The sequence below is a fragment of the Littorina saxatilis genome, linkage group LG10 (assembly GCF_037325665.1).
Source record: "Littorina saxatilis isolate snail1 linkage group LG10, US_GU_Lsax_2.0, whole genome shotgun sequence".
Lineage (NCBI taxonomy): Eukaryota > Metazoa > Mollusca > Gastropoda > Littorinimorpha > Littorinidae > Littorina > Littorina saxatilis.
The window spans coordinates 27,902,258-28,046,436 of NC_090254.1; the positions used below are offsets into that span (position 1 = coordinate 27,902,258).

Consider the following 144,179-nt stretch of genomic DNA (forward strand, 5'->3'; position numbering starts at 1 on the left):
TCTCGGCTTCTGTCTAAAACGAAATCATCAAAGTCTCATTGAAATGGTGAACAATCTGAGGGTTATTAAATTTGCCTTGCCTGAAAAGAAAAGAAACGCTCATGCATTCAAGCTGTTGAGGCACTTTCAAGAATGCTGAATGGGTGATAACATTGCTTTGGCTGAAACAAATCATCAAAGGCTCATGGAGGTCAGCATTCCATTAAAAAGTGGTGAAAACTGTGGAGAGAGACAACCTGGAAAGTTTGAAGTATGGGGAAACTCGACCTCAAGTTGGGCATGTTTCGGTGCTACTTGCTGCTTAGTTGCAGGGCCTTTTCAAGTTCGTCTGATGATATGCAAACTTCTGAAATCACTTTGACTTGCCTTGGTGTGTGGAGGGTTACACACACAAACAGACAGATGAAACATACAGAAAAAAGCTTGCTTGCTCCTAAATGACCTTTCAGGTTTCAAAGGATGCCAGAAAAGCACCAATGACTGTTTTATGTGATTTTGGAATACTTGGATTGTAAGTTATTTTAAGTTTGGAGCTTGACACGTGAACTGAGAAAGACAACAAATTGCATCGGTCTCGAATAGCAATATATGAGCTGAAGAGACGATCAAAAATATTGCTCCCATGGGGTCGCCTTCACGCGGCGGGAGTGTTTCCACAGAGCTACCCCACCCCTTTACTTCTCTTCTTTTGTCTTATTTCTGCCTTACCAGTCCTTTCACCTATATTTCCTTCCAAGAAAACTCTCCCCACTATTCCCTGCAATTTTCCAATTCTTTTCTTGTTGTCTTATTTCTCCCTGACTGGATCCATCACCTTTATTTCACTTACCAAAAGTCTTCTTTTCCACATCCTTATTTCTCTGCACCCCGCATGTCGTAAGAGGCGACTAACGGATTCTGTTTCTCCTTTTACCCTTGTTAAGTGGTTCTTGTATAGAATATAGTTAATGTTTGTAAAGATTTTAGTCAAGCAGTATGTAAGAAATGTTTAGTCCTTTGTACTGGAAACTTGCATTCTCCCAGTGGGGTCATGTGTTGCGCTACGTTGCAGGCCCCTGGAGCAATGTTTTGATTTGTGCTTTTGTGAACAAGAAACACTTAACAAGTGGCTCTATCCCATCTCCCCCCTTTCCCCTATCCCATCTCCCCCCTTTTCCTCGTCGTGATATAACCTTCGTGGTTGAAAACGACGTTAAACACCAAATAAAGAAAGAAAGAATCAAAAATATTACCAGCCAACCCATTGGATCGGTCTCGAATAGCAATATCAGCTAAAGAGATGATCACAAATATTACCAACCAGCCCATTGGATCGATCTCGAATAGCAATATCAGCTGAAGAGACAATCACAAATATTACCAACCCAACCAACCAACCCATTGGATCGATCTCGAATAGCAATATCAGCTGAAGAGATGATCAACATATTACAAATCAACCAATCGGATCGGTCTCGAATAGCAATATCAGCTGAAGAGACAATCACAAATATTACCAACCCAACCAACCAACCAACCCATTGGATCGATCTCGAATAGCAATATCAGCTGAAGAGACGATCAAAAATATTACCAACCAACCCATTGGATCGGTCTCGAATAACAATATTAGCTGAAGAGACAATCACAAATATTACCAACCCAACCAACCAACCCATTGGATCGGTCTCCAATAACATTATTAGCTGAAGAGACAATCACAAATATTACCAACCCAACCAACCAACCCATTGGATCGGTCTCCAATAACATTATTAGCTGAAGAGACAATCACAAATATTACCAACCCAACCAACCAACCCATTGGATCGGTCTCCAATAACATTATTAGCTGAAGAGACAATCACAAATATTACCAACCCAACCAACCAACCCATTGGATTGATCTCGAATAGCAATATCAGCTGAAGAGATGATCAACATATTACAAATAAACCAATCGGATCGGTCTCGAATAGCAATATCAGCTGAAGAGACAATCACAAATATTACCAACCCAACCAACCAACCCATTGGATCGATCTCGAATAGCAATATCAGCTGAAGAGATGATCAACATATTACAAACCAACCAATTGGATCGGTCTCGAATTGCAATATTAGCTGAAGAGACGATCAAAAATATTACCAACCAACCCATTGGATCGGTCTCGAATAACAATATTAGCTGAAGAGACAATCACAAATATTACCAACCCAACCAACCAACCCATTGGATCGGTCTCCAATAACATTATTAGCTGAAGAGACAATCACAAATATTACCAACCCAACCAACCAACCCATTGAATCGGTCTCGAATAGCAATATGAGCTGAAGAGATGATCAACATATTACAAACCAACCAATTGGATCGATCTCGAATAGCAATATCAGCTGAAGAGACGACCACAAGTATTACAAACCAAACAATCTGGCATTCTCTACAAACTTAGTGGCTAACCACAGATGGTTTGTATTACTTAGAATCCCGTAAACCTCGTTTTGTGTTTGTATGTGTGTACTTTGTTGGTTTTGTTGTGTTTGTTAAAGGTCCTTGATTCCTGTAAACCGTTTTTTTGTTGGTTTTATTTCTTGTTGCTGTTTAAGGTCCCTGGCGTGGGCTCCCATGGGGTCGCCTTCACGCGGCGGGAGTGTTTCCACCAAGCTACCCCACCCCTTTACTTCTCTTCTTTTGTCTTGTTTCTGCCTTACCAGTCCTTTCACCTATATTTCCTTCCAAAAAACTCTCCCTACTATTCCCTGCAGTTTTCTGATTCCTTTCTTGTCTTATTTCTACCTGACTGGATCCGTCACCTGTATTTCACTTCCCAAAAGTCTTCTTTTCCACATCCTTATTTCTCTGTGGTCTTCTTAAGACCCAGCGTGTTTGCCGTGCGCTGCGACCTGTACCGGTTTGGGCTGGTGACCTGATGATTGAGGGGTTTACTTAGTTGCGACTTTGTAGCGCCAACACATCATTTTGGCCCAGTCTTTATCTAAGACAGGAGGTTGAAGAAGGCTTACCCGTTTCAATCAATCGGCTGGTCAAGTCTGGGTATATGTCTTGAGCATATTGCATCGGACCTTTGGCTAAAGGAGCAAGCGGCGGTAGGAGGGGGCGGCGGTAGTCGGGACAAACACTATGCCAAGTTGTTACCTAATCCGTTTCCGCTTGGAAAGAGTTGACGAACATTATGCCAAGTTGTTACCTAACCCGTTTCCGCTTGGAAAGAGTTAAATCTCCTATTACAGATTGATACCATATGTTTCCTCTTATCGCTGCGTATATCCATCTGTATCCTTGGCGCTCTGGAGTTGGATAACCGCTCCACCTAAGCGTCCCCTTGTTGGGCTCCGTGGTGGGTGGCTCCCATGGGGTCGCCTTCACGCGGCGGGAGTGTTTCAACCAAGCTACCCCACCCCTTTACTTCTCTTCTTTTGTCTTATTTCTGCCTTACCAGTCCTTTCACCTATATTTCCCTCCAAAAAACTCTCCCTACTATTCCCTGCAGTTTTCTGATTCCTTTCTTGTCTTATTTCTACCTGACTGGATCCGTCACCTTTATTTCACTTCCCAAAAGTCTTCTTTTCCACATCCTTATTTCTATGTGGTCTTCTTAAGACCCAGCGTGTTTGCCGTGCGCTGCGACCTGTACCGGTTTGGGCTGGTGACCTGATGATTGAGGGGTTTACTTAGTTGCGACTTTGTAGCGCCAACACATCATTTTGGCCCAGTCTTTATCTAAGACAGGAGGTTGAAAAAGGCTTACCCGCTTCAATCAATCGGCTGGTCAAGTCTGGGTATATGTCTTCAGCATATTGCATCGGACCTTTGGCTAAAGGAGCAAGCGGCGGTAGGAGGGGGCGGCGGTAGTCGGGACAAACACTATGCCAAGTTGTTACCTAATCCGTTTCCGCTTGGAAAGAGTTGACGAACATTATGCCAAGTTGTTACCTAACCCGTTTCCGCTTGGAAAGAGTTAAATCTCCTATTACAGATAGATACCATATGTTTCCTCTTATCGCTGCGTATATCCATCTGTATCCTTGGCGCTCTGGAGTTGGATAACCGCTCCACCTAAGCGTCCCCTTGTTGGGCTCCGTGGTGGGTGGGGATCAGATGCGACGAAGATAAAGGCCCCAAACATGGCCACCTCTTCTTTTTCTTCTTTTTTTTCAAGCACCCGAAACGGAAACAAACGAAGATACTGTGTTGACTCTGACTCTGACGATGAAGTCCGAGTCAGAGCAACAAAGAACAACATCAGCGAGGCCTGGCCCCGTTTCATTGTTGTTGAGACAGCAGATGAGGCACAGCCCATCTCCAAACTTTCGCCTTTTGCGATACAGAAGGTTATTGCAGGAGTATCATCAACGATAGACAACATTAAGAGACTTCGTAATGGTTCTCTACTGATTGAATGTCCTTCAAAAAAGGCATCAGATGGTCTTCTCCGTCTGAATGGTCAGAAATTTGTTGATAGACCGGTCAAGGTCAGTCCTCACAGAGGCCTGAACACCAGCAAAGGAGTCATCCGATGCCGAGAGCTGGAGGGCCTCAGTGAGGCTGAAATAAAAGAAGGTCTAAAGGATCAAGGTGTCATTGATGTGTACCGGGTGTTGATCAGGAAGGGCGATATCAGAGTACCCACCAACACCCTTTTCGTCACTTTTTGTACCCCAACCATCCCTGAGAAAATCAAAGTGGGATTTGTTCTAATAAGAGTGACTCTGTATATTCCATCACCAATGAGATGTTTCCAATGCCAAAGATTTGGACATTCAAAGGCTGGATGTAAACAGAAGGCAGTGTGCGAGAGGTGTGGCGGAGATCCTCACGAAGGTCCCTGCACATCACCACCCACCTGCACAAACTGTAAGGGAAACCATTCCCCGTCCTCCAGAGAATGTCCAAAATACAAGTTTGAACAGGCCATTCAAAAAACAAAAACGGAGAAAAAGATGTCTTTCTCAGACGCCAGGAAGGAGGTTGAAAAAACGAATGTTTTTTCCTTCCAGAAAAGTTTTGCGGCAGCAGTCAGTCAAAGACCTGCAACAAAGTCAACACCCACCCAGACCAGTATTTCATATAGGTCTGTGGGTGTCCAGGCAGGCCCGTCTATGTTGAAAAGGACAGAGCCCACAAGAAACAAAAGTATTTGTACACAGACAGATGAAAGCACAGGTGGGGCTATCCCCACTGGAGACTCTATGGGGTCTCCTGGTGAGGTTTGCTTCACCGCCCCAACTGGAGACCCTGTGGGGGCTCCTGGTGAGGTTCGCTTCACCACCCCAATTGAGGACCCTATGGGGTCTCCTGGTGAGGTTCGCTTCACCACCCCAACCCAGAAGCCCGTTCACAGGGCAACTCACACCAAGGGGGCCGTCGAGGTAGTGGAGGTAGTGGACCTTACTCAATCCACACCACGAACACCTCCGGACAAGGGAAAAGTTACTCTGCCCCAAAGATCGCCTCGCACCCCAAAAATGGAGAAAAATCCCATCACACTATACAATCATTTTGGGAGTTTATCCGACGAAGAGGGTATGGAGGCAGAAACTTCTTAAAACTAAACAAACATAGCCAATTTTATTCAATGGAATTGTAGAGGGGTCCAAGCTAACTATGAAGAATTATGTCTACTTTTATACAAATTTCATCCTGTTGCTACAGCATTACAGGAAACAATGCTGAAACCAAACAAAGATTTTAATGTATCTGGATACAATGTTTTTAGAAACCATTCAGACAATAACACGTCTGGGGGAGTTGCTCTTTTGATTAAGAAAAGTGTACTTTGTAGTGAGATCAACCTATGTACAAACATTCAAGCCGTCGCAGCACGAGTGACATTAGATAAAACCATCACTCTCTGCAGTGTATATCTGTCACCATCAAAATGTTACACGAAGCACGATCTTGAAAATCTTATTGATCAGCTTCCAGCTCCCTTTGTTTTAATGGGAGATTTTAACGCTCATTCCCCTTTATGGGGCAGCAACTCTCTAAGTACGAGAGGACGAATTCTAGAAGATTTTTTAGACAATCGTAATCTATGCGTTTTAAACGATGGAGTACCAACATATCTCCATCCAGCAACAGGATGCAAGTCCATACTAGATCTAGTTATTTGCGACACCTCTCTTGTTCTAGACTTTGAATTTAAAGTCTATGATGACACATGTGGTAGCGATCATTTCCCTATCTTGATGTCTCAAATAGATGGATTGGAAGAAGCTTCCCCCCAGAGATGGAACCTGAACAAGGCAAACTGGCTGTCTTTTAATGCCGAATGTTCTGTCCAACTCACAGAAGACACTGTCTTTGATGGAAGTGACGACCCATCATCTATTTTTACAAACACTCTACAAGACATTGCCACTGAGTACATCCCAAAAACATCTTCAAACAACCGCATTAAAGTGCCATGGTTTAATAAAGAATGCCAAGAAGCCCGATCTGAGCGAAAGAAGTCTACACAGGTTCTACAGATGCCCGACCCTTAGCAAGAAGTTGACTTTCTTCAGATTTCGCGCTAAGAGTCGCACTGTCATAAAACATTCTAAAAGAACATCCTGGAGGTCTTTTTGCTCAAACTTAAACTCTAAGGTATCATCAAGTAAAGCCGGGATGTTCCCCCGGACAAGATTTTTAACTTTTTAAAAGAGATCAAGATTTTTTACAAGATTTAAAGTACCAGAAGTGAAAATGATTAATTTTTAGAACCTTCTTTTACAGTGATAGATTTGAATGTAAATAGTCTGAAACGTAGAACTTGCCATATGAAGGGAAAAGAAAATAACTGCATCGGTCTCGAATAGCAGCTAGCATCTGCTGAAGAGACATTAAACCCCAAAAACCAACCAACCAACCATCATCAAGTAAAGTTTGGAATGCTATTCGTAAAATCAAAGGGAAAAAAGGATCTGCATCAATTAACCACCTTGTGGTAAATGGATCCCTTATAACCCAAAAGAATGAAGTAGCAAACGTTCTGGCTTCAACAATGGAAAAAAACTCATCAACAGAAAATTACTGCACAGATTTTCAAAAAATCAAAGCCACCCAAGAACGTAAACCCATAAACTTCTCATCTCAGAATGAGGAGAACTACAACAAGTTGTTCAGTATAACTGAACTCAAACAAGCCTTACAAAAATGCAACAACTCAGCAACGGGGCTGGACGGAATACATTATCAGTTCCTCACACACCTACCAGAAAGTTGTCTTCTGGTCTTGCTGAAGGTTTTTAACCACATATGGGAGAGTGGATCCTTTCCACCTTCATGGCAAGAAGCGATGATTGTCCCCATTCCAAAACCAGGTAAAGATCATACAAACCCCAGCAACTACCGTCCGATAGCCTTGACCAGCTGTCTGTGTAAAACCATGGAGCGATTGGTCAACGCTAGGATGGTGTGGTACCTAGAAAAACAAAACCTCTTAAGTGATGTACAATGTGGCTTCCGAAAGGGACACAGCACCACTGATCATTTGGTACGTTTTGAGACCTTCGTTCGAGAGGCCTTTGCGAGATCTGAACATGTACTAGCTATATTTTTTTATCTCGAGAAGGCTTACGACACGACCTGGAAACACGGTATTTTAGCTGATTTGCATGAAATGGGTTTTCGTGGACGTCTCCCTGTTTTTGTGGAAGGATTTCTAAGTAATCGATTTTTTACAGTACGGGTCGGTCCCAACCTATCAGAGTTCTGTCAACAAGAGATGGGTGTTCCTCAAGGAAGCATTCTATCACCCATGTTGTTCAACATCAAAATCAATAACATAGTAAAGGCAGTACTGAAAGGATCCGAGTCATCCTTGTTTGTTGATGACTTTGCACTTTGTGTGCGTGGCAAATCCCTACATAGAGTGGAAAGGCAGCTTCAATTATGTATCGACAAGGTGCAAAAATGGGTAACAGAGAACGGTTTCAAATTTTCCACCAGCAAAACTGTCTGTATGCATCTTTGCAAACAAAGGGGAGCCATGCCAGAACCCTCTCTGGTCCTGAATGGTAATCCTGTCAAGGTTGTTGAAGAATTTAAATTCCTAGGACTGACCTTTGACCGTCGACTAACATTCCTTAAACATATCCAGTATCTGAGAACATCATGTCTGAAAGCTCTGGATGTATTGAAAGTGGTTTCTCATACGGACTGGGGTGCTGACCGCACAGTCCTACTCAGACTTTACCGTGCTTTAATCCGATCCAAGTTGGACTATGGTTGTGTCGTCTATGGTGGAGCCGCAAAATCCAACCTAAGGCTATTAGACACAATACACCACCAGGGTATACGTCTTTGTCTGGGAGCTTTCAGGACGTCTCCAGTACAGTCCTTATATTTTGAGGCCAAAGAACCCTCTCTGAGGCTGCGACGCCTGAAACTCACCCTAAATTATGTGTTGAAACTGAAAGCTATGCCTACAAATCCAGCCTACCAATGCGTATTTCAACCACAATGCTCTGAATTTTTTGAAAGTCACCCAAATGATCGAGCACCTCTGTCTTCTCGGATTCAGTCACATCTGGCCGAATCAAAGATAAAACTCGATCATGTTAGTGAAAATCGATGGACAGAAACACCTCCATGGACATTGCCAGATCCAGTTGTTCGACTCGATCTGACAAGGTTAAAGAAGTCAGAGACAAATGATTTGATTTTTAAACAGTGTTTTAGCCAGTTCTGTACCGAGTTTCCTTCCCATCAACGAATATACACTGATGGGTCCAAAGCTGAAAGTAAAGTGGCATCAGCTTCTGTCACTGGTCCTAAACTCGATAGGGCCTTTTCGGCCCGTCTTCCGGATGACAGTTCTGTATTTTCTGCAGAGTTGAAAGCTTTACAGCTAGCTCTGAAACAGGTATATCAGTCAAAAAAGAAAGACTTCCTGATTCTGTCGGATTCCCTATCGGCTCTTACCGCCGTGAAGAGAACTCAGCTAGATCACCCACTGTTGGTCGAAATCCAAGAGCTACATGCATCTCTGATTGAAGAAGGCAAAAGGATTGTGTTTGCATGGGTGCCATCCCATGTTGGAATTAGAGGCAACTCTGCAGCTGATCAAGCTGCTAAAGAAGCCAGAGAAAGACTCATCACTGACAAACACACAAAGCATTCAGATTTCAGAACTCGCACCAACATGTACATAAAGTACCTATGGCAGAGTGAATGGGACGAATGTGAAGAAAATAAACTTCATAAGATCGTCCCCCAGCTGTCGGACAGCCTACCCCAATGTCGCCTCAACAGGAAAGAAGAGACAGTTCTCTGTCGCTTACACATTGGGCACAGTCACATTACACATTCGTATCTGCTGAAAGGTGAAGATCCACCATACTGTTTTGGATGTGACGAACCATGGACATTAGAACATGTTCTCACAAAATGTGTAGACGTTCAAGAATTTCGAGACAAACACTACAATGCGGAAACACTGAAGGTTTTATTCCGGGATGTTCCCCCGGACAAGATTTTTAACTTTTTAAAAGAGATCAAGATTTTTTACAAGATTTAAAGTACCAGAAGTGAAAATGATTAATTTTTAGAACCTTCTTTTACAGTGATAGATTTGAATGTAAATAGTCTGAAACGTAGAACTTGCCATATGAAGGGAAAAGAAAATAACTGCATCGGTCTCGAATAGCAGCTAGCATCTGCTGAAGAGACATTAAACCCCCAAAACCAACCAATCTCTCCAATCCAATGCGGAGTTTGTGCATGCAAGCCCGCATTTCAGCATTTGAAGGGACTGCTTTCTCTTCTTCCTCCTCCTCCTCCTCCTCTTCCTCGCCCTCAGCACCGCTGCCTGCATCTCTCGTCTGGGTAGCCTGTGTCTCGACTTCTGCCACAATCCTGTCCAAAGCTGCATCTTGCGTGAGAAATTGTAGTCAGTCGGAAAGGCCTGCACACCTGAAGCAACGAGGATCTTTTGATTTTCCGATGATCAAGAGTCGTTTCTTCTCTCCTTCCATACTGCAGCACACCAGCGCGGTGATCCTGTCCTTTGCAGTCTTGTAGCCTCTCTGTTTCTGATGCTCATCTCTGTACACGTAGGTGCTGTCTGGAAGAGCACGAAAATAAATGCCGGTTTCGTCTGCATTAAATATCGAAGAGGCTGGGTAAGTCTCCAACAATTCCTGCAGTTTTTCGTCCTTCCACTGCTTGGCAGCGTCAAAGTCTGCACCAGCAGCTTCACCCTGGAGTTTTGTAAAACGCAGACCAATTCTTTTTTTCCACCTTGAAAACCACCCATTGCTTGCATGGAAATCATCATGTCCCAGTTTTTTGGCAATCTCCTCTGCCTTCTGACACAGGATGGGACCGTTCATTGGCACATTCTTCGAACTCATGAGATTAAACCACTGCTGTAGTGCCTTCTCTATTTCCACATCTTTCCCAAGTCGCTGACGTTTTCTTTCAGGTACAGGACCAGATGCAGTCTCACGCAAATTCCCTTCATTTTTCAACAAATTTGTCAGCATCCCACGGGAGACTCCCAGAGTTACAGCACCTTCCCTGACAGAGACAGACGGCAGCGCTCTAAACTTCTCTAGGATTGCCATCTTTTCCACAGTTGTCATGTCTGTCCTCTTGCGTTTGGTGGCCATGGTTGCTTGTGTCCGGATTTCAAACTAAACCCCTTTCTATCCAAGAATTGTTGGCAGTGACAGAAATGCGATCATGAACATTCACTCACATGAACAAAAACTTCTGTTTGAAGTTGTTTACGACCACTGACTTGCACTTAACGTGATTAACGTAAGTTTCAAACTCACAAGAGGCTGGACGAAAAGTTGTTTACGATCACTGACTTGCACTTAACGTGATTAACGTGATTTCAAACTCACAAGAGGCTGGCCAAAACGTCTCAGGTTGTTTTGAAAACCATTCATGGATTAGCTGTGAGTGATCAGACAGCGATTACAGACTCACTGTTACTGCTTTTCACATCTAACGCGAGCCCAAAAGTGGCTTTATTAAGCGGGTTGGTGGCCTTATAAAGCGGGTTTTTTTTAAGCATAAAACATAGGTGAAAATCCGTGCAGCCAGAAATTGGCCTTAAAAAGCGGGTGGCTTTATTAAACGTGGACTTAATAAGCGGATTTTACTTTAGTAGTAAAATTGATATTAAAAGTTCTACGTTTTTTTGCCATTAAGGACTTGAGTGTTTGTCCGCTTTTAGCAACAATTTGACTAAATGTTTTAACATAGACTGGGAATCGAGACGAGGGTGGTGGTGTTTGTGTGTGCGTACGTGTGTGTGTGTAGAACGATTCCGAGAAAACTACTGGACCGATCTTCATGAAACTTTACATGAGAGTTCCTTTGTATATCCCCAATTTTTTTTATTTTGTTGATACATGTCTTTGATTTGTTGATACATGTCTTTGATGACGTCATATCCGGCTTTTCGTGAAAGTTGCGGCAGCACTGTCACGCCCTTATTATTAGATCAAATTGTTTGTAATTTAGGTCAAGCAGTCTTCGACGAATCCCGGACTATGGGATTGCATTTCAGTGTGGAAGCTTAATAATTAATGAATGAGTTTCGTCATAGAAAGTCTAAAAATTCTAATAAACTAAAACAATTTAGCAATCGATCCAAAAAGGATTCAATCTTATTCTTTATCATTTTCCGATTCCAAAAACATGTAGATCTTATCTTTGGATTTAAAACATCAGAAAGTTCAAAAGAATACAGAAAAACGCGCTTTCTTAGGCTTAGTACTGCGCTATACTGGCTTTTCAATTTCTGCACAGGCTTTCCTGTGAAGCGTTATGAGCTACTTCGCTATACGCGTGGCTTGTCACTTTTCGCACGCTTATTTTGTGCTCAATTGCAGCGCTTTCTTGGTGCGTGGCCGCAGGGGACAAGCTACATTGTATAAAGGTTTGGTGAAAAATGGAAGGAATGCAGGCTGTTATATTAAATATCATTCTGTGAGTTCGACAGATTCACTAAATGTAGTAATTTCGCTTCACTGGGGAATAACAGAATAAAGTCATCAACCACTAAGGATACCCCTCCCCTATCATTCAGTCATTCAACATGAACAGATGGAGCAAGAACGAGTGTGGTGTGTGTGTGTGCGTGTGTGTGTGTGTGTTATCTTCTCTAAAAACAAAAGCAAAGAGATTTGTAATTTTAACTTTACTTCAAGTTCCTGAACTCAATTAAACTATACACAGACAAATCAAAACTAACAGATTCATGTGAAGACTATTAACATAGCAATATTAAGATGAAGGGTAGAAGGAGAAAAGAACAATGTCCATAAGCAGTCTGCTTGTTAACGTTCTAAATGTTATTGTTTGAAACATATATAAAAAATAGAAAGAATAATTAAAACATGCTTAAACCAAGAACAAGGTACATATTAGGTAAATGTAAAAACAACCTGATGCAACAGACTCAAGACCTGAAGTTGAGTAAAAACCAAGCAAGTATAATGCAAACCCATATGTATTTATGCGATAAAATATTTGGACAAATTCAGTTAAAAATGTCAACAGCAGTACAGAGATCGGTAGAAAAACAAAACACAAAGATTATGCAAAAGTTGCTGAAAAACTCAGTATCACAGTTGCAGCAAGATGTTGAGCTGAGATTTGTGTCTACGGTTGAACGTGTCTGTAACGATCACCCATTGGGACCATTTAAAATCACATCAAAATCACAAGCCATATGTATTTCAAAATTGTAAACAAACAAAGCTCCTTCTGAAATGGTAAAATGTATATATTATGAGCATATATTATAAGCATGGTAAAATGTATATATTATAAGCATGAACACTTAGTCACTTTAATTCAGGCAAAAATATACCAATCTTGATATGTCTAAATAAAAATTTCAATAAAAAAAGTAGTATTAAGAAGAGCTGATTATCACACAAGGAAAAAAAAAAAATGCACAACATTTTAAAAAGTGTGTTAAAAAAGACATACACACTAATGTGATAGTGTTGGACAGGAAAAAGGCTCAAGAACAAACAAACAATTAAAACCGAAACCTCAATATCACTCACTACTGGTTTGAATAAACAGTAAAAGGTATAATAATAATTAATGCCGGTGGGTTTATACACCACAAACTCAAAACAGTTTTCATACACAGCCATGTACATATACTCTCTTTATAAAACCTAAATACATGTACATGTATGACATCTGAGAAGAAAAATAATAGATATCTTCAGAGATCAGCTTCAGGAAGATTTGTTTAATGATAACAATTACTGAAGTCGACAGGTAGCAAAAATGTGCTACTGTATATTTCTTCAAGAAAAAAAAAAAGCTAACACAAAGAGGTACTTTGTTAAGTACGGTAATAGTAGCATTCAAAATCCATTACACATGTAAAAACATTGCACTCTATAGTCACAGTATATTTCTTTGAGAATATAACAAACAATTAATGCAACTAACACCGCGTTAAGCGTAAAGTATCAGTGTCGTTCAAAATCTTTCCTCCGAAAGCGGCGTATGGCTGCCTAAATGGCGGGGTAAAAACGGTCATACACGTAAAAGCCGTGGGAGTTTCAGCCCATGAACGAACAAACAAAAAACAAAATTCAAAATCTGTTTACAGTGTCGCAAGATAACAGCATATGTGAGTGTTTATGAATACGCATCACAGTCATCATTTGACAACAAAAAAGACATATTTCTAATACATCCATGAAATACAGGACAAAGATGTTATCCTTTTTCAGCTGATGTGTCATCTGCGTCCAATAAAAAGTCACAACAAGAACAAAAACAACATAAACCAAAAGAAGGAAAAGTGATTGATCACAAAATATAACCAATTAAGACAGTTCCAAATTAACTGTCAACAGTAGCATATATCTCCAGACCTGCCTTGTGAAACGTGTTTACATGTTGCATTGTCTAAAATGTATTTGCACATCCATATTTAGGCTATTTTGAGCAAGAGTATATACATTTATAAAGAGTTTATTCAGAAAAAAGAAACGAAGGCCAAAAGAGAGTATCTGCAGTGTTCCTTTTCAGTGTGGAGAATATTTGATGACACAAATTCTGACCGCTACACGGTGTGAGATTCAGAAATGATTACCAGGACTCGCGAGAAAGAGCAAACAGTTGCATGCTTGTGATCATTTGTTTGAGCACAGAAATTCTAAGCTAGGCGTAATAGCCTTGTCTTAATTCATAGCATTGCTATGCTGAAAGCGTATTGGTTGGCAGCTCTGCATCTCAATGCAACAAACCAAGCTCAGGCATTTTTTGCTAATTAATTCACAAGCAAACATCAAAAGTATCGTGATCTTTTGTTGTTGGTCTTCATGCATGAAGGCAGAATTCAGCAAAATTAAAAAAAACATGCGGAAGGTTTCATTCCAGCTCGGCAATTCTTCTTCTTCTGCGTCCGATATTCATGGCCAACAATACAGGTGGATGATTTATAAGGCAGTCAAAATGATCTACATCAGCAGACAGGCCCGACTGGTGGAGCGATTGGTCAATTTTGATGACCTCTGATCTCTGCTGGTGTGTGGTGTCTGCGGAGGGGGAGGAGTCGGGTCTGAAACACAAACAAATAAACATAAACAAATAAACATAAACATAAACAAATAATCCTCTTTGTAAGAAATGTATGGGTAAAAGGAACAAAGAGGTTGGTGAAGTCAGAGAGTTGAGACCTTGAATGCATGCACAAACATATACATGCAGACACTTAAGGCTGTCCTTCATTGAGCCTCAAGTCGACTTTGCAAAATTGTTTTATAGAAAATTCACCACAAAAGAGTCGTGCAGCCAGCTTTGCGAAGTAGACTTTGCAATGTAAACTTCACCCAATTCATTTTAGGCTTCCCGCACAGACACACACTATACGCAATCCACATTTGCAACAGGGTGCTACATAGTGGTAATTCAATGTGAGAATCAATGAGACATGAGACAAATTCTAAGCAAAATGTCACATGACCAAATAAAAACCTTGTTTTTACTGCCTGATACAGTACACAGTACCTACAATGAAAGGACAACCTTGTTTTTACTGCCTGATACACAGTACCTACAATGAAAGGACAACCTTAGAGCCGTCCTTAATTGAACACGAAGTCGACTTCGTGAAGACTTTGCGAAGTCTTATTACCGAAATTCAATGCTAAAGCGTTGTGCAGCCACCTTCACAAAGTAGACTTCACCCAATTAATTTGAGGCTTGAGGACCAGCCAAAAGTGTCCCTCCATGGCAGGTGAAATGTCACGCCAGGTATATTTTGGTCAGAATATAAATAGACGAAAGGACAACAGACGGTATACTTTCTTGAAGGCATGGCTGCATGCATGTTCCTGGCTTGCCTTTTAGTTGGGGAAGGGGTGAGTTAAAAAAAGCCTTGGTGGAGGGTATCTTTTGGCTACCAACAGTTGCAGCCTGCACAGTTACACATGTTTTGCTTTTTATCTTGCACAAATGCTAATGCACTAAACCTGAAGAGGGTACTTAGCTAGCACTGAGCGAGCCTGTAGATGTTGTGGCATCTCTGCTGTGAGAGACAATGGGTGTTAAAAATAGCATAGTCTGTGTGCAACCAGACTTTAGTCCAGCTAAAGAGGCAGAAATCAAACCAAAGGGGGGGGGGGGGGGGGGGAGCCTCACATCGCAGGTAGCACGACTACGTACTGTACTGAGTGCGCGTTTACCTTTCACTGCTTCTTCTTCTTCCTCTCGCTGAAAGTCGTAGTCTTCGTCATCGTCCTCATCATCAGGATTGACGTAGGTCACTCCGGTGTGTGCGCTTGAAACAGTATCTGCCGCCACGCTGCCGACCTTGGCCGCATGCTCTGGACACAGCCACAGCTGTTTGCCGTTGGTCACATGACACCTGAAATGTGAAGTTAAAACAAATCTCCATATGTCTGAACAATTCCACTCCTGCTGAACAATTATTCCAAATTGCAACAACAAGAATACATACAACAACTGTTGCATATCTTGTGTGCTGAGGACTAAGCCAAGTGTTATAATCATCAGCTAGATTGTTGGGGGTGAGTCTGTTTTCGTTACGGTAAAGCCTCTTTGAAGATCCTTTATTATAAGACTCCCTCTCCTGTAAGACTTTGTTTTCTCAGATAGTGTTACTCAATTTACCTTGATAATAAGACTCCGTCTCCTGTAAGACCTTGTTTTCTCTGATAGTGTTACTCAATTTATCTCCATTATAAGACTTCCCCTCAAATAAGACCTTTTTTTCTCAGACGTTTTCTTCATAGTGTCACTCAATTTACCTCCATTATAAGACTTCCCCTCAAATAAGACCTTGTTTTCTCAGACGTTTTCTTCATAGTGTCACTTAATAAGGGGCGGGGTAGCGCGCTGGATTTGTATTCAGTTGGCCGCTGTCAGCGCGAGTTCGATCCCAGGTTCGGCGGAAATTTATTTCACAGAGTCAACTTTGTGTGCAGACTCTCTTCGGTGTCCGAACCACCCCCCGTGTATACTACATTGGGTGTGCACGTTAAAGATCCCACGATTGACAAAAGGGTCTTTCCTGGCAAAATTGCTTAGGCACAGTTAATAATTGTCTACCATACCCGTGTGACTTGGAATAAGGCCGTGAAAGGTAAATATGCGCCGACATGGCTGCAATCTACTGGCCGTATAAAATTTCATCTCACACGGCATCACTGCAGAGCGCCTAGAACTGTACCCACGGAATATGCGCGATATAAGCCTCATTGATCAATATATCTCCATCGTAAGACTCACTGTCTTTTAGATTTTAGGTCTTAACATGCAGGTCCCACTGTGCTGTACTTTATGATCCCGTTCCCCACAGGCCTTGAAACCTGTCAAGAATATGAACAATCCTATTAACTGGCAGGAGATACGCAAAATAACCGCAAAATAACCACTCTGACAGAGTACTGCTCTCACCTTTTCAGCCCACAGAAGGTTTTGTTCTTGTCCTGGTTGTGCACAGCATCTATGAGACGTTTGTAGGCAGGCTCAAACTCACTGCTACTGTGGGAGCTCCACTGTAACAGAACAAAACTTACAAGTGTAAATATAATATCTGTGGTACTGTAAATGATTCTACAGCATTGACAAAGACAAAAACAACAACTGTAGACGGGTTGAATAAAAAAGCAGGATGATATCGGGGGATGGGCACACACACGCATGCATGCATGCAATCACACACACACACGTACACACATTTATGAACGCATGTATGCATGAATGCAAACACAAACATACAATTTGTACCTAATTAATGCAGACATGGAAGCACACACACTCACTACCCTTCTAAAACGCTGACATGTTCATGTGCCTGCACCTACCCTTCTTGTTTCTCTCATTCCTTTTCCTCTCATTACCCCTTTTCAAGCATTTGATTTCTTTTCTCACAAGCAACCTACATATCTGATGCCTTGCTTGGCATAGACGTACCTCTCTTTTTTTCACACCCAAACAACCCTCACGCACACTCAATTACTCCCTCTGTAGTTATTGAATGCCTCGCCAACACTCTCGACAACAAAAAGTTGATTCCGCACCACCCCCTCCCCGACAAAAACACATAACGTTAACCTCACAATCACTTAAAAGCATAGGTATATAAGCTCTACTTCTTCCACACAAAAAAGCTTATCCCTACACCCACCCACTTCAAAACATTACATAATGATAAACTCAAAATCACATCTTTAAAACCTTAGACAGATAACTAAGCGATCCTTCTTTCGCACAAAATGAGCTCACCCCCCATCCCCAACAACCAAACTCCAAACATCACACAATGATAGTGTTACAAATTCCTCACCTCCTCAAAGTTTTTACAGATCTGCTCCCCTTCAGGGAGGGTGAGGATGGGGAGGGGGAGGGAGGTGTGTTTCAAGATGGCCATCATGCGCACGCAGTAAGGCGCCACTTCCTTTAGGAAACTCTCCTCACTTCCCTTTTCCCCTGGGAAAGAGAGCCAGTCTGCCACTTCATGCCAGCCCTGCACACACACACAAACATGGGATGAAAGAAATCATTGATTGATCATTATCTCGCTCCTTGAAAGCTAGTTACATCGATCCAGGCTTCTAAGATAAGTTCATAATTTGCATCATAAGTGTTTGTCTGTCTGTCTACTTAAAAGATTATTGGGTTGACGTACTAATAAATGTGTAACGCTTTGTTTTGTCAATAACAAACGTTCCATTATTCTATACTGTTCAAAAAAAGAAACGCATAGTTGCTACTTGCCAAATTTGTTTTATTTTTCGAAAAAATTAACAGAAAATCCAATATTTAGATTATTTGTTTGAAATTTGGTATGGACACAGTTGAATGCACACACAGTTCATTTGCATCTTCAAATCAATCAGTCAATCAATACGATTGGGTGCCGAGGCTGTCAAGTCAGTAGGGGGTGTGACTGCCTTGAGCAGCAACAACTGCCCGGCACCTTCTGGGCATGGACTGGATCAGATGCCGGATATCTTGCTGTGGGATGGTGTCCCACTCCTCCTGAAGTGCCTGCAATAGATCGCGGTGATTTGCCGGCGCTTCTTCTCGCCTGCGCACACGTCTGTCCAATTCATCCCAGAGGTGTTCTATCGGGTTCATGTCTGGCGACATGGATGGCCAGGGAAGCACCTGGACATGGTGGTCGGTGAGGAACTGGGTGGTGAGTCGTGATGTGTGCGGGCGAGCGTTGTCCTGCTGGAATATGGCATCCTGGTCAGCCAGAAGAGGAAGGGCGTGTGGGCGCAGAATTTCCTCCACGTATCGCTGGGCAGTTATGCGCCCTTGGACGTGCACCAGGGTGCTCCTTCCAGCGGTATTGATCGCCCCCCACACCATGACGCCTCCACCACCATGAACGGGTGCCTCATCCACACAGTTGGGCGCGTAACGTTCGTTTACTCTCCGGTAGACCCTCCTCCGACCATCATGTCGCTGGAGCAGGAAGTAGGACTCGTCGCTGAACCACACGTGTCTCCAGTGATTCCGGACGGTCCAGCGAAGGTGCTGGTTGCCCCACTGCACTCGGTTCTGGCGATGGCGGCGGGTGAGGACAGCTCCTCTGTGAGGTCTGCGAGCTCTCAAACCAGCTTCATGCAGGCGGTTCCGCACGGTCTGGTCCGATAATCGGTGTGGCCCGGGGAGAGCCTGGACAGAAGATGAGGCCGACAGGAAACGATTCCGGAGGTGGCGGAGCCGTATGAAGCGGTCGTGAGCAGCAGTTGTCGCCCTTGGTCTTCCCGCTCGTGGCAAGTCAGCAACGGAGCCAGTGGCTTGAAACCTGACCCACAGTCTACTGATGGTGCTCTGGGACACGTGGAAGTGCCTGGCGATTGCACTTTGACTTTGGCCTGCTTGTAAACGACCCAATGCAATTTGGCGGTCTTCTCTGCTCAATCGGGCCATCTTTCGTCGCTGAATTGTCGTCTGATTTCTTTGTGGCGAACAATCCGCTTTTATGGGTTTTGGAAGACATGGTGAGAGCTCAATATTCCCCGAGTTTCACGAGATTACACTGAAGCATGACGAGTGGTCATGCCAAATGAGCAATTTTGACATTGTAGCCACTGATAACGCATGCGTCACGTGCAGAGCTCACTTGTGGCAATGGACGAAAGGTCGACGACCAGATAAACATTTTCTGCAGTTTGGTGGATATCCTTGTAGCCATATAACTAAATTAACCAAATATTACAAGCTATGCGTTTCTTTTTTTGAACAGTATACAATTCTTGTTTTTTGATTCTGAATTTTGGAACGTTAATAGCAGTCTATCTGGAGTACACTTCAACCACATTTACCCTCAAAGGGCGATGCAGCACTTAATTTTTCTATACATGTAAATATTTCGTTTTGTTTATAATAAAATATTACATATCCTTTCTTGTTTAAAAAAAAAAAAAAATTATTCTTGATTTTCGTAAGCAGTCTCTCTCTTTCAGATTTCTGATTCAAAAGGGAGTTCCACTGTTATATCATGCCATTCTATATAAGAAAAGGAAAGACGCACATCAGATTCAAACAATGTTACCTGTTCCCACTCGCACAGTGCTTTGACGCAATACTGATCTGACGTTGTTTGCTGTTCGCTATGTACTGCTTCAGCTGTAGCTTCTGCCTTCTCTTGCTCTTCACCCTTCTTGTCACCAGCTCCCTGTGACAAAATACACGCACAAGCTTCAGGGTGAAATAAGCACTAGATGTAGGCAGAAATAGAGAAAGGAAGATCGAGAGACAAAAGGACAAATGTGACCCTCCACCACGGAATGAGTCGCATGTCACCTTTGCATAATTTTTATATTTTTACATCTTCTGACAGAGTTTGTTATGCTCTATCCAGTGAAGAAAACCATTTTAGAAAAGAGAGAAAACTTTCTGAGTTATAAGCCTGTGACTAAGGTGACCCTCACACTGATACCTGACACCCCCCCCCCCCCCCCGACGTAGAACCGCGTGAGATGACATCCGACTCATTCCATGGTGGAGGGTCACAAATCGATAGGATTAGGAGAGACAGTACACGCTGGCCAAAAGTTTAAACATTCATTTAACAGTCACAAGCACATAAAAGCACTCACACAGACACAAAAACAGACAGCTAGACACTCAGGCAGTGCAGTGCATGCACTTCAGATGTTATCTTTCCCGTCAATTATAATTCTTTTTAACAAAAATATGCAAACACACACAAATACATGCATGTGCACATGCACTGTCGTCACACACAAACACGAGGGAGGTAAACAAATAAAAAACTTAACAAAAGCAACACCAACAAAATCAGTCAATCTCGTTCAGCAAACCTACCTCCTTTGCTTCAGTCTCATTGGTGGCAGCGCTCTCCAATTTTCGACTGTTGTCTTGCTGACCTTGACCTTTGGACTTGTCAAAGATGTCGACAACGATAAGATGGGGATACTCCTCATGACCAGTGCTCGTCATGTACATGGCAAGCTGCCGCACGAATTTCCGCTGAGTCAGTTCCATAGCCTCCTGTTGTTGACAGAGAATAAGAGATTATAGTTGAACCCCCTTTAAATAAAAACAATTGAAGATTCCCTTCCTTAATACCTTAATCAACGAATTCCGGAAATAACTGTGTCGGGTTTGTATGGGTTCTGAAAGAGTGAGTACCCTTGCGTTTGCGCAGATAAACATTGCCATGTGCTTCCCGTACACGTGTTTGAGACTGGCCTGTAATGTCATGTGGGAAAGTTTCCCCAAATGACATTTATTTCCCATTTTGTGATCTATTTCAATGCTCTACAACCTTGTGCATCTGGGGTCCGAAAAGTCTGCATGATCATTTTTGAAGTCTTGAACGCATGGCTTAAAACAGACAGTGGAACCCCCCTTTTAAGACCCTTCAATCTAAGATCTCCCGCCTTTTTAAGACCTTGTTTTCTCAGACTTTCTGTTTATAACCTCTGTAAAATTACCCCCATTTTCAGACTCCCTCCTTTTCAAGACCCAATTTTCTCAGATTGGTGGAGGTTTTAAAGGTACTTGCCTGAAAGGCGATCTTGCGCTGGTCTCCAGATGATAGGTAAGCGGGCGCAGCACTGTTGGAACCTTTGACCTTGCTGAGTATCTCGTTGACCTTGGTTGCAATCTGCGTCAAACCGTTCTTGTTCTCTAGTTGCAGGCTGACTTTGTAGCAGTTGTGTCCCACCGCCAGCATACCGATCTGAACATCCATTCAAACATTTCAATCACAAACTGTGAAGTGACCCCCTCCCCCCCCCCCCCCCCCCCCCCAAATGCCACACACGGAAATCAAAACCACATCAGGTGAGCAGTATAAGTGAAGGTTTTTCTGTTTTACTTACCTCTGACCTCTCCCACTGGAAGCCTGTTCCCACGACCGCCACGATCACCGGGATACGCACGCTCTCCACGGCAAACTGAAACTCCATGCGACACGTCTTGGACATGGCGTACTGAAATCACACAATTCACACTGACTTTACTGAAAACAAAAGCTGTAATCATTTTGAGATGTCTATCCGACGGGCGCAATGTAAACAGGTCTGCTATATAGTCTAAGACTCTCAGCTTAATAAGGACATTACGTTTCCGGTGCTGGACGAGGTATATGGACAGTAAACCATAGGCACATGATTTAAACAATATCTTATTAACTGTACAGTTCCAGAACATAACAACCTTACCTCATCAGATACAAACGCCACCATCACCTTTGATGTTCTCACTCCTCTGGCCAGATCTTCATAGAAACCTTCCTGGAAAACAGAACAGAAGGTTAACGTACATTCCCATCACTGGCCTATAACAAAAATAATGTATCGATTGAGCTTTGAGTTTCCTTCTTTGAGCCATGTGACGTCAGAGTCTGTTAAAAGTCATATTTAGGCGGCTAGCCGAGACTACAAAAGAGTGCATGTTTGTGTGTGTTCACATTCAATAGTAAAGAATAAACAGATTCTTAACTAAAATCCAAAATTTTAATAATAAATTTTCATTTAATTAATATACTTACCCAACTCACATATAGCAATTGACTCTAGTTCAGTGCTGGTAACGCTGTACGCGTTCCCCTTGGTAACAAGGGAGACCACCCTAAAAAAGAGTGATCCATCCCATAATATCAGACCGATGTCCGGTCCAACATCCGTATGCGTGCGCATACGCCGCCATTTGTATCATTCGAACGAAGCCCAACTCACTACTTTTTTAGAACCCAATACCACCACAGCGGGGAGGCGGGAGGGTTCAAACGATGTGAGTTGGGTAAGTATATTAATTAAATGAAAATTTATTATTAAAATTTTGGATTAAATTACATATCTTTACCCAACTCACATATAGCAGATTGCTACTATAGGTGGTGGGTACTTACCAAAATCTAGCCACGCAGGACCTGCCCCGCACCTACCATCGCAGGTAGAGCAGAGCTTCCATCCTGCCTCACAGAAGAGACGTCTCTGAGGTAGAAATTGACAAAGATGTCCTCAGACCGCCAGTATGCAGCTTCCAGTACTTCGGCTAGCTTGCCAGACCGGAGAACCGCCAATGAGGATGCCCAGGCTCTCGCCTCGTGGGTTCTAGCCGCGGTGAGAGGCAACACTGCCCTAACATCACCCGACTGCAAGTGCCACCAGGCATATGCTCGCTTGATCAGAGTGGAGATCCATTTGGTCAGAGTCACCTTCGCGATATCCTTACACCTAGCCGTGTTTAAAGATATGAAAAGTAGTTTTTGACTTTCTGACCTTAGAACCCGTGTTCGAGACAGGTTCAAGCGCTTTGAACTTCGGATAAGGCGCTATATAAATAAAGAGAATAATAATAAAAAAAATAAAAAACATCGGAGAGCCCTCACGGGACAATTTACAACATCAGGATCTCCAGGAGCCAAAATCTTGCTCAAGGGTGGAATGCGCAAGATTGGGGAAAGTTGGCCGGGTTTCTGGTTTTTCGCGAGGAAGCCGGGAACAAATTTGAGAGAAATGGAACCATCCTTTTCGAACGCAATATCTTTATCTAAACCTGACAAAGAGTGCACCTCACTACCTCTCCTTGAAGTAGCGAGAAGCGTTAAAAACACAGTCTTACGCGTCAAATCGGCCAAACTGCCTGACAAAATAGGCTCGAACTCCTCCGAGGCTAAAAAACGTAAGACCAAAAACAAATCCCACGCAGGGAGAAGTGATTTTGAACGAGCTGCTGAAAGGGCAGCACCCTTGATAACACTAGCGATCACTCCGCCGAGTGAAATCTTGTGGCCTATTTGCGCGAGAGTCGATGAGATCGTGGACCTCCGGACTCTAAGAGAAGAGGGAGAAGCTCCCTGATCAGCCAACCAAGAAAGGTGGTTGGCTACTTGAATTGACCTAGGTGAAAGAGGCTTAACCCCATTAAGCAAGCACCACCTAGACCAAGATGCCCAGTGCGAGGAGTAAACTGAAGAAGTAGATTTTCTATGCGCATGGCCAACGAATTTCAGAGTAGGGGAAGAGGCCCCTGCCCTACGCAAAGCGCTTCGGACAGAATCCACGCGTGTAGGGCCAGGACCTGTGGGTTCTCGTGCCGAACGCCTGACCGAGGCTGCACGAGATCTCCTCTTTTCAGGGCGAGAGGGATCGGGGGCCGAACTGCTAGACGCAGTAGGTCGGGAAACCAGTGCTGGCTTGGCCACAGCGGAGCGACCAGAACCAGCGCTGGTTTCTCCAAGTCCACTTTCCTGAGGACTTTGCCCAAAAGGCAGAACGGAGGGAAGGCATACGCCGGAAGGTTTGACCAATCTATTTCCAGTGCATTCACCTTCCAGGCCAGAGGATCCGGGAAGGGAGATACGAAGAGAGGAAGTCTCGCCGAAAACCTCGTCGCAAAGAGATCTATCATGGGCTTGTTGATCCGCGACCAAAGCCGCTGCAAGGACTGGTGTGTGAGGGTCCACTCTGAATGAACAATTCTGTCCCCTCTGCTCAACGTGTCGGCAAGGACGTTTAGGCTGCCCTTCAAGTACACTGCTGACAACAGAATGTGCTGGGCGTGACACCACGTCAGAATGCGACATGCAATGTCGGAAAGACTGTGAGACCGAGTCCCCCCCTGCTTGTTCACATACGACGCGACAGACATGTTGTCGGTGTGAAGACGGACATGACTGCCCTCCAGGAAAGGCTTGAACGCTAGAAGCGCCAGGGAAACGGCCTCCAACTCCAGTACATTGATATGCAGGGAGGCCTGAGTGCAATCCCAAACTCCCGAAACCATGTGCTCGTCCATATGAGCACCCCACCCCATCAGAGATGCGTCCGTAAACAACTCTCTCTCCGGCGGTGGACGAACAATGGGGACCCCTAGGAACAAATCCGGAAGGAGCCACACACCTGTGGTCTGCTGAAACCAAGTTCCCAGTGCGATCGGAACACTCCAGTCCTGGGATGTCTGATCCCACCTTGACTGCAGGGAGGCCTGAAAAGGCCTCTTGTGAACCCTGCCCAGCGGAATGAGAGAAGCCATGGATTCCATCTGACCCAGAACCGAAGTCAGAACCCTTGCGCTGGCATGATTCTCTCCGCAGAGAGACCGAATCAGACCCTGAAGCTTGTCGATCCGCCTTTGAGACGGACGGACAGACCACCGAAGCGTGTCAAATTCCATGCCCAGGTAGGTAAACTTCTGGGATGGTTCCAACTCGGATTTTGTCAGATTGACAGAGAAACCCAGCTGAGCCGCCCGGCTCAGCACCCTCTGAGAGAGAGAGAGAGAGAGAGAGACACATTACTATTTTCTCGTTTCCTTGTTTTATCAAATAAATATTTGTTCTGCCGTGTAGATTTGTGGGCCTCAAAGTCTACAGACCTGGTAACCACAATTTTGTAATTAGAGTATTCTCAAACAAACTTGGTGTACTTTCAGGTGTCGATTGTGGGACATCACACTAGGAGCCGCGACATTTAGGGGTGTGCGCAGCGCTGTTCAAGCTTTGTTGTAGATTTGTAGGTCTCAAAGGTATGACAGGTATCAATGCAAGTACCATACCTGTCCCATCTGTTCCACATCCAGCCAGCAGGTGACGCCCTTGTCCTGGAGAAACTGTTTGGCTTTGCGAGGGTCGCCCCACCCTAGGGCCTGGGGGGTGGAGGTGGTTCCCAGAGTCACTGCTTTCTTGGAATTCTTCCAGCAGTAGCTGATGAAACAGTCTGGGAATATCTCCTGTAATGACACGTATATAGCTGATGAAACAGTCCAGGAGTATCTCCTATAATGACACGTATCTAGCTGATGAAACAGTCTGGGAATGTCTCCTGTAACAACACATATCTAGCTGATGAAACAGTCTGGGAATGTCTCCTGTAACAACACATATCTAGCTGATGAAACAGTCTGGGAATGTCTCCTGTAACGACACGTATAGGAGACAATGCCAAAAGGTGACGTTTTCATGTCGGTATGTCCCAAATGACATCACCAGTACATTTTTCATTCTATCTAATCTGTTTTCGTTCTATTTTTTCTAATAACATGCGTTAACAATTGATTGCCAACTGGAATGGAAGAGCACAAAAAGTGTAACTTGATATGTAGTTTCTCTAGAGGGAAAAACATCTTCCACTTTCATGTCAGTGTGTCCCATGCAACATACATTTGCCAAACAGCTATGTGCAAGTAGATTATTTGTTAGTGGTATAGAAAATACTGATCAACAATTAAAGTCAGTTTTCACATTCATTTTCTACCTATTTCTTATTTGTTTATTCTGTTGGCAATGGTGAAATGTCAGAAATCGTGTGTCATTCGGGACAGTAGACATGACACCTGACCTTTTGTCACTGTCTCATATAGCTGATGAAACAGTCTGGGAATGTCTCCTGTAACAACACATATCTAGCTGATGAAACAGTCTGGGAATGTCTCCTGTAACAACACATATCTAGCTGATGAAACAGTCTGGGAATGTCTCCTGTAACGACACGTATTTAGCTGATGAAACAGTCTGGGAATGTCTCCTGTAATGACACAGAGTCTTCAGTGGCTTACTGTTTGACAGCAAAAATAGTACAGCACACACATGCAATGCGCACACGTTTGCATGTAAGATACACACACATATGCATATTCACACTTACACACATGCACATTCACACACTCACAAACACACACACATAAAACAGAAGAAAAAACAACAGCAACTGAACAACACTGACAACTCAGCAACAATGACAACAACAGCAGATGCAACAGGACCAGTGCTAACTAAAACATCTAAGAAAGAAAAACACACAATTTCCCTAAATATAGACAACAAGAGTAAGTCAGAGTTATGCTGAACCAGTCTAAGATAGTCACACTGAACCAGTCTAAGATAGAGTCACACTGAACCAGTCTAAGATAGAGTCACACTGAACCAGTCTAAGATAGAGTCACACTGAACCAGTTTAAGATAGAGTCACACTGAACTAGTCTAAGATAGAGTCACACTGAACCAGTCTAAGATAGAGTCACACTGAACCAGTCTAAGATAGAGTCACACTGAACCAGTCTAAGATAGAGTCACACTGAACCAGTCTAAGATAGTCACACTGAACCAGTCTAAGATAGAGTCACACTGAACAAATCTCATGGCACCTGAGATAATAACAAACATTAAAAAGAAGAAATGACTAAATCAATCCTCAAACAAAAAATAATATTTGCAATTAAGCTAATCTGTTCCTCATTGTCCAAGGCACCCACAGAAATTGTTGGACAGACTTACAGTGTTTTTTGTTCCAGCCTTGGTCTTCACCGCTCCGACGAGTTCCTTGATCTTGGGACCATAGCGAGAGATGTCTTGCATCTTCACATACACCTGTGGAAATGCAGTACAAAACATCATATAAACATCTGTGTTTGAGTGTGTTTGTACGTGTGTGTGTGTGTGCATTTATGTGTGTGTGCATGCATGCTGAATTTATTAATTCAATGTGTGTGTGTGTGTGTGTGTGTGTGTGTGTGTGTGTGTGTGTGTGTGTGTGTGTGAGTGAATGCGTGTGTGTGTGAAAATGTGTGTGCATGCATGTGTGTGTCACTCAGTGTGTGTGTGTGTGTGCATGCATGTGTGTGTGCGCGCATGCTGAATTTATGAATTTACGTTTTTGGTATTAGAAATTGTAAAGCATGTGGAGTTGTAATATCGTGGACAACACAGAGCCTCACAAAATCGTCTTTATCTCTGGAACTATTTTTGGAGTCTTTATTTGTTACTTCATGTAATCTCTAATCCCCATACAACCTTCCCATTGCCCAACTTTTAAAAGATTATCTTTGTAAACAAACAAATTAACGATGACGTAATTTAAACAACACAGTTCAAATGATGTGGGTCGTGTTTATCCCTATTCGAAGGGCGTTATAGGTCGTGTACGACCTATACTTTTTATGTTGAATCCTTCTTTGAAAGTGTGGTGATCCGGTGAAGGTTAAAAATGCCAGAAATGATCTGTACCTCGTTTCCCAGGAGGAAGTTGATGTCCTGTTTCTGCCAGTTGGAAGTCTTCCCCAGGGTCATCAGAAGGAACGGTTTCTTGAGCGTCTCACGAGCGTAGAATATGAGACTGTAGCATTGCTTGCTTGCCAGGAAGTCATCCGAGATTCCAATAATCACCACCTGTCAAATAATGACTGTTCATTTGGCATTGCCAAGGCAAACATGGAAACATATACTGTCGTGCAACGCAATAGATCTATTGCAGGGAAGGGCAAACGCCCTCAGTCATTTACATAGGTGGGGATTCTAGTGTGACCCAAAGTTGGTGCATTTCCTGAAGGTTTTTTTCTGTACACAAGGAAATTGCACCCGAGTGCAGTTCCTGGTAGAAAACAGATCACACTCAATCTTGTGTCGTACGCGAGACCAGCTGTTGTAAACTGCTGAGTTGTTTCACTTTGATAGAACTGAAGTACTGCTATGATCATAAGAGTCACAGCTAAGCGCTACCAGCAATCAAGTTAGAAGTATGCTCAAGCTGACTGCAACTATCAAATGCTTTCTTTGGCATCAAAGTGCCTCCAAACCGTTTTCTTTCAATCCCTGACCAAGCTTTTAATGCCTGTATGTGCACACATGTGTGCATGCACACACTAATGTATGTGTTTGAACTGTACCTGTGCTGATTTCATGGACAAGGTCAGAGCCTCCATGCTGGCATTCTCTGGATCATCAGTGAAGGAACTACAAGAAAGAAAAAAAAACACACACATGCACGCACAGACACATACATGCACGCACACACAGACATACACAGAGAAAATGTAAACAGCGTTAGCATTAACTGCTAATATCCACTATAATTTTACCAGTCAAAATCCGAAAATACCAGGAAAGAGCTGTTTCACTGTCACTTTAAGATCCTTAGTTTTACTGTTCTGTGCAGATAAAACCACATGATATGTTAACCCCCCCTTTTAAGACCCCCCCCCCCCCCCATTTTAAGAATTCCTCTGTTATAAGACCTTTGGAGGGGGTTCCACAGTACTTACACTTTGTAGCCAGCTGCTCTCAGATCTTCCAGCACAGTGGCTGGGTGGACCATTTTTCCATCATCTGCCAGCCCTGGAACATTCTTGCGTGAGTAGCAGACGAAGACACTGATGACGACGTCTTCTTCCAGAGAGTGAAGCTCATGCACGCCACGTCGAAGATGGTCGTCAAAGTCAGATTTGTGGTCAGGGGGCATAATGGCTGGTGAAAGAATTTGTTTTAAATGTCAGTGGCATAATTCTTAATACATTGAGTCCAGTTAATATACACTGCTTAATTTTGGCTGCAGCTTCTAATTACTCAAGAAATCAAGAAAGGATAGTTTATGGAAAGTTTATTTTTGGACAAACAAAACTTTTACAAACATGGTTCTGAATCAACCCCGTGGAAGTTATTGAGTTTTTGCCCACATTTATATGTCGACTTCAGTGGGCTTTGGTGAACACAAGCAGCCTGAAAGTTCTTTGTAAATTGTTTTCATTTCCAGTCGGTTGTGCACTGGGATAGACATAATGTGGAATGTGTCGCACTACCTAAATCAAGCAAGCGTTTACCTTGGATCTCTGGGATGGACATGATGTGGAAGGTGTCGCACTGTAGGAATGGGGCCTTGAACTCCACCGCCCTCTGTACCTTGGACCGCGGGAACATGCACGGCTCCGACTGCAGCTGTCAACACAAACACACGTATTTTTCTTTGAATGAATTTCAGAAGCACTATCAATCAATCAATGAAGCTTATATCGCGCATATTCCGTGGGTACAGTTCTAGGCGCTCTGCAGTGATGCCGTGGGAGATGAAATTTTATACGGCCAGTAGATTGCAGCCATTTCGGCGCATATTTACCTTTCGCGGCCTATTATTCCAAGTCACACGGGTATAGGTAGACAATTATTAACTGTGCCTAAGCAATTTTGCCAGGAAAGACCCTTTTGTCAATCGTGGGATCTTTAACGTGCACACCCAATGTAGTGTACACGGGGGGAGGGGGGGGGGGGGGGGGTTTCGGACACCTAGAAGCACTACACCTAGGTCAATCTGATAACTTAATTCTGCCGAACAATCGCACTCTGCACAGAACACATGCAGTCAGGAAGTTGGTTGCTGAAGTGTCGAATGAATGAAGATGCTCTCACTCCGTCATAAAGCCTCAACAGATCATGATAGCCAAGCTTGACTGTGCATGCAACATTTGAGGAAATTACTTTTCAGAAATTGCAAACCGTCAATATCGTTTCGCCTTCTAAGCTAAGAAAGATCCTGCAAGAGCTTTGACAAAGGAAAACACTTCTGAATGCCGACAGTGTGATTTTAAAAGTGCACTGCTGTGTCTGACACTCTGTTTGTGGACAGTGCAATCTATAAAATTGAGTTGCTGGGATCTAGGATGCTCTTACTCGGCAAAAAAAGCCTGAACAGATCATGTGATTCTAAAAATGCACAGCTGTGTCTGCATGACACTCTGTTTGTGGACAGTGCAATCTATAAGTTGCGTTGCTGTGTCAGTGTATATACCTGCGTCTGACACTCTGTTTGTGGACAGTGCAATCTATAAGTTGCGTTGCTGTGTCAGTGTATATACCTGCGTCTGACACTCTGTTTGTGGACAGTGCAATCTATAAGTTGTGTTGCTGTGTCAGTGTATATACCTGTGTCTGACACTCTGTTTGTGGACAGTGCAATCTATAAGTTGTGTTGCTGTGTCAGTGTATATACCTGCGTCTGACACTCTGTGGACAGTGCAATCTATAAGTTGCGTTGCTGTGTCAGTGTATATACCTGTGTCTGACACTCTGTGGACAGTGCAATCTATAAGTTGCGTTGCTGTGTCAGTGTATATACCTGTGTCTGACACTCTGTTTGTGGACAGTGCAATCTATAAGTTGTGTTGCTGCGTCAGTGTATATACCTGCGTCTGACACTCTGTTTGTGGACAGTGCAATCTATAAGTTGCGTTGCTGTGTCAGTGTATATACCTGTGTCTGACACTCTGTTTGTGGACAGTGCAATCTATAAGTTGCGTTGCTGTGTCAGTGTATATACCTGTGTCTGACACTCTGTTTGTGGACAGTGCAATCTATAAGTTGCGTTGCTGTGTCAGTGTATATACCTGCGTCTGACACTCTGTTTGTGGACAGTGCAATCTATAAATTGCTTTGCTGTCAGTGTATTTACCTGTGTCTGACACTCCATGCAGGGAATGAGGTAGTCGTACTGCACACCGCTGTAGGACTCAGCAATCAGACACTCAATCACTTCGTGCACCAGGAACAGCATGTTTTCTGGCTTGAATCCCTGCGCCTTGACTAGCACTTCTACATTTCTGTCACCACAGAAGAAACACAAGAATTGATGACCAAATCCACAAATCAATTGGGTAGACGTACCAGTAAATGTTTTGTTATGTTAATAATGAACATTCCAATTACCTACCATTCTTGGTTTTTGCTTCTATAAAAATGAATGGTAATAAATACAGCTTAATTCACCTGGTTGAACACAAGTGGAGGGTGTTTGGGCTTGTAGCTGACACCTCCCAAATGAATCTGACAGTTATACTTGTATAAAATTGTGCTCTGAGAATGAGAGAGAGAGAGAGAGAGAGAGAGAGAGAGAGAGAGAGAGAGAGAGAGAGAGAGAGAGAGAGAGAGACTTTCATTGCCTCTGAATGATTATCAAACTTTTAGAATGAAGGCAGTCACACTTTGACTCATGCAGAGAGATATAGAGAGAGAGGGAGGGGGGAGAGAGAGAGAGAGAGATAGAAAAAAAGAGACTAAGAGATACAGAGAGAGAGAGAAGTTCCACTAACCCTGTCTGCAGAACGAGAGCTGAGTGTTGATTTTTTTTTAGCAGAGACCCTTTCTTCCACATGATGGCGCTCTCTGAGAACTCATGCAGACGAACCTTCCCGTTGGAAAAAGGAACATTTCTTGTCAACACAATTATGTACCAGATACGGAGTGCACACGCTCTCCCATGAGCTCGTGCACACACACAACACCCACATCTACCAGACACAACACACACACCCGCTAGATACAACACTCCCACACACCAGGTACACACACACACCAGATACACACACTCACACCCACCAGACACAACACACACCAGATACACACACACACCAAACACACAGAGCACACACCAAACACACAGAGTACATATGACAGCCTTCAAAGGCATTGATGAAATCTATCCAGCACTTACAACTCAGCAGTTCCTACATGGAATTTAAGCATAATCATTTTACCTGTGCTCTGTTGAAGAGACCTGTTGGCAGGTAATCAAACTTGTAGATCATCTTCATCTCTCTTTCTCCGCTGTCTCTCGTTACTGTCGGCCATTTGTACTGGAAAAGAAAAAGACGATAACCAAATAGACTTGCAATGATGCACAAACTGTGTTCATTCACAGACAACTCGATCAATGCTTACATAAACAAATAAACAAACAAACAACAACAACTACACACACACACACGCACACAAATCGGTGAGACGTACATGGCAGTTGACTTCTGTCAGATTTCTTCTGCAGGAGATAATTTGAAAAAAGAAATAAAAAAAACAACCTCAACCCATTTGCATGGCAACAGGAACGTTATAATTCACTAGAATGAATATGTATTTATTATTGAAATAGTGGTGTTTTTTTTAAATTCACAGTTAATATGTAAATAAACCATAAAGTGCGGAGAGCACAGATTTCTGTGCTTTGGGCTACATAAGCTGTCATTATGATAAATATAATCATTACATTGTATTATTATCATAATCTGACACAAGACGTTGCACCACATCCACAGACTGAGATGGGGTGCATCAAGCACCATCTCACATTATATGAATCATTATGAATGATAATTTACCTCTGGAGCCACATCAGGTAAGAGACACGGTATGATGTTGGCCTTCTCCTCGGGCAGAGAGAAGGTCAGGTCAAACTCTTCCGTCAGACGCAGTAGCCAGGGGTGAAGGTCCTTGGGGTAGGCCTTCCACACGTCCCCCAAGTCCTCGTGCAGCACCTTGCCATTCTGCAATGGAAGCAACACACCGTTACTTTGTTTGTCTCCTAGGCAACCCCTCCCCCCCATCTTTTTTTAAAATCAGAATTTCTGGTTCCCCGACCGATCAGTTTTTTTTACTCTCGACTCTGAAACTGTTTCTGACCCCCCCCCCCCCCCCCCCCCCCCCCAACAAATTTAAAAAAACATTAAGACACTAAATTTGCATACTTCAAAAAGGATGCTACCCTTCTCTGCCTTCATGGGACACATCTTGCACAAGTTCTCACCAACACCAAGCAATTATAGAAAACGCATTAAACTACCAAAAGAAGAAGAAGAAAAATTAAAGGCACCTATAATCAGCTTGCTGCAAGTCAGAGGGCAACTTACAGCAGTTGTTTCCCTTTTCAATCAATCAATCAATCAATATGAGGCTTATATCGCGCGTATTCCGTGGGTACAGTTCTAAGCGCAGGGATTTATTATTATTTTTTTAAATTTTTTTTTTAATGCAATTTATATCGCGCACATATTCAAGGCGCAGGGATTTATTTATGCCGTGTGAGATGGAATTTTTTACACAATACATCACGCATTCACATCGGCCAGCAGATCGCAGCCAGTTTGGCGCATATCCTACTTTTCACGGCCTATTAATTCCAAGTCACATGGGTATTTGGTGGACATTTTTAGCTATGCCTATACAATTTTGCCAGGAAAGACCCTTTTGTCAATCGTGGGATCTTTAACGTGCACCCCCAATGTAGTGTACACGAAGGGACCTCGGTTTTTCGTCTCATCCGAAAGACTAGCACTTGAACCCACCACCTAGGTTAGGAAAGGGGGGAGAAAATAGCGGCCTGACCCAGGGTCGAACACGCAACCTCTCGATTCCGAGCGCAAGTGCGTTACCACTCGGCTACCCAGAGTTTTGGTTTGTTTGTTTGCTCAACGCCCAGCCGACCACGAAGGGCCATATCAGGGCGGTGCTGCTTTGACATTTAACGTGCGCCACACACAAGACAGAAGTCGCAGCACAGGCTTCATGTCTCACCCAGTCACATTATTCTGCCTTTTCAGAGTACTTCCGGATCATTATAGGTGTGTCATTAGCAGCTAAGTGTTCATGGCAAAGTGTCAGAATCTGAGAGACCAAAGAAAAGGGGTATAAAAACGAATTGAAACTGTTATCTGGAATTTGCAGTCACAACAGTGTGTTTTAACCTGTGGCACCCAGTACAGTGCCATAATCTTACACTAAGCTCTCGTTAATAATGCCAATGAATAAGTATTGCCTTCTCATCAACATCCTTCCTCTATTAACAATCCCTCCCCCACACACAAATTCCTCTAACAACACACACATATGAATAAAATCAAACTCAGAAGTTCAAGTTTGCCAAGGTCACACGAGCAGTGACCGACCTTGATGGGTCCAGTGTGCACGGTGACGACGCAAGCCATGACGTCAACAATCCACTGCGGGATGATGACCACTTTGGAACGCAGAAACTCTGCGTTGAAGAACTGCACCGACCCCAGGTCATGGAGAAACTGCACCGCCTGGGTCAGCTGCACACACACAGAGACATTAAGTTACAGTCAGACCTGGGAACCCCTGTTTTGCACTTGTAGTATTCTCAAACAAACTTGGTGTATTTTGAGAAAAATGAACGTACTCCACACAGCATTTGAACATCCTTATAAAACATGCTTCACACGGGTCCATCACACCGTTAAGGCGGCCTGAAACTTGACCTACACTGCCTGCATGACCTGGACAGCTTCATTCAACGCCTGACTTTTGCAGTGGTAACTTCCTGTTAGCTCTCTCAGGGCTGAGCTTACTTTATTTTCAACAGGGATTGAGGGGAAAAATAAACGTCCCGGCAGAGATTCAAACTCAGGACCTCCGGATTGACAATGGTATCAGTTCAGAAAAGAATTGATACAAAAATTCCGTCTCTTCACAAACTTTGCCTCAAATTGCTCTGTGCCTTTAATCATTTAATTCTTTACAACAACAAAATAATACATTAAAATAAACATACACTCTTAAAAAAAAGTTGAGGATCGGTTGAAAAAACGGATCTAATTATAAAAAATTGCCAACAAATTAAACATTGACATAATAATTAAAAGATTAATGTGTTTGAATTAACAAATGAACAATGAGTCTTGACCTATAATTTTGTTTGGCAGGCAGAGTTATTTCCCTTTGTGGGACTTTTCAAAAGCTTCTGCATTTTGGAAAAAAAAAGGGTGTTTTTTATAGCCCCATGAAATTTGCGGAACGCATGCCAGGGCAAAAGGTTGTGATGCACGATCTACAACAGGGTCCTGGCTATGAACATCGCTCACCAGCTTGTGTTTAAAGGTTGACACGCTGACACAATTATGCACAGTAGCAACATGCCCCCACGAAGAAAACTGAGCGATTTGGATAGAGGAAGGGCAATAGGATGGCTACAAGACGGTGTTGCTGCCAGGGAAGTGGCCCAGAGGCTTGCAGTGGCTCCCTCTGTCATCATCAGACTAAAACAGAGATTCCACGCAACTGGAAGAGTGCAGGAGCGACAACGTTCTGGTCGGCCTAGAGTCACCACACAAAGAGAGGATCGCTTCATTCAGAGGCAGGCTATGCAACAAAGAATGGCTATGGCAAACAACATTAGGCAACGCCTACAAGCTACCACCAACACTGTTGTTAGTGGTCAGACGATCCGAAACCGCTTACACAACTTTGGCTTGCGTGCAAGGCGTCCAGTCCGAGGAACAACCCTGACTGCTAATCACCGAGCAGCTCGCCGAGCCTGGTGCACTCAACATGTGAGGTGGCAACGTCAGCAGTGAGCTCAGGTGTTGTTTACAGATGAGTCCCGCTTTTGCTTGGAACCTGCTGATGGTCGCATCCGAGTGTGGAGGAGTCGCGGAGAGCGCTTCGCAGAAGGCGCTGTTCTGGAACGACAGCGTTTTGGCGGCGGCTCTGTGATGGTCTGGGGAGGGATCTGCACACGTCTAAGGACACCTCTGTAACATGTAGTGGGCAACTTGACCGGTGTCCGCTACCAGAATGAGATCCTGCAACCCCCGGTCGTTCCAGCCCTCCAAGCGATCGGCCCTCGTGTGATTCTTCAGGATGACAACGCACCTCCCCATCGCTCTGCAGCTGTAAACACCTTCATCCAGCAGGCCAGGGTCAACAGGATGCTGTGGCCAGCCAACATGGAGCACATGTGGAACAAGCTTTGTCGTCGGGTACAGCAACATCCCCCTCCTCCTGCCAATATGGGTTAACTGCTGCAATGGCTCCAGCAGGAGTGGAATGGAGTTCCCAGAGCATTCATATGCAACCTGATCCACTCCATGCACCAACGATGTGTTGAATGCCTTGCACACAACGGAGGGCACACGCGTTATTGACACTGATTCACATTGTTGTGAATTCCATTTTCAAGGGTTGTCACGTTTGACACACTCTAGCTAAATTGTCGCTGCCGCGTTCGATCTTTGCTTAGTTTGTCATTACTCCTTGGTTGTTCAATTATATAATTTTTAAAAAATGAAAGAATTCGGTCTTGTCTGTTTTGTGTGGTGTGCTTGTAAAAAAGTGATCCTTAACTTTTTTTGAAGAGTGTACATATAAGCACAGACACAAACACAGAGACAAGACAGACTGACCAACAGAAGGGTACACAAATTCCATCTACACATTCACACACCCTTTTATGTTAAATCATAAAACAGATGATTAAATTTTATGTTTAATCATAAAACAGATGATTAACTTATATCTGCATACCTCAGTGTTGTCGAAGATCCCTGACTTATACCCAGCAGCCTCCATTTCCTTCCACGCCAGTAGCGCCTTTTTCTCCTTATCACGTATGCTGGTTAAAAATAAAAAAATGTAATAAGCATTCAATCTTTCCTTTTGTTGATTTCAAGGACTGCATGCCCTAAAAATTACTATCTTCCCTGTCACAACATCCATGCTGCTTACATAGTGGCATTACCTGCCTTTGCTAATTTATTTTGTACTAAAGTTTCTTTGTTACAAACTTTTCTTCGCACACATGCACGCAAAAAACACAAACAGAAAGATCGAGAGAGAGAAAGAAAGAGAGAGAGAGAGGGAAAGAGAGAGAGAGAGAGAGGTTAAGAGAGAGAGTCAGAGGTTAAGAGATAGAGAGGTTAAGAGAGAGAGAGAGAGGTTAAGAGAGAGAAGAGAGAGAGAGAGAGAGAGAGAGAGAGAGAGAGAGAGAGAGAGAGAGAGAGAGAGATGTACACATGCACATAGAAACAAACACATACACTCACACACACACATACACACACACACACACTCAACACACACACACAAACACATACACACTCACACACATACACACTCAAACACACACACATACACACTCACAAACACACACATACACATACACTCACACACTCACAAAGTATTACCCAATCAGCTGTTTCTCCAGGTTGAGCCAGACTTCTGGAATCTTCTCACCCATGTACTTTTGGATCAAGGTCACGGACACAAGGTCATTTCTCAGTTTCTCCAGACCCTGTAAATGATACCAAATCTGTATTATTTAACTGTCTCTGTCTGTCTGTCTGTCACTTAGTAAATGCGATACAACATCGATTGGATAAACTAAGACGTCTCTTCGTGACACTCCTGTCAAAAAGAAAATCTCTGGCGTCAAAGGGAAGCAAAAATGAAGAAAATGTCATAAAAGTGCATGATGATATCACAATTTCTGTCTCTAATCTTATTGATGTCTCCCAAGGAAATGACAATTGCTTGGAACGTCTGTAAAATCGGTAAGTCTGGCAGTGGAACAAAATTCAGATGTGGTTGGAGCTAGCAGTTGATGCCTGGATGGGGCGGTGTGAGAGAACACCGGCACAAGGAACAAGTGTAAGGACAGCACACAAAAAAAAGAAGAAAAAAAAAAAAGAAGATAAGCTTAATTCCAGCTCTGTGCTCACCTCTCCAGTGTAGGAGCTGACAAAATAAAAGCTGTGGATCTGGGGAAAACGACGCTTCAGTTCAGCTTCCGGGATGTGCGACTTGCTCACCTGTCAACACAGACGTATACACTTGCCAACCCTTGTGTAACCTCAAGTGTAGCAATTTACTTTGTGTGTGTGTGGAATTTCCAGCGTAGCAAAAATTGTGTTTTAGCGCAGCATTGTCTAAACTTTATTTTCACATCAACATTTAGGCTATATCGTGTACAAATATACAGCAGTCCCTCTCATGAACGGACACCCTTGGGCCATAGCAAAACTGTCCGTACATTGCAGGTGGCCAGTCACGGGAGGGGTGACCACACCACCCCCTCCCCCATACACTCACACAGGGAGACACACAAACAACAGGATTGAGTCTATGCTAACCACTTCTTGTGGCTACTAACCAATAACAACAAACTCCTAATATTTCTTTAAACGTTCTGTAAAAAAATATTTGTATGAATGGTGTTGAAAAGAAGAGAAAAAATAAATCCTCAAGGCAGTGAACGCACTCACCATGCACTGACATACGAAAGCAGCCACACAAACACAGCACAGAGGCACGTGTGCAGATGCTTTGCGAGAATAAGCTTGAAACCGAGTTTGAATAAAAAGCAGCAGATAGAGCTGCATGTCATAATCATGTAATTTATTTTCTTCTTGTCTGGCTTTATTGACTGCATGCCGATCATGTGGCACTCTTCAGTCGGAAATACACTGCACACAACACCGCTCTCACTCCCCCTCACTGCCTACCCTAAGCGTGATGACCGATGCTTGGAAATTGTGTGGAAGAGTACACCTCTCTATTTCTCTCCAATGCTCTTCCTGCTGACAGTGACACCAGACACCCCACTGAGTTAAGCCAGCTACCCCCCCACCCCCCTCTCTCTCTCCCCCCAGCCATGTACTGTTTGGGGCTGTGGCCAGAGAGGTGTCAGCTAATTGAGGCCAGCTGCCCTGTTCACTCAGAGCAAAACCAGGGTGACTGTGTCTAATTTTTGACAAAGCAAGACAACTGAAGGGTTCACAGATTAGGTAACCGACTCACTGGTCAAGGCTGCGGGGAAACAAGAGTATCTTGTCAATGAAAGAGATTACACACAGACACGCGATGCTGAGAACTGTGGCCGATTTTTCACTCTCTTTCGCTTAGGACCTTCATCGACTGTGGCTTCTATTCAGTATTGCTTTACGTCCAACAGACAAGAATAAAGAGCATAGTGCATTTACATGTTGGCATCTTTGCATGTACTCCACTCCTGACCAAAACTACACCCCTCCTGATGGGTACACGTGCACTCAAGTTGTCAGTGACTGTCATCACGCCTTTGCGGCTGTGACCTTTGTACCAAGAGCCGGACTGCTCTGTTATCAAATTTGTTGTGGTGAAAATTTGACGATGGTCTGTCCGTACATTGCGGGTATGACTTGCTGTTGTGACCAAAAATTAGTGTCGGCATCCACGTTTTGCAGGTGGCCGTTTAAGGAGGGGCAAATATAGAAGGAAAACACTCCGTGCCGAGCAAATGTGTCCTTACATGTCAGGTGGCCGCTCACGCCGGGGGCCGTACATTGCAGGGACTGCTGTACACACATTTTTCAAACGTTTATTTTGAAAAAAGAAACATAATGGCGAATAGAGAGTGTCTGCAGTGCTAATTTTCAGTGTATACAATGTTTTATGACATAAATTCTGACCGCAAAACGAAATGAGAATCAGAAATGAGTACCAGGACTCACAAGAAAGAGCAAACTGTTGCATGCTTGTGATTAATCGTTTGAGCGTAGCAATTCTAAGCTTGGCGTAACAGGGTAGCTATTTGTCTTCAAACGTAGCATGCTAGGCTGAAAGCGTCATGTAGTACATCATATACAGGGGTGCAGTGGTGCCTATATTAATTGTGAAGGATGTACACCCTTAATTGAGACCAGCTAAAAATGTCCCCGTATTGCGAGTGTCCTTGCACGTCAGTTATATTTAGGTCAAGTCGTTGGTAAGGTACATGTACAACAGGAGGGGGTCCTACATTTCCATGTGTCTCACCTTCAAGGAATACAACTCTTCCACAGTATATAAACAGAATTATTTCCCCAAAAACTTCAGAATCATACACTGGGTCCTTTTGGACGTTTTAAGTTCAGCGAGTGGAGTTTTAAGTAGAGCTGGTTTAAAATGGGTCTGTGGGTGGCCCACGCTCAGTGAAAGTTTAAAACTTTAACACATTTCTGTGGCAATCAGTGTTGGAGGAGGATATCTATTGTGCTTATGGTGTAAAGACAGACCTATACGAAATGAACTTATAGAAAAACTTATATGAACTTATAACAAATTCTTATAGAAACTCATACCCAAATAAGGGTACAACGCAATGTCAGGATTTTAAATGCAAATGCGGTAAAGCTTATAAGAATAATATAGGGATTGTGAAAAAGATCCCTATAAGTTTTCTGTAAATTGCTATAAGTTATAAGTCTGATATTCCCATAAGTTTTGTCAATGAGTCCTTATAAGTTCCTATGAGTTTAGTTTGATATTCCCTATTGTGCTTATGGCGTAAAGACAGAAGCAAAGCGCGCACCTTGTCACAGTGTGTGCCGACGACCAGCACGGGAGCTTTAGGAGCGTGACACGCGATGGAACTCAGCCAGAAGTCCAACCCCGCATGCTCGTAGCCCAGACGGATGTTCCACAACAGCATGTACACCGCACGGTTGGACATGAAAAACTGACATCATAAAAAAAAAACCATTAAAAACTGACATGAAAAACAACATCAAAGAAAGGTGAACAACTAAAATGAAAAACCCATCATCAGAACATTAAAAACTGACATGAAAAATAACATCTTCAAAGAAACATGAACAGCTGAACATAAAACAACACCATAAAAAATAAACAAAATAAATAGCTCAAGTGGCAAAAGACATGTGGCAAGTGATACTGGGTGGCCGAGTTGTAACGCACTTGCGCTCGGAAGCGAGAGGTTGCGAGTTCGACCCTGGGTCAGGGCGTTAGCAATTTTCTTCCCCCTTTTCTAACCTAGGTGGTGGGTTCAAGTGCTAGTCTTTCGGATGAGACGAAAAACCGAGGTCCCTTCGTGTACACTACATTGGGGTGTGCACGTTAAAGATCCCACGATTGACAAAAGGGTCTTTCCTGGCAAAATTGTATAGGCATAGATAAAAATGTCCACCAAAATACCCGTGTGACTTGGAATAATAGGCCGTGAAAAGTAGGATATGCGCCGAAATGGCTGCGATCTGCTGGCCGATGTGAATGCGTGATGTATTGTGTAAAAAAATTCCATCTCACACGGCAGAAATAAAAATCCCTGCGCCTTGAATATGCGCGATATAAATTGCATAAAATAAAAATACAAAAATAAATCCCTGCGCTTTGAACTGTACCCACGGAATACGCGCGATATAAGCCTCATATTGATTGATTGATTGATACTGCAAAGAAGCAACCAAGGCATCACTTGAAAATTATTTGTGATCAATTGATTGGTCACTGCAAAATTCACATCAGAGCTCATTTTTTTAACTGACTAGTGCCTAGATCGTTTAGCTACATTATTCAGTGACATTGTACTGCCATTTGGGGGGGGGGGCAACTCTTCCACAGCTGACAAAGATATTTCTAGAAAACGTTCTTTGGGCCTTGCAAAACGCTTTGCATGTTTGAAGAAGAAACAAGTCGCGTAAGGCGAAATTACAACATTTAGTCAAGCTGTCGAACTAACAGAATGAAACTGAACTCACTGCATTTTTACAGCAAGAGCGTATACTCGTAGCATCGTCAGTCCACCGCTCGATGCACAGGCAGTGAAATTGACAAGAAGAGCGGGGTAGTAGTTGCGCTGAGAAGGATAGCACGCTTTTCTTTATCTTTATTCTTTTTAACTTTCTGTTTGGAATCAGGAACCCACAAGGAATAAAATGAAATTGTTTTTAAATCGATTTCGGACATTTTATTTTAATAATATTTTTTATATTTTTAATTTTCAGAGCTTGTTTTTAATCCGAATATAACATATTTATATGTTTTTGGAATAAGAAAATGATGAAGAATAGGATAAACGTAAATTTGGATCGTTTTAAAATTGGTTTTTTTTTTTTTTTACAATTTTCCGATTTTTAATGACCAAAGTCATTAATTAATTTTTAAGCCACCAAGCTGAAATGCAATACCGAAGTCAGGCCTTCGTCGAAGATTGCTGGGCCAAAATTTCAATCAATTTGATTGAAAAATGAGGGTGTGACAGTGCCGCCTCAACTTTTACAAAAAGCCGGATATGACGTCATCAAAGGTATTTATCGAAAAAAAGAAAAAAACGTCCGGGGATATCATTCCCAGGAACTCTCATGTCAAATTTCATAAAGATCGGTCTTGTAGTTTGGTCTGAATCGCTCTACACACACACACAGACACAGACACAGACACATACACCTCGACCCTCGTCTCGATTCCCCCTCTACGTTAAAACATTTAGTCAAAACTTGACTAAATGTAAAAACCAGAAAATAAAGCAATACAAAGAGTACATGTCTAACAAATTATGTCTGGAAAACGTCTGTTAGGCCTTGGAAAACATTTGCATGTTTGAACAGTCTAAAGAAAAAACCCAGAAAATAAAGCAATATGTATCGATTGAACACTGGATTTCCCTTCCTTGAGCCATATGATGTCAGAGGCCGATAATACTTCATATTTAGGCGGCCAGCTGACACTACAAAATAGTGCATGTTTGTGTGCGTTCAATCATAAAAACTAAAAGGAATTCAAACCAGAATCGATTGATACATAAATGTCATTTGTATTTTTGACCAAAATATGACATTTTACAGAGATCTCGACAGTCATTGTTCACCTCGACCGCTAGCGTGGTCTCGGAGGAACACTGTCTCAATCTGTGTAAAATGTCATATTTTGGTCAAAATGTAAGGCTTCTTTTTAAGCCTACTGTCTATATGATACTTACCGAGACAGTACTATTCTTGCACATTATCTATTATAGGCCGAAAAAATTGGACAAAACGCTGAGTGGGTACAATTATCTCCCATAACCATGCGCCACCGTGGATCCCAAGCACTGTCCGAGTGCTTCCCCCTTACAGGATGTAGGTGGCGCGTCCTCTTTCTTTATGAGCTGCAGACCCTCAAAAAGCCCATAACATATCAAGAGGGGAGGCGGGAGGGAAACTCTAATAGTACTGTCTCGGTAAGTATCATATAGACAGTAGGCTTAAAAAGAAGCCTTACAGTCAATATAACACTTACCTCGACAGTACTATTCTTGCACAGAATACCAGAGTGGTGTGAGGGTGATATGTAGAGTATTAAACTCCTTAATCAAAATCACTTAAATCCAAGGATTAAGATACCCAGGCAATTTTCGAACAGTACTACCGTAAAAGAAAATATACCCAAGAAACAAACCTTAGACTGACGTGACCATGCTGGCAACCACTGCTGTGTGGTGAACTCAATGTCAAAGTCCAGGCCACTCAAAGCTTGAATACCACTGAGTCTACGGCAAGTGGCTAAAGCGATGAGGAACAATTAGTCTTAAAAATCAGCAACTTGATACTGATGCCTGCCAGGGGTTCAAACTCATTGCTACGCAGGAGTTTGAGGACCAGAAAGACATCCCCCTTGGGAAATGAAACCCGAGGTTTAGACACCGCTGCATTGCTAATACCCGAAAGGACATTAGCGATGAGGGAGGACCTGATCAAGTGTTCAGGTCTGCGACCAGTAGCGGCCGCAATCGTGGAAGCGATGGCAGATCTGTATCCAAGAAGAGTCTTAGAAGAAAGACTCTTCTTTTGATACACTTCCACCAGGAAGTTGGCCAAGTCCTGTGTTGAGGGATAAAGCGGCTTTATCCCCTTGGACAAGGCGAAGGTGGCCCAAGCTCTCCAGCGTAAGTCGTAGAGCTGATTAGTTGATCGCCTCTTAGCGTTCAAGGAAAACTCTACTGAACTCTTGTGCAATCCTAGTGCAAGCAGTTTGGAGCGCACAAGAGCCATGCGGTCAAGCACAGACTCTCTGGACGTGGATGAGGGAGGCATGATCGAGGCTGGAGCAGACCTCCCCCGTCCAGATCCAGAGGTAGAGGGTCTACGTGGGTGAGACCGCGAAGATCTGGAAACCACGGAGCTGTTGGCCAGTAAGGCGCGACCAAAATCAGTCTTGGTCGTTCCTGCAGATATTTTGCCAGCACCCTCGGAATCAGAGATGTCGGGGGATAGGCGTAAGCATCGAGGAGCCTCCACAAGAGAGTGAATGCGTCCAAGTGGAACGCATTCATGTCTCGAAAGGGGCTGACGTACCTGGGAAGCCGAGCGCTGAATCGAGTTGCGAACAGATCGATCAGAGGACGGTCCCACCTTGCCCACAGACGCTGTAGAACGTTGTGAGCGATGGTCCATTCTGTGGAGAGAACCTGATCGCCCCGACTGAGAATGTTGGCCAGGGCGTTCAGTTTCCCCGGAACGAACTGGACTGACATCCGGACCTGATTGGTCTGGCACCAGAGCAGAATCTCCTCCGCCAACAGGGAGAGGGACCGAGAATTGGTGCCCCCCTGATGGCGAAGGTAAGCTAAGCATGTGGTGTTGTTGTCCCCGTTGAAAATCAGAGGGGCCAAGGACAGGCCGAATGGGAGGGCCCGAAACTCGAACACTGTGCCCTCCCAAACGAACCGGAGCAGATGTCGGTACCCCGGGGCCACCAGGATGTGGAAGTAAGCATCCTGGAGGTCCCAGACATGGCCCAATCGTTTGGCCGGATGGCCAACCGGACCGACGAAGGGGTTTCCATCTTGAACTTGCACCTGTGAAGGTACAAGTCCAAGGTGGAGAGGTCCAACACCGGCCTGAACCGGCCGTCCTTTTTGGGGACGGTGAACAGGAGGGAGCAGAACCCCGGAGAAGGCTGAGAAAGGGGGTAGACCGCCTTCTTCTCGACCAACGAGTTCACCTCGTCCTGAAGAGCCTGCCATCTGGCAGGGTCTCGAGGAGGGGGGAACGTCCAGGGTAGAGCGGACAATGGAGGTTGTGACGACAGCGGTAGAGAAAACCCCGACCACACCACCCTCAAGAAAAACTGGTTGGAGACCAGTCTGCCCCACATGCCGCGGGCCCGAAAAAGGGAACCGACGGACGAAAGAGGGGCAACTTGAGGGGGCGTCAACGTAGGGCCGGGACTCACTGAAAATTCTGCTGGCGGGCAGGCGCAGGCTTGCGACCACCCCCCCTGGTGGTGCTGCTTCCCCTTACCTGTCTGAGCACCCTTCGTCTTGCTTGGGAACGCAACAGGCGCCTAAGAGGAGGAAGAAGGAGGCAGTGAAACTGGCTTCTTCTTCTTCTTCTTCTTCTGAGGCTGGGAGCTGGAGGTGACTGTAGCACTTCTCTTACTCCCCGCCGCCGTCGCCGAAGCAGCGAGGCCAACCATCAGAGAATCAGTGTTCCTCTGGCGTGTGGACTCCACCACAGAACGAACAGTGTCCGGATGAAAGAGGGAAGAAGGCTGAGGAAACGTGTTCCTCAGACTCTTCCTCATATCCGGAGGCACTATAGAAGTAGGCAGAAAATGATCACGGAACAGGGCCAATAAAGTGGACCCGTGTTCCAATGGCCAATTCTGCCGCAGACGTCACGCACGATCGCACGGCATGCAAAGCCCGATCCACTCGAACCGTGTCAAGGACCCGAGTGGAATCGGACTCTGCCCGATCGGGAGGGTCCAACAGTGTGGACAGCGTGCTCATCCATGTCAAGGCCTGTGATTGGGCCTCGACTGTGGAAGAAACGGTGGCCTCAAGATTGTGGAACGAAGCAGAGCTCAGTTCCACCTTCTTGACCGAAGGCACCTCCCCAACGAACACATCACCGTCAGCCCCACCCTAAACACTCGAAGTCTGGAAAGGGAGAGTTCGAGAGTCAAAGGGAAAAGGGAGGGACGAAACAGATTGGACACGAGGAAACAGTGGAGGTGCGCCTCCCGAAGGAAAGCATGGCACTGAACCCGCGTCCTCCCGAGGAACATAAGTCGCGTTTGCACGTGAATCTGTACTCCTCAGGCAATGTGCTGCCGCTTCCACCGTGGCACTAAGACTAGGGTGGAACGCGAATTGCCGGCGGACGGATCGTTCATAAAACGAGCCGCCGGCAGACGCGGCGTGAGCCTCCCGTGCCCGGGCCGAAGCGGACTCAAAGGACGAGAGGGCGTCTCAGGGAAGGACGTCCTGAAACTGTTCAAACGTCCTTCTAGCTGTGCGAGGACGAGCCTCCTGCCTCTCGTCCTCAGACCCCGGGTCCACGTACTGTGTGTCAACACTAGACGACAGACGCTTAAGAGAGGCATCCGTGACGTCAAGACGCCGCGTGATGTCTGTCATGTACTGTTGGAAAGTACGAAGCATAGCTTCGGAAGTTCCATCAGAAACCGGCAAGGGTAGAGGATCAGTGTTAACCTCAGGGCGACCCTGATCCTCCTCCCTATCGTCCTCCGACTCACTCTCCTCTTCACTTCCCGACAACTCCTCAAAAGCAGGAGTGTAGGGAGCTTGAGGGGGAAGAGCCGAAAGCGGTGAAGCAGGCTGTGAAGAAACGCCCACAGAAGCAAGAGGCCGCGAAGACCCCTGCCCCAAAGACGAAACGTCTCCAGCAGCCGAAGGGGGAGAAAAACAACAACCCTGCGACTGTTGGGTCAGCCCAGCCAACGAACCCCCGCCATTTATAGACTGAACAGGAACCCATCGGGTCTGATCAGAAAAGAAATGGTCCGGTCCGGTCGGGGGTGCCGATCCGGTCCGGTAGGGTGGTCCGGTGTTCCGGTCCGGTGCCGTACCATCCGGAGGTCCCGTTCGGCACCGAACCATCGTACCCACAGAAGTGTTCGGGTGGTTAGGTCCGGACGTGGACATACCGTACCATCCGGACCCGTAGGTCCGGTGGTCCGGTATGGTCCGGTTCGGTGCCAGACCATCCAGACCAACAGAGGTGGTCGGGTGGTCCGGCACCGGACCATCCGGACCCGTAGGTCCGGACCCATAGGTCCGGTACCATCCGGAGGTCCTGTTCGGCACCGAACCATCCGTACGCATAGGAGTGTTCGGGTGGTTCGGTCCGGGCGTGGACATACCGTACCATCCGGACCCGTAGGTCCGGTTCGGTGCCAGACCATCCGGACCAACAGAGGTGGTCGGGTGGTCCGGACCGGTCCGGTAGGGTGGTCCGGTGTTCCGGTCCGGTGTTCCGGTCCGGTCCCGTACCATCCGGAGGTCCCGTTCGGCACCGAACCATCCGTACCCACAGAAGTGTTCGGGTGGTTCGGTCCGGACGTGGACACACCGTACCATCCGGACCCGTAAGTCCGGTGGTCCGGTATGGTCCGGTTCGGTGCCAGACCATCCGGACCAACAGAGGTGGTCGGGTGGTCCGGTCCGGACCGGACCACCGGTCCAGTACCGGACCATCCGGACCCGTAGGTCCGGTCCGGTCCCGCACCATCCGGAGGTCCCGTTCGGCACCGAACCACCCGTACCCACAGAAGTGTTCGGGTGGCTCGGTCCGGACGTGGACATACCGTACCATCCGGACCCGTAGGTCCGGTTCGGTGCCAGACCATCCGAACCAACAGAGGTGGTCGGGTGGTCCGGACCGATCCGGTAGGGTGGTCCGGTGTTCCGGTCCTGTGGTCCGGTCCCGTACCATCCGGAGGTCCCGTACGGCACCGAACCATCCGTACCCACAGAAGTGTTCGGGTGGTTCGGTCCGGACGTGGACCTACCGTACCATCCGGACCCGTAGGTCCGGTTCGGTGACAGACCATCCGGACCAACAGAGGTGGTCGGGTGGTCCGGCTCGGACCGGACCACTGGTCCGGTACCGGACCATCCGAACCCGTAGGTTCGGTCCGGTCCCGTAGCATCCGGAGGTTCCGTTCGGTACCGAACCATCCGTACCCACAGAAGTGTTCGGGTGGCTCGGTCCGGACGTGGACATACCGTACCATCCGGACACGTAGGTCCGGCATGGTCCGGTTCGGTGCCAGACCACCCGGACCAACAGAGGTGGTCGAGTGGTCCGGTCCCGACCGGACCACTGGTCCGGTCCCGACCGGACCACTGGTCCGGTCCCGACCGGACCACTGGTCCGGTACCGTACCATCCGGACCCGTAGGTCCGGTGGTCCGGTGTGTTCCGGTTCGGTGCCAGACCACCCAGACCAACAGAGGTGGTCGGGTGGTCCGGTCCCGACCGAACCACTGGTCCCGTACCGTACCATCCGGACCCGTAGGTCCGGGGGTCCGGCAAGGGCCAGAGGTACTGTCCCGCACCGGACCCTAAGGTCCGGTACGGTCCCGTACCATGGGTCCCGTCCGGACCAAACCCGGAGGTCAAGTCCAGTCGGGACCCGTGGGTCCGGTTCGATCCCGACCCGTAAGCCTGGAACGTTCCGGACCCTTGGTCCGGACCATCCGTCACCCGAACACCAGACGCTAAGGAATGGCGTGGGGTCAAGACGGTCCGGTCGGAGGTGTCGGTCTGAGCAACAGAAACAATGTTCCCGTCGCCCTGACCATTCGACAGAAGTACCACGTTCTGTCGAACACCTCCACGTCCAGTAACTAGTCGGCCGGAGCGTCTTATCAAGAGGGACAGCCACCAGTCACACGGACGTCAGAGGGAACCGTAGTAGCAGTGGTCGTAGGCACGAAGCCTGAAACCCCTGCCCCCACAGGACCGCCCTGAACGGGGTCAATTCGCATCCCAACCCCAGCGGGGAGGGAATTCAGAGACCCCGTCATCTCCTCCGATCTCCCCCCCCAGGAGGCCGAAACTACTGTCGAAACAGCAGCAGACGACCCAGCGAGGGAGTTCAGAGGAGGACCCGTGTCCCTCCTGGCTTCCACAGCGGTGGAAACCGAGGAGGGCACAGGAGAGGCACCGGAAAAGGAAGATTTTAATGCCAACTGCACCCGGTGTTCCCAGGCGGTCACCCATCCAAGTACTAACCGGGCCCGACGTTGCTTAACTTCGGTGGTCGGACGAGAACCGGTGTTTTCAACGTGGTATGGCCGTTGGCTGTCAAAACCTGAGTCTCTCCAGTAGCCCCTAGATCGGATTCACCAACCCCCAAAGAGGGTTGAGAATCGACCTGCCCCCGGATTCGAGCCAGGGAGGAGAAGGAAACCTTCCCCCCAGGCTTGAAACCGGGAGGAGCTGAAGCCTGAGACTGAGGGCCGGACAACGGCGTCGAAGGGGGGGAAGCCTGTTCCACTGAAGGAGAAGGAGAAAGAAGCTTTTTCTTTCCCCTCGACCTTCCCCGAACCTTCGACGGCGCAGCCCCGCCCGAAGTCCCAGGCTCAAGCCCAGCCTGTTTGAGCAAGCTCGCATTGAGCTTGCTCAAACAGGCTTTCTCCGCCCTCCCTCGCCGCAAACGCAAAGCGTTTGGGGAGGGAGAGTCGGAGCGCCGAAAGGTCCCCTTCTCCGTGCGTAAAACATGACGCTGGGCGCCCGGAGAAGGGTTGCCCCCGGCAGACTCTGGTTCCGTAGAACCAGAGCCCAAAACAGGACGAGACATCCTACCTCGCCCTGTACGTACCCTTAAAGACCGAGAATTAACAAAATTCAAAGAAAATTTAGGTCAATACTCAAGTGAATGCGGCGAAACGAGAAGCAGACGACCGGTCACCACGAAGTAGGACGGGAGGCACGCCGAGTCCGCCACACAAAAACGGAGGCACAAGTTGAAGGAAACACAACGTAGCCTCAAGCCAGAAGTGGAATAACACACAATAATCCAACAGGTGATAGTCCACACAGAAAAGAAGCCTCTTAGTCCAAAATAATCCGGGAGCGTAGCAGAAACACAGCCGGTCTGACACGCGCGAAAAAAGAAAGAGGACGCGCCACCTACATCCTGTAAGGGGGAAGCACTCGGACAGTGCTTGGGATCCACGGTGGCGCATGGTTATGGGAGATAATTGTACCCACTCAGCGTTTTGTCCAATTTTTTCGGCCTATAATAGATAATGTGCAAGAATAGTACTGTCGAGGTAAGTGTTATATTGACATACAAATAACGTATAATGAAAAGTACAAGTCTAACCAACCTGATGTGTGTTGTAGTAGACAGTCTGGCCAGCAAAATCCCACACACTGTATTGCAGAGGGGTCTTTTCATTCTGTAAGGGAACGTTCCATTCGCAGATGTCAATGCCGTCTGTGATCTGCTCATTGAAGCTTTCTTGCATAGAGAAGCTACCAGTACGCAGGGATTGCACCAAGCTGTGAGAAGGATAAGGATAAGAATAAGAGTCATATTGTGAGGTTACTGTAATGATATGATGTATGTGTAGTATGACACTCACACACATAGACAACACTGTGAAGGAGTGTATAGTAATGATTACACTGTATTGAATATAAGACTAAAAGATAAGGTTAAACACAAGCACAAAGTAGAGAGTACTGAAGCAAGAGACTGTTCACTGTGATAGCTGAATGCAGACTGCTGCAGAGGCAAGGCTAAAACTGAGGCTGGCTGTGTGACCAGGCAGTATAGATAACCATGACTAGTGAGCATGCACTACAGTTACCCTCATGGAAATTCTGGCTGCTTTCTCACTGGGGAAAGCGAGCTACCATACAGTATACGGCACTACCCTTTTTTTGGCTCACGTAAGTGTAGCCTATGCGATGGTAAACTTTGTCTGTCTGTGCGTGCGTGCGTATGTATGTATGTGTGTATGTCTGTGGTAGAAACTTTAACATTTTTGGCTAAACACCGAAATACTCATTTCACGTGGTTAATTTTCAAGCACCATCTTCAAATTATTGAAGCAATGATCAACATTGTGTCGGCATGTGTGTAGTTAAAGCGTGTATCCAAAGAAAACGGGTGGTGGGGGGTTTTGAAGGGGTACAAGCAGTTGACTGATTTGTGTCGTGTTTGGCATGTAGACGGCAGGTCAGGTGTCAAGATCAGGTCAGGGGTCGCGCGAAGGATTGTGGTCCAGTTCTCACCTCGCCGATTCGCCGGGGAAGACGATTTCATGTTGTTCGGTTTCTAAGCTCCAGAAAAGTAAATAAAGAAGATACCAAAGGGAGATTTCCTACAATTTGATCTGCACAGCGTGTTTCCAATGTCCACGCGAGGAAGAGCTGTCGAAAGCGCGGCAGTCAGTGTCGATCTTGCAGCCGTATCCCGGTAAGTTCAGAGACAGATCTAGTGTCTCCCACTCTGATAACGTGTCACCTACTGTTAATCCGTTTTGTTTTAATTTCTTTTTATTTCAGCAGACACGGATGTCAAACACAGTGCTAGGCAGTCACCTCTAGTGAAATGAGTTGATCTAAAGTGCCTGTAATGTTTGGATGTCTTTGCTCGTGGTTCGATTTATGTGAATTTCAAGACTTGCAGTAGAGTCTCAAGTTAAGTTTACTCTGCCCGAAAAAAACTGTCCACCATTTACTTGAACATGCAGATATAAGAAAACGGAATGAATCTGTTCTCAAAGTCACAATGATCACGATTTTTTCCTCAGATTCAAAACATGCACTGTCATGGTTTTGTCTGTACAATTTAGTAAGTCTTAAGTGCTTTGCAACAACTTCCTTGAACGTGAAAGACAGTTTTTGAATGCTAGATCTGTATCGCGTTTCATTCCAGACTCGATCCTCTCTTTGATTGTAGATCTACTGTTTGCTGTTTACGCACTATCATATGATTCGCTATGTAACGTTTGGTAAGCTTACCTTGCCACAGCTTTCTTGTCTTTGTTGGCATTTCTGGCTGTGTTGACCGTCAGAATTATTTTAAGAACCAGGCTGCTGCAGTCGACATGTTTCGCATATTGTAGGGTTACCATGCTGCATAGGTAAAGTGGCTTGTATAACCTGACTATTCTGTTTCAAAACACTGTTTATATTTGTGTAGGTTGTAGTCATCATAACTAATCGCATTTTGCCATTTTTTTCAGAAAGGAGGTTAACCTACAACAAGATCGACGCTATGTCAGATATATGCCTCAGCCACATGAAGACTTCCGAATTTAGATCTACTCGGCATGGTGACAAGTCTTGATGAAAAGTATAGGACTGAGGACAGCAGTGGAAAAAGTGCCCACATGGCAGGTACCTAACCTATTACCCTAGTCATTTTATCTGTTTGCCTTCTTTTGAAAATTATACATGGAGTTGATATGATGCGTTAGTTTTAACTGTGTGTGTGTGTGTGCGTGTGTGTGTGTGTGTGTGTGTGTGTGTGTGTGTGTGTGTTTGTGTGTGTGTGTTACGGAGTGAGTGAGTTTGTGTTATGTTACTGTTTGTTGATTTCTTACGGGAGCCTTGAAGGCTTCGCCTCTTGTTTCTTTTCTTTTCCTGCATGCGTGTATTGATGTTTCCAAGCCCTGAGACTTTCACTGTGAACTTGGGTTCTTTATTGTGCGCATGCGTGCACACGGGGATGTTTGGCCACCAAAGTGAGTCTGCACAAAGTTGACTCTGGGAAATAAATCCCTCGCCGAACGTGGGAATCGAACCCACGCCGATAGCGACAGCTGGTTTTGAAGCCAGCGCCGCTACCGACTGAGCTCAATCCCCGCACAGGAGTCAAGAAAAAACTTTTGACAAACAACCTCCTCCATAGCTTTTAATGACCACAAAACATTCATCTTGGATGGTGCTTGTCTGCCTGTCTACATACGTGACCAGTGTACGTGAAAAAAACTACCAGTCACACAAAAGATTTTCAACCTACACATTGAAAAATAGTCGCACGGTAAAAATTCATTATTTTTCTGATTTAAAGCAATTCAGGCTCTATAAGATATAATCTATGTAAATACTAAATAATTTGCTGTCATGATTTACCTGGTCTTGCCTGCCCCTCCCAGACCGACAAACATGAGTTTGGTTCTCTTGCAGTCCACAGAGCCCATCTGCAGACGCCGCAGGTAACCGAAGACAGCCTGGAATCCCCGCTCAACAATCTCCTGGGGCGGCGTCTTTAGAGACGGGCACTCATTCAGGGCCAACACTGTGAGAACAAATTAACAGAGAAGTTAAGGCCATCACACACACACAAGTTTTATGAAGATGATGTCGGTCCAGTTGTTTTCTCGGAATCGCTCTACAAACACACACACACACACACACACACACACACACACACACACACACACACACACACACACACACACACACATACACCACACCCTCGTCTCGATTCCCAGCCTACGTTTTGACTAAATATAAAAATGCTTCCAGGATGTTGTTTGGTGTGGAATGTTGGCTCAATGCCGAATTTTGGTTCATGCCTTGCCGCCTGCTCATCCATGCAGACAGACACTGCTCATTACTATTAGACTCACTGATTACTCAGGTGACATAAGACATAAGATCATTTATTGTCCATACAATTAATTACAATGGATGGAAAAGTGTGGTTCATCTGCTCTTAAAACAACCAAACAACATATGACAACAACCTTAAAAAACAAAAAAATAAGAACAATAAAACATACGAAGTAAGAACACCCAAAGTACTCCAGACAGGCATGTCCGCCACATCCACACACACAAAGGTGAGTCAAACATTGCCAACAACTTTGCCGTCATTTGGGTAGATCTGCTTAACTTGTTTCACAGTTAGGGAAAGATGACAGCAAGGACTTAGCTGCCTTGAACTTCTGATAATTGCTGAAACTTTTTTTTGCCGCTGCCGGTTTCATGACCTCACATGCAGCAGTAAAAATGCAGGTATGTTGGGTATCAGTGCCCTGATAAAGCCAATACAAAGCCCTCTGTCATTGCGCTCCACTGGGCTGGCCACTGAGCTTCAATTAGGCTTTGAGTCTCAGTGCATCGATTCCCAAATGATGAACTTTAAGTTTTAAGTGGAGACATATACCAATGTTATTTTAATTTAATCTGTCACCGAACACTTTCTTGCACTCATTCACGAATATAACAAGGCCGGAATGCTTCTCTTCTGTTCACATTCTCCGATAAGTTCACTAACATACGAGGATCAAGTCCCCAGAAATGTGTTTCCTTATCACAATAATAATAATAATAATAATAATTTGTATCACTCTGATCCTGCTTCATTCTTTCCTTCTTTCTGTGTGACTTTGTTTGTTTGTTTGCTTAACGCCCAGCCGACCACGAAGAGCCATATCAGGGCGGTGCTGCATTGACATATAACGTGCGCCACACACAAGACAGAATTCGCAGCACAGGCATCATGTCTTACCCAGTTACATCATTCTGACACCGGACCAACCAGTCCTAGCACTAACCCCATAATGCCAGACGCCAGGCGGAGCAGCCACTAGATTGCCAATTTTAAAGTCTTAGGTATGACCCGGCCGGGGTTCGAACCCACGACCTCCAGATCACGGGGCGGACGCCTTACCACTAGGCCAACCGTGCCGGTTTCTGTGTGACTGAAGAAAAGCAAAAATCCAAAAACCAATGGACCGCCAACGTTCCAACATTCATACCTTCCTTGGTTTTTAAAAAAAGCAAATCTTAACAGGGGGGTTCCACTGTAGAGTACAGTGTTCCAGATGATCGAACGTGTAGCAAAGACCTGTACGCGTACGTGTAGATATTGTGTCACCCGTGACTCACTTTTTTCTCTCCAATGTTCCAAATGCATGCGTTGTTTTGCTCCCACCAAGACTGCAGAGCTTTGCAAACGCGTGACGTAAAAACTAGATTTGATGACGTTCCTGTACACGTGCTGAAAAGTTCCACATCTAGGTCTGTCTAATAGCAAAAGCTGACCAAAACTCATGACAGCCACCAACCTTCCAGTGGTAAGTTTGAAACTTGTGGGGAAAGCGTTTCCAGATTGTGGCATCCAGTCAACGTCAGGTTGTTCAGTTTGGTCAGGTTCTTGATTTCATCCGGCACCGACACAAAGCCTTGGTAGCTCAGGTCCAATCTCTGAAGCTTGGTCATTTTTAGAAGCTGCTCAGGAAACTTGTTTCCTTTCCAAATGAAAAGAAATGAACAACGAAATAAATTAGTGAATACATTAATAAATAAATAAACAATAAATATAATTTAAAATACATTTACACACTAACATGCTTCCATTTGAAACTTCGAGGTCGTCATCGTGGATTGACGCCCGACCAAAGCTAATTGAGCCTGACGGAGCGAAGCGACGGAGGGCTTCAATTAGACTTTGGGAGGGCGTCAATCCACGATGAAGACCGAGAAGTTTTAAATGGAAGCATGTTTATGTTATTGTAATTCAATATGACGACGATCTCTTTCCTGCTTTCATGCGGTTGTAAACAGACAGAATTGGTTCTGTTCTGTTCACACACTACTTTCAGTCCACCTATACCTGCAAGGGTCAAGTCCCAAGAAATATGTCTCTGTATTCCTATCTTATTACTCTGCTCCTGTTTTGTTTCTTTCACATACAGTTTCCCTTCTTTTTTGACGGATGTCTGGACAGCAAATTCTAAAACAAATTCTTTTCATCACAAAAGCGATCTTCGGAATTGACTGACGTAGTCCGGAAGAATCCATGCATCAATTAACTTACATCACGTATTCGACGTCATCACTTCGCATAACTCATGCTCTCAGTATTTCGTTGGCCTTCATATTTCCTACTTGTAAAATGACCCTCAAAGCTAACCAAGACTAATTGAGCTTGCATCAATGTGCCTCGCCAGCAGGTGGTCATTGGCTTTTTTTTAGCGAGTGTACATCGACAATTAATGACCGGTAATTTTTAATAAGATGGGGCATTCTGACCAATCACAGGATCTGTTTCATTAAAACGCCAACTTGATTGAATTACAATTAAACATGTACTCACGCACACACAATTGAATGAACAAACATAGGTTGAGTAAATAACAACCTTAAACATTCACTGGTTTGTTTTCATTTGTTTGTATGTTTCTCTCCTCTTCCTCCGCACCCTCTCTCTCCACTTTCTCTCCTCTGCAGCTGCACTTACCATAAACACACACACACACACACAAAGAAAATAGAACAGTCTCATAAGAACAAACCTTCTATACGAGGAAAACGCTTGAGCAGCCTGGAATTGATCGCGGCAATATTTTCTTCCAATGGTTTGCCTTGCACCATGAGAAAAAGGGTGGCTCTATCCTGTAAAAAATAAAACACACAGAAAAAGACAATAAAGCAATCAATGGAGAGAGTGTTAGGTGTACAGTGGTACCTGAGATGTGAGGTCTCTCTGCAACGAGAAGGTCACTCCCATGACAATTAACTTGTCAATTAAAAATTGTCCTGTGGTCTAATATAATCTTCACCAAAATACCTTTCATGACAGGCCACCTGCTATGTAGTGAAATTTTTGAATAGTTCCATGGGTGTCTAATTATACTGCAGGTACCATTTGTACTGACAATGAAACTTTTATGCATGAACACATGCACACACACACACCATACCCCCAACCCACACACCCCAACACACACACACCCCCCTACCCCCAACCCACACACCCAACACACACATACCCCCTACCCCCAACCCACACACCCCTACCCCCAACCCACACACCCAACCCACACACCCCTACACCCAACACACACACACACCATAGGCCTACCCCCAACCCACACACCCCTACACCCAACACACCCCAACCCACACACCCAACACACACCCCTACCCCCAACCCACACACCCAACACACATACACACCCCTACCCCCAACCCACACACCCAACACACCCCTTCCCCCAACCCACACACCCAACACACACACACACCCCTACCCCCAACCCACACACCCCTACACCCAACACACACACACCCCCCTACCCCCAACCCACACACCCAACACACATACACACCCCTACCCCCAACCCACACACCCAACCCTTCCCGCAACCCACACACCCAACACACACTCACCCCCCTACCCCCAACCCACACACCCAACACACATACACACCCCTACCCCCAACCCACACACCCAACACACACATCCCTTCCCCCAACCCACACACCCAACACACACACACCCCTACCCCCAACCCACACACCCAACACACACCCCTACCCCCAACCCACACACCCAACACACAACCCTACCCCCAACACACACATACACAAATATGCGCCGAAATGGCTGCAATCTACTGGCCGTATAAAATTTCATCTCACACGGCATCACTGCAGAGCGCCTAGAACTGTACCCACGGAATATGCGCGATATAAGACTCATTGATTGATTGATTGATTGATACCCCCAACCCACACACCCAACACACACATACACACCCCTTCCCCCAACCCACACACCCAACACACCCCTACCCCCAACCCACACACCCAACACACACCCCTACTCCCAACCCACACACCCAACACACACATACACACCCCTACTCCCAACCCACATACATACTAGCACCAACAACACCTGATTTCAAAACTGAACAATAACCTGAGACCTAACAAATCAATCAACTTACAACTGAATGAACACACAAACAAACAGACCAGGCAGAGTTAACTACATCAGGGTATATGTTCAGACACAGACAAAAGCAACAATTAAGCTGAATAGTGTATATTTTACTAGCTGTGGCAGCCCAGAACTAAAGGAATACATATACTGTTTATACTCTTCATGAGTAGTTCACTCAGATACAATGATGGAACCGAGAAAATCGAGTGTTCAAAAATGGAAGAAATCCTTCAAATCCAAAATTTTAGTAATAAATTTTAATTTAATTAATATACTTACCCAACTCACATATAGCAATTAACTCTAGTTCAGTGCTGGTAACGCTGTACGCACCCCTTGGTAACAAGGGGAGCCACTCTAAAAAAGAGAGTGACCCTACCCATAATGCAACATTAACACATACTTGACTTCCGTATGCGCGCGCATATACTGCCATTTGTATCATTCCCAACGAAGCCCAACTCACTCCTTTTTTAGTCCCAAATACCACCACAGCGGGGAGGCGGGAGGGATTAAACGATGTGAGTTGGGTAAGTATATTAATTAAATTAAAATTTATTACTAAAATTTTGGATTAAATTACATAACTTTACCCAACTCACATATAGCAGATTGCTACTATAGGTGGTGGGTACTTTCCAAAATTCAAGCATACAGGACTTGCCCTGCGGCTACCATTGCCGGTAGCACAGAGCTGCCATCCTGTCTCGATGAAGCGATGTCTCTGAGGTAAAAGTTTATGAAAACATCCTCAGACCGCCAGTATCATGATTCTAGCACTTCAGTCAGACGACCAGACCGTAGGACAGCGAGAGAGGAAGCCCATGCTCTTGCCTCATGTGTACTGGCAGCAGTGAGAGGCAAGGCTGTCCTAGAATCCCCCAATTGAGCATCCCACCAGGCGTAAGCTTGTTTGATCAGTGTGGACACCCACTTGGTCAACGTGACCTTTGCAATATCCTTAATCCTAGCTGTGTTCAGAGAAATTAAGAGGAGCTTCTGGGTTTCTGAACGAATGTGCCGCGTTCATGACAGGAAGCGGCTGAGCGACCGAACGGGGCAATTAGCTAAATCTGGATCTCCAGGAGCTAGAACCGTGCTCAACGGTAAAATATGCAAAACGGGCGAAATCTGACCAGGCTTCTGATTTTTAGCGAGGAAGCCAGGTATAAACTTAAGAGAGATGGACCATAATCCCTCTCAAAAGAAATGTCTTTATCCAGACCTGACAAAGCATGAACCTTGCTACCTCTCCTAGAAGTAGCGAGCAATGTTAAAAACACGGCCTTGCGTGTCAAATTAATCAAACTAGCCGAACGAATGGGTTCAAACTCTTCAGAGGCTAAAAACCGCAAAACTAGCATCACGTCCCAGGCCGGGAGCTGTGATTTAACGCTAGCGGCTGTAAGGGAAGCACCCTTAGTAACACTAGAGATCACTCCGCCGAGTGAGATCTTATACCCAAGTTGTAAGAGAGTTGAGGAGATCGCAGACCTCCGCACGCGAAGAGAAGAGGGAGATCCTCCCTGTTCTGCCAACCAAGACAGGTGGTTGGCTATCTGCATAGACCTAGGTGATAGAGGATTAACCCCGTTAAGCGCGCACCACCTAGACCAAGCCGCCCAGTGAGAAGAGTATACAGAAGTCGTTGACTCTCTATGGGCATGACGGACAATATTTACAGTGGACACAGAGGCCCCTGCCTTAAGCAAAGAGCTTCGGACAGAATCCAGGCGTGAAGGCTCAGGAGCCGTGGATTTCGTGGGGGATGCCTGACCGAGGCTGCGCGAGGTCCCCCCTTTTTCACGGCGAGAGGGATCGGAGGCCGAACTGCTAGACGCAGTAAGTCGGGAAACCAGTGCTGGCTTGGCCAAAGCGGAGCGACCAGAACCAGCGCTGGTTTCTCTAAGACTACTTTCCTGAGTACCTTTCCCAGAAGGCAAAACGGAGGGAAAGCATACGCTGTCAGGTTGTCCAAATGATTTCCAAGGCATTCACCTTCCAGGCCAGAGGATCTGGGAAGGGGAAACAAAGAGAGGAAGTCTCGCAGAAAAACTCGTCGCGAAAAGGCCGATGACAGGCTTGTCTATCTGAGACCAGAGACGATCCAGGGATCGGTGTGAAAGAGTCCACTCCGAGTGAACCACCTTGACTCCCCTGCTCAAAATGTCCGCAAGGACGTTCAGGCTGCCCTTCAGATAAACAGCTGAAAGAGGGATGCGCTGGGAGTTGCACCAAGTCAAAATGAGGCAGGCTATGCCCGACAGACTGGGAGACCGTGTCCCTCCCTGTTTGTTCACATACAACGCCACTGTCGTATTGTCTGTGTGAATCCTGACATGTCTGCCCTCCAGCGCGGGCCTGCCCAGTGGGAAAAGAGTTGCCATAGACTCCATTTACCCCAGAACCGAAGTAAGAACCCGAGCACTGGCCTGATTCTCTCCGTTGAGTGAGCGTATCAGTCCCTGTCCACTCGTCTCTGAGACGGACGAACTAACCAAGTTTGCGTGTCGAACTCCATGCCCAGATACGAAAAAGTTTGGGCCGGAACCAGTTCCGATTTTGTGCGATTGTCCTTCCTTACAAGAGCGCACGGCTGTCGAACAACCATTGTGAACACCCAAGGGGCTAGCGACAAGCCGAAAGGCAGAGCCCTGAACTGGTAAACTTTGTTCCCCCAAGGGAAGCGAAGCCACTTCCTGTCTGAAACACGAATGAGGATGTGGAAGTACGCGTCTGTTAAGTCCACAGACGTAGCCCAGTCCCCCGGACGCAGCGCCTCCCGAACTGAGGTTGTCGTCTCCATTGTGAACCTTATCGTTCGTAAGAACTTGTTCAAAGCTGAAAGATCCAAGACCGGCCTCCAAGCCCCCGAGGCTTTTGGTACTACGAACAGCCTCCCGTAATACCTCGGAGACCGTGGATCTAGGACCCCCTCTATTGCTCCTTTGAGCAACAGAGCAGCAAGTTCCTTTGAACGGCATCTCGTGCCTCTTGTTCCCTTGGTGCCCTGCAGGGCGGAATTATCCTGACCAGAGGAGCCTTCTTCTCTGACCAGAGCAGCCGGAACCCCGAACGCACGATCCCAGCAACCCACTTGCTGTCCACTAATTGTAGCCAGGAAGTGAGGGCCCTGGACGGGCCGCCCGCTACAACAAGCGCGGGGGCTACCAGGATGTGCTGTTCGGGGGAGCTTCATTGAGGGTGGGGCTTGCGCCCCGACCCACTGGAGCCGCCAAAAGACTGCCCCCTCTATGATAAGGCGGTCCGCGGCCCCTACCCCTGGAGGCAAAAGACTGTTTCTGAGCCTTACCACCTCCAGACGAGGAAGCCTGAGGCTTGCTGGTAGACTGAGTCTGCGTATGCGGCTTACTCTGAGGTTTCTGAAACCCGTGCTGCGCGATGCGAGCGATAGCAATGTCTCGTGCCTCCTGATTTTCTCTCCTGAGAGCGTCCAGAGAGGATTGGCCTAACAGAGCACCCTCTGAAAAAAGGCGAGACCTTCAAGCTCTCTATGGTAGCCCTGTCCGAAATCTTGGAGCCCGCCAAAAAGGCTGACCTCCTTGACAACACAGCATGGGCGTAAAGCTTTGCCGACAAAGCCAACTGCTCTCTCGTCACTTTAGCCAAAGTTGCCACGGCAGGAGAAGCATCAAAACGATACTCGAAAGGGTCGAGCGAGGAAGCAATGGATCTAGAAAGAGACCTCTGTAAGGATTCAGAAACAGAAGACAAATCAAGAAGAGACCTTGCGGTCTCCTCTAAGGCCGTCAGAGAACTTACAGTGCAAGGGACAGGCTTGTCCTTCCTGTAGCCATCCTCTCTTAAACCAGCCAGTTCCGGTGACACCAGAAGCACACAAGAAGGCAAAGCAAAAGATTCGATCAAGTTGACCGGAAATGGGTTCAACTTGAAGTTATGCAAAGAGGAAGCAGGACGCTCCCCCTCTTTCACAACCCAAGGCAACACTTCCTCCGGAACCTCACCGCGTCGAGCCAACAGAAGAACCGGAACATGTCGTTTACCCCTTAGGGTAGATGCCATCTCAACGGCAATAGCTGGCGACTCCCGAAAGCGGAAGAGAGGCTTCTGCTCCCTCACACACCGGAAGTCGTCAAGTGCCGAAAGGGGTGGGGCAAGCTTCGCTTCACTCTCCACCACCCCTTCCGGGAAGAACTTATGTGCCGCTTCAGCAGCCAGTGCCACCATGTACGGAGGAACGGCCATCCTCGACGTCTCCGTCCTGCTCTTGAAAGCAGTCCGGATCAGACCAAGAATCAGTATGACCACAAACTTCCTGCCCCCCGGGCGGAAGAGGACATAGCTGCTCACCGCTATCCTGTAACAGGTGCGGACTGAGAGCGTTATCCTATCGCTGTTCAGGGCTCATATCCGCAATCGACCCCTTGCCAAAGCAGAGGGAGCCAGCCGCGGAATCAGAGCTTTCACGCCCCTTTCGGCACGCTACTGTGCGGAGGAACGGCCATCCTCGACGTCTCCGTCCTGCTCTTGAAAGCAGTCCGGATCAGACCGAGAATCAAAATGGCCATCAACCTCCTGCCATCCTCGAGGTCTCCGTCCTGCTCTTGAAAGCAGTCCGAATCAGACCGAGAATCAATATGGCCACCAACTTCCTGCCCCCTGGGCGGAAGAGGACGTAGCTGCTCACCGCTATCCTGTACCAGGAGCGGACTGAGAGCGTTATCCTTTCGCTGTTCAGGGCTCATATCCGCAATCAACCCCTTGCCAAAGCAGAGGGAGCCAGCCGCGGAGTCAGAGCTTTCGAGCCCCTTTCGGCACGCTACTTTTTCCTGAACAAGCACACCGCTTTCGCCGGAGAACCCGGCTACTCGCGGTGTCAACATACCTCTGTCATGCGTGGGCACACTCAGCAAAGACACCCAGCGTGCATCGCCATCTTGCGAGGCATGAACCTCTGCCTGAGTCACAGTCGCAGAAGCACGGGCGGAAGTAGAGGTTGAAGTCAAAGGAGACGACCGTACCCTGGAAAGAGAACAAGTATCCGACACACCGGAAGGGAGGGAACGAAGTTCCTCCCTAGTCAACGACAATTCTGACGCTAAAGTCGAAACCTGAGCACTAAGCGTCAACAACAAAGAAGCCATATCCGAGGTAGCTAAACCTGGGCAAGCAGAGGCATCCGAAACACCAGAGGCCGACCAGAACATTAACCTTAACTAAGGCAACATTAGTCAGAGTAAGGTTAACAAGATTGTCAGCCAGAACGGGTGACTTAGCAGAAGACGAATCTGAAGTCAAAGGCGCGGCAAGTCCAGCGCCCTTAGACTTACGCGAAGATTACTTAGGAGTCACTTCAGCCGGGACCTGTCCCGAACTGAGCTTCTTCTTTGCACCCTCTAAGAGTGCAGCTTCCGCCATTACAAACACAAACTCACAAAAATTTTCAGACGAAAAATTTATAAGTTCGAAAGGAGCGACGAAAAAACGTCGCTAAAGTTCCAATAAATCAAAAAGATCTCACCCCACACAGCAAAGGAACAGGTGTAAAGCTTCAGGCGGTACCAAGGGGCGACACCGAAGTCCAAAGACCAAGGTGAAAAGCTGACAACAGCAGGAGCGTACGTAAATGCGACCAGACCCTTGGACGCTGTGTTGTGGAATGGTACAAATGGCGGTATATGCGCGCGCATACGGAAGTCAAGTATGTGTTAATGTTGCATTATGGGTAGGGTCACTCTCTTTTTTAGAGTGGCTCCCCTTGTTACCAAGGGGTGCGTACAGCGTTACCAGCACTGAACTAGAGTTAATTGCTATATGTGAGTTGGGTAAAGTTATGTAATTTAATGGAGGTATACATGTATATTTACAAACATTATTAACAGACAATCTCAAAAACTAAGTGTCTTAAAAGCCGGGAACGCTCTAAAATGTCGGGTCTTAAAAGCCGGTTATACTGTTCATATCTCTGCTACATCAGTGGTACACTCTGATACAAAAAGACAAAACACCAACAACAACAAGAAAAGTTAATGAACCGTTACCTTTTCGGGCAGCACAGACACAGCTGTGTACTGTTCGTAAGTCTTCATCAGAGATTCCATGGTGACCTGCTCGACCCCAGATGACCTTGACTTTGCCAAGGGAATGGCGGCCAAGGCCAGACTTGTGAAACCACACTGATGAAAGTTAGCGGGCAAGGCGGAGATAAAGTTGTAGTTGAGGGAGACTTTTTCCAGATTCTTCAGGCCCAGAAGAGGCTCCAGACTTCCCACTGCGCCGATGTTGTCTGCTACCAGAGCCTGTTAGGATCGAGATACTGGCGTTTTAAGAAATTAATAATTATAATGAGGATACTTATATGGCGCAAATCCTAATATAGTTCTAGGCGCCCAAACTATTATAACTCATCAAAAACTTCCAACTCACCAAAGCAATTAACCACTCAGGGTGTCAACTTTTGGTGTGTGACCAAGTGGAGGGATGGTCTTATCCCATGTAAAATTAAGCCTGGTCAGATCTGAGCTGGTGAGCCAAACTGTTTTCACCAGAAGGAGTTTGCCTACTAACAAACTAACCTCTTGTTTAAACCAAACTCTACACACACAAGAATCTTCTTCTTCTGCCTTCATGGGCTGAAACTCCCATGTACACTGGTGTTTTTTGTATGAGCCGGTTTTTACGTGTATGACCATGTTTACCCCACGACATGGGCAGCCGTACGCCGATATCGGAGGAACAAACAAGTCGCGTAAGGCGAAAATACAACATTTAGTCAAGTAGCTGTCGAACTCACAGAATGAAACTGAACGCAATGCAACGCAGCAAGACCGTATACTCGTAGCATCGTCAGTCCACCGCTCATGGCAAAGGCAGTGAAATTGACAAGAAGAGCGGGGTAGTACTTGCGCTGAGAAGGATAGTACGCTTTTCTGTACCTCTCTTCGTTTTAACTTTCTGAGCGTGTTTTTAATCCAAACATATCATATCTATATGTTTTTGGAATCAGGAACCGACAAGGAATAAGATGAAAGTGTTTTTAAATTGATTTCGACAATTTAATTTTGATAATAATTTTTATATTTTTAATTTTCAGAGCTTGTTTTTAAATCCAAATATAACATATTTATATATTTTTGGAATCAGAAAATGATAAAGAATAAGATGAACGTAAATTTGGATCGTTTTATAAAACCTTTTTTTTTTTTACAATTTTCAGATTTTTAACCCCTTCCCTGCCCTGCCACGAACGGCGTTCGAGGTGTTTTTTGGCATCCTGTCTGCCCCGCCACGAACGTCGTTCGAGGTGTACGCATCAGAGTCCTGTATCCACCCAAGAAGGGGGGTAACTGCAAAAACTGTTGGCAGAGCAGTTAGACATCTTGAACCAACGGTTCCTTCCCTTTGACCGTTATGAATAGCAAATATTGATGTTTGGGAGAATTTTGAAACTTCGGGAGTTATCTGTGTTAAGTCGTCAACAAAGATGTCGGATGGTGGACGGCGTGGGGGTACCACGAGGTCTGTTTTCAAGCGCTATTCAGCACTTGAAGTGCTTCAAGAGTGCCTAAATGACCAAGACAGTGATGATGAAGACCTTAGAGATGGAAGTGACAGCGAATCAGACGAGGAAGAAACTGATTTCAACCAGCACCACCCTCTTTTGTCCGAGGTAGGCATTGATGATGACAATGATATCAGCTACGAACCAAGTGTATCTGCCACTGACAGTGATCAGTCGGAGACTGATGGCAGTGATGCCGAAGCAGAACCAATGCCTGGCCCATCAACTTCATGTCCTGTGGTCAGAGGTCGCGGCAGGGGTCGAGGAAGCAGTGTGGGAAGAGGACAACGAGGGAGAGGTAATGCGAGGGGGCGTGGCCGCGGCCGTGCCCGACAAATTCCAAGACAACGTCAGGAAGATAAGATAAGAAATTGGACAGATGCTGATGCAACTGCGCCAAACCAAGACATCCAATTTCAAGGCAATCCAGGCATGCAGTACGTGCAATGTTGACAATTTTGAACCAGTAGACTGGATGCAGCTGTTTTTTGATGACGACCTCATCAACCACCTTGTCTTCCAAACAAACCTTTATGCTGACCAGTACCTTGAGAGCAGCCTTGTGCTTTCCTCAGTGTTTTGTGGATTATCACACAAAATTCATATACTGGAAGTAGTGTGTGGACTTTGCCTGCTCTGTGGATTGTGACTTTGTTGCTTCTGAGTCTCAGCTGTGGAGTATGACGTGCGATTCCGGACTTACCTTACCATGAACAGCTAACCCTTATAACTTTGGATGCTTATAGCAGTGAAGTTGATTACCAAGAAGTTTTGTGAGTACCTGATGTTTTTCCCTTTGTTACACCAGTTTTTTGTTGTGTTTTGTCATGCATTTTTGTGATCAAGTGTGTTGTTATGTTCCGAAAATGCTTGATCACGGGGAAAAAAAAAAGAATAAATAATTACTTAAAAATTTCTGTCCTGCCAAATGAAACTAATTTCACTTGTAATTGGGGCCAGGGATGTTAGAAAAAAACATGCCAAATATCTAAGAGATATCTCTTCAAATGCCTGAATTATTCACGTTTTAGTGAACACACCCTCAAAAGTCAAATTTTGCTCCGGCACACAGGAATACAAATGCGCTTTTTCACGCTGGCAGGGAAGGGGTTAATGACCAAACTCACTCATTACTTTTTAAGCCACCAAGCTGAAATGCAATACCAAACCCCGGCCTTCGTCGAAGATTGCTTGGCCAAAATTTCAATCAATTTGGTTGAAAAATGAGAGCGTGACAGTGCCGCCTCAACTTTCACGAAAAGCCGGATATGACGTCATCAAAGACATTTATTGAAAAAATGAAAAAAACGTATGTAGATTTCATACCCAGGAACTCTCATGTCAAATTTCATAAAGATTGGTCCAGTAGTTTAGTCTGAATCGCTCTACACACACACACACACAGACACACATACACCACGACCCTCGTCTCGATTCCCCCCTCTACGTTAAAACATTTAGTCAAAACTTGACTAAATGTAAAAAGATGAACAAACAACTTGCCGTCAGCCTGTTGAGCTTGGAGAGGGACCGGGGCAGAGCAGAGAGAGGGTTGACCGAGATGTCCACGACCACCAGGGTGTCGGCCAAATTGTCACTAAACTCCAAACTCTTTATCTTGTTCTTGGCCATGTACAAGTGTGTCAGGCAACTAAAGTGATCAAAAGAAAGCATGGGGGTGACTGTTACTCAAAACTGCAACAACCAACCACTGATGCAGGTGAGAAAGTTACAGTAAAGACCTTTGGATAGAAAGGTCTAGTATAAATTAAGGCGTGCACCCCCCCTCCCCCTCACAAATTGGGAGAAAAATAAAAAAATAAACTGCAATACAGTTTAATCCAAGACCTCCTCAAATCTGAGAAACTCAGGTCTGAAAGAAAGGGAGTTTTAAGTTGAAGATAAATTCAGTGACACACAGAAGAAAACGTCTGAAACAAATGAGGTCTTATTGTAGAGGAAGTCTCATAATGAAGGTTCAGTCTGTACAATGTATTGTCTCTATTATCTACTGACATGAGTTTGTCTGATGTAAAACTCAAAAACGCTGAAACTTATTCACACTGTAAAACACAGGCAAGCTTTATATTCAAGAAATTAAGAGAAAGAGAGAGAAAACAAGCAAACAAACAACAACGCTTTTTTCAAACACATTTTTTCAGTAGCTCACTTAACACTATTGTGACTAGCACTGCCACGGCGTTTACGTCCTGCCTGCCCAAGCTTGCCACCAAGAAACTTCCCAAAAATCAGTAACTGTAAAGAAATCTGTCTAGCAAGCTTGAATTAAGTCCAATCACCACCAAATTTTGTGTACTAATTCAAAAATGGATGCCCAGTTCAGTCGTGCTATTTATAAGTTTGTCACACGATTTGTTTTAGCAAAGGGGGGTGAAAGGGGGGTGAAAGGGGGATAATTTGTGTTTTTTAACGTTTTTTTGTGTGTGTTTTATTTTCTACTGCTTTTTTTAAAAGTTATTTTTTAACAGAAAGTATTATAAATAATGTTATAACCAAACAAGGTGTAAAACCTATGAATTAGCTGAAATATTGTTAACATTGTACACAGAAATAAGGAGACAGTACAAAGAAAAAAACAAGCAAATCACGCATTCACTCACAGCATCCTGACTCAAATGAAACAAAACTGTAGATCTAACACTCACCAAATGATGTCTAGGTAATCCATATTGAATATAAGTCACATTTCAGCACAACAAAGTACCAACTGTACACCTATGAACAATTCCAAAAGGATTTGAAGGCTCCAGCCATCCATTGTTATCAGTGCTGCCACGCCCCCATAGCTCCTGCACGATTCCGAGATACATGTTCGTCTAGCAGTATCACCGCCAACCACGTGTAGTTTGCCGACTCGTACTAGCAACAACGGGACTGTTTCTTCCTCATTTTCACTGCTTGTATCGCTTTCGTGAGGCGAAAACGATACGTCCGAATCATGCTCTACGGGATCCTCTAGGTCCAACATCCGGAGAATCTCCTCCCGAGACAAGGCTCGCCTTTGATTCATTTTTTTTCCTCAAAAACGCACACAAATCAGGCGGATTTGCAAATGGCAGAAGGGGACGCCAAGTGTATCAAGGGAAACAACTCAATTTATTTGCAAGCTTCAAAAACCGGGAAGCAATCACGAGTCGTGTACCCTCTATGGCTGGTACTGAAAAATGCGCTTCCCGTCCATGGGCGTGTCAGCGCTGGTACTGATTTATCAGTGTCCCGTCGCGAAAGTGTTAAAACCAGCCAGAGAAGGCATGGCGGTCAGCTTGTTTTTAGAAAGAGAGAAAACAAACAAGCAAACAAACAACAACACTTTTTTCAATCAAAATTTTTTCAGTAGCTCACTTGAAACCAGCCAGAGAAGGCATGGAGGTCAGCTTGTTTGATGAGACCCTCAGTTGCCGCAGCGAGGGACACGACTCGGAAAGATCCGCCGGTAACGATTCCAGATTGTTCCGGGATAGATACAGGTTGACAAGCGTGCCAGTCTTGCCGATGTCGAATATGACGGGAGGAAAAACGGTCAGGCCGTTATCCCCAGACTCCGCGGCAACGTGAGCCTTGCAGTGTAGTTTTGTGAACTCGGCGGAATGACTGAAGAGGTCGCTGAAACCGCTCTCTTTCTGAGCTGTTTTTTCTTCCAGCACTTTCTTCAGCTGCATGGCAATTTCCGTGTCCAGTGTCTGTAAAACCGCATTGGGAAGTATTGACAATTGTCATGGTTCTGATGCAGCTTGTTTAGTTGCAGGTTTACACCTTTAACATTTCAGTGCGAGTGTGTGATTGTGTGTGTTGGAGGGAGGGAGGGAGGGAGGGAGAGAGATAGAGAGAGATGAGAGAGAGAGATGAGAGAGAGAGAGAGAGAGAGAGAGAGAGAGAGAGAGAGAGAGAGAGAGAGAGAGAGAGAGAGAGAGAGAGAGAGAGAGAGAGAGAGAGAGAGAGAGAGAGAGAGAGAGAGAGAGAGAGATTCAGATCAAAATCATAGCATGCATAAATCATGTAACACTTCATGCTTACAAATGTATGTATGACAAGCAAAAACAACATTTAAATACAACATGTGTTAAATACAACCATTCACACATAAAAACATTTGCACATATACACATGCACTTATACATTCATGTTAACACAATCACATGTGCCACGCTTGCATGCACACCTACACACGCAGACACAGAGGCACACGCAGACACAGAGGCACACGCAGACACGCAGACACATACACACACACAAACACACACACACTTTTGTCTCCCACTTCCCCCACTCCCACAGCTAATACCATTGAGCTTGACTTGTTTTCATCCAATTCCTTGGTTCTGACAGCTCCTGCGGTATCCACAAAGTGGAATAGCATTGCGTACATCTTGTACAATCTTTGAAATCCCAGCTCTGCCCGATCACTCTGCAAAAACATTAAGCCTTTTTACTTCTTCCAGATGATTTTTGTAATCATGAAGGGAGTTGGGCACTAAAAAATTGACCTGGTAGATCGGAAAAATCTCCACCCTTATCCCACCAGGCGCAGCCTGGATTTGATCACTCAACCTTCCTCATAGGAGGCTGGCGTCTTAATTATCAACTCGACCATTGCGCCTGTCAATCATTCGGTAAATCAACCCTTCTGGTATATTATACATACCTTACATTTGTTACTTTATTATTTCAATTTTCTCAGAAGCATTTCAACCTCTGAAGACACATTTCTAAAAAATCAGAATTAACATACATGTATAACAGAATTGTTGGTGTCTAAGAAAAAGAAAAAAAACATGAGAAAAAAACCACGAAAGTGAATTTTGTTATTGTTTTTTTCTGCTCCATGAAATGAAAAAAGGTGAAAAAACAACAACAACAAAAAACACATCTGAAGGAAATGGCAGCTAGAGGAATACCGCAGAACACTGACGGGGGAACATTCTGAAAGAAATAGCAAATGGTACCAACCTGGTCAGCAGGAATTCCTTTACACAGGTTTTTCATGTTGGATGGAATCGTAAACTGAAATGAAAAATAAGAACATATTGAAAAAATATAATAACTGTCTAATAAATGCTAAGAAGTTTTCTCAACTCCTTTAACCTTCAGGAAAATTAACAGGTCAAGGTACTTTGTAAATTGTCTCAAAAGTACAATTCACAGTAAATATATATCTCACCATTGCTGCTAAGATGTTATCAGTGTCATTATTATATTGCTTTTAAAGTTAAGCTACAAAACAGAGATGGTACCACTACCAGCCATTTTAACTGGTAAAATACTGGAAATGTTAAGTCAACCTGTCTCTGGTAGCAATATAGCAAAACAGCTGCATGCAGCATGCTCTTCTTGAAGAGTCTGAATAACTTATAATACTGTATGGCTTAAACATTGAACTTTCATTCTTCGAGCCATGTGACATCATTGAGGCCAACTCAAAATAGTATCTAGCCCCGCCCCCCCCCCCCCCCCCCCCCTACCTTTAAGACCAGTGCTTTTTTAGATTTTCTGTTCATTCATAAACCTCTGTAAATTTACTCCAATTTTAAGAATTATAATCCCTCATTCTTCAGATGTAATTTTTTTTCCGATTTTTAAAAAACTAGTAAAGCAAGAACTATCAGTCCCCCGCTTCTAAGCTACAGTACCAGATTTTGCGAGTGAAGAGAAATATTGCATTGGAACACAGCTGAAGTCTTAAATGAGGGGGTCTGAAAAGGAACATTCTGATGTATCCCAAGTTTGTTGAGGACATCAAGGCCTAATTATACAATTACAAAAAGATGCTAATCAAGACCCAGGGAAGTAGCGTTTCATGGGGACTTCTCGTCGCGAGGAAGGCTAAGGATTTGGTGAGAGTTACCACGAGCATACCTGGGAGGCTAATGCACAGCTGTCAATCCGATTGCCTGTTCATGGCTGTTTACTGAAGAGTGCAGACGACTTTTACGGTATCAGATAAGCAAAGGGAAGTAAGCACTCTAAATGCAAACGACATGGGTAATAGAGTAAGTGGGAGTTATTCGTAACCAGTCTCCTGGCACCTGAGAGAATAACAACCTTTTAAATGAACAAGCGACTTTCATCCTCTTTCGGTATCAACCAATCGTGTTTAATTCTTGCCAAGCTAGTGACAAAATCGTGTCATATCCAACCACACTGTCTTGCAAAGCAAGAGGCTACCTAGCCGCAAGCAATTCTTGCCTGGGTCAGGTAATATGATAATAAAAGATACATACTGCCCCGGTCTGCATGAGGAACAGGTAGGCAAATTGCAGGTAGGCGGCCAGGCCTTGGTACGTCTTGGCCACCTCTGAGAAACGTATCCCTTCATCATCCACCAGATGGTGACGATTTTCTGAAAAGAACAATTTCAAATAGAAATCGTTGCTTAATTATTACAGTGGAATTGCCCATTTATGCCCCCCCCCCCCCACATCCAATTAAAGACTCCCTTTCTTTTCAGGCCCTACCTTTTCAACTTGTCTGTTCACAATTTCTTGAAATTTACCCCCTTTTAAGTCCTGATTTTCTCAGGTTTTTGCCAGTCGTTAAAAAGGGTGGGGGGACGGGGGAGGGAGAGGGAGGGAAGAGGATGAGGGGGGTCTACTGTACTCTTTCTTTCTTTTTCTATTTGCTTTTTGGCTCTCTTTCAATATTTATTATATCTAATTTTTTCAATCAAATACTCCATCAAATTGAGATCTGGGCTTTGTCTTTGAACAACAGCCACAATTACAAAGAAACATTTCAACCAAAACCGCTGCAGTTACCTTGACCACAACACAGCATGTGCAAAGACTGCGCGTCAGCCTGGAACAAAGTGGTCATGCTGGGATAGCGCAGAAATTGAAGGTCAAGGCCAGATGGCAGCAGGCAGAAGAAGCGAGAGTTGACCTTGAGGAAGGTTGCAAGCTGCAACGACTTGTGATCCGTACCCCCCGCCATTTCCTGTTTGACCCAGTGTTCCAGAGCTGTCGACAGAATGAACAGAGTATATCATATCTCTGCTAATGGAAAGGGAGAGTAACAGACGTTTTGCGGAATAACTCTGTCAGGAGTTTTAAGTGGTGTGTCAGAGATGGACGTAGTGGTATTAGCGTCCCTTGTACCAAGTCAAGCATTTTAAAGCAAGGCGAAGCAACAACACCCTGCTGACTGACTCTAACCTGTCATCCCGACCTACAATCACACTCTGATGTGTATCAGATAACAATGAAAATGTATACTCACCAGAAACAGACCGAAGTTATTTTAGCATATAGGTTTTTATGGTCTTAACAGTTAAACATGTATTACGTTATCATTAAGATTCATGCTTTGTTAGCACTAAGCAGTTGTTTTTAATCAGTCTGGTTTTCTCTTGTTTTCATCTTATGAACATTCTAAATGTTAGACTAACTTATTGTCTTGTACAGAATAACAACTGTGTGAATGGTGCTATACTGAATGAAAGAGTGTGACATGAAGTTCATGTACATCATTGTAAAGAGTGTGAATGACGTTTTTAGTTTAGATGTCAAGCGCTTAGAGCAAGCCTTTTTAACGAAAGTTTTTGATTTAGCGCTATATAAATGTTCTTCTTCTTATTATTATTATTATAAACATGGACAACAATTAACAAACAAACAAAGACAGGTTTTGACGTTATGTCTTCATCAGCAAAAAATATTAAAAACATAACAGTAGAGATGACAGCTAGAGAAAAAAGAAAATCAGTAAAGCAGAATAAAAACACAGCACCAAACGTTCAACTAAAACAGAACTAAGTCTAAGAATATTAAAGTCTTGGTAAAAATGACAAGCAAAAATAAAATGTAATAATACACGTAAACTGTAATAAATAAAATGTAATAATACAAGTATGTAAAGAAAGAAGTCTTGGTTAAAAATATATTAGTAGAGGAAGAAGGGAAAAACTACAAAAGACATGCAAAAGGCGGTGATGATAAGGGGAGGGGGGGGGGGGGGGGATGGGTAAGAGAGAGAAAGGGAGAGGGAGATGACGATGATGATGATAATGATGATGGAACTTCGCTTTACAAGGCTAAGATTATGCCGTGGCATACGCTCCAAGAGAGAGAGAGAGAGAGAGAGAGAGAGAGAGAGAGAGAGAGAGAGAGAGAGAGAGAGAGAGAGAGAGAGAGAGAGAGAGAGAGAGAGAGAGAGAGAGAGAGAGAGAGAGAGAGAGAGAGAGAGAGAGAGAGAGAGAGAGAGAGAGAGAGAGAGAGAGAGAGAGAGAGAGAGAGAGAGAGAGAGAGAGAGAGAGAGAGAGAGAGAGAGAGAGAGAGAGAGAGAGATGGAGAAAAGGAGTACACACACACACACACACTGTAGCAAATGGTGTTTAAATGTAGCATTTTCAAAAATTTAATTCCACTTCCGCATTTATGCCATCTTGCACAAGAATAGACATGTTTAATTGGTTTTCCTGAGAATGCAAGAACATAAAATGGCCATAAGTGAGTTTCTGCAGTGCTACTTTTCAGTGTAGACGATGTTTTATTACCCATTTTGTGACCGCTTCACAGAGTGGCAAGCATAAATGAGTACCAAGCCTCACAAAAAAGCAAGAACTTGTGACTATTTGTTTTTGAGCGTAGCAATCTTTAGCAAATGGCATAGAAGAGTAGCATTGCTCTTAAAACGTTGGCAGCTCTGCATACCAAATATGAACAGCCTGGGTGCTCTCTGTGCACCGTCAGAACTGTTTTTTAATGAAATGATTTCTGAAAAAGCAACTCTCAACTTAAAAGGAAGGAATTGATCAGTCTTAATTGGACGAAGTCGACTTTGCATAGCTCACTTCACGAAGCTTCCGGAACGAGAATTCGTCCTTTAATTGAACTACTTTCAGCATAGCTTCGCGAAGTCCAAGGGAATGCACTCTGCTCTTTCGAGTGTGATTTCTACGTCCATCTTGAATCAAAAAGCACTCTTCTGACAAAAAGAACAACTTCGCCGCAGAGCTACGGCGTAGCTTGGCATGTCAAAACTTGCGAAGCGAAGTAGGGTACAAAGTACATCGCCGTACCTGCGGGTTTTGGGTATAAAGACTTCGCGAAGCTTCACCAAGCTGACTACGTGCTCAATTAAGGACGGGCTCCATGGGAGGTACCATACACTATACTGCATGATCTGTGGACACGTACCCGAGTTCCTGTGAGGGATGGAATTACACTGGTACTTTGAGGAGCTTGCAGCTTGCAATGAATGTAATCCCAATACTGAACACACAGCCAGTGTCTTGTTAGGTTTTGTTCCCTTGGTCTGCTTCTGAAATACAAAAATAATGAATGCTGTCAATTCAGTTAGTGTTCAACACTCAAATTGTCTGTAGACCAAAACATACACAAGCTAAGGTGTTGTGAAATAGTTCATTTTAATAACTGATACAAACCTCATTGATGATATACAGTGAAAAAAACAGCCAGTCTATTCACGCACAAGCAGACATTAGCAAAAAATGCAAACACTAAATTTTACTGCTCTTCTTTTGGTTACTAAAACTAAAGGTTACCTTACTGATGATCTTTGCATACACACACACACGCACTTCTGCATGCTCCCCCCCCCCCCCCCAAAAAAAAAAAAAAACATTTACAGGACTCTTTCACAACGAAAGTTTAAGAGGCAGACACAAATACAAACCTCACTGAAGAAGCCAAACGGCACAGGCTCTGCATTCATTTCTTGCAAATAAATTGTCCATTCAAACGCCTTCCCATAACCTGCCAATGAAAAACTGTATTACAAGCTATTCCCATAACTTGCCTATAAAAAAACTTAATTACAAGCTATATATTCCCATATTATTCATCCAATAGGTTAAGTAAATATAAGTGGGAGAGACATGGCATAACTACACCATATCTTCACACGTGTGTAAAATCCTCATGTAACCGAGTGCCGAAACACCACAATAACTTTGGAGTGAGTCCAATCAAACAGGATTGAGAATTTTAGAGCTTATTTCTAAGCCCTATAAAAACTGTTATGCATTCGCAAAGGAATCCATGAACATACAGAGAGATATGATAAAATTGTTTATTTAACGTCACTCTGTAAAAACATTGACGACATTTGTCTTAGATTAAAAACACACACAGGCGCGCACACAAACTTTCCCTTTATGTACAGTGGTTTATGGTACAGAGAGACAAAAGCCGCCAGACCCCATCACAAACAGAACTCTACAATCCACAGGTGTTGCCTTGCGAGCTACTTCTAAGGCGAACAACTCTGCAGAGTCTGCTGTGAAGGGCGACGGTAGTCTCCCTGTCACACTCAGAAGTACAATAATTAAAAGTGGCTAACAACCATTACATGCAGTCGAAGCATGATGATACAATCGCTCATTGGGCTTTTCCCAAAAGCAAATGTTACTAAAAAAAGAATGGGTAATTCTGGGAAATTGGAAATCGCTGGATGTACCTGTTGGTAGTGGAACCATTCCCTCCACCCTGACTATTTTTCAATCCCTTCCTAAACTAAAATGAGAGCCGAAAACAGTCGTGAGTAGGAACTGACCATGAGGTGCCTGAAGCTTGGGATTTTTCCTCGGCACCTTGTGGCCGACCTCGTCCATGTAGCCGAGAGGATGCAGGTCTTCGCTGTCCTCTTCCGCCCAGTAGTCGTATGAGCTGGTCCACCCATCAAAGTGAATCAGTAGCGGTCCACCTTTACCCTTCCTCTCCGGCTTAATGTCAGCTGCAACATTCAGGATTAGCTTTTTATAATCCATCAGCATTCAGAAAACTGGAAATGAAAAAGCAATTAATGGTTTGTCTTTTCTTTTCATTTCAGCGGTTTGATTTCTGGGCTGTATCATTCAGGATTTTTTTTCTTTTCTCTTTTACAACAGAGAGTGCAGGTAAAGAATTCAGGGCTCTAGTTTACAGGAATATCTCATTTAGGTTCTTCCTGAACAAAACTCATGATTTGTCAATCATACATGCAAAGACAGACAGACAAACACACACACGCACACAAACTAACAGAATTGAAAAACACACACACACACATCTTCTGCACACACCCAAAACAAACTGTTACGATTGCTCAACCCTGTAAATTCAATAGCGGTAACCTGGAAGAACAAATCAAGCTGAATGAAGGAGATGCATATACAGCAGTCCCTGCAATGTACGGCCCCCGGCGTGAGCGGACACCTGACATGTACGGACACATTTGCTCGGCACGGAGTGTTTTCCTTCTATATTTGCCCCCCCTTAAACGGACACCTGCAAAACGTGGACGCGGACACTCATTTTCGGTCCCAACAGCAGGTCATACCTCCAATGTACGGACAGACCGTCAAATTTTCTCCACAACAAAATCCATAACAGAGCAGTCCGGTTCTTGGTACAAAGATCACAGCCGCAATGGCGTGATGACAGTCACTGATAACTTGAGTGCACGTGTACCCATCAGGAGGGGGGGGTAGTTTTGGTCAGGAGTGGAGTACATGCGAAGATGCCAACATGAAACTGCACTGAGCTCTTTATTCTTGTCTGTTGGACGTAAACAACAGAAACCACAGGCGATGAAGGTCCTGAGCAAAAGAGAGTGAAAAACCGGCCACAGTTCTCAGCATCGTGTGTCTGTGTGTAACCTCTTTCATTGACAAGATACTCTTGTTTCTCCTCAGCCTTGACCAGTGAGTCGGTTGCCTAATCTATAAACCCTTCAGTTGTCTTGCTTTGTCCAAAGTTATGACACAGTCAACTGGTTTTGCTCTGAGTGAACAGTGCAGCTGGCCTCTCTGGCCACAGCCCCCAACAGTACATGGCTGGAGGGAGGGAGAGAGAGAGAGGGAGGGGGGGGGGGGATTGGAGGGGTAGCTGGCTAAACTCTGCGGGTGTCCGGTGTCACTGCATGTCAGCAGGAAGAGCATTGGAGAGAAATAGAGAGGTGTACTCTTCCACACAATTTCCAAGCATCAGTTGTCACGGCTTGGGGTAGGCATTAGTGAGGGAGAGTGGGAGCTGTGTTATGTACAGTGTATTTCCGACTGAAGAGTGAAAAGTCACTGCCATGCCACATGATCGGCATGCAGTCAATAAAGCCAGACAAGAAAAAAATAAATTACATGATTACGACATGCAGCTCTATCTGCTGCTATTTATTCAAACTGGTTTTCAAGCTTATTCTTGCAAAGCATCTGCACACGCTCCTCTGTGCTGTGATTGTGTGGCTGCTTTCGTATGTCAGTGCATGGTGAGTGTGTTCACTACCTTGAGGATTTATTTGATCTTTTCTTTTCAACACTTTTCATACAAATCATTTTTACAGAACGTTTAAAGAAGTATTAGGAGTTTATTGTTGTTGCTTAGTAGCCACAAGAAGTGATTAGCATAGACTCAATCCTGTTGTTTGTGTGTCTCTGTGTGAGTGTATGGGGGAGGGGGTGGTGTGGTCACCCCTCCCGTGACCGGACACCTGCAATGTACGGACAGTTTTGCTATGGCCCAAGGGTGTCCGTTCATGAGAGGGACTGCTGTATATGCATATGTGAAATTTCACATGAGTGAACGTGGGAGTTTCAGCCCATGAACATAGAAGCAGAAGAAGTGTGAGCTGTAAGTACCACAGGGCTATATGTGTGCTATGCCAGACTCACTGATGGTTGCAACACAGACCAAGCTTGGAGTTTTTCTGTCCAATGCCTCCAGTCGCATCCCTTTCTTCAGTCCCTGGCCCCCTCCTTTCTGAGAAACACACCATTTTATTATCAATTTATCTTCAAACAGTAGAACTCCCCTTTTAAGACACAATTTTCTGAATAATTTATCTTCACAGGAAAGAGAGAATACTTGGATGTCCTACAGGCTAAATATTTCACCTCTTACCGGACAAGATAATGGTCATATGATTCGAGTTGTTACGCCCTCACGGCTTTTGACGAGATACACAAGTGTATGCGTGTTTAGGTGGTATCAGCCATCTGCACTTATGGCAGAATGACCAAGATCTTTTACGTGCCATTGTGGTGACACGGGGGTGGAACATGGCTTCCGTCTATGGGTCTTCCGTCTATGGGAACTCGAACCTGCGACATTCCGATCACAAGTCCAGTGCTCTACCAACTGAGCTACCGGGCCCCCTTACCTTCATACAGTGGAATTCCCCTTATAAGACCCTCAGTTAGACATCAACCAATCAAGTTTATTTTGTGACTGATATCTTCCAAGCAACACAATCTACTCAGAAATATGAAGAAAATGCTCTGTAATTGCAGGGTGGTACCTGTTAAGACTGAAATAAAACAGACTTCAAAATGTCTATCTTTATATTTCTTAAAGATTAATGTTTCCTCAAAAGTGTCAAAACACATCAATTCTGAACCATAAAGCATGCAAATATCACTTCTTCACACACAAAACCCCCCAGATTTTCTGATTTTTTTTAACGGAGGACTTTGGATTCAATTTGAAAAAAACATTGAAAGCTTCCACAAGAAACACATTTGATTTTTCGTGCAATATCTCTGCCCTCAGGGGTTACACCGTATTGTGTTGCTTGTTTGTCTCTGGTGTCTGTGAACTTGATATACTAACCTCAAAGCTCTGGCTAATCACTGTGAACTGAACATCTGTGGTGCTCTCGCGCGCTTGGGAAAGGATAATTGCGTATCTGAAAACACACACACACACAAAAGCATGTAGAAATCTAGGTCTGTATAAACCTGGTGTATGAGGATGTCTGAAAAATGTCTTGGAATTTATATGAGCCACTGGTGCCAAAGTATTTGAAATTACAGACTAAAGGGTCACCTGGCTATTTCAATTGAATGGGTTATATAACACAAGTGTTTCTTTTATATGGCTTTATGTCAGTCAGGACCCAGCAAATGAATATCATAGACACACTTGAGCCTCTTCTCAGACAGACAGACATCAAGAAAGAGAGAGAGAGAGAAAGAGAGAGAGAGAAAGAGAGAGAGAGAAAGAGAGAGAGAGAGAAAGAGAGAGAGAGAGAAAGAAAGAGAAAGAGAGAGATAGAGGGAGAGACTCAGACCTTTATTACAAAAGGATAAAGGTTTTAAGCAAAGCCTATTCTTCCAACATGTCCTTTATACAACACATAAAGACAGACGCACATTAAAAATATAAATTCAATCATATAAAATACATAAATACATTGTATGGAATGCAACACAATGTGCATTTAAGGAATTACATAAGGAGAACTCAAAAATTACAAAATTACATTGACATAGTTATACCTTTCATTTGTGAATAAAGTTGCTCCGATCAGCTACACATCCGTTAACACTAGTACAAAATGTTTAACAAAATAACAATCGAACAAGACATTTCATTCACGAATGATGTGTGAACGTGACTGTCTCTTAACATTTTCACTGAAGTTGCATTTCTTATCTGTTGGGGGAAGGAGTTCCAGAGAAACGCTCCCGAGAAGGCTAAGCTCAATTTGTAGAGGTCTATGCGAGGTATAGGAGGGATGATTTTTTGGGACCCATATCTTTTTGTGGCATGTTTGAAATGTGATTGCAAATATTTTAGAGAGAAAGAAAGAGAAAGAGAGAGATAGAGGGAGATAGAGGGAGGGAGGGAGAGAGAGAGAGATAGAGGGAGAGGGAGAGAGATAGAGGGAGAGAGATAGAGGGAGAGACGGAGAGAGAGAGATGGAGAGAGAGAGAGATAGAGGGAGAGATAGAGGAAGAGAGAGAGGGGAGAGAGAGAGAGAGATAGAGAGAGAAAGAGGGGGGAGAGTGAGAGTGAGAGAGAGAGAGAGAGAGAGTCTAGAGAAAGAGAGAGAGAGACTTAAAGAGACAGAAAGAGAGACAGACAGACAAAGAGAGGAACAGACAGACTGACAGACACAGACAAAAAGACACACCCACATACTGACACACATACACCTCATTGAAAAACCCACTCCCTCACCTATCCTTTGGTAGAGTCTGCTGCGAAAGAGTTTGTCCGCAACAATCTACGACACAATCCAAATCACCACTTTCTGAGGGCTGAAGCGTGATGTTGAGAGCAACTCCAGCCACTGCTTTTGAAACGTCACTGGGTCCTTTCTGGGCCCCCCGCCTCGTCAGAGAGATTGTTTCTTTGTCGCCGAACATCACCTTTGCCTTCTTGCTGTAAGCACTGCATGCAGAGATAGACACATTATTAATACAATTGTAAATCCATACATTACAGCACATTGTAATTCAATCAAGTTGGCGTTTCAATGAAACAGATCTGTGATTGGTCAGAATGCCCCATCTCATTAAAAATTACCGGTCATCCTTTCTTGATGAACGTTTGTTACAAAAGCCAATGATCGCCTGCTGGTGAGGCGCATTGATACAACCTCAACTCAACTAGTCTTGGTTAGCTTTGAGGGTCATTTTACAAGTAAGAAATAGACATGGTCTTCGTAATACCGAGACCATATATATGTTATGCGAAGCTATGAGGTTGACGCAAGTTGATGCATGAATTCTTCCAGCCTACGTCAGTCAATTCCAAAGATTGCTTTTGGGATGGAAAAAATTGTTGAGTTTGCTGTCCAGAAACCAGTCAAAAAAGAAGGAAAAATGTATGTGAAAGAAAAAAAAACCCAGGAGCAGAGTGATAAGATAGGAATATGGAAACACATTTCTTGGGACTTGACCTTGCAGGTAAGTGAACTGAAAGTAGTGTGTGAACAGAACAGAACCAATCACTGTGTGCAATACTGGCCACTGCACTCTTACATGTTTGTTTTGCCATGTTCTTCTGTGTTGAGTTTGATTTCAACAGAGGTTTCAGTGTAATGCACTACTCCAGACAACCAAACGTAAACGTGGAGCTCACCTAAGCTGTAAGCTGAGCCCTTCAAAGCCCATGCTGTTGAAGAGAATGGAGCATTTCTGTTTGATGACACCGTCAAAACCCACATCAACGATGGCTTGGCCCCCCGCCTGTAGCGTGGCGTTGGAACCATCCAGGCTCCCTCCTGTTCCAGGTATGTTGGTTTGGCTGAAGTGAATGTCGTTCTTCCACATAACTTGGGGGTTCACAACAGACTTGGCAGACTGTTAGAAACCAACACAGAGAATTATCTACATAGCACGGGTCACAGAGGCAGGAACAATGGTTTATGATCAATCATCAAAATTAGTCCTGCGAGAATATTGCTCAAAACACGCACAATCCTGCACACACGTATGCACACGCACGTACAAACACACACTGGTATCAAAGCCGTGGTCTGAAGTCTCTCTACACATTTGGCAGCCCCCTATCTCTCCCCCCACACATACATATGCACAAACACATGCACGCACACACACACAAACCAATAGCAAAGCCATATATGGTCAAAGAGTCTCTCCGCACAATTGGCAACCCACTATCTCTCACCAAACACATACACACACACACACACCCACACACCGATAGCAAAGCCATGCTCTGAGGAGTTTCTACGCACATTAAGCAGCTCCCTGTCATTGACCCAACACATACACAAACACAATCATACACACACTGAGCAGCTTCCTGTCTTGACCCAACACATACACAATCATACACACACTGAGCAGCTCCCTGTCTTGACCCAACACATACACAAGCACAATCATACACACACTGAGCAGCTCCCTGTCTTTGACCCAACACATACACAAGCACACACACACACTGAGCAGCTCCCTGTCTTTGACCCAACACATACTCAAGCACAATCATACACACACTGAGCAGCTCCCTGTCTTGACCCAACACATACACAATCATACACACACTGAGCAGCTCCCTGTCTTTGACCCAACACATACACAAGCACACACACACACTGAGCAGCTCCCTGTCTTTGACCCAACACATACACAAACACAATCATACACACACTGAGCAGCTCCCTGTCTTGACCCAACACATACACAAACACAATCATACACACACTGAGCAGCTCCCTGTCTTTGACCCAACACATACACAAACACAATCATACACACACTGAGCAGCTCCCTGTCTTTGACCCAACACATACACAAACACAATCATGCACACACTGAGCAGCTCCATGTCTTGATCCAACACATACACAATCATACACACACTGAGCAGCTCCCTGTCTTGACCCAACACATACACAAGCACAATCATACACATACTGAGCAGCTCCCTGTCTTTGACCCAACACATACACAAGCACACACACACACTGAGCAGCTCCCTGTCTTTGACCCAACACATACACAAACCCAATCATACACACACTGAGCAGCTCCCTGTCTTGATCCAACACATACACAAGCACAATCATACACACACTGAGCAGCTCCCTGTCTTTGACCCAACACATACACAAACACACACACACTGAGCAGCTCCCTGTCTTGACCCAACACATACACAAGCACAATCATACACACACTGAGCAGCTCCCTGTCTTTGACCCAACACATACACAAGCACAATCATACACACACTGAGCAGCTCCCTGTCTTGACCCAACACATACACAAGCACAATCATACACACACTGAGCAGCTCCCTGTCTTTGACCCAACACATACACAAGCACACACACACACTGAGCAGCTCCCTGTCTTTGACCCAACACATACACAAACACAATCATGCACACACTGAGCAGCTCCCTGTCTTGATCCAACACATACACAATCATACACACACTGAGCAGCTCCCTGTCTTGACCCAACACATACACAAGCACAATCATACACACACTGAGCAGCTCCCTGTCTTTGACCCAACACATACACAAGCACACACACACACTGAGCAGCTCCCTGTCTTTGACCCAACACATACACAAACCCAATCATACACACACTGAACAGCTCCCTGTCTTGACCCAACACATACACAAGCACAATCATACACACACTGAACAGCTCCCTGTTTTGACCCAACACATACACAAACACAATCATACACACACTGAGCAGCTCCCTGTCTTGACCCAACACATACACAAGCACAATCATACACACACTGAGCAGCTCCCTGTCTTGACCCAACACATACACAAACACAATCATACACACACTGAGCAGCTCCCTGTCTTGACCCAACACATACACAAGCACAATCATACACACACTGAACAGCTCCCTGTCTTGACCCAACACATACACAAGCACAATCATACACACACTGAACAGCTCCCTGTCTTGACCCAACACATACACAAGCACAATCATACACACACTGAACAGCTCCCTGTCTTGACCCAACACATACACAAGCACAATCATACACACACTGAACAGCTCCCTGTCTTGACCCAACACATACACAAGCACAATCATACACACACTGAACAGCTCCCTGTCTTGACCCAACACATACACAAGCACAATCATACACACACTGAGCAGCTCCCTGTCTTGACCCAACACATACACAAACACAATCATACACACACTGAACAGCTCCCTGTCATTCACCCAACACACACACACACGCGCACGCACATACACACCCACACACACCGATAGCAAAGCCATGATCTGAGGAGTTTCTCCGCACACTGGGCAGCCCCCTATATATATCTCTCACCCAACACATACACATTTGCATGCACACACACACATACCCACACACACACACACAGACACACAACAAACACACCAAAAGCAAAGCCATGATCTCAGGAGTTTTTCTGCAGATTTGGCAGCCCACTATCTCTCACCCAATACATACACATTTGCATGCACACACACACACATCAAAAGCAAAGCCATGATCTGAGGAGTTTTTCTGCAGATTTGGCAGCCCCCTATCTCTCACCCAACACATACACATGCACACACACCCGCACACACACACACACAAACACACCGATAGCAAAGCCATGATCTGAAGAGTTTCTCCACACACTGAGCAGCCCCCTGTCTGTTTGTCCAGGGCGTGACCATCCACAATGCAAGAAAGTCCCTCAGGCTTGGGCTTGTCAGCATCACAGACAACCTGCAAACGCACAAATCACAGAACTCTAAAACAAGTAGCATACATTCAGTAAATGTAGGGGGAAGGGAGTGACGGGAGGGGGGTCAGGGAATGGGGAGGGAAGGTGGAAGTGGAGAGGAGGGTTTGTAAGGGAAAAAAGAATTCTTGTAACTCTTGCATACTAGTGTAACGATCTCAAGTTTCTCCCAGAACCAGCCTTTCTTGTTAATCTCGCATAAACTTCAAACTAACTATCCCCCCTCTGTTCTCAAGTATTGATGACATGACGTACCTGTGGCGCTAGCCCACTCTGACAGAACACCTGGTCCAGCAGGACTTTGAACTGCTCAACGCTGTCCCAAAGAACGGTCACACACTTCTCTTCACCTGCTCCCTCCACCTTCACTGCCTTGCACAGCAACGTGATCTTGTTACCTGCGTCATAAAGCATCAGCCAGTGAGCAGAACTTATACCCCTTTTTGATGTTGGAGACACCCCCACCCCACCCTGCTTTCACCGGCTCCTGCAAGCTGCACAGCAACGTGATCTTGTCGCCTGTGTGATTTTGCATCGGACAGTTAGCATCATACAGTGGAAATCCCCATTTGATGCTGAAGCCACCCCCCCTGCTGTTTTCAACATTGTCTACTGCCGACACAAAATCCTTTTTGACCTTTTAACAACAACAAAAACACACACACACACACACGCACACAAAATCATAAAAAAAGAAGACAAAACTTGATTTTTCAGACTTGGAAAGGAAATTTTAAGCTACTCTTCTCCGACATCCTGAGGAAACAGCCCGCGCAATTTCCTAAATGTAACATGGAAAAAGACCTGCTGTCCCTATTTTGATTTTGCCTTGCCATCAAAAATAAACATATTATTTTGTTTGCCTTACCATTGCAGGTGATCAGCGTCTCGGTCACACCTTGCTGCATTACCATACCGTGACGCCACAGGTGCAGTGGCCAGTGGAGAGCGGTCAAGCGTGCCATGGCCTTGTACCACAGGTGAGCAGGAACAGGAAAGGGCAAGACAAACATGTGTGTCGCCAGGATACTGTCTGCCGTCTTGCTGAATCGATCCTGAAACAAGGTATCAAGTCAAACATGTATGTCGCCAGGATACGTACTGTCTGCCGTCTTGCTGAATCGATCCTGAAACAAGGTATCAAGTCAAACATGTATGATGCCTGGATGCTGTCTGCCGGTTTGCTGAATCGATCCTGAAACAAGGTATCAAGTCAAACATGTATGATGCCTGGATGCTGTCTGCCGGTTTGCTGAACCGATCCTGAAACAAGGTATCAAGACAAACATGTGTGTCGCCTGGATACTGTCTGCTGTTTTGCTGAATCGATCCTGAAACAAGTTATATTGACAGCTGTTAATAGACGATTTTGTGCAAATAACTCAGTCGGGTTTGTATAGGTTGTGGAAGTGTGAATACTCTTGCCAAACTTTCTGACAAACATTGGATGGGCCAATCACTAGCGATGGGTGTGTCTGAAACATGTGGACAGGAGCACGTGTTTTCGACACACGTCCCTCGCTAGTGACTGACCTCTCCAATGTTTTTCGGAAGTTTTGGAAAGTGTACGGAATAAACTTATAGGAAACTTATAAGAACTTATACCAAATGCTTATAGAAACTTATGCCCATAAACGGGTATAAGAACATGTCAGGATTTTAAGTGACACTCTTCAACAGCCCATTCAAACCCGAGTTTTTCATTTTATTTGTCTATTGCTGTTGATCACCGAGTATCAGGTTTCGGGGCAGGGGGGTAGCTCAGTCAGTAGTGCACTAGCATTAAAACCCCATGCAGGTTCGGCGAGAGATTTACTTCTGGGAGTCATTTTTCTGCAGACTCTCTTGGGTGTCTGAATTTCTATCCTCTTCTGTTCTCAGTGACTTCTTTTTTTCATTCCATTCCTTCTTCTTTATTTATTTGCTGCACAAGACCGTGAGGTCAAAACGCTGAGGAAAGAATACAAATGACCACGTACATGAAGACATGAAATATGTGTATGAAAAGAGCAAAACAAAGCATTCAAACCACACAGGAAAGCCCATCTCAAAAACATGTACCCACACCATGAGCACTCATCAATTCCAAGAAGTGTTTTTTACTTTAAACTCTACTTACCAACGAAAATGAAGGCTCTTTTGGCAGAGACGAGTAGAGAAAGAATGTTTTTTCGGACCGTCCATGTAGACCAAGCACCTCCGTTTCTCTTAGGACCTGGGTCAGCTGTAGTACAAAATATTTGTACATGTTGAAAATCAAAAAACAAGAAAACTATGTTGTTGGAATGTTTCATTATTGACAAAACAAAACGTTACATTCACAGATATTTCGAACCAGCTGTCTTTTGAGTGCACAGACAAACAAACACATATTATACAGAAAACTTATCTGACAAAACGTTCAGCCGCTTGCAAGGAAGACACAATTCTGGAACGTTGGCAGTCTATTTGTCTTTGGATTTTTGTACATGTTGAATTACTTCGTTGACAGTGTTACTTAAAACCATGTGCGTATATAAAAACATGCACATGCACACCTACCACACAAATAGAGAAGCACACACAAACACACACACATACAAACAGATGCACACACTCACACACACACAGACGCAAGCCCGCCCACACACACACACAAATGAATAGCACACGCACAAATTAGACAAGTTTCAAGTTTCAAGTTTTTTTATTAGTCCATAACCCCTGGGGGCATTTTGAACAATAAATACAATCAATACAATCATGATATATGCTAATATAATAAATAAATAAAAATTAAAAAGATTATGAAAAACTGTTACAGATTCTATTAATAAAGTCCAAAATATTCTTTAGCAATTTCTTTTTGTTAGTAGCAAACAACTTTTTAAATTTAAGTGCATTAGGTTTTTTCCAATAGTAAGATGGTAACAACTCAGCTCTTTCTTCTTTGAAAAAATCACAGACAAATAAATAATGGAATTCATCACCTATGTCTTGTGATACACATTTGGTGCAAGTTCTTTCTGACCTCGGGATGTTAAGGTAACGTTCTTTCTGTACAGGCAAATTGTTGTTTAATGTTCTGAACTTCATCATTGCAACACATTGCTGATATGGCAGGTGTGTGACATAGTCTTCACATGCAAAAATATCTTTAAACATTCGATAATTCCAAAACATATTTTTTGTTCCAATTTCTGTAAACCATTTATGGATATACTGGTCATACAAGCTTCTTTTTACTTTCTGTTTAAACCATGAGCTTGAATATTGAACATTTTCTTGAGAAGTCCAAAGGCCAGGGAGACCAATTTCATTTAAGGTTTTTTCAATAAAACATAAATAATCAGATTCAATCATCTTGTTGATATACAATTTATAAGTAAAGCAGTACACAATACTAGAAAATTTATTTTTATGAATAGGACTAATCAGTTTATACCAATAGCAAAGCATTCTACATTTCATATTAACATCCAGTGGATATCTTCCAAGTTCACCAAATATCATAGCATTTGGAGTTGATTTTTTTAGTTTGAAAACAATTTTATAAAAACGTAATTGAAGTTTAGTAGCAAGTTCGCAGGAACCAAAACCCCAAACCTCACATCCATATAGTAAGATTGGAGCAATCATTTTATCGAACAGGTCAACTTGTATGTCCACAGGCAGTGACAATTGTCTACACGTACGCAAAAGAACAAACATTGCCCTTGAGGCACGATCATATAGATTCTTCTGTGCGACTGAAAATTTATTATTATAATTAATTTTAAGGCCCAAGTACATTACATCAAACACTACTTCGATTGAATTGCCATTATACGTAAACATTGGTTTATTTCTAATTTTACCTCTGGAAAAAACTATAACTTTCGTTTTGTTTACATTAATATTTAGACGCCATTTTAAACAGTATTCGTGCATTTTGTTTAGACATTCTTGCAGGTTTTTTTCAGACTCTGAGCAGATCACAGTATCATCCGCATACAGTAATAAAAACATTTGAAACAAAGCATTTACATCAGTATCTTCCATTCCAACCACAATAGCCTCCCTTGACATAGTTTGTAAACCATTACTGTTTTCCAACAAAAAAGGCTTTAGATCATTTAGAAATAGAGCAAAAAACAGCGGTGACAAGTTTTCCCCTTGTCTAACTCCACACAAACTGGGAAAATATCCAGAGCACTCACTATTAACTTTAACGCAAGACTTGGCATTTTCGTACATATTTCTTACAGTTTTTAAAAACTTCCCATTAACATCAGAACTAACTAATTTCTCCCATAAAAATGCACGGTGAACTTTATCAAACGCTTTTTCATAGTCTACAAATGCACAAAACAGTCGCTTCTTTTTGTTGAGAAAAAAATTTAATATACAATGCAAAGTAAAAACATGGTCTAGTGTTGAAAAACCTGTGCGGAAACCTGTTTGTTCTTGACCTAATTTATTATTACTCTCCAAAAAGTTTGATAACCTAGCATTTAAAATTGCACTGAAAAGTTTTCCGAAACAACTGAGTATAGTAATTCCTCTATAATTTGTGGGGTCAGCTTGGGAGCCTTTATTTTTGTACAATGGAATAATTTCGCCTACAGCCCATTGTGTTGGAACCTTTCCTGACTGCAAAACAACATTAAACAACAATACATAAATATCAATCATTCTATCATGCGACGCTTTTAAATACTCATTAATTATTTTATCTTGACCGCATGCCTTATTGTTTTTCAGCTTGTCTATACATTTGATAACTTCCTCCTTTGTAAAAGGCGCATTAAGAAATTCATTACTTGCTTCATTTAAAGGTTCATTACTATCATCCATTTCATTTTCATCACACTCTTGTAGTTTATTGAAATGTTCGAAAAACTCCGAACAAGTTGGATAGTTAGTTTTGGAATTATTTTTTTTATTTTTATTTTTATTTAGAAGATTCCAGTATGCTTTCGGGTCATTACTTCTTAACTTTCTCAAAGTTTTAACGAACTCATTATGATACAACTTGCATTCCTTTTTTATTGTCTTTTTGTATTCATTAAAAGCACTCTTTTTTTCATGTTCATTGAACGCATTTTTAAAGCGTCTTGCTTTATTTTTCGCATGTAAAAATATTTTTCTTTTCTCTTTGCATATTGCACTAAACCATGGTTGTTGGAGTTTGAATTTCTTTGAACGTGGCTTTTTCGTAACTTTTTGTTCTTTAATTACACCGATTTTCTCACCAGAACAATTTAGAATATCACAAATCTTATTAGTAACACTATCAACGTCATCTGATGTCGTACTCTCACTTGTAGCTAGCATATCTTGTAATTTAGTTTCAACAGTATAAATATCATCCTCATTCAGATTAACTACAAAAGCTGACTTGGTCCCATTGTTATTATCCCATTTTGGTTTTGTGTACTTGTTACCCTTTTCTCTACTTTTAGACAGCAAATCTTCATTTTTGGGGTTTTTCACATCGTCTGCTAGGCAATCATTAGCGCGTACTTCATTCTGTTTTAATAAATGCAAAACAACAGGACAGTGTACGTCAGAATAAATTTCACAAAATTCCATCACAGAAAAATATTTAACTTTCGAGAACAGATCTTTTGACAAGATGCAATAATCAACAACGCTCTTATCCTTACATGTGCATTTACCAACCCCTGTATCATCGCCAACTCTACCATTAGCAATAACTAAGCCAGTCATTTTACAAAAATCAATCAATTTAAAACCAAGGTTATTAGTATTATTATCCTGTGATGCCCGCTCACCTATTAGAGTACCAACCTCATCAGAGTCAAACAAGTCATTATCAACAAAACCTTCTGAATGCTGATCATCTTCATACAACATTTCACTCAGATGACCAGTGCGGGAATTTAAGTGCGACAAAGAAAGTCTGTTTACTCACAAAATCTATAGTGACCTTGACCTTGCCAGCTCTCTCTGTCAACTCCTGGACCGTCATGACCTTGGTTTTGTCAGAAATTGCAATGTCCTTCGTCTGGTTTTCTTCTTTCGGAGCGCCATCCAACATGCTACAGATAAGCTGACACAGGAAAGGTGTTGAGATGTACACGTCTTTGCCGCTAGATTGTCTGTAACAGCTGAGTTTTCCCTGCAAAATAAACAAACAAACATGAATTAAAAGCAAAGTAAAGGCTTAATTGTCTTTCATTCTTCTTCTTCTGTGTTCATGGGCTGAAACTCCCATGTTTACTCATGTTTTTGCACGAGTGGACTTTTACGTGTATGACCGTTTTTACCCTGCCATTCAGGCAGCCATATGCCGCTTATGGGGGATGCATGCTGGGTATTTTCGTGTTTCGATGACCCATGGGACTCCGACATAGATCACAGGATCTTTTCCGTCCGCACTTGGTCTTGTGCTTGTCATTCATATCTGGTCCTAAATCCAATGTGCATCATAAAGCGTGTATCAAAGCACTGCTGTTGTTATTTTTGCTGTTCACCCATTCTCAGTAATGAGGTACCAATTGCTGTCGCCTTGGGTTATTTTTAAAACATAGGCATGATTATGCTTTATGAAGTTAAAACATATTGTATATTCTCATGGACAACAGGCTACTTTGTACCTTCAATCAAAATAAAGGGTGATTCATGCATTACCAATACATTGGTTACCAACAATAGCAGGTTGAATACTGTTTTAGAATTACAATCAAATGATGAAAACAAATAATTGAAAAAAAACCCAAACAAAACCATACCACTTTAGCAAGATAGAGAACGGCTCCCTGCGCTTCAAGCGGAGTCTGGAACGCTGTCCCTTTCAGAATGAGCTCAGTGGCGCCGCCTAGCGTGTGGATGCCAATCTTCAAGTCCTTGCCGCCCTGGTCTGGGAAACCCTGCATGAAGTCCCCCAGCCCCTTGCACAATATCTTGGACTCTGGGTTCTTGGCGCACTGTGCTTCCAGGTGCTCCTTCACTTTGCTGGTGGCCTGAACAGAAATGTATTTTGCTGTTAAAACAAATCCAAAAACAAAGAGACTGCCAACGTTCCATAATTCAGAATAAAAAAACCAAGAAAGGTAAGTTGTTTGCAGCAGCAAGCACTTTGTCTCTAGACTGAATACATCAAAACTGCCCTGGCGACCACTTCTACAAAATGACCCGTACTTGCCTAACTACAACTACCCCAAAGGATCCCGATTAGTTTATCCCTATATTATTCAGCTTATCATAACGACCACCTGTCTGTGAGGACCACTTTTGATTGGTCCCTTGGGTAGAGGAGATAGCTCAGTCAGTAGCGGCACTGGCTTGAAACCAGTTTAATTGTCGCTAACTGAGTGTGTTTGACCCCCACGTTTGGCGAGGGATTTGAATTCAACATTGACATTTTATGCCAACTTTGTGCAGACTCCAGCCCTGAAAGTTCAACAAATAGTGTACTTGCCTTTGGCTAGTGATTCTGAAAATTTCCTAGCCAAAGCAAACTTTACTAGTCAAACCAACAATTTGTTTCGCATTTGGCGAGTCGATGAACATTACTTCTCGCCCAAGTTACAATATGTTTCTACTCGCCAAGGCGAGTAAAATACTCACCACTTTCAGGCCTGCTCTCCTCCGTGTCCGCATGTGCATGATAAAGATCCCTAGTTCACTGTGAAAGTCTCAGGGCTTGGGAAAATGTATACACCCTGATGCATGACAAAAGTTGGATAGCACTGTACTACTGTATGGCAGCTTGCTTTCCCAAGAGCCAAAGCAGACCCAATTTCCATGAGGGTAACCTCACAGTTCTGATACGTTGACCTTATCCTTAGTTGTTATAGACAGGTCCAACTGTACACACTAAGCAACGTTAAGCAGGACTGACCTTGGCACCGTCATCCACGTTGACCTCCAGGGAAGTGACGTTGACATCTTTCAGGTAAAGTTTCATTCTCTCCAAGGCATCATACTCCTGCTGTTCGCCCAAACTGTATGTACAAAGTTAAGAAAACAAATGTGTATACATACGACTCAATCTAGCAGATCATTTGTATGTAAACCCAAACCACAGAAAATTAACAAGAAAGCTTTCATGCAATTTTCTGGCATATTTCAGTCTTATTTGTGTACTGTAATGAGCACATGTTTTAATTTTTTGGTTGATAGGTTAATGTCAAATGCAGAATCCTGAACTAAGTTCCATGAACTAAGATACCACAGTGGAGCCCCCCCTTTAACCCCTTCCCTGCCCACCCCGTGTGTAATACTGGGTCATTTTCGCTTTCTCCTAGGCCCATAACCGTGTCTCATACGTGGGATTTGTGTCAGCGAAATTTTGAAATTTTAAATGGGAGGTAAGCGTGGAAAACTGGTCCAAGCTCTAGTATAGGGTTGCTAAAAAGTAGTTCTTTCCCTTGGACCGTCCGCAGAAGTTCCTATCACGTGAGGAAAACTCGGAGAATGTTCCTGACCTATATTCGTATTCAAGATGGCGGACAAAAGTCGAAGTTCGACCCGCAGGCCTGTCTTCAAGCGCTACAGTGCGCTAGAAGCTCTGCAAGAAGTGTTGAACGACAATGATAGTGGTGATGAAGACTTCAGAGGACTAGATGACAGCGATTCCGACGACGATGAGACAGACAGCAACCATGAGCACCACCCTCTTTTGTCGGAGGCTGTGGGTGATGAAGACAAAAATGGCTCGAACTTCAAAAAGGAAACTGAAAGTGACTCCGAGACTGAGTCTGATGCTGCCGAAGTTTCTGACCATGCTATTCCTAGCATAAGTATCGCACCCCCTCCTGTCGTGAGAGGTCATGGTCGTGGTAGGGGGACTGGGGGCTCGAGTTCGCGGGGGCGACGTGGCCGAGAAATGGGGCGTGGCCGAGGAATGGGGCGTGGTACCCTTATTCATTTATGGATTTACCACACAGAACACTTTTGATGGCTGTAATGTGAGTACCAGATGTTTGACTTCATTTTCATTATACACTTTCACCTGTTTTTGCAGTGTTTTGTGTTGTGGTGCAATGTATGTGTGTGTGTCCGAAACCTGTTTGTTTTGTGAAAAATATGTTCATTATATCAATATTTACAAAAACATTTTTAACAAAATCCTATTATTTTGATATCACATAATAGCCAAGGGTATTATAAAAAAAACATGCCAAATATCTAAGAGATATCTCAATAAATGAATGAGCAGTGAACAGATTAGTGAACCTACCCCAAAAAACTTAATTTTGGCCTGGCACACAGCAATACCAAAAGGCTATTATACTGTGGCAGGGAAGGGGTTAAAACAACAACACGATGACCCCCCCCCCCCCCCCCCCCCCCCCACAAAAAAAAGGGTACAAACTCTTACCTAGCAGGATCAGCAGCCGACGTCTGTTTGAGACCCGCCTTCAACACCATATCTTTGGCCAAATCCACCACCTTTTCCTTGACAATATCAGTGGGCACAATGCCTGCCTTGGACGTGTGCTTGCCCAGCAGCACAAATGAGCCTCCTCCTGTCTGTTGTATTGGCACACAACAACATAAGATTATTACAATTAGCTGACTTAATTCAACTAGAAAACCCACACACACGCACGCACGCACGAACTCCACACATAACTGACACAGACAACATATCAAAACAATTAGCTGACTCAAGTCAACTAGAAAACACCCACACCCACACTACACACACACATACACATCACACATACTGACACAGACAACATAAGATCAAAACAATTAGCTGACTCAAGTCAATTAGAAAACACACCAACACCCACACACACCTTACACACACACATACACATCACACATACTGACACAGACAACATAAGATCAAAACAATTAGCTGACTCAAGTCAACTAGAAAACACACACACACACACACACACACACATACAAATATACACACACACACATACACATCACACATACTGACACAGACAACATAAGATCAAAACAATTAGCTGACTCAAGTCAACTAGAAAACACACCCACACCACACCCACACACACCTTACAAACACACATACACATCACACATACTGACACAGACAACATAAGATTAAAACAATTAGCTGACTCAAGTCAACTAGAAAACACACCCACACCCACACACACCTTACACACACACATACACATCACACATACTGACACAGACAACATAAGATCAAAACAATTAGCTGACTCAAGTCAACTAGAAAACACACACACACGCACATACAAATACACACACACACTGTGATTGACTGGAACAAGCTGCCCGAGGTGGCTGTGCATGTGGGATCGCTAAAGGGATTCAAGTCAGCCCTCCTTCCTCTTGTCTAAAAACAAACCTGTGCTCTCTCTCTCTCCCGTTGCGCATACGCCTTATCGGCCCTGCAATGTAACCATCCAGATCCAGACACACACAAATATACACACACACACACTATTCACACAACAAATGCACATTTTGCAGTTTAAAAAATGCTGAGTCATTCCACTTAGACAGTAACAGGCAAGCCAAATACAGTGGAACCTCCTTTTCTTCTTCTTCGTTCGTGGGCTGAAACTCCCATGTACACTTGTGTTTTTTGCACGAGTGGAATTTTACGTGTATGACCGTTTTTTTACCCCGCCAGTTAGGCAGCCATATGCCGTTTTCGGAGGAAGCATGCTGGGTATTTTCGTGTTTCTATAACCCACCCAACTCTGACATGGATTACAGGATCTTTTTCGTGCGCACTTGGTCTTGTGCTTGCGTGTACACACGGGGGTGTTCGGACACCGAGGAGAGTCTGCACACAAAGTTGACTCTGAGAAATAAATCTCTCGCCGAACGTGGGGACGAACTCACGCTGACAGCGGCCAACTGGATACAAATCCAGCGTGCTACCGACTGAGCTACATCCCCGCCCGAACCTCCTTTTAAATATCATTGCTTTAAGACCCCCCTGGAAGACACTGGTTTTTCAGCATTTCTGTTTTCAATGCCTGCATATTTACCCTATTAGAAGACTTCCGCCTTTTTAAGGCCAGATTTTCTCAGATTTTCTGAGGTGTTTAAAAAAAGGGAGGCGAGGACCTTTCTCAATATAGAATATTTGTACAGTGAAACCCCCCTTTTGTGACATCCAAAAATCTGAGAAATTTGGTCTTAAAAAGGAGGGATCAAGTCTTGGGGTTAAAATACAGAGATTATGAACAGAATATTCTGAAAAAAGTCTTAAAAAAGAGGAGGTCTTAGAAATTGGGGGTGGGGGGTGGGAGTCTTAAAAGGTACGTTCCACTGAATGGAAGTTTGCTGGCTCTCACCTTGAAGAGAACAGAGCAGATGATGCTGAGAATGGCTTTGGCCTCATCCTCAATCTTGGTCTTGTCTGTCAGCTCTGACGGGATGACGTACACTCCCCAGCCATGAACAAACAGGCCAACAGTTGACTGAAAATAACATTATAACAAAATATGTATAACTCTTGACCAGACATTAGATATCAACAAAACAAAACAAATGCCACACCCACACCACCTCAAACGCCCACCCACAGAAAGAAAGAAGAAAGAAAGAAAGAAAGAAAGAGAAGAAAGAAAGAAGAAAGAAAGAAGAAAGAAAGAAAGAAAGAAAGAAAGAAAGAAAGAAAGAAGAAAGAAAGAAGAAAGAAAGAAGAAAGAAAGAAAGAAAGAACGAAAAAAGAAAGAAAGAAAGAAAGAAGACAGAAAGAAAGAAAGAAGAAAAAAAGAAAGAACTCCCAACAAAATTAATTGAAACTAGTGTCATTTATGAAATTGAATGATGAAAATACTCCAACCCCGCACAGCCAGCCCATGATTTTTGGTATGTGTAAAAATGGAGGGATAATCTTATTCCATGCAAAAGCCTGGACATGGGAGGGTATGTGTCTGCCTTCAAATCTTCCCACCATTCTTTGACTGACCTCCGAGTATACAGACAACGGCATAAGAAATCAATTGATCTACCAGTTCTGAACTCTCTGCAGACCTGAAAACACCTGTTTTGCACTGAGAGTATTCTCAAACAACTTACTTACTTACTTAGGCCATTATGAACCCCCGGGGGAGCATAGGCCATCGACGACAATTCTCCATCCGACACGGTCCTGGGCTGCCCTTTCGATCTGGCTCCAGGTCTTCCCCTGCCTGTTGATCTCTGCTTCAGTGTCTCGTCTCCAGCTGTTGCGCGGCCGGCCTCTCTTCCTTTTCCCTTGTGGATTCCACTTCAGGGCTTGCCTCGTGATACTGGATGCTGGCTTTCTCAGGGTGTGCCCTATCCAGCCCCATTTCCTCCGGAGAATTTGCTGCGCCGCTGGTTTCTGGTCAGCTCTCTGCCAAAGGTCTTCATTTCGGATTCTGTCCGTCCATCTGATGTTTAGGATGCGCCTCAAGCAGGTGTTGACAAAGATTTGGATCTTTCCCAGCATGGTCTCTGTTGTCCTCCATGTCTCACACCCATAGAGAAGAACAGACTTGACATTTGAATTGAAGATCCGAAGCTTCGTCCTTTGGCTAATCTCCTTGGAACTCCAGATCTTCTTTAGCATGACAAAGGCTCCCCGTGCTTTCCCAATCCTTGCTTTGACGTCCCTGTCCGAGCCTCCTTGTCCGTCAATGATGCTCCCCAGGTAAACAAAGGACTCCACTTCCTTGATGGGCTCCCCATTGATCATCACCGGATTGTCGGCTGTGGTGTTGGTCTTAATCAATTCGGTTTTCCTCTTGTTGATCTTGAGTCCTACACCGGCTGATATTGTCTCCAGGTGAGTAGTCTTGTCTTGCATTTGGGCATGGTTGTGGGAAAGGAGGGCAAGATCATCCGCAAAGTCGAGGTCTTCCAGTTGATCGAAGAGTGTCCATTGTATCCCATTTCTCCTGCCTGCTGTTGTGGTCTTCATGATCCAGTCGATAGCCAGAAGAAATAGGAATGGTGACAGTATACATCCTTGTCGTACCCCCGTTTTCACCTCAAAACTGTCGGATAGCTGGCCAGCATGTGCGACTCTACACTTCATATCCTGGTAGGTGCCCCGGATGAGGAAGATGAATTTCTCTGGAATGCCGTAGTGCCGCATGAGTTTCCACAGTGACTCTCTGTCCACGCTGTCGAAGGCTTTCTCATAATCAATGAAGTTGATGTATAGAGGAGACTTCCACTCCAGCGACTGCTCCACTATGATGCGTAAACTGGCAATCTGGTCAGGACAGGATCTGTTCTTCCTGAAACCCGCCTGTTCATCCCTGAGCTTGGTGTCCACTGCCTCCTTCATTCTATCCAAAAGGATTCGGTTGAGAACCTTCCCTGGCACGGACAGCAGCATGATCCCTCGGTAGTTTCCACAGTCTCGAAGATCCCCTTTCTTTGGAATCTTGATGATGATGCCTTCTCTCCATTGAGGTGGCACCTCTTCCTCCTCCCAAATCTTGCCAAACAGACTGTGGAACAAACTAATAGATGTCTCCATGTCTGCTTTGATGGCTTCTGCCGGTATCTCATCTGGCCCCGACGCTTTTCCATTTTTTAGTGACATTATGGCTTTCTTGATTTCCTCCTTTGTGGGCTTGTCTGTGTTGATGGGCAGTTCTGTCTCTGCTGGTCTGATGTCCGGTGGTGCTGCAGGGGTGGGTCTGTTCAATAGCTCCTTGAAGTGTTCCGCCCATCGCTTCATCTGATCGTCTGTCGTTGTTATTGGATCCCCATTCTTGTCCCTCACTGGTTTGTCGGTCTGCTGAAATTTTCCTGCTAACTTCTTGGTCGTCATGTAGAGATCTTTCAGATTTCCCTGTCCTGCAGCTTCTTCTGCCTCCTTCGCCAGGTTGTCTATGTAGTCTTTCTTGTCCTTCTTTATTCCTTTCTTTACTTCTTTCTCCGCCGCTGTGTACTCTTTCTGTGCCTTTGCTTTGCCTGCTCTCGTTCTGCTCTCGTTCCTCGCCTTCTTCTTCTTCTTCCTATCTTCAATTTTCTGAATGGTGTCTGCAGAAATCCATTCCTTGTGCTGCGATTTTTTCTTGCCCACCACTTCCTCGCAGGTATCCTTCCACATCTTGCTGTAGTGTTCCCACTGGCTCTTTATGTCTGCCTCATCTTCTTCGATCATCCCTTGAAGTGGCTGGAATCTGTTGGTGAGGCTTATCTGGAATCTTGTGCGTACTTCTTCATCTCTTAGCATTCCCACGTTGAACTTAACCCTAGCGTTGTTTGAGTTGTGGTGTTTCTTTAATCGCAGTCTGACTGTTGTGGTAACTAGCTGGTGGTCTGTGTACACATCTGCTCCCCTCATCACCCGTACATCCATCCATGATCGTCTGAACTTTTTGTTGATGCAGATGTGGTCAATCTGGTTCTCTGTGACGTGGTCAGGTGAAATCCAGGTGGCCTTGTGTATTCGCTTGTGGGGGAAGACGCTTCCTCCTATCACCAGTTGGTTCAAGGCACACATCTCTGCAAAGCGTTCTCCGTTGTCGTTCATCTGCCCCAGTCCATGTTTCCCCATGATGTCCTCGTATCCTGCGTTGTCCCCTCCAACTTTGGCATTGAAATCTCCCATCATTTCTCAAACAAACTTGGTGTATTTTCAGATAAATGAGCGTGCTCCACACAGCATTTCAACATCTATGATTCAAACATGCTTCGCACGTGTCTGTCGCACGGTAAATTAAGTTAACCAATACATTTTAATTAAAAACTTCTTTCAATGTTTACTAACAAAAACTGTAATTATGTGTCAACACACTGGATCGGTTTCGGGATGCGTTTGTGAAGAAAAGTAGTCGAGGAATTTTTCTGGTTGTATTTTTTTCCATCAACCGTATACTGATCGTATTCTAGACAATCAAGCATACCAAATTCGGCGAAATCGTATGGGTTCCCAGGTCTGGAACATATAGCACAGACAGCCAATGATTTTGGGTATATGTCCAAGTAGAGGTATAATCTTATTCCATGCAAAAGCCTGGACATAGGAGGGTGTGTGCTTTCAAATCTTCCCACAGTTCATTGACTGACCTCAGAGTATACTGACAACAGCATAAGAAATCCATTGATTCACCAGTTCTGAATTCTCTGCCTTGCTTCACTTCCTAGAACTCACTTGGTTGCATTCTGTAACGTTGACAAGCGTGTCTTTGCTGAGAGAAAAGTTGGGTTTGAAGTTGACGGGAGAGGTGGCGACAACATCTTTCTCCCCTTGCAGCAGACTCAGCATGCTCATAGTGGTCTCTTCTTCACGCCGAATGACGCAGACTTTTGTCATTGTTGCACTTGCCTTGGGAAAGACTGTCCGGATGAAATACAAGAAAAACAATTATGAAGATGTATAAAGATTGTCTTGAAATGATTCTAAAACTCTTGCAAGGAATGTATCTGCTGCACACCGAACCAAACACAAATACAAAAACAAATTCATGCAAGTTTGTAACAATAAATTAGTGATGGTCCCTCTGAGTCCCATCACTTTACTTTTCATTTAAATTTGCAGATCTTCAACTATAGGCATGTGTGTTGCTCAAAGTGCTAGTATAGACTGGAACCCACACCCCTTTGACACACACCCCCCTCCTCCCCCCCAACCTTATTTTGCGACCCTGTTATTTAGTGTATCTGTGAATATAGGGCCTGTGAAATTACCTCCATTTAAAGACTCATTCCCTTTAAGATTCTGTTTTGTTCATGTTCATGCATGTCCTCAGTTGATTCCCTCAAGGAAATTTGGGCTGCTCTCCCAGCAACGGAATCATGCTACACAATTTTGTTTCCTGCAGTATTTGTTTTTTTTCAAGTCCTGAGACTTTCAGTGAGCTTGGGTTCTTTATTGTGTGCATGCGTACACACAGGGGAGTGCAGACAGAGAAGAGAGTCTGCACAAAGTTGACAAAATAAAAATCCTTCGCCGACTAGCACCACTAGCAACTGATCTACCTCCCCCGCACAAGATGGTTTACCAGTGTGTTCCACTGTTATACAAGAGGCGAAGCCATCAAGGCTCACGTAAGAAATCGACAAACAGTAACACAAACTCAATCACTCCGTCACACATACACACACACACACACACACACACACACACACACACACACACACACACACACACACACACACACAGAAAGAGCATAGGTGAAACTGTGCAAGAAAGCGAGACACTAGATCTAGATCTGTCTGTCTGCATGTAGCCTACTTACAGGACACGACTGCCAACTAGTCTCGGCGCGCTCAAAATAATAATGACCGAGACTTTCAGTACTTCCTTCGCGTGACGTCTAACCCTCTTACGTCATAATGTGACGTCAATGTAATGTGACGTCTTCAAATGTTAGAGTTTCTACCACAGACATACACACACACGCACGCACACACAAACACACACACACGCACAAACGCACAGACAGACAAAGTTATGATCGCATAGGCTACACTTACGTGAGCCAAAAATGTTGAGAAGCTTATATAGGTCCCAGAACACATGACATGCAATACAGCATGCTACCTACTATTGCTTTATAGGCGATTGCTATTGTTCCACTGTTATAAAATGTTAAAAAGCTTACACGTAGGTCCAAGAACGCATGCTATACAGTATGCTACCTACTATCGCTTTATAGGTTATTGCTATAGTTCCACTATTATAAAATGGTAAGATTATCTTACACATAGGTCCAAGAACGCATGCTATACAGCATGCTACCTGCTATTGCTTGTTAGGCTATTGCTATTGTTCCACTGTAATAAAATGGTAAGAAGCTTACAGCCAGCCTCCGAGGAAAGAGGTGACACCAAGGGAGTGCAGTCAGAAACAACATCAAGTTCAGACAGTTTACGGGGCAAAATCGACACACTGGTGCCTGCGATGTAGAGATTCTCCAGGTAAGGACACTTCTCCGCAATCTCCACCATGGAAGCCTCTGTCACTTTACAGCAGCCAGACAGAAATAACTGCAAGAAAATCATGTAAAACATTAAAGCCAGGGAGATGCATTGTAAGAAAATGAATTAACAAGAAGAGCAAACGCTCGATCGAGTCACTTTCGCAGTTCTGAATATTATATGAGGCATCAGATGGACAGGAAGAAATTGCTATTCACAACACAATGAGTCACGTTCACATAAAATTTGAGCCCGGTCACTTTTATAGTTTCCGAGAAAAGCCCAACGTTAAGTTGTGTGTTGCCGAACAGAAAAGGCTAGTTATCTCCCTTGTTTTTCTGATAACGTTCGTAAAAGGCTACAGATGTAAATACTTTGATGTAAAGAATAATCCTACAAAGTTTCAATCACATCCGATGAACTTTGTCAAAGATATAAAATGTCTAATTTTTCCTTTGACGCTGACCTGTGACCTTGAAAAAGGTCAAAGGTCAACGAAACCATCGTTAAAGTGTAGAGGTCATTGGAGGTCACGACTAAACAAAATATGAGCCCGATCGCTTTGATAGTTTCCGAGAAAAGATATAAAATGTCTAATTTTTCCTTTGACGCTGACCTGTGACCTTGAAAAAGGTCAAAGGTCAACGAAACCATCGTTAAAGTGTAGAGGTCATTGGAGGTCACGACTAAACAAAATATGAGCCCGATCGCTTTGATAGTTTCCGAGAAAAGTCCAACGTTAAGGTGGTGTCTACGGACGGCCGGCCGGACGGCCGGCCGGCCGGACGGCCGGCCGGCCGGCCGGACAGACTAACACTGACTGATTACATAGAGTCACTTTTTCTCAAGTGACTCAAAAATGGTAGCCAGGCAGATAAGATTCGATAGATTCAAGTCCATTTTATGACTTGCTGTGGTTTGCTTTCTTAAGGTTTCAAAAGAGTCAGTCTGTACAGTGGAACCCCCTTTTGTAACCCCTCCTCTCCCCCCTCCCCCCCATCCATGTTTAAGACCTTTTTTATATTTAGTCAAGTTTTGACTAAATATTTTAACGTAGAGGGGGGAATCGAGACGAGGGTCGTGGTGTATGTGTGTGTGTGTGTGTGTGTGTGTGTGTGTGTCTGTGTGTGTGTGTAGAGCGATTCAGACTAAACTACTGGACCGATCTTTATGAAATTTGACATGAGAGTTCCTGGGTATGAAATCCCCATACGTTTTTTTCATTTTTTTGATAAATGTCTTTGATGACGTCATATCCGGCTTTTCGTGAAAGTTGAGGCGGCACTGTCACGCCTTCATTTTTCAACCAAATTGGTTGAAATTTTGGTCAAGTAATCTTCGACGAAGCCCGGGGTTCGGTATTGCATTTCAGCTTGGTGGCTTAAAAATTAATTAATGACTTTGGTCATTAAAAATCTGAAAATTGTAAAAAAAAATAAAAATTTATAAAACGATTCAAATTTACGTTTATCTTATTCTCCATCATTTGCTGATTCCAAAAACATATAAATATGTTATATTCGGATTAAAAACAAGCTCTGAAAATTAAATATATAAAAATTATTATCAAAATTAAATTGTCCAAATCAATTTAAAAACACTTTCATCTTATTCCTTGTCGGTTCCTGATTCCAAAAACATATAGATATGATATGTTTGGATTAAAAACACGCTCAGAAAGTTAAAACAAAGAGAGGTACAGAAAAGCGTGCTATCCTTCTTAGCGCAACTACTACCCAGCTCTTCTTGTCAATTTCACTGCCTTTGCCATGAGCGGTGGACTGACGATGCTACGAGTATACGGTCTTGCTGAAAAATGGCAGCTACTTGACTAAATATTGTATTTTCGCCTTACGCGACTTGTTTTTCCTTCAGATTTTCTGTTCATATTGTCAGAAAATATAACTCCAGTTTTGAACTCTTTAACACCTGATTGAGTTTTTAAAAAGCGGGTTCCACATCACAAACCTGTCTCGCTGTACGGTCGAACAGTATAGACGTGTGATCGACACGAAGAGAAAGAGGAAGACATCACAAACCTTCTTCAAGTTATGAAAGATGTCAGCAACAGCAATGACTCCAGCGTCGGTGATGAAATGGCAGCCCGTGAGGTTGAGCCCCGTGACAGAATCCCGAACGTTGAATGGGAGATCGCGCATGCAGGCTAAAACAGCGTCTGTAACCTGACTGCATCCTGTGAAATCCAACATGTTACTGTTGTTGGGGAGAATCTGTGCACCCAGTGTAGTCTGTAAACAAAACAAAACACTTATGAGATTTATAAAGACATTTATGACAAGACTAACAACCATACAACACAAATATCCCCCATCATGCTAAAGGGAGATAATCAATGAAACACAAGCCTTATGATCAGTCAAGTTCATTTTTACTGGACTGATAAATGTTGTTTGTTTGTTTTGCTTAACGCCCATGCAGCCGACCACGAAGGGCCATATCAGGGTGGTGCTGCTTTGACATTTAACGTACGCCACACACAAGACAGAAGTCGCAGCACAGGCTTCATGTCTCATCCAGTCACATTATTCTGACACCGGACCAACCAGTCCTAGCACTAACCCTGATAATGCCAGACGCCAGGCGGAGCAGCCACTAGATTGCCAATTTTAAAGTCTTAGGTATGACCCGGCCGGGGTTCGAACCCACGACCTCCCGATCACGGGGCGGACGCCTTACCACTAGGCCAACCGTGCCGGTTACTGGACTGATAAATCAACATAGGTGAAGGTTTTGGCATAAAATGGGCACGGATTGGCGGAAGATAAGCATGGCTAAAGGGGGGGGGGGGGGGGGGGGGGGTAACTGCTTTATTGTGAAATTCCATCCCTCCAAAAGCTGGGCCTAGTTTAACTGGCAACAACAGGTCTGAGATCCACTGCAAACCTTCATTTGCCCCTGAGTCAGCATGGTCGGGGTGTGAAACCATTACCATGTGCTTGCTTTCCGGCACCCATGCTACTGTTTTGCGGGGCTTTGCTACCAGCCCCAGGCCTCAGATCTGGAGGGAGCAGGGTCCCGAATCGGCCACGGGATATCTCATCCGGCCCGTGGTTACGCTTGCCACATCCCGTGGTTCGCTTGGGCTCACCTGTGGACCCTGCGTAAGTCCGGTAAGAATTTACCAAAATACAGCAGAATGCAGTGTCCCCCTTTACCATGCTTATCTCCCGCATTTAAAATACTGTAGGATTGGCTTCGGGATGCACTTGTGACGAAAAGAAGTCTGGGAATTTTTCTCGTCATGTTTTTTTCCCACTGACCGTACTGATCATATTTTAGACAATCATGCGTACAAAATACGGGCAAAATTGTATGGGTTAAACTAACCTGCAACTGGTTGAGAGGGAAGGTCTGTCGATCCTTCAGGAAGGAGTGATGGGGGCCAATGGTCTTCGAGGCTTGTTGCTTCCGTGCTGGAGTTTTCTTCTGGAGTGCTTTCAAGGGAACAGCTTCAGTCACTGTAAACCATGTTAAAAATACTCAAGTAGAATGGAGCCCCCTTTTTACGAACTTCAAAAATCTGAGAAAGTCAGGTCTTAAAATGGAGGGAGTCTAATTAAATGGAGGTGCATTTACAGACCTTAAGAACTGCTCAGACATCAAAGAAAGCAGGGTCTTAAAAAGGGGGAAGTCTTCTATTAGGGGGACTTAATAATAATAATAATGATCACAGACGTCAACCGCAGTAATCCATGCTCTCCGCGCTTTACATATTAACTATGAATAAAAAATACAATTTAACATAAAATCAGATACATATGCATTCTAGCAACATAACGTAACAATAAACTTACAACACATTTGCCACTTATAATGGACAATATACCATGTGGATAGATAAGGATCCTAATTAAGTCTCATTGTCTCTCAGGTACGGATATATCCGTACCCACTCATTTGGCTCTAACTGACCAGGTACGGATATATTCGCTCAGACTGTTAGCTTCAGTCGCTTCCTATAACGTCGACCTAACGCCTAGCATTCCAGCGTTGTTGATACACAGTTCCTGCACAGCTACTACAATTCTGAGTGACCGCTGCAGCACAGCTGGTCTCGGCTAACAAAAATTGGTCAACATAGGTGGGGCAGAAAGTGTTAAAGGCTCATTCCTTTCCGTGTATACAGTTCGGTTAACACTTTCTACCCCACCTATGTTGACCAATTTTGTTTTAGCCGAGACCAGCTGTGCTGCAGCAGGTCACTCAGAATTGTAGTAGCTGTGCAGTAACCGTGTATTAACACGCTGGAATGCAGGCGTTAGATGGACGTTACAGGAAGCGACTGAAGATAGATAGATAGATAGATAATTTATTGCCAAGTGTACAATACATGAATGAACATAAAAAATACACGAGGAAAGCAGCTTGCTGTGTGATAAAAACAAAAATACATAGCATTCATACATCACTGGCACATAGCATCATACATACATGGGTTACAAGACAATTTGGTATCACAGTAACTAATACATACACTATACAGGCATGGTGAGAGCTATGAAACTCTAGCTATCGGAACCCCTAGGACCCCCCCGCCGCTCCCCCCCCCCCCCCACCCTCCAACCCCTGTTCCCGCACTGGTAACATACATCCCCCCCCCCCCTCCCCCTGCAGTCCCACAATAAAAGTACGCAGAATAAGATAGGGTCCCCCCCCACCATCAACTGCTGTAAGAACTGAACATGTTCCATACTGAAGCTAACAGTCTGAGCGGATATATCCGTACCTGGTCAGATAGAGCCATATGAGTGGGTACGGATATATCCGTACCTGGGAGACAATGAGTTAACCATCTCAGATCTGTCCATTACTGAAACGCCCACATACACTTGTGTTTTTGCAGGTGTGCATGCTTTCGTATTTTGGCAGCCATGCAGCTGATACTCCATTTCACGGTCTGATGCATGCTTGATATTAGGTTTTTTCCCTAAAAACCACAGAACTCTGACATGAATCTTTTCTCCGTGCGTACTTGGTCTTGTGCTTGCATGTAAACTCATTAGGGGATAAGGTACTAGCAGGTTTGCGCATAAGTTGATCTGGGATGTCAGAAAATCTTCACCCTTAACCCACCAAATGGGGCAGGGATTCAAACACTCAACCTTCCGCGTGGGAGCCTAGCATCTTATCTACTAGGCCATTGCACCCCTCTTCACATGGCTCAAATAAGGGAAATCAAGTGTTCAGTACTAATTTGCTTCTTACCTTCTTCTTCTTCAAGCTGACCTATTTTCTGCAGGCTTTCACCCATTTCTTTCACCTGAAAACAAGCAGACACCTCAGTCCTAATAATTGATTTGTAAATACACAGTGGTACCTGTGATGAAAGGACACCCTGGGACCTGCCAAAGTGTCCCTTCATGGCGTGTGGCCTGCCATGACAGGTATATTTGGGTCACATAAATAGATGAAGGAACAAAAGGTGTCCTTTCTTGGTAGGTGTCCTCTCACTGGAGGGGTTCACATCACAGGTGCCACTGTATAACCATCAACAGCGAATTAACGCATACAGTGGAACCTCCCTTTATGACCTCCAAAAATGTGAGAAAATATGCAGGCCTTAAAAAGGAGGGAGTCTTGAAATGGGGGTAATATTTACAGAGGTTATGAACAGAAAGCCTAAGAAAACGGGGTCACAAAATGGAGGAAGTCTGAGAAAACGGGGTCACAAAATGGAGGAAGTCTGAGAAAACGGGGTCACAAAATGGAGGAAGTCCCAAATTGGGGGTCTCAAAAGAGGGGGTCCACTGTACTGCTTTCAAGCTTCAAGTTTGCAGTTTTAAAACATTTCTAGAGATGACGACCTAAAAAAAAAATCACACTCTCTTTCATAGCATTCAAATGACATAACTGAACTCGCCCCACGATCTTAATAGCTGAACAATAAGAACAATCAGGCATGGGAATTGAAAATTGTAAAAAAGGCGGAAAATTTATAACTGAAGACGCGAAGCGTCAAGTCGACGGCGCGAAGCGCCTAGCCTTACTAGGGGGGTCCGGGGGCATGCCCCCCCGGACATTTTTTTTTCTCCAAAGAACCCAGATGGTGCAATCTGGTGTCATCTGAGCTCCAAGTTTGCCATTAAATTCTGTTTTTAGAATCAGAGTTTTTAGTACAAAAATGTACCAAATTTTGCTTACATGTATTATATATGGTTTAAATTTGTAAAAAAATTTATCTGTTGAGACAAACAGGAAAATGTAACTTGTAACACAATCTGTGCAATCTGGTTTACTTTCAAACATAATAGTTCAATAACTGAGGCGGGCGGTAGCAGTGCGTGAACAAAGTACGGAAAGTTTTCGCGGGCTTTTGCGCAAAGGCCAAAGTAACCGGTGCTTTTTTTGTGTGCCTCCCCCCTTTATTTTTTCGGCGGACACTTTTGCATTTTCGGCGGAACAAAAAAAAAATTCGGCGGAAATCCGCCATTCGGCGAACAATTCCCATGCCTGAACAATACAAACATTCCAAAAATCTAATGGTAACAAGTAACTCATTATAATTATCGAGAGAGACATGCATCGCAGGCCAGGAGAGAGAGAGAGAGAGAGAGAGAGAGAGAGAGAGAGAGAGAGAGAGAGAGAGAGAGAGAGAGAGAGAGAGAGAGAGAGAGAGAGAGAGAGATCAAATCAAATCAAATCAAATTTTATTTTACGAGGGTTGTGGCATAAGCAATATAAACGAGCTTCTTTTCAACCAGCCCTCGCCCAGAGAGGGACTATTCTAATCTTAAATACATATATATATATGAGAGAGAGAGAGAGAGAGAGAGAGAGAGAGAGAGAGAGAGAGAGAGAGAGAGAGAGAGAGAGAGAGAGAGAGAGAGAGAGAGAGAGAGAGAGTGAGAGAGAGAGAGAGAGAGAGCGAGAGAGAAAGAGGGAGAGAGAGGGGGTGAGAAAGAAACAGAGAGAGACAGACAGAAAAAGAGAGATAACAGAAAATACTGAGAGAGAGATAGACAGAGAGACAGGCAGAGAGACAGACACAGACAGTCAAAATGAAGAGACAGATAGTAGAGAGGAGGTGGAAAGACATGTACAAAGAGGACAATGACACGTCATAAACATAATTAATTTGACAAATACACAGGCAGACACTGTGAGGTATAAACTGAATGCGGGGGTAAAGGAACAGGTTGAAGCAGTCAAAACAGTTCAGCGTATAATTCTGCTGCATTAAATAGGTTTCCTACCGATTCATTAGATTCCTGCAACAAATCTTCCATGTTGGAAACTTTAGTGGGGTCGGCCTTTTTCTTCCTCTTTTTCATCTTTGACGCTGTGCTGAAAAGTGAAAGGATGAGAAAAGATAACAACATATATAAATGATATATAGTGACCTAAAACAGTAAAAGCTGAAAACCGAAAATGCAATCACTAAAGACTTTGTGGAACTTGCTTAAAGGAAAAATCTGCCATCTGCATGCATGCTGACTCAAGTCAAGAGAGAGAGAGAGAGAGAGAGAGAGAGAGAGAGAGAGAGAGAGAGAGAGAGAGAGAGAGAGAGAGAGAGAGAGAGAGAGAGAGAGAAAGACAGAGAGAAAGAGAGAGAGCGACACCGAGAGAGACAGACAGACAGACAGACAGACAGACAGACAGACACACACACACAGTGAAAACAAGCATACATCAGGCAACCTTCCCTCCTTTACCCACACTCATTGTCTTATGCAACTCACCTGACTGGGGTTGCTTCGAAATCGGCAAGAGAAGCCCCACCTTTCTTTCCTCCGGTACTGCCAACAGAACCAGAAGGGGTGGCCGGTGCAGTTGCCCCAATGGGCGTCTGAACACCGCTGGCACCGGAAACTTTCCCTGGCGGAGTGGGAGGCACCGCTTCTTTGGAGGCTTCCTTGCTTCCCTCCCCTGCAGCCCCTTGGCGGGCTGTCTGTTTTGTTCTGGCCATTGTTTTCTCAGTTAATTTGCCCTCACGTCGAAACATCCTGAAATGTGATTGATCGTTATAGTATGAGTGATGATAATAATAATAATAATAACGATTATTTATATAGCGCATAAACCTCGTGGTGACAAGCCCAGAGCACTTTACACTTACATAATCATAATACAAACAAGGAAAGAGAACTAAATCCGAATAAATTCAAACATGGTCACACGTCAAACATGATGCTTCGTCGTAACAGTTTCCTGAAATGTGATTTATCATGACAGTTTGAGTGATGGTGCTATGTCAAAACATTGTCCTGAAATGTGATTGATAATGACAGTATGAGTGCTGGTGCTAAATCAAAACATAGTCTTGAAATGTGATTGATTGTTATAGTATGAGTGCTGGTGCATGTTGAAACATTGTCCTGAAATGTGATTGGTGATTACAGTATGAGTGCTGGTGTTCCATCGAAACATTGTCCTGAAATGTGATTGATAATGACAGTCGAAGTGCTGGTGCTACATCGAAACATTGTCCTGAAATCATAATGTGATTGCATCATTACAGTATGAGTGTGGGTGCTATCAGCTAGATTATAATGTCTCTACAGGATTTACAGTCTAACCTGTCTTAAAAAAACAAACACCCAATGGACAAACAAAAGTGTTTTTTTACAGACAGGTGGTTGCTACCGGAAGGTGAATGAGAAGAAAAACTTGTCTGTTGTCGTGTGGTGGTTTTTTTCTGAGTGGTTGCCGAGGGCAGTTTGTAGCGCATGGCCACAAGGGCAGGTTCGACTGTATAAACAAAACTTCTGAGAGTATGCCACGTATGTGCTGTTGATACCTCTAACAAGTACAGATATGTATCGGGTATATCCGGTCACCCATTAGTCATTGCAAAGGTGACCGCAAATATCAGGTGGCCGTCCATTACAGGCCCCCTCCTCCTCCAAAAAAAACCCCAAAACACGATCAAGTTTTCATGAAGAAAAGAAAGCGATCATCCATGAGCCGCCAATTCATTGTCTCTGTTAGTTTTGCTTTCGTTTATACATCTTAATTATTTGCGTGTTTAACTCGATCGTCCTGGCTAAGCTATTGTTTCGTATGTTTCTATGTGTGTGGTTTGGAGTATTATATATGTACTTGAGTGTCAGATAAACAAGTGTTTCAAACTCACATCAGCTGTGATCGATCCGGAAGTGACTGCCGTAAATGTACATGTATGCGCATGTCTGTATTTACAGTTTGCGCATGCGTAAGTATTCATGTCGTCTGCTCGTGCTGTGCCGTCTGTGCACACAACACACACACACACACACACACACCACAGGCGCTCGCCCGCGAAAGTGACAAGTGGCCGTCAAGTGGCCGCTCCTGTCGAGTAAGAGGGGCACCTTAGGACAAAAATCAGTGACCGTTGACCGCGTCAGACAGGTTAACGGCCATTAAGAGTCAATTATAGAAGGAAAATTCATTAGTCATGGGAAAGCTGGCCGCTCCGGGCAGGTTCACGCCCACGAAAGGGCCGGAAATGGAAGGGACTACTGTATCTGTTTTTAGAAGAAAAACATTGGCGCGGCCATTTTTGGAAACAAATGGGAGACAAATACAGCGTCCAAAGAAGTATGCGTATGTGGGACTAGGGAGACATGTATTGCAAATGCAACAGTTTTCTTCGACAAATAAAATATAGGACGTGACTGGAGAACCAGCGAGTTGGTTAAGGAGCCCCCAGGCTCGGGGAACGGCACTCTCCAAAAGCTACCTTTATTTTTCAAGGTCTGGTGGTCGTTGGTTAAATATTTTCTTCAATTCAAAGAACTGTGATCTTTTCTTTTTAGGCCAAAAAAAAAATTGTCTGTTTAGGGTAACATGACCAAAAAAAGTAGGGTCGGTAGGTAGGTAGGTTTTTTTTTTTGTTTTTTTTTGGTGTAAATGCTATGTTGGCTGAACATTCACTTCTTATATTTGATGAATACATGTTTCAAAACTAACGTATAAATAAAACAGAGAGAAAGGGAGAGAAAGAAACGCCAAATGTCTCTTTTTAGCATTTTTACCTCTTTTTTTTTCTTTTTTTTTTTAAATCAAAAAAAAGTTTTTGGGTCGGCGCCAAATCGATAGGGTCGGTCGGGTTACCCTAAACAGACAATTTTTTTTTGTTGGCCTTATGAGAAAGATAACTGGCGATCAGTTTTAGACTCAAAGAGACTTGTACTTTTGCAACAGCATGATCACTGATGAGCGACTGACCGTAGCGAGACTAGATGCCATTCGTCAGAAATCCTATTTAAGCAGTTTGTTTGTTTATTTGTTTGCTTAACGCCCAGCCGACCACGAAGGGCCATATCACGGCGGTGCTGCTTTGACATATAAATGTGTCAAGCGCAAAGAGCATAATTGTAAAGTTATGATGTTGCGCTATATTTATTATTTAATTATTATTATTAACGTGCGCCACACACAAGACAGAAGTCGCAGCACAGGCTTCATGTCTCACCCAGTCACATTATTCTGACACCGGACCAACCAGTCCTAGCACTAACCCCATAATGCCAGATGACAGGCGGAGCAGCCACTAGATTGCCAATTTTTAAAGTCTTCGGTATGACCCGGCCGGGGTTCGAACCCACGACCTCCCGATCAGGGGGCGGACGCCTTACCACTAGGCCAACCGTGCCGGTCTATTTAAGCAGAGACATAGGTCGAAGTAACATGCAAAAGCAGACTTATATATACGTTTTACCATAACTGAAACAAATTTCTTGGTTTTTTTTCCATGTTAATAATTTTTGTACTGCATTTAGTAAACTATAATGCTGCTTCTAGCCTCGGGACCAGTGATTCACATTGCTTGGTTCACGGACATGATAAACGCCGAATCAGTGACTTGTGAGCTTTTTGTTGCAATCTCAGTTTGATCACCGAAATGCTTTGGAATAAAGAAGAATAGAGCAAAATAAAAGAAATGAGAGTTTAAAAGGAAAAACAAAGTTAAAAAGTTTAGAAAAATAAAATTAAAATAAAAACACGGCAAGACTCAAACAGACAACCTCAAGAACCTCAACACAGTTATCTAACAACTGAGCTTTAATTTGGACAGATATCTGTCAGATCAGGGATGTTGCCACAAATTCATACCTATAGGACAAATGTCCTGAGCTCTTCGGCATCAATAGGACATTTGACTGCTTTCAGGCATTTTAATAGGACATTATAATTTTGTGCAAAACACAAAATCATGTGCACACACACATATCAGTACATGCACCAACATTGTGTGCGTACATTGTTTCATTACTTTTGTTTCAAACAGGACACACACAAAAAAGAAACAAACAAACTAAAAAGCAACCAAAAACGTCAGCACTCTTACTTTGATTGGCACACAAACTGCATTATTTCATGACAGAGCTTTTTCTTGACATATTCGACAAAACAGTTTACCTGTATATGTTTAGATGGTCTCTTTGCTGTCAAATTCTAACCAACTAGTGCTAAACAGGGTCAGCCATGAATAGTTAACCTTATTAAAAAAAGACCGTTTGTGTGAATTTCCTGCTGTACCGGCCCGACACCATCTTCAAGTCACGAAACTTTACTTTCCGTGATTGTGGAGGTTTCAGCGGCGACACTGTCTTTGGCGCTGTCATTTTCCAGAATGATGCTATTGCTAGCCGTGTTTTTCCATGTTATTGGCCCTAATGTAGCACACGACGGTGTTGAAACGCCAAACGTGTTTAGCTTTTGTTGTTGTTTGGCAGGCTTTAGCTTTTTTCTGTGGCATAATTCAGTGCCGTGCGCTTCAACTATAACCGAAAGCAAATTAAAACAGACGCGAGCTTTGGTCAGTTGGAGTTGTCTCCCATACCCCTAACTTTAGTGTGCTGTAGACGGATGTACGCAAACGGCTCATATCGCAAACGGTTCGGAAAACGCAAGATCTGCACTGCACAACTTCAGTGCACCTGTACGCGAGAGCGCTCGGTCGCTTTTTGAAGATTTTTATCATGAAAGGAACATTATCAAATAATGCGCTGTCCGACGGAATGGAGTTCGTATTGGACAATGACCGCGCTCATTTGAAAACGATAGGACATCTGACCGCCATGCGGCTAAGTGAATCGGACATTTGAGCCTTTTAATCGGTCTATGTCCGATGCCTAACGACATCCCTGCAGATAAGAAAAAACTAGCAATGACTATATTTTGTGAGATACTGGTGACTGCCGGTTCCCGAGCCACTGGCACTGTGCTAAATATATACACACAAAGGAGCTAGTAGCGCATTCCGTCACTTATTTTACCCTTTTCTTTGCTTTAAAACAAGTGATTTGTATCAAATGTAACTCAATAATTACAATCAAGAAAAGAAGCCAACGATGTGCACCTATTCCAGAAATCGCTCACATCTGCATAATGCCACTGGATTGTAAGCTTTCCAATTACATATGTTAGGTAGGATACGAGTAAGAAAAACAGAAAAACAATCACCAATCACGAGTAGGAGTAAAAAAACCCAATCAATTACAGGGGCCGATGCAAAGTTTAAAAAAACAAAAAACAAACAAACAAAACAAACCCAAAGCAGTGATTTTATGCAACGAAAAGTAATGGCGATCTGAAGCAAGGATCTGTCAGGTGGAAGTTATTCAGGTGACGAGCTATTTATAGCTACTTACAGTTGGCAAAACCCGCGTTTGTTGATTAGTTGATGCCATGGAATTTACAAAACAGTTCGTAAGTTCGTGACAAAAACCACATGCAAGTGATGTTAGTTCAATGAAGAAAAACGCATTACCCTCGGGATAGATGCGGCGAACTTCTACACAAATAGCGAGTGCTTTTCTAGAGCGTAAATCCATGCATTCAAACAGTTAATTTACCAGACAGTATCGCCGCAGAAGAGTTACCGCCATTATGCCTCGCGTTGGCATGCAAGCTTTGGAAGTGACGTCAAAGCACTTGTCACTTGTTCAGCTGTGCGTTGTCTCCCCTCCATCACTTCAGAGGAGTTATTGGTCTGTTACTACAGAACTTAGTTTTGGACAGGTGATAATGGAATTCGGGTTTTACCGCTGAAACAACAAAATGCAGTCAACTCATGACGCCAATCGCAAGCTTGTTTGACACACATACTCACAAACAGATACACACACAGACTTGACACAGACACACACTGACACACTTCGGTGGCCTACTGCAGCAACACTATGCATTGACTCTGTTGTTTTTTTATGGGGGGGGCGAGGACGCCCCCATTCTATACGGATAGTTTAGAGGTTGACCATGGGCAGCGCCATTTTGTTGTGAAATACGTCATCAGTTTTGGGAGGTGTGAAGGCAACATTGTTCATCTGTAGAAAGTTGTGAAATCCGTCACCCTATGGGAGGGGTGACGTCAAAATTGGTCATCACAGAGTTTGTGTAACACAGGAAGTTGTGAAATACGTCACCCTATGGGAGGGGTGACGTCAAAATTGTTCAACAAAAACATGATATGTCGCATTGTGCAGGGTCAACTGCAACAAACTCAAACCGAGCCATTCATACCTAGCTGTATTTGAGTGACTTATATACCGACATTTTTATTTCTTATTTTCAGCACAGGTGTAGGAAAAATCATGAACCAAAATGTTATTTATTTTCTAATTTAAAATTTTTTTTTAAAAATCATGAACCAAAATGTTATTTATTTTCTAATTTAACATTTTTTTTACAAATATGACCATGGTCTTTTAAACATACAGTGACAATAAACATTGTTATGTTAAAAAAAAAAATAAAAAAAAAGCTTTTGTGCACAAATCAGAAAATACATTGTACATTTTACCTACAGGCCAAACAGTGTCTGTTGGCGGCAAAGGACCCAGCAAGTTGCTATTTTTAGATCGATTAAAAGTTGTCAAGAACAGGCGCTTACATTTGGATGTGTCCACGGATAGTAGGTTTGGTTGTGATCAGAATGATGTAGGAATAAAAATGTATGACAGTTTGGTATGATGACATGTAATTCAAATATGCTGAAATGTAATATTATACATGATATAATATTATTATGGCTGTTGCCATGACCATGAACCCCAAGAAAGGTTTAATGTTATGTAAAATCAAAATACCAAAATCAAGCACCTACTAATCTGGTCTACGGTGCGGCCAACTTCGCCGCGCCGCGCTCATTGGCTCAGTATTGAACTTGCGTCAAGGCCGATGCGCGTAGATTCCCAGAATGTTTACTTTCGGTTAGATTCTTCGACAGCATTCGCAGAGGTGACTGCCGTTACAGAGGTGAGTAAAACTGACCATCGAAAGGAAAATAAGATTCATATTGGTAATACTAATAACATACTTGCACAAGCATGTATCTACCAAAACTGTATGGGAGCACATAGTTGGAAAGGCGTGGTGAAGCGATCAAATCGAATCGTCCGTCTCAGTCAGTGCACTGATCAGCCACCACGATTGAACGTCACTGTCTGTATTTTGTATGTAAGCAGAGCTTCCAAACTAGTTAAATCCTGATGTAGTTTACAAAAACAAAACAAAATCTCATTCCTGTTCCATTGTTATTCTTGTAGTTGTGATATATTCTAGTGAAACTGAAAGTAAGTGTTAAAAGCAGAAAAGCCGGACTGAATCAGGTAATTGGGTTGGGAAAGTTTTGCTAAGAAATCCTGTTATTTCCCTGGGTTAATAAGCATCTCTTTGTCCAACTATTTACACAATTTATTTGACTAGTTTGTGGTTTCAATTGAAATTATTGTTGTATTTATTTCTAGACTACAAGAACTTGCATTGATTGCATTTCATTGTTACAGCACAAAACACTGAATGACACATACTGATTGACGAGCATGCCAATAGCCTTCTCGTTTTACAGTATAGGTACTGATAGTTGTATACAAGTTTGAATATCACTTTGAACACTGCCACATTCAGTTCTTTTTATCATTGAATAATTTTGTTTCAGGAAGCAAGCACCACTTTTGTTGTTGATGAAAACCCCTGTACAGTCAGAAGTGTGTCAAGCTCAAAGTATTATTTCACAAAAGGTGAGAAGTTATTCGTTACATTTGCAACATTTATTGTTGAAAAATATTAAACATAAAGGCAGAATTTGTTTGTCTTGTGATTGTGATGCCTACAACTACACCCGCTTGTGATTTCTCAGTCAAGTTACTGCAGATTTGTGTATATTTCAGTCTCATGTGGTATTTGCCATATTTTTGTGTGAACATGTGTATTTTTCAAGACTTAGATTCTGTGATAACATAAAATACCATAACACATTTGACACCAGTGCATCATATAATATTTTTGGATAATTCTCATTACGCATGATTTTTGAGTCACTTGAGAAAAAGTGACTCTATGTAATCGGTCAGTGTTAGTCTGTCCGGCCGTCCGGCCGGCCGTCCGTAGACACCACCTTAACGTTGGACTTTTCTCGGAAACTATCAAAGCGATCGGGCTCATATTTTGTTTAGTCGTGACCTCCAATGACCTCTACACTTTAACGATGGTTTCGTTGACCTTTGACCTTTTTCAAGGTCACAGGTCAGCATCAAAGGAAAAATTAGACATTTTATATCTTTGACAAACTTTTCTCGGAAACTATCAAAGCGATCGGGCTCATATTTTGTTTAGTCGTGACCTCCAATGACCTCTACACTTTAACGATGGTTTCGTTGACCTTTGACCTTTTTCAAGGTCACAGGTCAGCGTCAAAGGAAAAATTAGACATTTTATATCTTTGACAAAGTTCATCGGATGTGATTGAAACTTTGTAGGATTATTCTTTACATCAAAGTATTTACATCTGTAGCCTTTTACGAACGTTATCAGAAAAACAAGGGAGATAACTAGCCTTTTCTGTTCGGCAACACACAACTTAACGTTGGGCTTTTCTCGGAAACTATAAAAGTGACCGGGCTCAAATTTTATGTGAACGTGACTCATTGTGTTGTGAATAGCAATTTCTTCCTGTCCATCTGATGCCTCATATAATATTCAGAACTGCGAAAGTGACTCGATCGAGCGTTTGCTCTTCTTGTTTATTGTGTCACTGTGTGTACATTTACATGTGTTTTTAAATGTCAACAGGTGACAGTTCCACTTTTGGAAGAGGTGTGCAGTGAGATTGCAGAAAATGAATGCCTGTCAGCTGATCTGTGAAGCCATGTTAAAACCTTGGACTGTAAGTGTTTAGGGAAACACTGTATGAATGAATACAATTTTGTTGGAGTAGTGTTTTCACTTTTGCTTATAATGTAAAACAATTTCAAGTTTAAATTTCAAGTTATTCAGTTACGCTGAGAATAAGCTGTCATATATACATGACAAGTAAGCAGTGCTCCCTGTATGGCATACGTGTAATTATTGTTGATCATTCGCGTACACATTCCAGACTTGTCAATGTGCAAGTGTTCTTTTTGGATACAATGGTGTGTGTGTTTGCCTTTCTTTTAAAGTTATACGAGGCAGGGAATTATCCCAAGATATGGACTAATAAAAATCTATTTTTGTATATATATATATGTACAGTGGACCCCCCCCCCCCCCCCCAATTTGATAATCCCTCCCTTTTAAGACCTTATTTTGTCAGTTTGTCTGTGCATAACTTCTGTAAATTTTCCTTCATTTTAAGACTGCCTCCTTTTAAAGACCCGCTTTCTCAGATTGTTTGAGGTAATACAAAGGTGGTTCTATTGTATGTGTTCAAGTGTAAGACTTTGTGGTCTGTTTGACAGGTGCTGTTCTTCGGGACAAACTTCAGGTGTTTGAGTCATGCCTTGGTCTACGAGGGAAGTTCCGGAACGCGGCCAAGGAAAAGGCTCACTCATTGTACTACGCAAGCCATGCAAGCATTACAGAGGTCACCAAGTCGACTCATGCATCAGCTTCCATTTGCCTCAGGATGTTTGAAAGGCTGGTCGAAGCAACCTATGGGTGCAAACAGGAAGACAACGCGAATGACCGACCGGTGCCAGTGTGTGAGGAAGGATGTGATCAGGTATGTTGCTGGGAGTGTGGTGAAGAAACTAAAAAAGAAAGTTTGGGGCATCAAGAAAGGTGCATACAGATACGAGAAACTGCGCTGTTTAGAAGCACTGAGGTTCAGTGAGCTGTCAGAAAGTGATTGTGATTCTTCAACTGACATGACAACGGTGCTTAACCGAGGAGGACTGACATTTGTCAAAGACAACATTGTGCAAATGTTCCTTGACATGCAGGACATTTTTCGTCGGACTGTGGGTGTCGCTTGCTCTGCCAAAATGAAAGCTGATGACAAGGACTTTCTGCAACAGTGCCAAATCAATGATACAGTGCCTGTGCTTTTTTATGACACTGTGACACAGTTTATGCATTTGACATTTCTTTGAAAGTGCAAGAAGATGTTTTCGAAAATGCTGTCCTGCTTTTTGGCTCACGTAAGTGTAGCCTATGCGATCGTAACTTTGTCTGTCTGTGCGTGCGTGTGTGTGTGTGTGTTTGTTTGTGCGTGTGTATGTCTGTGCATAGATGTGTATTGAGATATCTATGGTCTGTGGTAGAAACTCTAACATTTGAAGACGTCACATTACATTGACGTCACATTATGACGTAAGAGGGTTAGACGTCACGCGAAGGAAGTACTGAAAGTCTCGGTCATTATTATTTTGAGCGCGCCGAGACTAGTTGGCAGTCGTGTCCTGTAAGTAGGCTACATGCAGACAGACAGATCTAGATCTAGTGTCTCGCTTTCTTGCACAGTTTCACCTATGCTCTTTCTGTGTGTGTGTGTGTGTGTGTGTGTGTGTGTGTATGTGTGACGGAGTGATTGAGTTTGTGTTACTGTTTGTCGATTTCTTACGTGAGCCTTGATGGCTTCGCCTCTTGTTTTTTTTTAAATCCGAGTCCACCACAAGCTGAGGACAATGTCAATGATGGACAAAGTGCAGCGCGGGGGGAAAGAGTAGAGCATGAAGAACAGGTTGCGTACCAGTGACACTAACATTAACAAGGTGTGAGACGGGCAAAGTTAGCTACATATGCAGTTGATCATATCATTAGTGCCAGTCCACGGATGCTCCCCCCTTGTTTGTGTGTATGTATGTGTGCAGGTTTGCATTTCAGTCTGCATGAGGTGAGTGATAGTGATTTTTAACTGTTGGTGCTCAGTGATTTACAAGCATGTTTTCTGTTGCTATGTAAATTCTCCTGTCTTATGTAGAACACACACACTTTGTATTACATTTTTTTTTACAATAATCTCTCTTGGTGCTGGGTACACATATTTTAAAAAGTTTTCAGGTTCATGTTATTCTCTAGTTTCACTTTTTGTTTTACGCTCGACACGTGTTTGAATCTGTATCTGTCTGCAACTGTGAGTAAGTACACCTGAATCCAACATACTAAAGAGAAATAGAGAGCTTCAGTATTTAGTCTGTACTTTAAAAAAAATTGTTATTGCTTGCATTTTTCTTCCGTTGTATTTTTTATGTCTTGAAAATAATAAAAATTGCTTTGAAAATGTATTGTGTACCGCAGTCAGAAGTAATTTATTACTTTTGGGAGTTTAGTAATGTGATATCAGTTTTCAATTGTTCGTTCACTTATATTGCTTTCAGATTTAACACACAAGAAACAGTAGCACGGTTTTCGTTGCGAAAATGTGCATTGGCAGTGCTACGCGATCGAATTGTGTATTATGTACACGCGGTGTTCTTCTGGAAAAGACCGAAGCGACATGTGACCGTCAGTCGTTCAGCCCGCGAGCGGTGGGAGGGGGGGGGGTTCACATGGTTTGTTTTTTTGTTTGTTTGTTTCAGAACCACACCCATATACACACATTTCACATGTAAACCATTTGTCCGCCCCCTGTCGATATTTATCGACTAAGTTCCTTGTGCTTGTATGTTAATTGTGTGAACGGGTTCGGTGTGAACTGTGTCTCAGCTTGGTGAAAAAAGCAGTGCGTTCAGTTTCATTCTGAGTTCGACAGCTTGATAAAAAAAACGCTCGCGCTGGACCCGAGTACTCTTCACACACACACACTCTCTCTCTCTCTCTTTCTTACACACACACACGCACTGTGACACACACACACACGCACACACACACGAGTACAGACTCATGCACGCGCACGCACACACACACACACACACACACACACACACACACACACACACACCGCGCGAGAGAAAAAAAACTACAGGTAGTCCGGGGTAGACGGTCCGGGGGAGCCAGGGGCACAAAGTCTGGGTTTTGTAAATCAATAGATTGTGGCATCACATGATCTGTTGTGTTTTATTAATTGAATAAAAAAAACATTAAAAAAAAAGCCAAAAAAAAACCATAAAAAAGCCCCCCCCCAAAAAACATAAAAAAATATGATGTCCAAACATTTCTTGTAGTCCGGGGTAGTCCGGGGTAGTCCGGGGTACTCCGAGGTAGTCCGGGGTAGTCCGGGGTACAAAGTGACCCGACCGCTCAAGCCCCCGGCGCCCACACAAGCATACAAGTGACGTAGGCCCTACACATTGACTCACTTACGCACCTCAACAGCGACACGCACACATATCAGAAGGTTATCCCCCCCAATTTTCCCTGTCTCTTTTTTTGGTAAAAAAACTTTACACATTTCTCTGACATTATTTCATAAAACAATTAACACAAAGCCGACAGAGGAAAACACGAGCATGCATGCTAATACAATAATTTATTTGTCAACACATTTGTGAAGATCTATATATGTGAATGGTTCGAGTTTTGTCAGTGTGTGATTAAAATTAACCTTTCTAGTTTGGAAACATTGTCTGAAGAATGTGTTCCAATTAATTACATATCCCGGTCAAGATCCGGCAATTATCACACTGGCAAAGAAATCAATCAATGATCACACGGCACCAGTAGGGCCTACACACTAAATATATGTTCTTAAAAAAAATGCTCACGATCATAAACACTTGACAAATGTTGTGCCCCCTGCTGAAAATACGATGTTTTGGTAGTTCTATCGTTAAATTTACTGTTCTGATCACTGACATTAGCGCCGGAGTGTGCGGAAGAATGCAGACGAAACACAGCAACCTCGCTACTTGGCAGCCATTTTGAACGATCTCAGCCAGTAACTATTTTTTTTATTTTTTTATCACGACTGCCACTGAGATCGACACTGCCCTTTCGACAGCGCTTCCTCGCGCAGACACTGAAAACACGCTGTGCAGATCAACCTGTAGGAAATCTCCTTTGGTATCTTCTTTATCTATTTTTTCTGGAGCCGCTACGAAACCGAACAATGTGAAATCGTCTTCCCCGAATCGGCGAATGCAGCTCGGTTAGAACTGAGAAGTGAATCTATACCACAATGCTTCACGCGATCTGACCCAACCTTGACCCCTGACCTGGTCTACATACCACACACAACACAAACCAGTCACCTGTTTTTACCCCCCCCCCCAAAAAAAAAAACCTCACCACCACCCGTTTTTTTTGGATACACACTTTATGTACATACGTGCCGACGAAATGTTGATCATTGCTTCAATACTTTGAAACTGTTGCTTGGATAATAACCCGGTAAAATTAGTATTTCGGTGTTCAGCCAGTCTTTCTTACAAACAGACACACACACCCACACACGCGAATGCATGCACGCACACACACACAGGCTCACACACACACACACACACACACACACACACACAGTGACTCACACAGATCTCATACATACAAAACTCATACACACATAGACAGACGGACACACACACCTTTACAAGCAAACACACATACACTCACAAACATACACACAAACTCATGCACACACACCCACACACACACCCACACACACACACACATACACACACACACTCTCTCTCTCAGTCTCTCTTTCTTACACACACACACACACACACACACACACACACACACACGCACACACACAAACACACACACGAGTACACATACACAAACAGTAACAATAACACATGTGCACAAAATGAACACACACACACACACACACACCGCGCGAGAGAGAAAGACTACAGGGATCGAGGCATGACGTCATGATGCATTAATTGACGTCAAACACTTTTGACCGTGACGTAATCTTCTTATGCGAGTCTTGGATAACCACACACACATAGACTCGGAAATGTTAAAGTTTCTATCACACACACACGCACGCACAGACAGACACAGTTTATCATCGCATAGGCTACACTTACGTGAGACAAAAATGCATGAAGAATTTGAAAAAACAGTTAGTTATATCTATTAGCGGATTATGCCTTTATTCAGGCAACGAAGTCATTCAGCGCTCTGTGTTTTCTGGGTAAATTTGGACGAGTCCATCTCTCAACATAGGGGGAACTCACGTGATCCAATATCATAATGAGCAATGATACAAACGCTACTTTACAAGATCATTAGTTTTTCTGCACAAAAACTGTCACGGATTATTCCAAAGAATAAGGTATTCCCAATAATGCCGCTGCGGAAAAACATGTAAACATTATGCTGCGAAAATAACGATGCTTCTGCAACGATCGACTATTCAGTGACGGAACAGAGAGAGACTTCAGAGAGAGAGACTTCAGAGAGAGAGAGACTTCAGAGAGAGACAGACAGACAGACAGACAGAGACAGAGAGAGAGAGACTGAGAGAGAGAGAGAAGGAGGAAGGAAGAGAGAGTGTGTTCGAATGTCTAGTTTAATAAAAAAAATTAAAAAAATGTATGCATCAAACCGGATAATGCGTCTGCTGACCTATTTGCGACGGTCGGCAACCCGGTGTACGATCATCTCGCATATTTGACCGCCACTCGCCTGCACGCTCTAACGAATGATTTCAACCCCACTGCTTTGCATCAAGTATCGACTCCTTTGTCACTAACACTCGCGTACCTAAGCTGAATACCAGCTGTTTTGGTAAAAAAAACAAGCGCATTTCTACATTTGAAACCCACCGAGCAGCCATTTCCGGGACTTCGTCACCACGATTTCTGATTTTAACATTTAAATACGGGAAAACGCAAATCCTTCTTCAACACTGATGTTATGCATTTCGAAACAAAGTTAGTCATCGCAGAAGCAGTTGCTCACCTTTAATCCAGACAGAAATCAACAACTTTGTGGTAAAACGGGAAAATGCCGGCCGAATCGAGTGTTTACCAGCGTTCACCAGGTTACCAGTTTATAGCCGGTTATCCCCCGTGTACTTCATTTTTGCTAGTCACGCTCTCCTCAGTGATCCGAGCACAAGTATTGAGCAATAACATATGGTGTTGGCAGTTAGGTATGGATGTCACCTCACCCACACAACCACCCCCTCCCATCCACAGCCCCGAACAAGGCAGCACCCTCTACGTACGTACCCCTCCAATCCCTCAGCGTTGAAACACATCTTATTTCGCCTTTTTTATGGGATGGCTTATGTAGGTGTTCGTAGTCAATCCTTCCTTCTTCTCTCACCCTCGCAACCCCCCCCCCCCCTTCCCCCTCACCACCACCCCACCTCCATCTCCGTTATTGACGTGACGTAAGAATTCGTGTAAAGTCTGCAATGTGTACATAGTCCTGTAAATTGTTTTTCTGCCTTTTTAAATTTTTTACTTTTATGTTTATCTTTTGTAAATGATTTACATGTGTATATATATATATGTATATATATATATATCTATATATATATATACGACTAGTGTCTGTGTGTGTGTGTGTCTGTGTGTCTGTGTGTCTGTGTGTCTGTGCGCGATGCGCGGCCAAGGTTCTCGATGGATCTGTTTCAAATTTGGTGATCATATTCAGGTACACCCTGGACACAACCTGGTCGATGAGATATTTCAACACGTGCTCTCAGCGCGCTGCGCGGAACCGATTTTGGTTCCACCTCAGCTATTTTGGTTCCACCTCAGCTTACCCGGGCCCCCATACCGACACACCATAGCCGCTACACCACATCACAACGCCAAAGTTCTCGGTGGTTCTTTTTCAAATTTGGACACCGTATTCAGCTACACCCCGGACACAATATCATCGATGAGATATTTCAACACGTGCTCTCAGCGCGCAGCGCTAAACTCATGTTCGTTTTTGTGTTCATTTCACCATTATAAGTAACTCTTCCTTATCTTCTCCAGTGTTTGGCGTTTATCTCCCTTCCTTCGTGTGGCTTTCCCGTTCAGTTGTAAGTTACTATTTATTTTTAGAATGTCACTGCGCTGTCCAGAACGCTTCCCTTGCACCCGTAAGTTGTTCTTACTGTCAAAGTGAAAAGGTCGAATCAATTTATAGCCACGCGAAAAATACACTCTCACCTATCTCTATATATTTATAGATACAGATATGCATATATATATACGGCTTCTCTGTGTGTGTGTGTGTTTGTGTGTGTGTGTAGGCAAAAACCTATGTATTATAGAGTTCTGTTTGTGATGGGGTCTAGCGGCTTTTGTCTGTCTGCATGTTCTGGCATGTGAGAAGCCACAGCAGATAATATAGGGCTAAGAAATAAGCTCTAAAATTCTCAATCCCGTTTGACAGGACTTCGCCTTTCAAAGGTGATTGTGGTGAACCGCCACGCTGTCTGTCTCTGTCGCGCCGTTCACCCCAAATTCCCGTTTCTGAGAGTGACTATTTTTAGAATGTCACTGCGCTGTCCAGAACGCTTCCCTTGCACCCGTAAGTTGTTCTTACTGTCAAAGTGAAAAGGTCGAATCAATTTATAGCCACGCGAAAAATACACTCTCACCTATCTCTATATATTTATAGATACAGATATGCATATATATATACGGCTTCTCTGTGTGTGTGTGTGTTTGTGTGTGTGTGTAGGCAAAAACCTATGTATTATAGAGTTCTGTTTGTGATGGGGTCTAGCGGCTTTTGTCTGTCTGTATGTTCTGGCATTTGAGAAGCCACAGCAGATAATATAGGGCTAAGAAATAAGCTCTAAAATTCTCAATCCCGTTTGACAGGACTTCGCCTGCAGAGGTGATTGTGATGAACCGCCACGCTGTCTGTCTCTGTCTCGCGATTCACCCCGGCGAAGCCGGGTATTCCTCTAGTATATATGTATAGGTTACAACACGAGTGGTTTTTTATATGGCTTGTATTTCAGTCAAGACCCAGCGGATGAATATCATCGGGAGACACGAGCCTTTGGCGAGTGGCTCTCGATTGATATTCCCGCTGGGTCTTGACTGAAATACAAGCCATATAAAAAACCACGAGTGTTGTAATCTGTATATCCCATTCTACCATCAAACACAAAGTGTAGACTACTAGCGGCACTTTTGCGATCTGTGGAGTGTGAAACAGTGTTTTCAGCGAGACATGGCCTTTTTGCAACCTTAAACTAAGTGACCGTCGCTGAAAAAATAAAACGAATGAGTGCATCTATAAGTACGCGGTAACACTACTTTCAGACCGTTTAAAAGCGTTAAGTAAAGGTTCATAAGTTGCAAGAAAGTAATGAAGTCGTATAGAAATCCATTTAGTTGAAGCGCACAATTCTTTTGCGTTTCAGGTCGGCGGAACGGGGAAACCGGTTTGGCCCCCATTTGGCTTACTCGACTCGATTCAGAATCGATTCCACGTTGTTTTTTTCGAACGCATTATTATACAATTAGTCTTATTGACAGAGAAGCAAATTTTAGGGAACACATATGTAGATTTAACCATTTGCTCCCTATTTGAAATGTATCTACATGATAAACTGTTTTGCGAGTGTGTTTGCATGAACCTAAACTGGTATTGATGCGATGAAAACAGGACCCAAGTCTGTCACCGCCGCTTGATTGCATTTTGAAAGAATATGACTGGATTACGGAAAAATACACACATGTTAAGTTCTTAGATACCTTCATCGCCAATGTGGACTTACTGCAGAGCCAGGCAAAAGAGTAGACTTGCTCGCAAAACACGTGAAACAGCTGATGATAGCGAAGCCCAACCGTGCCAGGTAAGGACGGTCTGACAGATTCTCAAAAGTCGTCTGCTAACGAAGCAAGGGGAGGGTACTCGTGTTTTTGTTTTGGTTCGCTAGCATCTGGTTATCTTGTAAGTTGAATGTTCGTTTTTTCCCACCTGCATTGCTTTCATAATGAAAGAAACGTTTGCTTATTGCATCTCATACATCAGATCAGTTCTGAGATTCATTTTTGCGTGCAACTGATATGGTTTTCTGAGCCGTGCAATACGATTTTGGAACTTCATACAAATGTGTCACATTGTTCGGCGCGAGGTCAAAGGTCGGGAGCAAAGTAGTTCTTCGCCCAAATCGGAATCTGCACTATCATATATTTTTTTGAGTCCATGATGTATTTATTGAGCTATAAAAATACAACATATATACCCATACTGAAGTAACAGAGACAAAGAAGGGAGGTCATGGGATATATATATATATATATATATATATATATATGTATGATTAGAGTAGTCTCTCTCTGGCTGAAAAGAAGCTAATTTGTATTGATTATGCCACAACCCTCGTAAAATAAAATTTGATTTGATTTGATTTGATTATTGAAAACTTTGTGTTGTGTCATTTTGTTGGCGTGGCTAAGGAACACGCAGACAACCCCCCCCCCCCCCCCCCCCCGTCCTCACCAACCCCCGGAACCCCCTAACTCTATAACTGAAGAAAACACTCTTCGGTTTCATTTTGAGTGGTTGTTTGATCGGGTAGCATGGATGTTTGCAGTTACTCTACACCCAAACCCCAAATCAACTAGGGCGGGTACCAACTGAACCGGTTTGTGTGTGTGTGTGTGTTTTGTGTGTGTGTGTGTGCTTGTGTGTGTGTGTGTGTGTGTGTGTGTGTGACGGTAAGAGAGAGAAAGCGAGAGAGAGAGAGAGAGAGAGAGAGTGAGAGACAGAAAGAGTGAGAGAGAGGGAGAGAGACAGACAGACAGACAGACAGAGAGAGATGTATAGATGAGGGCCCCAAAGGGGAGGTATCATCACGATCACGGGAAGGGAAATTTTAGCTTTCACGATCACAGTTACCTTGATTTTTTTTTTCACGATCACGAACACCAGTGGCAAATCACGGTCACGGTAAAAGTTGCATGTACAGAAAGCACGTGTCAAAGTAAACACAACCACACAGTAATTCGCTCCTCTGGATCTATTGTTTATTCAACACAAAGTGAGAACTGTTGCACTTTTTATTATTATTTTTTGAATTCTCTTTCATACACACATAGAAATACATATCATGATTTGTAATCAGTAACAAGAATGTTGTTTTCATTGTTTTCTCTCTCTCTCTCTCTCTCTCTCTCTCTCTCTCTCTCTCTCTCTCTCTCTCTCTCTCTCTCTCTCTCTCTCTATTTCGTTATCTCTCTCTCTCTCTCTCTCTCTCTCTCTCTCTCTCTCTCTCTCTCTCTCTCTCTCTCTCTCTCTCTCTCTCTCTCTCTCTACACTCATACACATTCAACTCACACACCCTCACTCACACACATGAATATATACTTGCACAATTTGACATTTCCAGAGCAAAATCTTGAAAACCCATTTTCTCCCCAACTATTGGGTGGATTGAAATTAAAGTACATGAATGTGTGATGGGGGTACACCATCGCCTGGTATCATGTCCTTGAAAAACAAACAGGAATGCTACAGGCCAAAAATGGTTTTACCTGAAAGAAGCGCGCAGTGCCAGTGGCGAAGCCACAAGCCTGAGCCTGCGAAGCAGGCGAGCCAACTAGGGGGGTCCGGGGGCATGCCCCCCCGGAAATTTTGTCAAAAAACGGTTAAAATCTGTGCAATCTGGTGCATTCTGGGCATCATTTTCCGGGCTGTAATAGTGTTGTGATCTTGTTAAAAATCCCATTTTAGCCTCCCCCCACCACCATTCAACACACCTCCAAACTGGTGAAAACAACACTACTGTGCGCTGGCTTCATTGAGACCGGCGCCTGGTCGCGTTGCGCGATATTCACACGGATCGTTTTTGCGGATATTTTTTAACTTCACCGGAAAAAATTTGACTTTACCGGATTTTGAAAACGGCTTTATCGAATTTCCGTTAATTACCGGAAAAGTAGCATGCCTGACAAAATCCCCAACGAACATGACTTTGATCGTCTTTGACATGAGGATCAAGTGATCCAAACTGGCACGTCTCCCCGCCATTGTTTCTGAATTTAACCCATTGTTGATACTTAAAGTTTACAGGCGCTAATATAAATCCAAGCTTAATGCAAAGAAGCGACAATTAGAATCTATGCCAAGCGTGTCCACGTTGCTGGGATGAAAAACACATTTCTAGTTTCGGTTTTGGCTACACGCAGACTCGATCTCGAGCCAGTCGAGGACACACTGAGCGAGTGACAGCCGGACGTGGCAATGTCGACAATGTCAATGATCTCACTCAAACTCAAAGATCTTGAACAAATTTCAAGATCTTTGCCTACATTCAGAACAGTCATAGAGCAACATAGATCAACATACCTTGATATTTCGTCTTCGGAAAGACCGACCCGTAGCCTGACCTTTCCACCAAGGAAGGCATTCTCGCCGCCTGCTTTGGTCTGGCTTGAATCCACAAAATATAACAGAAGTTCGATGACAGTACCGCTGCACGCCATGTTTGATCTTCGAATTCGAATTTGACTGAATGCACTCAAAACTTTTGCACGAAGCCCTTCCATTGGATGAAGTTTGGAAGACTTTTGCAATTTGCCTTCTGATTGGATCTCTTTTTGTCAGTGTGTGATTGGTTCTTTTAAAGGGAAGCAATCGCTGTCAAAATCATATTTCTGAATGTGTTGTTGCTTCCCTTCAATCGGAGTTGGCTCCTTGACGAATAGACTAGAGGATCATAGAGTGTAGATACAGCTGTGAAAAATGTACGTTGAAAATAAAATGCTTTGCAATAATGCCCATCACGATCACGAAAACAAATCACGATCACGATCACGAGACTTGATTTTTTTTTCATCACGGATCACGGGCAAAGTCCCATCACGATCACAGAAATGGAAATTTCGGCAATCACGGTCACAGAAAGGTCAAAAAACGCCAATCACGATCACGGTTTTAAACCCTTTGGGGCCCTCATAGATCTGACATATATTTTTGAAATGTAAATGTTTTAGTTTTTGTAACAGAGCAGCATTTGAGAATACCAGTATGTCATACACTGAAGCACCTATACATGGCTCCATAGTATAAGTGTTGATTTAAATGAAAGACCATTACGACTGTATTCTAGTCGTGATATTAGTTATAGCAGCAACTGCACGCGAAGTAGCATCATCAACAGGGGCGGACGAGGGGGGGGGGGGGGGCACAGGGGGCACGTGCCCCCCCCCGAAAAAAAAAAAAAAAAAAAGAAGAAGAAAAAAGAGATTTTTCTATGCTGATTCTATGACCATTTCTAAGTTCAAATGGCACCAGATGGCACCATTTTGCTTCTTTGGGCAAACAAATTTTCCGGGGGGGCATGCCCGGCCGGACCCCCCTAGCAAATTCGGGCGCTTCGCGCCCATCACATTCACTTTCGATTCAAAGTGCCCCCCCCCCCCTTACAAAGCAACTGATCCGCCCCTGATCAGGGCCGGACCCAGGGGGCGGGGGGGGGGGGGGGGGGGGGGGGGGGGTTCCGGGGGTTCCGGAACCCCACCCCTGGAAAAAGCATGTACGTACCTTGCTTTGAGTGGTTTTTTGTTTTTTTATTTTTTTTAATAAATTTTGTGTGTCTCTAACAAATTTGATTCAATGTGAAATCCGATGAGAAAAAGGTACTCCCTCCCCCCCCCCCCCCCCCCCCCCCCAATGCTGCTCTTAACCCTCAAAACAAGGCCCAGAATGCACCAGATTGCACAGATTTTAACCGTTTTTCAAAAATTTTCCGGGGGAGCATGCCCCCGGACCCCCCTAGTTCGCGCGCCTGCTTTCCAGGCGCGCGCTTGTGGTTTCGCCACTTCGCTGATTTGCCCCCCCAAAAATGGAGGAACCCCCCCTTACAACTCATTTGGTCCGGCCCTGATCATCAATAGTTGTAATGATGACAGCAACTATAGGCCCTATATGAATGAAGTGACACTGGATGTATCAGATCTGCCGACAAGAAGTGACAGTGCACTGAGATCTAACTTCATCAAGGCAAGGGACTTATACACACACACACACACACACACATACACACACACACACACACACACACACACACACACACACACACACATAAGCAAGAGTTCCCTGGCACCATCAGAAGTATCACAGTAACTGAATTGACACTTGGAACATCCATGACAGCTTAATTGTTCATAATTTATTTTCTGCTCTTGAATCTCCTTGCCAAGCCGGTGTCACGAACTGAAAACTCTGCCGGAACAATCCTTCTCATTGCGGTCAATGCGCATGCGCTAACATGGGGAGATTAATCAGGTCGTGAACACTCTAACCTTAACCCTAACCCTTACCCTAACCCATGGTTCGTTCGTTCGGTCAAAGGGTCGCATTTTTTAAGTCCAAGATTGGCGCATGCGCATTGACCACAATGAGAAGAATTGTTCAGCAGAGGTTTCAGTTCGTGACACCGGAACAGGATAGTAAGCACAGGCCCAGGACATTTAGGAACTTACGCTAACATGATGGCGCGAGCTGAATGAGGCCCAGGACTGTTAGTCTCCACGGGTAGTGTACTCAGTACCACTGACGGTGATCGATAATTTTTCATGCGTGTTCCCATCTCCAGCAAATGTAAACCAGCACTCGGATCTGCCTCAAATTTTGGCGCCTATTGTCTCATCCATTGTTTGCTTTATAGCATGCAAAGTCACGATTTTTTTTAACCTAAAACCCTGAATTAATATGAACATTTGTTTAGTTCTTTCGGAAAAGTTACGTAATACGACACGCTAAGTATACACATTCGCAAAACGCAACACACATTTTGGTCAGCCTATTGGTCATAACTTCTGAACTTTCCAAAGCAAATCATTATGAGAACTTGAGCAGATATGGCTCCGATATGGGGTTCCGGAACCCCACCCCTGGAAAAAGCATGTACGTACCTTGCTTTGAGTGGTTTTTTGTTTTTTTATTTTTTTTAATAAATTTTGTGTGTGTCTCTAACAAATTTGATTCAATGTGAAATCCGATGAGAAAAAGGTACTCCCTCCCCCACCCCCCCCCCCCCCCCACAATGCTGCTCTTAACCCTCAAAACAAGGCCCAGAATGCACCAGATTGCACAGATTTTAACCGTTTTTCAAAAATTTTCCGGGGGAGCATGCCCCCGACCCCCCTAGTTCGCGCGCCTGCTTTGCAGGCGAGCGCTTGTGGCTTCGCCACTTCGCTGATTTGCCCCCCCAAAAAAGGAGGAACCCCCCCTTACAACTCATTTGGTCCGGCCCTGATCATCAATAGTTGTAATGATGACAGCAACTATAGGCCCTATATGAATGAAGTGACACTGGGTGTATCAGATCTGCCGACAAGCAGTGACAGTGCACTGAGATCTCACTTCATCAAGGCAAGTGACTTACACACACATACATACACACACACACACACACACACACACACACACACACACACACACACACACACACACACACACACACACACACACACACATAAGCAAGAGTTCCCTGGTACCATCAAGAAGTATCACAGTAAAATTGAAACTTGGAACATCTATAACAGCTTTATTGTTCATAATGTATTTTCTGCTCTTGAATCTCCTTGCCAAGCCGGTGTCACGAACTGAAAACTCTGCCTGAACAATCCTTCTCATTGCGGTCAATGCGCATGCGCTAACATGGGGAGATTAATCAGGTCGTGAACAACCTAACCCTAACCCAAACCCTAACCCTAACCCTTACCCTAACCCATGGTTCGTTCGGTCAAAGGGTCGCATTTTTTAAGTCCAAGATTGGCGCATGCGCATTGACCACAACTGATGAGAAGAATTGTTCAGCAGAGGTTTCAGTTCGTGACACCGGAACAGGATAGTAAGCACAGGCCCAGGACATTTAGGAACTTACGCTAACATGATGGCGCGAGCTGAATGAGGCCCAGGACTGTTAGTCTCCACGGGTAGTGTACTCAGTACCACTGACGGTGATCGATAATTTTTCATGCGTGTTCCCATCTCCAGCAAATGTAAACCAGCACTCGGATCTGCCTCAAATTTTGGCGCCTATTGTCTCATCCATTGTTTGCTTTATAGCATGCAAAGTCACGATTTTTTTTAACCTAAAACCCTGAATTAATATGAACATTTGTTTAGTTCTTTCGGAAAAGTTACGTAATACGACACGCTAAGTATACACATTCGCAAAACGCAACACACATTTTGGTCAGCCTATTGGTCATAACTTCTGAACTTTCCAAAGCAAATCATTGAGAACTTGAGCAGATATGGCTCTTTGGGTGGAGGACCCCCTCAAAAATGGCCGCAAAACGTGCCTTTTTGGGCCTCTGAAACGGTTGACACCTACCGCCTTTGACAAAAGGCTACATAAAGACTAGAGAAGTCAGGTGCATGAAACAAAATGTTCTGAACAGGAAATTGAATGGCCTTTCCAGTGGTTGTCAGAAATGTTTGGTTTGTGCATATTCTGATTTTTTTGCAGATTTTAAAATACGGGGCTATGGTTTTTGTTAGGTCGATTTTAGGGGTGACTTTGTTTGACAGGCTGTCACGGGATGCCTATACAAAGTACCATCAATCGGACAAATGATATGCTGACATAATTACCTTTAAGGGCATATAACGTTCAACTAAAATAAATTGCGTTTTAATGCTTTTCTTAGCGTGCAAAAATTGTTGCAATAATTTTTTGGCCAAGTTTTAGAACGGTAAATTTTAATTCCACAAAAAACACGAACCATTCACAAATTGATATTCACAAAATTAATGTGTAGACAAATAAATAATCAAATATTCACGGGTTATAAATACAATTCATGTACTGTATTTTTTTTTCTTTCTTCCTCCAACAAGTCAGGATAAAACTTCAACGTAGTAGCCCATCAAAGATATGGACTACTCGATCACATCAATATATTACCGGTAGTAGATTCAATAAAATATTCCGCGATCTCTAATAAATGCAGACCGGTCAAGGCCAGTTATCACACTGGCAAAGAAATGCAATCAATGATTACACACAGTACACACGGAACACGTTATAATAATTTGAACGCTTTTCTGTAAGTTGCATTAACGCAGCTAAAAGAGAGAGAGAGAGAGAGAGAGAGAGAGAGAGAGAGAGAGAGAGAGAGAGAGAGAGAGAGAGAGAGAGAGAGAGAGAGAGAGAGAGAGAGAGAGAGAGAGAGTAGGAGGAAAGAGAGAGAGAGAGGGTAGGAGAGAGAGAGAGAGAGTAGGGGAGAGAGAGATAGTGAGAGGGAGAGAGAGAGAGCGAGAGAGATCGAGAGAGAGAGAGGGGGTAGGGAAGAGAGAGAGATAGTGAGAGATAAGGAGAGAGAGAGGGAGAGAGCGAGAAAGAGAGAGGAGAGAGAGCGAGAAAGAGGGTGAGAGAGAGAGAGGGGAGCAATCCAATGAACACCATTAAAAATATGATCAGTAGAGAGTAACGTCCCTTGCATTAAAAGCCCAAACGGTGTGTCACTGTCAAGACATCATCTGCAGTCTAAAACACCCTGATTTATTGCAATATTATTAAGATGCTGTTGAATAAATAAACACACAATAAATATTCTCATAGAATAACAAAAAAACAACTAAAAACAAGGTCACACCACCAGAACAAACAACAACAAACATTCTGTGTAAAACGAGTTCCATCAACCCCGTACATGTATAAATAAATGTACCGAGAAATAAATGTTACCCCAGTTCATAGAGTCCCTCTTCGTGAATAAATATACAATACATTAGTGTTAAAATCATCTAAATCATCCCGGCGTATGATAACATAAAGTTAATAAACAGGTGTCTCAAAGATGATTCGTTTTGTTTTGTTTCCCGTTCTGATGTGACAAACGTATCTTTAGAATCTTACATTGGTCTGTACTCTTATCTTGTCCAAGTTAATGGGAACAATTAAGATATCCAGCGACGTTGTATCAATACCAAGTTGCTGGGAAATAGTTAAATGTCTGCTGACGACATATTAGTTCAGTCAAAGAAAGCGAGATTCTTCCCACACAGCTCGATCTCAGTTTTAGTCATATATGTTGGACTTTTCCAGGATACAGACAAGCAACATGTCAACTCCACTCAAACCTCGTCCCTGTGAGCAGCGTCTTTCTGTCAGAGCAATGGATCCAGTAAACTTTCCGCTTTTGAATCGCAGTGTACAACGGCTCTGGAATGACGTGGTCAAAATGTGACTGCATAGGATCAAAGTGTTCCACGCAGCCCTCAAAGACGATTTTCTGCAACGCGTGTTTACCTGACAAAGTGGACATGAAATCTCGTAGCTGAGTGAAGATGTGTCTCAGCCTACCAGGGTGCATTTCTTTCTTGTGGTGTTCGACAAAGCGAACGGACTTGAGGGTTTTGGAGTAAGCTGCAAGACACCTGAGAATGGTTGGAACGTCAGGCATGGCATAGGCGTTGATGCTGACTTTGACCACCGGGGCTTCAGGTCGCAAGAAATATGCGGAGAGATCATGGAAAGGACAGCTTTTGGTGTTGACTGTAAGGAAGAGCTGCACGTCGAGTTGTGGGAGCTCTGAGGTCAGAGTTTTCCACGCTTCACCAGACACGAGAGGGGGAGCTCGGCTGTACGAGTCAATGTGCACAGTAAGACTCTCTAGCCGACCCTCTGCTGCCAAAGTGTGGATCAACTCCTCCCCCAGCATCCCTCCTTTGACCTTCAAGTGTTTGAAACTGTGAAAGTTGGAGATGAACGTCACTACATCCGCCGAAGAAGGAGTCCCAAGCATGGTGGTATTAAGCAACCTGACATCTAACACTACCAGCGAAGGGCACAGATTTTGCGGCACAGGAACGCCACAATTTTCAAACCCCAGAAGACTGGTAGGCCAGTGCGTTATGGTCAGACTCTTGAGCTGGGAAGCCTTCTTCAAGACGTCCAGGACGACCTGAAAACCGGAAGTCTTGATGAGCCGACCTCGACAGGGGACTGCAGAGTCCTTCAGCGTGACAGCGAGGTGGTTGAGCTGGACGAAGGAAGCTGTGAAGGAGAGAGTGTGAAACATCTGGGCGTCCAGGCCTCCTGCATTGAACACTAGCTCCAGCGTCCTGAAGTGATGGCCGAAGAGCTCGATGATGGCTTTCTGGGCGGAGGGGACCCTGTCCCTGAAGTAGGGGAACTTGAAGCTGCCGGACTCCCACAGAGAGCGGTCGGAGAAGACCCGCCTCAGTCGCGGACCAGCTTGCATCGTGTCGAGGAGTTCTTCCGCTGTCAGCTCGCCCGCGATCTTCAAGAGGATTTCGTCTGGGAACTGCTCCATTGCTGTACTGAAACAAGACAGTAAGTCAAGAATGATTCAACGGACGAGATGAGAATGATGGGCAACGGAGAAAAAAGAACCCGAAGGATGTTACCATTTTTTAAAATTCTCAGGCAACAGGCTTAATTGATTATGGTTGTCTTAACCTTCAGCGTGCTTCGTGGATCGTGGACGACCTAGAGCCTCACACAATCGTCTTTATCTCTGAAACTATTCGTAGTTTTTAATTGAGACTTCATGTAATCTCCAATCACCATACGACCTTCCTATTGCCCAACATTTCAAAGATTATCTTTGTAAACAAACACATAACCGATGACGTCATTTGAACTACACAGTCCGGATGATGTAGGTCGTTGACGACCCATGTGGAATTACCTAAGGAATTTAAATACTGTTTATCCTTATTCGGATGGCGTGGGTCGTGTACGACTCATACTCTGCAAGAGGCGGCAAAACATTTATTCCTATTCGGATGGTGTGGGTCGTTTCTTTCTTTCTTTCTTTATTTGGTGTTTAACGTCGTTTTCAACCATTCAAGAATATATCGCGACGGTGTGGGTCGTTTACGACCCATACGTTTTACGTTGAATCCTTCTTTGGAAAGTATGGGTCGTGCACGACCCACATTATACGGACTGTATAGTCCAAAGCGTGACTCGGTGAAGGTTAAATGCTTTACAAAAAAATGCAATTCTTAATTCTTATTCAATATAATGTGATGTATTTTGTGTTTTAAACACTGATAGACAATTTTCCTTGTTTTCATGTTGTCTTAATACTTGCACATGGAGTAAATTCAGCCTTGGCCTACGTACAGCAAGCACATTCTAGTCGCTCTGTTGATCCTTGTATGTTAGAGGAGCATTCCAGCTAGGTGTACAGCTACAGGAGTAAGGGAGATTACTGGTTCCGTACCGGTTATGGGAATTGTACCACTCGTTTTCGGCACCCGTTTAATGAACCAAAAGAAGAGATGGTTCTACCAAAAAAATAGATGCTTTCACCAAAAGAAAAGATGGCTTGAGTGACAAAGAATTAAAGTACCAACATTTTTTTCATAATTATGACAAGTTACTCAGATTTAAAAAAAATAAAATCTGTTTTTTCTTACAGGATGGCAGATGGAAAGTGTACACTACAACGAAGACTACAGACAGTAGCTATTTTGTTGTTAAAATAATTCGTTTTTTTGTTGAGAATTCTTTTGCAAGTCTCATTTCTTTTTTTGGTAGAATCAATCGGGTTTTTTGCTAGAAGCATCTATTTTGTGGGTGGAAACATCCGATTTTTGTTGGAATATCTTTTGCTAACTAAGCAATTCTTTTGGTGAAAGCATCTATTCTTTTGGTGATTTAGTGTATTGCCCTCGTTTTCCCAGAAAACGGGTGATGATACGGAGCCAATGACTATGTAGCATGAAAGCTAGGGTAGTCTAAGGGAATCAACTCGCTGAAACGAAAACGGCGGATCAACACCATGCGGCGGCTAGGTGAGAAAGAATCAATTTTTAACGCTTTTTGATGTTATTTTACATAATTTTGGGTGACACTGTATCTGAATACGCAAAGATTAGATGCAATCTTGTTTTGTCACAAAGTTCAATAACTGACCTGCGATCCAGCAAACTGTCTCAGCCTCACCGTGTGTATGGCTTCTATATATTATTTTATATCTATATACGGCTTGTGTGTGTGTGTGTATGTGTGTGTGTGTGTATGTGTGTGTGTGTGTGTGTGTGTGTGTGTGTCTGTCTGTCTGTCTGTCTGTGTGTTCGCGATGCACGGCCAAATTCTCGATGGATCTGCTTCAAATTTGGTGGGCATATTCAGGTAGACCCCAGACACAATCTGGTCGATGAAAATTTTGAACACGTGCTCTAAGCGCGGCGCGGTGAACCGATTTTGGTTTTTCTGTTCATTCAGATCCATTCCCAGTAACTCTTCCTTATCTTCTCCAGTGTTTTGCGCGTTTATCTCCCTTCCTTCGTGTGGCGTCAATCACGTACGGTATTTGCAAGAATACTGAATGAGAAAGAGCTTCTTCAAAATCTGAAGTTTGATCTTCCGATCACAGCTACGGTATCATCCTCAACTCAGGTCAAAATGAGTACGGCTCATTCTCTGAGATAACTGGCGATAGCCGTTGAGCGATGACTGATCAGAATGCTACGGTATGACAAGCTGTTTCAGATATTCCCGTTACTATTTTTAGATGGTCACTGTCCACAACGCTTTCCTTACACCCGTTGTCTTCACTGTAAAAGTGCAAAGGTCGAATCTATTTATAGCCACGCGAAAAATCCACTGTCATCTATCTCTATATATCTATATATATATATACGGCTTCTCTGTGTGTGTGTGTGTGTGTGCGTGTGTGTGTGTGTGTGTGTGTGTGTGTGTGTGCGCGTGTGTGTGGTGTGGTGTGGTGTGGTGTGGTGTGGTGTGGTGTGGTGTGGTGTGGTGTGTGTGTGTGTGTGTGTGTGTGTATGATGTATGTTTGCGTTGCGGTGAACCGCGGTGAATAAATACTCTGTTTCGCGATACGAATTACGATAATAAACACTTTTTTGTTCGGCTCTACTTCTTCACTTCTTTCACTTCCGCCACACTAAAGCAGCGCTTTTCTGCACAGCGCTTTTCTGCACAGCGCTTTTCTGCACAGCGGTTTTCTGCACAGCGCTTTTCTGCACAGGTAGTACATCTAAGTATTGCAATTCGTGTACAAAATCCCTCCCATCTTCAAAATATTGCCACTAATATATACTACCCCTCCCATCGTAAATATTCGGCATCAAATTTGGTAGGCATATTCAGGTGGACCCCGGGCACAAACTGGTGGATGAAAATTGTCAACACGTGCTCTAAGCCGGCGAACCGCCACGCTGCATACTCTCTCTCGCGATTCATCCGGCGAAGCCGGTACGTATTCCTCTAGTCGTTTGATTTATGACTATACAGTAACGTGTATCGTACCATTCTTGGTCAACTGTATGGTACCGGTGGTACGATTCAGATAACTCGTGGTACGATATGCATGACTACATATAAATGTGTGTGTTTGTTGTGAACGGTTTTCAGCAAGCAAAAACAGAGACAAATGGATTGCGTGTGTTTTGTGTCACCAATGGGTACACGAAAAGTGCACATCAAGTGATGGTTTCACTTACATTTGCCACCATTGTGATGATTCCAGTGAATAGACACTTGACTGTCAAAACAGTGATTTGAAAGTGAATAGTCTGATTTTGCGTAAGTGTTGCCATGCTGTGTGCTGCAAATTTTGGACTGAAACGGTTTTGTTGTACTGTTTATATTTGAATAAAACAGGTCATGCCTATCGTACCTGCTGGTTATTGTTATAGTACCGGTGGTACGAATCCAGTGACCTGGTGGTACTTATTGAAGACCCAGTCTCTTGATTCGTACCTTTCGAAGGAAAAGAACAACATTGTGTGGTGTCTATTGTGTGTACCATAAACATACTATAAGGTAGAACCACATTGGCACTATGCAAGGTGCAAATAGCAGTGCTATGGGATATCATGCTTGTGACGCAGATGAGTTTTTTCTTAAGTGGTACGGAACCAGTAACTCTCCCTTACACAGGTAACTGGAAATCTAATTAAAAAATATCAGTCAACTTACGCCAGTAAGGTAAAGCAGGCAGTCCGGTATTTCAAAAATCCACAGTTGCTTTGGTTAGTCCAACAGCGCCATCACAGTCCAACAGCGCCATCACAGTGACAGTCACAGCACTTTCTCTGAAAATTGAGAGAAAAAAGGCACACACACAAAATTAACGACAACAACAAGAAGATCAACAAGACAAATCAAGACAGCTAGAGAACATAGGATCTAATTCTGTCCAATACACACTGATGGACTGCACTGAGACGAACAGGCAGGCACGCAAGAACGCACGCACGGGCATGCGAAAACACTTTTTCCAAACTCACCCAGTCCGACTCTATGACAATGGTCAACGGTTTGTTTGTTTGTTTGATTAACGCCCAGTCCACCACGAAGGGTGATATCAGGGCGGTGCTGCTTTGACATTTAACGTGCGCCACACACAAGACAGAAGTCGCAGCACAGGCTTCATGTCTCACCCAGTCACATTATTCTGACACAGGACCAACCAGTCCTAGCACTAACCCCATAATGCCAGACGCCAGGCGGAGCAGCCACTAGATTGCCAAATTTAAAGTCTTAGGTATGACCCGGCCGGGGTTCGAACCCACGACCTCCCGCTCACTGGGCGGACGCCTTACCACTAGGCCACCGTGTTGCGGTATGGTCAACGGTACGTATTTCAATTCCTACAGATACTGCAGAAGACACAACAAGTACGTTACATTTTCGTCAAAACGCACCGTGCAACTCGACATCTGCCTACAACGGACTACAGCTACAACGCCGTATGTCCATGCAAGCCAGGTTACGACATGCTCACTGCAGCAGCGTTGGGTAATCAATACTGGACAATGGTCACAGCTGTATGACGGCTTACTAGCGCCAAAACTAAAAATTTATTAGTAATTAACACGTGAAAGTGACTAATTTTCACGAGAAAATTACAATTATGACGTGAAAATTGTTAATTACTAATTTTCACGTGTTAATTTACTAATTTTCAAGTGTTAATGTCTAATTTTCAGTTTTGGCTCGCTTCCTGACGGCTTACTAGTGCCAAAACTAACAAGAGGCGAAGCCTTCAAGGCTCACGTAAGAAATAGACAAACAGTAACACAAACTCAATCACTCCGTCACACATACACACCCACACACACACACACACACACACACACACACACACACACACACACACACACACACACACACACACACACACACACACAGAAAGAGAATAGGTGAAACTGTGCAAGAAAGCGAGACACTAGATCTAGATCTGTCTGTCTGCATGTACACTAGTTTCGGCCCGCTCAAAATAATAATGACCGAGACTTTCAGTACTTCCTTCGCGTGACGTCTAACCCTCTTACGTCATAATGTGACGTCAATGTAATGTGACGTCTTCAAATGTTAGAGTTTCTACCACAGACATACACACGCACAAACACACACACACACACACGCACACACACACGCACGCACAGACAGACAAAGTTACGATCGCATAGGCTACACTTACGTGAGCCAACAAAAATTAGTAATTTTCACGCGTTAATTACTAATTTTCATGTGCCTCGTGACTGTGGAGGTTCAATGCGCATGCGCGACTGTTCCACCGGCCAGAGCGAAACATCCTTCGATTCGATACTTTTCTGGTCCATAGTTCTTTAATCCGATGCAATTTAACAATAAGAGCTGAGCGCATGTGTAGATAACCGTGACATACAGCTGTCTGTCTGATAACTTGTTGAATAACGAATTCTATCGAAAGATAATTGTGAAAGTGTGTGAGTCTAGACCGCGAACAGAGCCGTCTGCTAGTGGTCGGACCTTCAGCACACGGCCGGCCAGACGCCATTATTCCTCTCTCGATTCGAACATTTTCGGATCGATTGTCCTTCACTAATACACTACAAAGCAGATGTATGAGATTAGTAGTGGAAATAAATATGAGGTACAGCTGTCTGCCTGACAACTTGTCGAATAAGGAATTATATTGAAAGATATATATATGAGCCTGTGCCAAAACGTGGTCTGCCGAAAGAGCCGACATGTTCATGCATTACTGTTCATCAACCGCACTTTCAATCGCAAAAAGCACTGAAAGAGTTTGAAAGCATGTATGTTAAAGACATAGCAAAGACAGTTTCAGAAGCTTGCATGCATTACACCTACATGAAAAAAATAAAAATGTTAGCCGAAGCGAGCAAATCCGGCGACTTAAAAGTGGGACATTCCGTACATGGTGTTTTGTTCGTCCGCGGTCCAGAAATCTCCGTCGGCAAGTTAGAAACAGTGCCCATAATATTGATAAATGTACCCTAAATTACCACGAAAAGATGATGTCTACGAAAAAAAAGATGTTTATTGGCAAAATATTTGACGTCAAAAACGTCCATAGCGATCGTAACTCCCTGTGTCTCCAGCGAACTCACGATACGTCCCTCGATTTTCGAATCTACGAACGTCATTATCGCAACCGAAAGTTGTAAGCAGCAGTAAATAAAAAGTTTTATTTGATTTGCAAACAATTGATTTAAAATAAAAGTATTTTAAGTAGTTTTGAGAAGTTTTTAGGTTGAATGCAATTTTCATGTCTTTTTGTTACGATCGCTCAATATTCAATAACTTATTTTAAATGACCGCGGAAGTATCGGGGCTGCTGTTATAAATAGCAACAACGTTACACGCACGCAGTTGGACTCCATTTTGCTACACGGATGGCCGACTTTCGCAGGGAAGGTAAGTTTTTCGTTTCATGTCTCCTGTTTGATGAGCGTTACGATCGACATAAAGTTACGATCGACTCAAAATTCTTCAAGTTTTTTACTTATTCGCTGTGTTATAGCTAGTAGCAAAGAATATGTTCTGGGTGATTCTTCCTTTCATATTTTAAGCATTTGTCTGGACTGAAAAAGTTCGTTGAAGCACGCTGGTTGTTTTTTTGTTGAATTAAGACACAGGGACAGTTTGGGTCTTCGTTACGATCGATCCATCTTCTGTGATGTCTTTGTTACGATCGACTGAACATTTTCACGGCTAGCAATAGCAACAGCAAACAATGGTTCCGCTTGGATTAGCAAGTAATGTATGAGTTTTCGGACTTGTTTTTACATTTAGTCAAGTTTTGACTAAATGTTTTAACATAGAGGGGGAATCGAAACGAGGGTCGTGGTGTATGTGTGTGTGTGAGTGTGTGCGTGCGTGCGTGTGTGTGTGCGTGCGTGTAGAGCGATTCAAACCAAACTACTGGACCGATCTTCATGAAATTTTACATGAAAGTTCCTGGGAATGATATCCCCGAACGTTTTTTTCTTTTTTTCGATAAATACCTTTGATGACGTCATATCCGGATTTTTGTAAAAGTTGAGGCGGCACTGTCACACCCTCATTTTTCAATCAAATTGATTGAACTATTGGCCAAGCAATCTTCGACGAAGGCCGGACTTCGGTATTGCATTTCAGCTTGGTGGCTTAAAAATTAGTTAAGGACTTTGGTCATTAAAAATCTGAAAATTGTAAAAACAACAATTTTTTTTATAAAACGATCCAACTTTACGTTCATCTTATTTTTCATCATTTTCTGATTCTAAAAACATATAAATATGTTATATTTAGATTAAAAACAAGCTCTGAAAATTAAAAATATAAAAATTATAATTAAAATTAAATTGTCGAAATCAATTTAAAAACACTTTCATCTTATTTCTTGTCAGTTCCTGATTCCAAAACCATATAGATATGATATGTTTGGATTAAAAACACGCTCAGAAAGTTCAAACGAAGAGTGGTACAGAAAAGCGTGCTATCCTTCTTAGCGCAACTACTACCCCCCTCTTCTTGTCAATTTTCCCTGCCTTTGTCATGAGCGGTGGACTGACGATGCTACGAGTATACGGTCTTGCAAAAAATTGCATTGCGTTCAGTTTCATTTCTGTGAGTTCGACAGCTACTTGACTAAATGTTGTATTTTCGCCTTAAGCGACTTGTTCTTGGTTTGGTTGTGAAATATTTTTCGAGAAGGCCACTCGGGGATCTTCTTGCGTCAATCGTAACGCAAGACATGTAACTCTCACTGTGTCTCGGTTACGAATGACACAAAGTATTTTTGGACAGCTATGCATTTACATACGTATGCCTTTCTTTTCTATTTAAGGTCTGCGTTTTACTTTTAACTTTTGGAATTGAGAGTTTAGGGTTGTGGTTTTTTTTTTTTAATGTTTGTAGCTTTGATTTACGAGGAATGCATGTCGACCGTAACTTTTCTTGGGAAGGACACAGTATTGTTTTATGTCCTTTGTTACTTGTTTTTTTAGTTACCTCAATTACCAGCCTTGTAAATAAATGACTCTGCAGATGAAAGCATATTAATTTATGGTGATTGTGTCAACTTAGACACATCTCTTTGTAGGAAATCCAGTACAGTCTTAGTTCTTAGGACTGATGTTAGAAGTGGTATTGTTGCTCTTAAAAGTGAAATGTTACATTTATCTGGGAGAGGTAGAAGAGACAGGGGTCAGTGCTGTAGAAACTGCACTTGAACATGTCATTAAATTCTAGATGTGCTGTGGGCAAATATTTTTCTGTCTTGTACTTGAGCCTCATTTCTTTTTCGTGATTGTAAGGTCTGCGACTGCAAGTCAGATTGTCACCCCAGGCTGAACGAGTCCGGAAGCAGAACAACGAGCGATCCAAAGAGTACAGACAACGGCTAAAGCTGGACCCTGAACGCTACGATGTCTGCCATGAACGAACTTTGGAGAGGAACAGAAGACATGCTATTCTTACACAAACACGTTTGCACCCACGCGTATGGCTTTGCTTGCAAAGTACACCAACTTTTTGAAAAATACACTCAACGTTTTGGGAAAGTACTCTTGCCTCGGGTTTAGTGTAAACAGGTCTGCATCTGGTTTGGTCTGACTCCCTTCTGACAGTGACAGTCTGGCAAGTTTGCTGATCATGCATAGCCCGAGTAGATTAATTTATTTGATGGGGGAAGCCAATTTTACGAACTTTGCAGTTATCATTATCATAATTATTATTTTACATGTAGGCATTGGCAGCTAAAGCTATGTGTGAAAGCTGATCTGTGATTTTCTCTAGTCTTGTACATTGTGGTACTTTGAATGCTTGTGTGTATTTATTGGTAGAGGTGCACATTTTTTTTTAAATCTCTGATTACCAATTTGTGATTGATCAAGTCTTGTATTTACCTTTGTAGGGTGCTAGTGTGCCATGTGTTTCTTTGATTATGTGCATGACTATTTGAGAGTGCAAGTGACACTTAATGTGTGGATGTGGAGGATATTCATGAGATTGACATTTCCCTTGGGCGTTTGTAATTTTACCTTGTTTTCTCCATGAACTTGCGTTTTAATTTTTCATTTTTATTTAACCAGTTTTGAGTGCAAAATTGT

At 43.7% G+C, this 144,179-nt stretch overlaps 1 protein-coding gene, 3 long non-coding RNA genes and 1 other non-coding gene across 5 annotated transcripts in view; 2 read left to right on the plus strand and 3 right to left on the minus strand.

Annotated features, from left to right (window-relative positions):
• Positions 1-12,128: 12,128 nt before the first annotated feature.
• On the minus strand, positions 12,129-108,777 carry LOC138978527 (uncharacterized). The gene is made up of 58 exons (XM_070351263.1): positions 108,521-108,777; positions 108,035-108,125; positions 106,047-106,101; positions 104,169-104,299; positions 102,860-103,069; positions 100,703-100,889; positions 99,052-99,236; positions 95,264-95,389; positions 93,331-93,482; positions 91,849-91,951; positions 90,737-90,967; positions 89,917-90,123; positions 86,140-86,244; positions 84,889-85,075; positions 84,276-84,418; positions 83,876-84,004; positions 80,876-81,096; positions 79,970-80,182; positions 78,617-78,692; positions 77,680-77,767; positions 75,588-75,767; positions 74,709-74,788; positions 74,210-74,333; positions 71,831-72,031; positions 71,297-71,415; positions 70,026-70,079; positions 69,361-69,483; positions 68,421-68,758; positions 66,561-66,708; positions 63,538-63,795; positions 56,079-56,178; positions 54,849-55,031; positions 52,906-53,071; positions 50,145-50,319; positions 40,594-40,740; positions 37,985-38,074; positions 37,451-37,557; positions 36,792-36,879; positions 34,415-34,561; positions 32,852-33,016; positions 32,234-32,332; positions 31,790-31,884; positions 31,153-31,300; positions 29,531-29,645; positions 28,976-29,177; positions 28,601-28,667; positions 27,942-28,103; positions 27,213-27,305; positions 25,496-25,669; positions 22,156-22,227; positions 21,814-21,924; positions 21,495-21,671; positions 20,792-20,977; positions 20,016-20,138; positions 17,793-17,972; positions 16,901-17,001; positions 15,667-15,848; positions 12,129-14,540 (listed from the first exon to the last, which is right to left on the minus strand). The coding sequence occupies exons 1-58, from the start codon at positions 108,745-108,747 to the stop codon at positions 14,440-14,442; spliced, it is 8,448 nt and encodes a 2,815-aa protein (XP_070207364.1). The 5' UTR covers positions 108,748-108,777; the 3' UTR covers positions 12,129-14,439.
• LOC138979303 (5S ribosomal RNA) lies at positions 48,996-49,114 on the minus strand. The gene has a single exon (XR_011459988.1). It is a non-coding gene; the product is annotated as a 5S ribosomal RNA (ribosomal RNA).
• A 5,928-nt stretch (positions 108,778-114,705) lies between the features above and the next one.
• Positions 114,706-118,098, plus strand: LOC138978528 (uncharacterized). The gene is made up of 4 exons (XR_011459720.1): positions 114,706-115,025; positions 115,708-115,789; positions 116,841-116,934; positions 117,488-118,098. It is a non-coding gene; the product is annotated as an uncharacterized lncRNA (long non-coding RNA).
• Positions 118,099-135,050: 16,952 nt separating this feature from the next.
• The window catches only part of LOC138979230 (uncharacterized), a 17,826-nt gene continuing 8,697 nt past the window's right edge, over positions 135,051-144,179 (minus strand). The window contains exons 2-3 of the long non-coding RNA XR_011459944.1: positions 138,772-138,887; positions 135,051-135,131 (exon numbers count right to left, since the gene is read on the minus strand). This is a non-coding gene — a long non-coding RNA (uncharacterized lncRNA). The remainder of the gene's footprint in view (positions 135,132-138,771; positions 138,888-144,179) is intronic.
• The window catches only part of LOC138978529 (uncharacterized), a 3,751-nt gene continuing 445 nt past the window's right edge, over positions 140,874-144,179 (plus strand). The window contains exons 1-2 of the long non-coding RNA XR_011459721.1: positions 140,874-141,501; positions 143,385-144,179. The exon at positions 143,385-144,179 is cut by the window's right edge and continues 445 nt beyond it. This is a non-coding gene — a long non-coding RNA (uncharacterized lncRNA). The remainder of the gene's footprint in view (positions 141,502-143,384) is intronic.

What these genes read in the sequence shown, in the direction of transcription:
- LOC138978527 (XM_070351263.1), bottom strand. Translation starts at nt 108,747, where the DNA reads ATGGCCAGAACAAAACAGACAGCCCGCCAAGGGGCTGCAGGGGAGGGA. An exon ending in CCTTCTCTGGCTGGTTTCAA is followed by an intron (nt 66,709 to 68,420) that starts GTGAGCTACTGA and finishes TGATCACTTTAG; the next exon opens with TTGCCTGACACACTTGTACA. An exon ending in TTCAAACTTACCACTGGAAG is followed by an intron (nt 53,072 to 54,848) that starts GTTGGTGGCTGT and finishes TTGTTCTCACAG; the next exon opens with TGTTGGCCCTGAATGAGTGC.